Raw genomic sequence first — 144179 nt, 5'->3', positions numbered from 1 at the left:
CTTTCATACCGCTACTTATATAGGAACAAGAATAACACTTTGCACCAAACTAACATTGTCTGAATGATACAAGCAAAACTATGCTTGAAGGTTCTTACGAGGTAGGTACGATTGAACCCATTTTGCCTGCTCTGAGCCAGGATGCCATATTTTGGTGCCACAGGTGTGTTAAGCTCCAAGAAACACCTGAAAACTGCCCATCCACTCCTTGTGGGACAGCAGTATCCACCATGGTGGCTTGGGCATGCTTTCTTCGTGGGGCTGAGCAAAGCAGAGTGTGCTACACACTCCTGCACAATGCACCCCATTAATAGTGTTAATTAGACAAGGCTGACACAAGGTGAAGCTGCAAATGAGTGTATGCAACATAGAATCATAGAATGGCTTGGGTTAAAGGGACCTTTCCAGCTGCCCCAGTGCCACTCCTGCCATGAGCAGGGACATCTTCACCAGCTCAGGTTGCTCAGAGCCCCGTCCAGCCTGGCCTGGGATGTCTCCAGGGATGGTTCAGCCACCACCTCTCTGGCCAACCTGGGCCAGGCTCTCACCACCCTCAGGGCCAACAATTCCTTCCTCATGTCCAACCTGAATCTCCCATTTTAGTTTAAAACCATCACCCCTTCTCCTATCGTAACATCAGCAGAGCAGCCCTGGGAAGCGGAGCAGGGGATGGAGAAGGGAGGAGCCTCCAGACCTCCCTGGCAGCTGCTCAGAGCTGAGATGTTTTGTCCAAAAGAAAGTCTGAGATAGGTGATACACACATGAGGATATTGGGGTTGGCCAGGCCTCCTTGGAGCGAGGCAGCCTGATAGGGGCAAGTCCAGAAGCAGCACATCTTGAAGGAGCAGGAACATTTTGAGGCTGCGAGAAAGTATCCTGACAGTTACCAAAAAAAATAACCTGTTTAAAAAGAAAAAAAATAATATCCTTAACAAACTCAGAAGTGCAGATCAAGGTCTTGTTTTCCTTAGCCTAGTGATGAAGGAAAACCGTTGCCAGAAATACAAGTATTTAAACAGCCTACAACAGCAAGGATGACTTTTGCTAGTGACCGAGGAGAGCTCAGCTGCTCACTGCAAGCCAGAGGGATCTGCATCCAGCCCAGAGCTGGAAATACACTCTGGAGCAAAATATCTCTTTCCTTGGCCTCCCCAGTGCCTGTTGCATCAGGCACGGCCCAGACCTTGAAGCTCCTGATGGCACAGGTCTGTTCCCACCTGGATCTCTGCTGCCTGGTCCCACACCAGGGATGCCAGGAGGACCCACTTGCCATGGGGCTGAGCCACTGTCTTCTGTCTTCTTCTCCACCACCGCTCCCGGGAGATGAAAACAAGCCATCAGCGCACAAATATGTGAAAATATTCATCGCCCACTCCTAGCCATGTTGAAAAGAAACCTGTTGTGGTTAAACGACTCGGTCAGTTCTTCAGGGATTTTCCGAAGTTTTCCTATGAAAAGAAATCTGTGGGAAATGAACGATTGCATAATCACTAACACATGCCAATTCATATAAGCCTATTATCTTTTATGGCATTTTATGCTCTGTTGTCCTTACTCTGGTGAATTTCTATCTTACGATTCTTTTCCCTATTAAATTATTTACACATTTTGCCCTTTCCAACCCTTTTGCATCAGTAAGATACATAGCATTCATGTTAGGAAAGAAGGCAAAAACAAAGGGTCCCTTCTCCTTTTCCCACCTTCACCGCAATATCCAAACAACAGTCTCCTTGAGAATGGAAAGGACCTTTTCCAGTGAGATGAGGCAAAAATATTAGCTGTGTCTTGAAGCCACAAAAGATAGGGTTTTTTCTTAAAGAATATGCATTTTTACAGAGGCTTACTAAGGTCCCTGATAGAAATGGCCAGCATTCATAGTTTTAAAATTACATAGTCCCTTGAAAATGCTGAAAGTTGCCTACAGGTCATCTAAGCCCATTCTTAGAAATAAATCCCAAGTGTCTTGCAAGTCTTAATTACACTGTATTTCAGTTGGATTTAGGTCACTAAAACACAGACTTTAATAGGAATTTCAGACCTTTAAAAACCTTTTGGTTTTGGCTTTTAGGAGTCTGACATTGCCTGAAAGCAAACCAGGATTTCACATTTAATCATGTTTTCAGCGGGGCTTTTCAGTTTTGCGCTCTTCCTGAAAATGACTGGTTAAAAAAAATGTACAAATCATGACTAAGTAGTTCACCTTTCCAAAAGGTGTGGCCTCTGGCATCACTGCTTTTTTAAATAAGGGAAAAGTAGAGAAGACTTATGTCACTGAGGAGCTACCACCTTAAAATAACCTAGATATTGAGAGCAGTTGTAATTGAGTGATACTAACCACAGAGCTTTAGGACCAGAGTAGAGTCCAAATTAGCTGCAACAATCTTTAAACTAAACTAAGAAGTAATGCCCTGTAATCTTAATATGTGAGAGAGGACATTGCACAGCAAAAATGGATCCTAGAAACATGCATACAGAGAGTGAGTGAGCTATAGGTTGACTGAGCAAAGTTGCTAGTCCTAATTACATGGTAGGACAGCTGTCCTTTGGCCATACCACTCTTATTTCTGCATTGCAAATGAATCTAGGTCTTGAGAGCAGATTAATGTGACTTTTCCCCAGAAATGCTACAGGAAAACAGAAGTTCTGGGGAAACCTCATGTTTCCTGAACATTGTTATAATCCACCTCCCATGGAATGCCCATACTGAGGGGCTCAGACACTTCAGCAGTACGGGGTAATTTCAGCTTTGGAAAAGAAGCAGATTTAAAAGAGGTAATTTTGGAGGTCAACCGAGATCAGACCTGCTGATTCTGAAGACAAGGAAGCAGGCAAGCAAAGATCAATGACCGAATGACAGCGTGGACAGGAGAAATTTCTGTTGTTACACAATGTCCTCCCAAACACGCAAATCCTCGGCCTTCATCTAACAGCTCAAACAATTGCAACAAAAATGGACTGCAGCTTCGTCCTCCCTTTTGCCATTTTTGTGGTACTAATGTCTGAGACTCCATTTCCCTGTGAACAGAAGAGTGACAGCCAGCAGCTCCCTGTTTTATCTGACATATTTAAGAAAGTCTGACAATACAAACCACTCTACATTTACCTCGGACTCCCAGCAAGCAAGAGCAGAAAAGCGCTCTACCAAGAGCAAAAACACTCCAAGGCAACAAACCAGGCCCTGCAAACCATGTCACCTTTTCCAGAAAAAACATTCCTCCCATTGCCTAGACAGCTGGTTTATACAAAGACACCCCCTTCAGTCCTCCCTGTGATGTTCCATTTATTTCAGGTGTTTTCTTTAATATATGCATTTTTTTAGCACACATTAAATTTTCTTGTAATTAGAAATAATTTATAAAACTATCTGCCAGCATTCACACCCTGCAAATGTTTTCTTGCTGTCAAGAGCTCCTGAGGACCTCCAGCACCTTTCATCCTCTGCCAAGATCAACATTTTCATACGGGCAGGTCTCCAGAAAATATTATGGACAGTTGTAAAATGCATCCATCTTAAATCATTATTTTTCTGATAAACATCAGGGGTTCAGAGAGGAGGGTCCATTCACTTTAATTCCTTCTCCAGTGCCTATATCTTCTTTTCTTAATACTCCCTTAGAAAATACTCATATTTCTATAGATCTTGTAAGATCTACTTTGGTTCTACCCCTTCCCATTAGCAAGAAGACCAAACTGTTCAGTCCATTGGTAACATTTTAAAGCATTTTATCAGCCTATATAATTTTATAATATTTTTATTATTTTCACTAAGAAAAAAAAAAGGTAACTGATCAGACACCTAATGCTACTTATGTGTACATAGATTTTTTTTTTTGTGGTTGAATAATAACATCTGTTTTGATTTTCCAGCCACAAAAGTGCGTTTAATCTGGCCTTCCTTTATTTGAACTTTTCACATCTGCTCAGGCCTGCTTCCCATAAACTAAATACCAGATCCTTTTGCAATGTAGGAAAATTTACCTGCACCAATTGTTGTCCCAGCTCCAAAGACTTCTTTATAGGAGCCAGATAAAAATGTCAAAAGACTAATAAATACAGTCTTAGTGCACCATATATTTATTAAACGTTACTATTTATTTTCTCAGTCCAGAAGGGTTGGTATTCACAGGCCTAATCCCACAAAACTTGTCTTCATGAATGAACTCATTTACTTTTATTGAATAAAGTATATAGGATGGTGCCTCATATTCCACACAAAATTTAGAGATATACTTGTATGGAATACATTACAACATCAGCTACAAATTCAATCAATCAGAAATTATAGGGATGGTCAGACGCACTGTGCTTTCAGCAAATAAAAGGGGTCATAAGGGGGATTTTGTATGTCAAAGACTTGGTAGTGGATTATGACGTTCGACTTAGTCTGAGCTCTTCACAGGTGAGCAAAGTCAGGAAGAAAAGAAAAGTGTTTCTGATAAGAGTTCTTTAAGAAAAAAAGTATTTTCTAACTGTATCTGAGATCGGAACACTTCATTATTTTTAGTTAAAAAAAATAAAGAAAATGGGAGCGAGGGACATGAAACTTCAACTGAAACAGAACAGGCTGAGGGGTTTCGATCACTGATATCACCAGGATGGGAAACATTCCTGAAATTCAGAGCCAAACAAGCAAGAATTATGCTCAGCTGATGTGAGCAGGAAGATATATTAAAAAAACCACCCTCTCATCAGTCCCTTCATAATATCTTCATATATTCAGCATTTCTTTCCACTGTTAGAACAATATATCTGGAGAACTCCTATGTCCCCAGGCCTCATGCAGCTGAGGCTGTGTCTGCAGCAAAACAGCAATATTAGGCCACTTTTCTCAGACAGAAACCTCAGCAGAAAGCTCTTCATAGCAAAGGAGACAGCACTGTTTGCAAAGCAGCTGAGAATACAGGTTTTCCTTGTCTCAGAGTACCAGGAACACCTCTTCAAAGTCTCCTACCTCTGTTGTAGTGAGGGAGCAAGGCTTACTTCTTTCTTATTGTGTTGAACCTTGAATAAAACTTAGGTTCTGTGATTTTCCAGTCTCATTAAATATATTAAATATCAAGCCAAAACACCCACCAGCACTAGTATCCTAAAGAGATGTGAGATAGGAAAGTACAAGGACCGCAGTAGCTTTGGGAGCAGTTGGAGAGGAAAAGCAAAATCTATGCACTGCCCTTGATTTACACCTTGATTTTTTTATCTTCTGCACAAAGGATGGAAACTGCGTCATGATGGAACAGTTGTGAGAATCACAAAGAGCGTAACAAGTCAGAAATGGATTAAAAAGCACTTTATGGCTTGTTAAAGAAATCCCCCTGTTCCTCAGAAGTGTTTTTAGCATCTTATTAGTGGTATTTGATCTGACTAACATATTGACTAGTCATTTGAATAGGAGATGAATCCTTTTTGATGGACCACAAAGGGAGTATAAATTCAAATGAGGCACTTCTCCAAAATTTTATTTTAGTATAACCTCAAAGAGCCAATAACATCTGTAAAGGTTTTTTTCTGTGCCCCACAAAAGACTGTCCTAATGATCTTTTAAATTATGCATATTTTTCTTCCTTAAAAGTAACTGTTGCATTTGGACTTAACTCAAATAATAATGAGTTGAAGTTCTCATTTACCTGTTTTCCGAAATGCCCAGTATGTATTTAGCCTAAGAAAATTCTCTAAGCCAATACCTTCTTCAACATTTTTTCTTAAACATTCTGTCATGGAACCACTACTGTACCATCAATTGAATTCACTGTCAGTGCTGTTTTTGTATGAAGTAGTTCAGAATTTGACAAATGAAAAGTAAGAAAGACATACCAGAGAAATATGCAAAAAGCCTCAGTTCTTAGATCGATCTGTGATCTGAAATGCTTTTGTTCTATTCAATCTATACTGTTTAGGACTGGTTTCAGTGTCACCAACATGGACACTGCTAGGAAGTTAGTAGGCAGACCCACGACTGTCTGTCATTTGACAAAAGCCAGAAAACTTACTTCTAGTCATTTTTGAGCAGTTTTACGTTATCTAAGATTTTGCACTTAGGAATAAGTTGAAGACCTCCAGCTCATTTTTGAAAACAGTAATTTATAGCTACACAGACATTATGATTTTACAGTGTTTTGATAGTTAACGCCTTCACTATCCACATGGAACATTTAAAAACGGATTAGAAGTCATTAATCTCAGAAATATGAGGAACTCGTAGCATTTGCAGTCTAATTCCTTTTCTGCATCTAGGTGTATGTTTTTACTAATGTATTTTATATCCTATTCTAGGAACAGGTCAAGAATTATACTTAGACAACCATATTGTGGCAAAAGTACTGGATTATAAACCAGGGATCTGAGAACTTTGTCATAGGTACTGCTATTGACCTTGGACAAGTATTTCGGCTGGAAAATATTTTAGGTAGTCCCTGTCTCTCATTTTAATCTCCAACAGCACTTAGGGCAGTGGTTTCCCATACACAGTTTCATCCTTCAGGCACAACAATAATCATAGCCTCCCCATGTCATTAAAAGCCTTTCATTTTAAAATTTTCTGCACCTATGCCTTGAAATATGGGGAGGATCGACTCAATCCAGACCTTTACAGTAGGCTGTTAATTCCAGCAGAGCCTGACCGCAGATGCTAAGTTCAAATATGAATACACTCCGATGGATGTCGGGTCCAGATCCAAATCTGGATCCCAAACTTGTGGTATGGGACCATCTGTACTTGAAAGCAATGTTTTAAAGAAAGAGGAAAGCTAAGATCATGAAAAATCTCTATTTGAATACTGCATACAACAGATTTATGAACACAAGCAACTATTTTTTTCCTGTTTAAAATCAAAACTACCACAGGATTTCCCGTCCATATATACCAGATGCTTTTTCGAACTTTGTTTGAAATTCTTAGTGTCCCAATATTCTCAAACTTCTGAGCATCTACTCCTTTGTGCAAGCTTTATCTGCTCTGAAAACTAGGCTATAGTCAAGAATTAATTGTTGTCTAGGGAAAGTGATTTTTATCTATTTACTTTTGCAATATGGTTACGACTGGTGAAAGCATCGTACACAAAGAAACCCCTGGGTAACAGCCTGAAATATGATTAATTCTCTTAAATGACAAGTGTGTTTATTTCAGTGTAACTGGCTGTATACATTGGGTCAAGACACATACGAAACCAAGTCCGGCAAACCGCCAGTGCGAGCCTTGCAGGATCTTCTGGGTGTAATCTTCATTTAGAGAACAGTCAGAAACACGTCAAGGAAAACACCAACAGCACTGAAGGAAACTTATTTTTGCGAATTCATTTTATGGATTAATGACCCTACATATAAGAATTGACATTTCCAGGGAAAATCAATTCTTTATCCTACAAATATTTCAGCAGATTTTGCTTACACCAGAGCAGAGGCAAATTTTTCCCTCTTCAGATCAAACGAAACCTAAAATCTGGGAAGATTTAACAGTGAAGTAAAAACAATGGGGAATGTAAATGTTAACCATCTGCGATTGTCATTGCTGCTATTTCTTATTATGTGATATCTCTATCAATGGCATTATATTTTTACTTTTGTTATCTCCCTCAACTTTTCAATCTATTATGGTTGATCATTGATAAACAAACACTTTGACTGACTTATAAAGTGGCAATCATCTCATCTAAATTTAACTGTGTAAAAGTCAAACACCTACTCTAAGCTACTCGTGAAGGCTCCTTCTATAGATAGTGGTGACAGATTGGCATTTTCAGAGAGAGACTTCTACCTGTCTTACACACTTGTTTTAAGATGGGATTAATCACCCTCTGGAAGTACTTTCTTCTTTTTCTTTCCTTGGACTGACTTCAGTAAGAAGCAACACACCTGTTTTGCCAAAAAAAAAAAAAAAAAAAAAAAAAAAAAAGAGGAAAGAAACTCCAAGAGATTATTTCAGGCCTTGATCTTAAATCCACCTCCAAAAGTATAGATCCTGTAGGATGCAGAAAGTTTCATCCTAAAGGCAGATGGGAAGAAGAAAGGTGGAGACACTTATTGACTGCCCCAACTTTCTACCTTTAGGCCTGGTGAGAAGCATTGCTAAGGAGAATCAAGACACAAGGGATTATCACAGACTATTTTACCTTGTGTTGCTTTATCCACAGAAACCATGGGGATTGCCATAGTTTCACTCTCAGTGGAATTCCAGTGACAGAAACGTTTTCCAGGCTTTGGCTGGAGAAGGGGACCAGCCAATAGTTATTCTCCTTCAGCAGACGTAAAGCAAAACCAGCATCTCCCTTTTTCACATGAGATCAGCTCCAGCTCAACACAGAGAAGGACCACACACCAACCATTGCTTCAGGACATGAGCCTTAGGAGGCAATTCAACGGAAACTTCTAATACCCTTAAAATCATTCAAATGAAAAGATGCTGAGGCTGATGGGGGAAGAAACATTCTTCTTGGCGTCTCTCCATTTAAATCCTGCTATAGTGACAGTATCTGGATTAGACTCCAGGACAGTATTTCTGAAACAGCAGGAACCTTGCTTACTGCATCAGTTTTAAATTATAAGCCTTCCAAAGATGTCAACACCACTTTCCTGGAGACTTCCCTGAAATTAAAACACTGAGATTTTCCCCTGAGCCTTCACAGAATCATATGGATCCATCGCCCAGTGCCACCATTTGTATTATGATTTGCCTATGTTGGGTCACTGCTACTTCTTCATTTCTCCTCTATAGTCAGCCTCGCTCTTTGATGTTACTCAGTCACTATTTCCTTTCCCTTTACTTTTATCTCTGTCCTGGCATTCTTCCTTTAAGCATCCTCTCTACCAGATGGTCTCCATCTCTCCTTCAGAAGTGCCCAAAATATTCCTACTGCCTCCTCTTGATCTTCCCCCAGCAGCAAACCTCTTCATCCTACAGAGCTCAAATACCAATGGGTTTCTCCTCCTTGCTGCTCTGCGTCTTTCTTGCACTTTGAAAAGGAATTCACTGGAAGCAGCTAACCTCCAATCCTCATTATGCACGATGCGCTCATTTATAAGAGTTTACCCAGGAGAAAAATTCAGACGGGAGATACGCTGGTACAATTGCGTTTTTTCAAGTGGAAGCGCATCTGATGTCTCCATGCCGAACTGGAGCTCTGGTTTTAAACAGGATCTCTAACTTTTTCATTTGGAAATCCATATGGATCCTTTAATCTGAAGGTCAAAAACAGCTTTCATGAAAGACAGTGAAAACAATGATACTTTATATTCACCAGCATAATTATATAAAGATGATTCAATATTGTAGTATCATCAGAGGATTCAACAAAGTCTCTGTATTATGTATTTTTAAGATGGGGTTTAGAGACTGTAAGATGAGGCTTCAGAAGTTTACAGAGAGAAAGAATAATCTTGTCACAATTTATATCTTCCTAACAGGTCACTGAAACTCTGAGGATAACAATTGCTTTTGCGTGCAGTTGACAGTGCACTGTAATCAAGAATAAAGCTCTAGATATTTTTGTGGAAGTACAAGCACTTACTAAATGCAGCAGCATAATAATGTATTATATATTATACAAATACAGCGAGGTGGGATTTGTGTTCGTCTCTTTGCAAGAGAAGAAAGAACTCTGAAATGACCTTCTGTTCATAAATTTCTTTGAAAAAGGCTTGGCCTGAAACCACTTCACTACTATTGATATAGCCTGTTTTTGTACATAAATCTTAAATGTAAGCATTGCTTCAAAAATAACTAAGCAATCACAAAGCTTTGCTTTTCAGATTCAATTGCCTTCAAATCCTTTACTGAAGTCCCCTTGGCACCGTCACTTCAAAATCAGGATAATGCCATATAGTGTTTCTCAGTTTCAGTAAAACAAAAGCCTTATTGAATAAATATGCGTGAAAATGCTGCAACAAAACCACCTCAGCAGTCACCACCTGACCGGCTCGTGGTGACCCTCCCCAGTGACCCACGTGGGCTCGGAGCTCGACTTCTTGGCACATCACAGCACTGTTCAGTTCCACCGTCTTTGTCCTTAAAACCGTAGCAAAACACAGGCTTTCCTTACAGAAACCTAATAGCAGGCTTTAGACATCAAGGAACAGCAAGGTGACCTAGGATTTCCATATGCAGGAAGCTGCTGATCAAATAGTATCTCCTTTTTTAATCTGCCTCTTGTAACGTGAATATACAGAAAACCTTACGGTTCTGATAATCCCTTAAACTCTGTGTTTTGTAAGGAGAGCTCACAATGCTGCCCCATCACAGAAATATGAAGGCAGAATAAAATAAAATCTGGTGTCTCGTTCTGCTCTGTAAAAGGATGACTAGGGAATGTTTTTCCCTTTCCACACATTGTCTTCCAGCGTATCCTACACTTCTCTGCAGTTAAAATATTAGCTTGGCCCCATAGATCCCATTACTGTAGTGAAACAGCAGCACGTGCCAATGTCCTGGTGGTCACGTTTTCCTTATGTCCTGTGGGCCACAGTCTCAGGTGTCCAAGTCACGAAAGTTGGAGTGACACTGCAATTAGTTCCTAGATTTCAGGCACTTACTAATGGTAAGAGGGACATGGGTGGTGCTGGTTCACAGCTGACTGCACCAAACAGCTACCAAGCAAGACAAGGTCCACTGAATTAGATTTGATTTTGCTTTCAAAAAAGTTATTTGCTGCAACCTTGCGTTTCAGTTTGCTGTCAAAGAGCCTCAATAGTCTTCAGAAGCACAAAGCATCTCATAAGAAGATGTATTTTTGTTAACAGGTGAGGCAATGGGGGTTTTTCAGTTGTGAAAGTTTCATTTCAACATGTTTGCAGTAAAAGGTAAGACTCATTGGCCATTCTATTTCTGATTCATTAAGTACATTAAAAAAAAAAAAAGTTCCAAGTAATTACTAAAAAGCAACTTCATAAGCTACAGAATAAGGAACAACAAATGGGCTGTTTATAACAAGTGTAAAGAACCTGTAGTTCAAGGACCAAGAATGAGAAAAACACCAAGTACGTAAAAACGACACCATTTTCCTCTGAAGCCTATAAATATCCAGCAGAGAAGACAGTACAAATTGGTAATCAGGCTGAGGTAATGCGATTTTATCTCACCTGAGCATGAGGTGGTCCCGGCTCTGCTGTACACCCTGGCACCCCTGTGCCTACAAAGCCAATGCTGGTTTTACCCACTCAATCATGCATTTCTAAACCCTTCATTTCCAGAAACCCAGCCAGTAACGGCTAGTGCCCAAACTGAGTGAGCAGGGCCCGAGGAGGTGGCCTCGACATGGGCAGGGTGAGGAGGGGGGCCTTCACTTGGTGGTGGGACACCTGATGCTCCACACTTCGCACCATGATGTCCTGCAGATGACCAACTCCTCACTCTTAAAAAGGGCAGATAACAAAAAAAGTAGTGAATAAATGCTACAAATTGAGGTAGGGTCAGCTCTGCAATATAGGAGATCAGACTAGACAGAGGCGCAAATAATTTTCTTGCAGATAAGAAGCAGATAAATGAGACAGAGAGAAGGAAAACATGCAATACAGAAAGGAAGATAAGAAAGAAACTGTTCATCTTATGTATGGGAACCAACTGCTGCATATGTATTTCCTATGTAAGTTTAGTTACTATCCCCAAGTTGTTAATCTGAAACACTTTGCAGGAAGTGGACGATCTATTCAACTTAAAATATTGTTTGGAACAGTACAGGATTTTCAGATAAACTCATCTAATGCACTGGATACTCAGTCTGCTCAGCATAAGGGCTACAGCCAAGATTTTCACAAGGAGATATAAATATTTTACTCAAAAAAAGGGCATCTAAGCATTCAAGTTCAATAATTTGTATTTGCATGTCTACACAGACTTCAAGGATAACTGTTTGCTGGCTGTATTAAACATAAAATTTCATCTTGGTTACATATGTATTACTATGGACATACAGTAGTCCACTGCAGTTAGCCAGGGTGAGCACATCCTAAGCCTAAGTATAAAGGGTATTTCCAATGTAGTTAGTACAAAAACAAATAACCTGTAAATTAAAGTGACTGCTTGTTCATAAATTAACACAGAATAGCCTGGTGGGAATGCAACTTGTGCAGTTTTCACACATGGCAAAAGTCTGCAAATGGTTGTGTCCATTACAAGGTGAAGGCTATGTTACCAACAAGCACATTTTCATCTGGCCTTAGCCTTAAAAATAACAGTAAAAATCAAACACAAGCAGTTATTTTCTTTCTTTTGGGATTTGGTGTATGTGCTATAACAGACATAGATGGAAACTTCTAAAATAAATTAAGGAATGTACTTGTCAGTTTATTAATCAAAGTTTACCTGCTTCACATTAGACAGAGACAAATTAAACAAGCTACCATGGTATTCAGAAAACATCTGCTAACAAAGTCACAAGTAATGATAAACAAACTTGAGTTCCCTTTGTGGTTGATTTCCATCCAGCTGCATTTAATTATAAAAGAGCTATCAAAGAAAGCTCCCCATTAGCAGCTAATTCAGAATGACTTCAGAAGAAAATCCCAGAGCCTCCAGTGATATCTCTCCAACAACTTTCTCATCTCTGCAAGTGATTGAGAAGAGCTGAATTAGACCAGTCTAGTCATCAGTCCTTCTGCTAACTGCCAGAGTAAAATGAAGATGATATATCTTTTCAGTACCTGTGATTGCTCATTTTCAAAGCACTCTTATTGGTAGGACCTGTAAGATCCAGCAGACTCTCTTCTGCATGTAATCTCTGCCAAAAACACCAGCACCAACGGGCAACAGAGAGAACTCTGAAAATTGTTGTATGCATTTTCTAAAACAGAGCATCTGCTGATATTACTGAGAGAGTGAGAAAATTAGCTGCTACACGTTCTTTAGTAAGGTCTCTTTGACCTTTGTATTTTTCACAATGAAACTGAAGATGTAGTCTTTTATAAATATCTCATTATGGTTTAAAACAGTCAGGAGTTTTGCATTGGTGTAGCTAGAGATGTGTATAGTCCCAGACTGACGCTCTGAACCAACATGGCCACACCTGAATGTTATTAAAATATCGCAGCCACCCTTAAATAAAAGCAAAAAACCCTCCCAAACAACAACAAAACGCCAAACCAACAACAAAATAACACACCAAACCAGACAAAACCCAGCTGCATCAGGGTTCACCTGTTACTCCTTAAATTGAGAATTTTTGCTAGTTCTATGGATAGCTAACTTATCCGTCAAACAAAAAAAAAAAATGGAAGTTTTTAGTGTACCCAGGACTACCAGTAATTTTTATAAAATTCGATAAAGTTCAGCAATAATCATGAACCCCCAAAAAGGGCTCTGTGCACACAGCTCAGTAGTGCACAAGCAATTTTTAGCTTATTCCTATTGGAAGGATCGGATAATGGCAAAGAGATACATATGATAAAACATTGATTTTTTTTGTTGTTCCTCTCTTATTCTTTTTTTCTTTCAGACAGTAAATGGGTGAGTCTTCCCTGAAACCTCGCTGCTATCTGGCCAGCAAGCAAATATGAAATCAAAAACCCAATGTGCCAGATCTGCACAGCTGTATTTGTGCTTCTGCAGCTCCCAGAGGAAAACACACCACATGTCGGCTCCTTGACTTAGGGCGGGTTGGTGAGGTGTAAGTTAAAAGGGCAGCTGTACACGCTGGGAAATTTTCCAGATTCATTTTCTACCAATTGCTTTAACAATGCCACAAGCAGCGGTGAGGAGGTAGGGATGCTGGGTAACACAGGTAGAAAACAGGAGAACTTTTCCTACAGCTTATTTCTTATTTGGTCCCCAGGCTCTCTTGAAAAATCTGTAGGCACTTTATAGAGGATTTTTTCCCTGCAAGAATAGAGGTTGGCTCTGATTGCTGCTATTCTAAGAGGTTAAGGGAAGAAAAGACATTATTATATATCCACATGGTAATCAACCAAAGTCTCATGTAGCTATTGCTGTTGATGTGGTTCTTCCTGGCTCTTCTAGAAAACAATTTATTGGCGTACCTGGCCTAGAAGTTTGAGAGCTGAAGGAAGAAAATGATAACACGGTTTAACAGACCCTTTGTTTACGTAAACATCCATCCACAATCTGTGTCTGATGGGGTGAACATACGGCTTTAATTTTACCCTTGGCACTTGGATCAAACAATGTTGCCAATATCTATTGTTCTCCTCATAACAATATGCCTGGTGGTTTCAACATATCCTCTCCATTAGCTGGCTTCAGATCAAGCATTACTGTGTATGCGCTTGTGTCTTCATAAAACTGGAATATGGATTTCTTTTATTTTTTTTTTTTTTGTTTTGTACCAAATGTGTAAGAAGGAACACAGTTGAGAATGGTGGTCAACCGTCCCTCTGAGTCATGAGAACAGCTCGCTTCTGTTCGCGTGGCGGGGCCGACACGCGGGTGGGGAAGAAGGGATTGGGCTGGATTTGCAAAGCTCCGGCCATATAGCTTAGGTTTTTCAAAAAAAAACAGAGGAAGTGGTGAGTCAGATCCTTATCCCGCTTTTCCTGGGCTTTAGCAAATCTTCCTGGATTTGGTCCATCTCTGATCTACACCAGCCTTGGTCTGGAGCGTGGACACACTAGGTAGCTGTGAGAAGGATGGTTTGAGTTTCTTTTTTGTTGTTTTTTTCTTACTCTCCACATTTTTTCAGTTTCTCTTCCTTTCCATTTGCTGCAGAAGACCACAATAATGCTCCTTTTCTTTTGTAAATAAACGGCTTCTGTAGAGGCAGCATAACAGCGGAGATTGGGGTCTGGGGAGCCCAGAGGAGAAACCTCAGATGGACGCCCTGAGCCAGAGCAGCTTGTCATCTCCGTGTTAATCTCCTCAGCCACTGGATCAGCAGCACTGCTTTCTTATGTCTCCAGCAGCAATCAGACTTGACATTTCTCCTCTACATTGTGCTGCATTTCAGCCTAAACTTCCACATTTTTGATCCAGTCAATGGGAGAAATCTTATTGCCTTGAATATACTTTGAATCCAGCACCTTCTTTCCACCTGATCACTAACGCCTGATTTATATTTGCTAAATTAGTGAGGAAATACACTTCTGATTTCTCTAGTACTGTTTCCAAAATAATGGAGAACTCTCACTTAAAAAAAAAAAAAAAAAAAAAAAAAAAAAGCCAAAAAAACCCATCCAAGCCACTAGTAAAGACAACAGTTGTGTTTGGGCAATTCAGGGAATTTAATCTATGTGTAGAGATTTCTTTTATTCATGATGTTTTGCTTTTTAAAGCTGGAAGACCATGTTCAAGAGGAACCGGCTCGGAAGAGGCGATGATACCCCAGCCATTCATCCTGCTGCTGTGAGAAACAGTGGTCCGGCACTGTTGGGTGCTCTGGTACCCTCCACATAGCACAAAAACATCAGTGAAAGCTTGTGGGATCTTTAGGGAAGGAGGCAGCTCTGGGAGATAACATGATGGCAATTAGCATCACCAAAAATAGGGATCTGTAGGCCTTTCTTTCCCATGCTCTCATGACACTCCTCCTCACTGGAAGTAGTAATCTTGAAAAGCTTCATTTTTTATTCAGCATTTCTGTTTTCTTCCTGCCGCACCATATCTCGCTTCTCTCCGTTTCTCTCCAATGTTTTACCTTCTGAATGTGCTGAATCTAAGCCCAGCACTTTGAATGATTTCACTGACCCTGTAATGTTGCATACCAGCACAGATACATATCTTTTAGGCTTACTTTTATCTACGCTAATTTTGCTTCCCCCTCACATTTGCAAGTAGAGAGCAACTGCAAGGCTTCCTGTGCATTGCAGGCTACGATTTAAGGAGTTTAAGAAGAATTAGTCTAGATGCTGCTTGTGCATTTATACACGTGCAACTCAGTTTTCAATCTCATTGCTACCCATGTGCTCTCGACTGACAGAGTTACCGTTTCTATATAAACTGATTCATTAAAACTATCAGAATGTAATCCTCTCTGCTGTACAGAATGAATGGAGGTTTTCCTTCAGTAATGGCATGGCAAAAGAAGAGAAAAAGAGGTAAAGAGCCTTTCTTTTATTTTTGGACTGACTATTTTGCTTAGAAAGCTATAGCAGTTCTAGCATTGCTCTGAACACACTGGAAAGCCCAACAGTAACAGCCTAAGTGTCTGAATCCATTTAGAAGCAAAGTCCTTCAATGAATGAATCAGTTAGTTCCTGTATTTTTTTCTAAGGTGGTGGTTGTTTTTGTTTGTTGTTGTGGTTTGGTTTAGGTTTTTTTTTGTGTTTGTTTGTTTGTTGTCGTTGTTTGTTTGGGGTTTTTTAGGTCAAACTACAGCTAGGGAATTATTCCCCACAAAAAGACCTGTAGGAGGTGGGGAGACTGGGAGTCAGCAGGAGAACAGCCATGCATGGTTCAAGCCTTATGGGTGAAAACCAATGCATTAACTTCAAAATTTTCTAATATCACAGATATTAACTTATTATAGAATTAATTACTTTACTTGAAGTGGCACTCATTAACACATGATATTTTGTCTAATCCTCTTTTGTCTATAAAAATGCAATATACTGTAATATAAATGGTAGCAGTTATTATTTTAAACAGCAATTTAATCGAGGCGTTTTGACAAATGTAACTACAGACTGGTAACTACTTTTTTGCCAGTATTTTATGTTAGGAGTTTGTCAATTTTACTATCCCTTTGGTTTCATACAGAAACAACAAATTATCATCATAAAAATCCTTTTGTCCTAAATTCATGCAGTTAGTTTCAGAAATGCTTAATCCTTCCTGGCCATTGTCACATTAGGCGCAGAACATAATTTGAGGTTATATGTAGTGGAAAATCCAGACCACAGCTGCCATCACAAACACATTGATCGAGCAGCAGAGCTACTATGCAGTTGTGTTTCACTTGCCTCTACTATCTGTGTGCAACTTACCCTCAGCAGTTGCTGCAGCTCTGCTTGGTGTGAATTTGAAAGTATCTCTGGAAAGAGGTTTGAGAACAATCATCCCTGGCGAACTCCAAAAAGGACCTGCAAGTTAGGAAAATAAAGCAGTATTAAGCCAAACTGAAGCAAATGCTGGCATGTAATTAACATAGCATTGTCAAAGATATCTCACAGTTTAATTTTAGTGGGGAAAATATGGCATCTCAGATACCACGATATGGGTGTTTGTTCACAGCCACTGTACCTGTCAACTATTATTATACTGATGCTGCCGTGTTCCCTGAACTGTTTTGATTTCTTAACAAGGAGAGAATTTTCTCCGATGTTCCATCTGTAAGGCACAGTTTACCAAAGGAAAACTTTATCTCCAATTTTTAATAATTTTTTGTCAATTCCAATAAAATCTGATATGTTTTTATAATACTTACAAAATAATAGCAAATGTGACTCACCACATGTGCCACTATTTCATTTGGTATTCCTCTTCTCCCACTGACTTTTCTTTCCAGCACAAAATGCAATTTAAATGTCAAGTTGAACTAAAAAATTACATTCCTGTGGAGATCACTGGTGTCTCATACAATCTCAAACAAGTCAACTGCTTTCCACTTCTTTACCTATTTTCTTCTATTTCAGTATCTCATTGTGCAGGTTCTAAAAATAAAAAATAGTGAAAAGCATGAAGTAATGCACAGTTTGTTTACATGTAAGTGACAGGACAAAACATCCTTTCATGCCTAAAAAGGGATGGTCCAAATTGATCACAGGATCCGAAGTGAATTTCTTGAATATACCAGTGCGAACTGAAGGATTATGAAGTCTTTAGCAAGGTCATCGCTAGCTATGTAAAATGAGGAATGTAAACCTAGGGGAAAAATAATAGGAGCAGAAAAAATAGGAAAGGAATTTGTTTTATGTTCAGCATCTACTTGCCAATCAAGGGCATAGGCAGCACAGGGGATGTCCATGACACGGGAGGTGCAGATCTGCTTTGTTCTGCCAGGATACCTTATACTTCAAAAATTCATTAAAGATCACAAAGATATTTTTAGTCGTATATTTTGGGTCACTGAGACATACAGGTTCCTCTGTGAAAGCTGTCACCTATGCACAGAGATGCTTGCACTCTCCACAAACTTGTTTTTCATTGCGGCAGAACCACTGGTGATGGGCATAGGCCCCACCAGCACCATGATGCTCAGCTTGTGCTCTCCCTTCCGGGACATGGCACAGGAGATATCTACTGCTCAAGCTCACTATGAAACAGCCAAGAAACCAAGAGCCCTGCCTTAATGCTAGAGTCCAAATCCCTTCTTTCACTCCTAAATTTGTGCGTGTCTTTTTCACTTCCATAAAATCACCTTATTCATGAGGCTGGAGACTCTTCATGATCTTTCTTGCTTAAGGACCATTTTTTCCTCTTCTTTTCCTAGAAAGATTGCTGAATATCTTTTTCCACTCCCTACAATATTGCACAACAGGCATGGGAAACCTGGGGAAAACAGCTTTGTCTGCTGACATCAGTTAGACGTCAGAAAGTTTAGTACTGTGGAAACTAAGCCGTGAGATTTTGCCCTAATCTCTGTGTCTTGGTTCCCTAAGTACAACACTAGTAGTGGTCACCAGTTTGTGAGTGTATACAATAAAGACCGAGACAACCAGTTCCTCCATTATTGGCATCACATAAGGAGCTTGGACTGCTCAGACCAGATTAAATTTGTTAAAATTTACAAATTAGACATGTAATCTCTCAGATACCAAAAACACCACAAAATATAAGAAGCTGACTACACTTGAAAAGGAACTCAAAACTCACCTGGAATTGTCGTAGCAAACAGCTGCTGGAAAAGCCATCTGGAAAAATTCCCTCAACAGAAGAGTTTTCGACCAGCCCTCCTGAGCCCTTCATCCCTTTTGAATAGAGAATTCTGTTACAAACACAAAAAATCCACCTGTGCCACCGAAGATTTCCAGGATCTTGATGGCGTCTGCAGGAATGGACAAGACCTGCCATCAAGAGATGTGCCACAGGTGGTTTTTAGAATTATTTCCTAGTGAGGCTGTTGAAAATATGGGCCAGAGTCAAGCTCTGTGTACTCACACTGACTTCAGGGGCCATTTGCACAAGTGAAAAATCACTCTTCTTTCTCTGGAAATCTCTGCATCATCCACTGTTGTCATGTAACTTCCACAGCAAAGAGGTGAGGACCTTGTTAGGTCCCCAAGTTTGATTCATTCCTGCAGCCAAACCCCATCCTTTACATTCAGTAGAGGATGATCCTGCAAAAAAAAAAACAGTTTTTAGGCTAAATTCTATTACTCAGTAGCTGACTCTAGATTTGATGAAGATTTATTTAAGGTGTCTTTTTTCTGCTTAGATCAAAAAGCCTAAAATAGTCTCTGTCACTGTGTGAAGACTCTGGATACTGATCAGACTTGCACAAGCATTTAAGTTGGTGGAGTTTGTTGAAGCTTCAGGAAAGAGACTTTTCACAAAGTGAGCAATGTGTATACTGAAAAAGCTCATCTCTCCTTTTTTTTTAACACTGCCATGAAGCTTTATAAACTGCCTTGCCACACTTCTGTCCCAGCTCACTGCTACTAGAAACGACGCAAAGAGACCCAGGTTCTGTGGTTTTGTTTCAATAAGTGAAGGTTTAGAATGCAAAAAAGGAGATAATTAGCGTAATTCCAGCTCTAGGAAGTGGAAGTCATTCACCTGTTTAGGAAAAAAGTAAAAAATAAATACAACAGACAGACAAACCCCCACCATTAGCTGTACAGCATGCCCATGGGGTAGAGTGGGTCCAACTCACAAATGCATTACTCTTAGGTTACCATCTCTGCTGCTCTGATGATCATATAAACAGCAAAATCAGATAAGCAGCAATAAATCAAACCCACTGTAAAACTATTAGGCACAGATCCTGTGCACCATCACAGCCTGTTCAAGACTAACTGGAAGAGGGAAGGATGGAGAAGAGGGAATGGATGAAGAGCACTCCATACTGCCTGTATTTACCTCGCAGAGGTGTTTGAGGCCGTAATTAATTACTGTTTGTAGAACTCATTGAGATTGTTAGAGAAAGGCACTAGAGAGAGAGTGGTGTTATAAATTATTACACTTGAAAACGTTCAAACTCTTCAGCCTTCCATGGCTTGCCTTCTCACAAACTTGAAGCATTTTCTTTCCTGCTCCTGAAATAAAATTTGCCCTCTTGACACACACAAACCATTAGAGAGGCTGTATTTACAAGCACCTAGCAGTATTTTCTCAAGTTTGTTTTGACATTGACTTTTAATCAACATGATGATGATTGAAAAAGCTAGTCCAACATTTCACTAAAGGGAATATTAAAACTACATTGACTGTGTCTACAAAGATATGCAATTAAAAAGTATGAGTCAAGTGCTGTTATTTAACACTTGATTTTACTTATTTTGAAATCTTGTGGCCCTGTTGTGTACATGGTTAAATGTACAATACTGTGTGTTTCAAGTAAATTGGCTGTAAGCAATTTTATATTTTAATGAAAATAATTACAGTTTGAGTAATATGAAGTGTATCTAAAGTATAACCCCCGATGCTACTTCCCCAGAATTAGCTGTGATATAAATTATCATGATTTATTATGGTTATTCTGTGCTTTATGTGTTTGTAGGGGATCCTGGCTAGCAATGATGATTCTTAACTAACAACGAATTGCATTTCAAAAGCAATTTTTTCTTGGAACTCATCTGTAATTCTTCCACAAAAGTGATATGATTTAACTGTGCTGCAGTATGTGATATTGCAAAGATGGCATTATTGTGCTGTCATTTTGACAGCTTACTTTAATTTACACCATTTAATGGATGAATACATTTTTTTTTTAAGTCTGGTGTTATTCTTTCTTAATATACCATATGCCATCGATCCCACATGCACTTCTTTGCATAAGCACACCAAATTTTATGGTGCTATAAAGCAACCTATGTGTCATATACAACCTATCTTTTAAGTGACACATCAGAAGGTGAGGTCCTGTCTATTCTTCAGGGGTATTGTGGATCCTAAGACATTTCTGAGCCCTGAGTTGAAACATGCTACACAATACGTTTCGTACCGATTGGCATTTGTCTATCTTGGAGACAGGCACTTTCACATACGCTGCACAAAAATAAATTTATGAAAGTCATTTGCCTTGGTAAAAGCAGCACTATAGAAAGCGTAAAGATTATTATAATTACATTACTGCAAAAGCTAATATCTGCAGCAGCTGGTTTCAATTGCAACCACTATTTTAAATTATTTTATGAAACAAAATCTCTTTCAGTTCCTAACGTGTTTTGCCAGCTAATGGTAAATAACTACTCATCAGCATGTGCAACGGTAGGACAGTCACTCCCTTTGTCTTCTTTTGGGGAGAGCAACCTGATTATTCCTCTGTCGATAGAATTATTGGGTCACCTCCAGAGAGAACAGAGAATACACCTGTCTGATCCAGGCCTGTCCCCACCCACAAATGTACATACACCTCTGATCAACAAAGCTCAGCTCGACACAGCTCCCAACATCCTAACTCCTCTATTTAGGCAACCTTCCTAAAGGAGACAGAAGCTTAGAATACCCATATTACTGCTCAGAAGCTGTGCAGATATATAGGTTGCCACAGAGCTCAAGAGAGCAAGCCCTGCTTCTCAAGAGGACCTATTGGCCTGGGTTCATGGACCATGTGAAAACATCTACACAGCTTCCATCTCACACCTGGCTTTGATCTGCCTTGCTTGGGCCTGGCCACAGAAACCTCCATTGACGAGCTCAGCAGAGCTGGCAATCCTGGCACAGGAGTCATCTCTGCAGACATCAGCAAACGTGCTGTGGGACATTATCTCAGTAGGGGAAATTTCATGATGTCTTTGGGAAATGGTCCAATTTAGGAAAACAATAATTTCATAACAGGGTGGAAAGCAAGCTGATGATACTCTGAGAACTTCACTTTATCTGGTAGACTTTTGTTCACCTTCCAAGGCCACTTAAGAGTTAAATAATTTATAACCAAAGAAATAGCCTAGTCATTCTATTTTCCTGATACAAATATTACTTTTGGGTAGAAATGATGCAAACAAAAATGCAACAAGAGATGAAGATTTTAAGAAGGAGATATCCAAGGTTGAAAAGGATTTTGTTGACATGAACTGAAGAAACACAGCATACCTTTATACTTACTGAGCTCTTTCATGTTATATTATATATGATACCAGTGTGGCATTACAACCAACTGTACATGTAACAAAAATACAGAGATTTCATGGGTGTGAACCTGCAGTGAATTAATACCTCTGTCAAGGTGTGTGTCCTGCGATGTATTACACCATCCTTGCTTCAAATTCTAATTCACACATCATCTACAACCCACATGACTGAGAATGTGCAAACATTCCAGCAAAACCAGGAAATGCTTTATTTTAGGTTCCATCACACTGTCTACCTTTGGAATAAAAAAACCACATGAGATATTTAGAAAATTTGGTACTCATTTGCAAATGTTAGTTTTTGTGGAAAAATAAGTAATTCACTTTTTTTTTACGTTAATTTAAGGTGGTGACTACAATATCATCTGTGACTCACTTAAAGAACTGCTAGGGGTTTCATATGACCAGAAATTAGATATTTGCATATAACTGAGAAACAGATATTGATAATGGACACATGCTTCCAACACCTACTGAAAATTATCGAGAACTTAAATTATCTTCAGATGTCTGTTAAGAAGCTGCAGACCATTGAACAGCAGATCAAACAACTGACATAAAAAGAGAATTTTATTTTTTTTCACATTAGTTTGAGTGGTCATGTCAGGTAGAAAAGTATCAGAGCTAAATGACAGTAAAGGCAGCAAATAACTTAGGTGTTAGGAAGGGCTTTTCATTTGTACCAATATTTTATTTTATGTTATTTTATTTTTCAGAAGACATCTTTCACATAGGATTTAGCATTTGTATTGAGCTTCATTGCATGGATATAGAAGTCGTACCTTTTAAGTCTTAGGCAAAAGGTCCTACAGTATAGAAGGGACACTGAACAACAGCTCTCTCCCTCTCCAATGGGATTGGACAGACTGAGAAACTTCACAAGTTGGTGCTGAAAAACCCTCTGCAGTGTCAAGAAATGGATCATCCTACCTGCGAAAAGGAGATTCCTTATGTGTGTGGAAAGGGCACTTGCCTATGTCTGAGGTAGACCTCCTCCCATCCTGCTTAACCTGTAAAAATCAAATAAAAGAAAATTAAAAAAAGAAACAAGAAAATTAAAAATAAGAAAAAGAAAAAATACAGAACAAAGAGAAAGTTTACAGAAAATTGATTAATTCGAAGGCAAAGCACAAAATGCTTCCCAAACTAGCTCTAGCAAGGGAAATTTCTAGGCACTTCCACTTTACTTTCAGGGTGGGAATGGAGATCTGGAAAAATGCAGCAGGCTTAGAGGCCCTGATGGAGAGGAGAGTGTTTCTGGACACCGAGAAAAGCGCTGAAGCAGACTGGTATGGTATCATATTAGTTTCTGATGGATATAGTTGGTCAGGCCTCTTCCTTCTTCCATACACCACACGCACACTGATCTATAACACACACATATGGACACCAGCGTAGAGGCAGCAAATGCCAGATCAGATATAGTAAGAGTAAATTTAAGAGGTTATAAATGTTTTTTCATAATAGTATGTGTTCTATATTGTCACTAATGTAAGAGTCCACAGACATATTTTGAAAGCTTTTCTCCTTTCCTATGTGATCGTAACATAATGAAGGAAAATCATTTCCATTCAACTTAACCTGTGTTGTAATTAGAAAGTGATTAAAAAGGCAAAACAAATATTATTTTAAATCTCTAAGGATTTAAACCACTGCCTTAGCAGAAAATTCATCAAAAAGGTTCATTCCTACCATTAGGTCATAAAAGGTTAAAATGTTTTCAGTGGGAAGGGGGACTGAGAGGACCGTGATGATGTTGGTACAGCATATAATACCTGTCACACCGGGGAGCGGACTGATGTCTCATGAAATCAGTACAGCAACTGCGTCCAACCCCATCTTTATAGTTTTAAGCACAAATCTGGTATTATATATTTGCACGTAGCCTGCCAGAGCAGCATTTTGTTCAGAGAGATGACGAGATTTGCTTTATCAGATAATGCAACAGCCCTGTCTAACGTGCCACGTGAGGATAAAGATGCTTCCTTAAAAAAAATGTTCAAAATTTCTCCTTATGCCACCCACAGTTGTTACTTAGCCATCCTGAAAGACAAAACCATGTGCTGCTTTGGCGTTCTCCAGAACATCGCGCTGCTGGTGGAAACCTGCGGAGGATCGACACCGTCAGCGGTTGCTCATCAGCCGTCGCGAGGCTGCCAAATGCACAGAGCCGGATTTCCCCAAGGCCTCCCTTCCCTTTTCGGCTCAGAACTCAGCGTTTTGGGTGTTCGGCTCAGTGAAAAAACCTGGCCACAAGATTTAGAATCAAAGGCAACGAGAGCTGCAAACCCTGCTGAAAATCTGGCACTTGCTGAGATGTCGGAAGTGCTTATGTTCAAAATATGGCCATAATCACTAAAATATACAATTGCCATTCATAATCAGCAGTACTCACTCACACAAATAGTTTCATTGACTTCAGGCTCAGGAAATGCTAATTTTGTCTGATACTGGAAAGTACTTCTAAGACCTCAAAAGACAACAATAGCATAAATATTATTAAGACAGAGCTATCTCTGTCCAGCTGTTAAGACTGTATCACTACACTGTATACAAACCAGAATCAGTGTTAAATCTATAAATATTTCTGCATCACCTCACCAGTCTGCAGGAGCAAGAAGTGGGCTTCTTCTATTCCTTGGAAAACATAAAGAATCAAAGACATGGGAAAGGGAAATATGGAGATCTCAGAGTATAGAAACATATTTGCAAAGCATGAAACAGTGACATGGTGCCCAAGAAAGGATAGACAAATAATTGATTTATGAGTTTTGACTTTATTCAATCTCAAAAACCAGTCTCACTCACACTTGAGATACTCAACATTTGATGTTTAAAATGACTGCTTTGGGATGGTCCCTCATTAAGGGATTGACTATACAATGCATCAGCTAATGGACCAGTGTGAATCACCAGCTGGATGACAGATATACTTCAAGTCAAGCATATGCTCCAGCATTTGCTTATAAAGCTCTTTTGAACACAGGCTCAGGGTCCTGGGTTACACCAGGCGCAGCAGTCTCACAATATTTTCTTAAAAGTATTGCCCAGCCTTGGAAATACAGCTTAGCATCTTGGATTCTTCTCATAAAGTGAAAAGGGCCATGTGTCTTGTAAAGACTAGCCCCAAGGGGACTGAGGTAAAGTATTTTTGTAGCTTTGACACAAATTTTCCTTGTGTTTATGGCTTCATTATTTTAGTGGGTGTGTTATTTCAGTGTGTTTTTCTGCTACTTATTTTCTATCTTTTTTACTGCCTTTTTTTTTTTTCTGTCTTTTTTAAATAGGAAAATGGACTCAACAGATGATTCAGAACTCTTTATAGCAGAGCTACTGGTTTTCATTTCTGTTTCCTGAACCATGAATAGTCACGCACTTAAGATGCTCAAGGAATATTTCTGTAGCATTATATTATTAAAGATACTGTTCATGTCTGGCCAGTGGAAAAACTCTCTAAATGAACAGAGGTGAAAATTTCTAGGTATCTATTTTCTATTAAATGTAGTTAAAGAGTTAAGACAAAATGAAATAAAGTAATACAACTACGGCACAAAAATTGTTTCTGATCAGCAGAAAAACCCAGGATTAGGTTGTGGTTACTCTGTAATGGCAAAATCAGATCTTCAATAATATCTGGCAGGGTAGAAGAGAGGAAAAGAAAGGAGTGAAAGCACTGAGAACTAACACTTAGGTCTTCTAAGGTAAATTCATCTAAAGTACTTGTCTCCACACCTCTGGAGTTGGTCCCTACATTAGGAGAGACCTACCTATGCAACAACCTGTTGGAAATGGTGGGACAGACATTGTGTAGCATGTCTGTCCTGCCTGGGCAGTGTTTTTTCACATAAATGCCATTTTTGCCTGGTGCCAAAAGCAGGTGAATTGGTACAGCTCAACCGAAATGCACAAAGACAGCAGCTATTGATCAAACACACAACTAAACCAATGACTTTTCTGTTCTGATGACCTATCCAAATTTCCAGTTTATTAATTAATCACATTTATTTACCTAATCTCAGCTCACTTGCCAGATCTGCTTTACTGGTTGCTTGTTAGACTAATTAACAGTAATTTGCATATTAACTGAGACAGTAAGTTCCCTGTATAGTCTGTGCTTAGGGACTCCAGTGATCATCAAGTTGTTGGTCAAAGTTTTGATTATAAGTAATGCTTAAGTAAACTCTACAAGCCATCACCCTAAGGCAAAATAAGTTCATGATAAAGATGACTGGGTGAGATAGTAGGAAGTCTGAAGGTTTTCTCAAACTTTAACTGAATCCTTGAGCCAAGTCTTTTACAAGACATGAAGCTAAGGTTTGGGGATATGTTGTTTGTTTGTTTTCAGTTTGTCACAGGCTTCTGTTCTGTGCCAGTAAAAAAGAAATACCAAATCATCAAGACAAAAGGCTGTTCTTGGATTTGTGATATGAGAAAATCCAGGAAGGAAAGGAGACCTCATGAGAAATCCCGTTTTCACAACATTTTCACTTAACTTTCAGAGTGTGTGTGTGTATGCAGAGGCAGAAAACAGTACGTTGAGCTAACAAAACATGATGTACCATTGCATGAGGAGTTACTTTGCTTACCAAATCAAAATAGCGGGTACAATGCATTAAAACCTGACAGAGTCCTCACGTTCCTGTCCCATGATGTGCAGGGTCCCTCTTCAGTGAGAGCCCATTAACATTGAGTTGTCCTGCGCTCAGCAAAGCCACGTTTTGCACAGAGCTGAGCACCATAGAGCTCTTCTCTGTCAGCTGGGTGCATCTCAAACACCCTCTTGATTTCATCGAAATATTTCTTTTAAGTATGATAGAGACATATATAACAAAGGCATAGCAAAAATTCAAGGTAACAGGCAGAAGTATGCTCAGAAGAGAGCAGATTAACAAGCTGCAACAGGTAACATTTCACTGTTTCAAACAAATCAAGAGTGCAACAAAAATAAATGCAGTAGACTTAATATGCAGAACAGTTTGGTAGGAAGAACAACACATGATTGATTCAACTAAAACCAGATTAACATCAAGAAGCACTACAAGGTGTTTAAAAAAGGTGGACCTAGTTTCTAAGTAGTATATTTCATGACGGCAACATGTTACAATTACACAAAAATGTGCATTTAGTGGTAATCTAGCAGTAATAATTTCAAACTGTCCTGCCCTTTCAAGGGGTAATAGTTTCATTCATGGGCTGTTTGCAGTTGCAGAGATATTGCAATTTCAATTTGGGTCCATCTTTCTGAAACACCCTGTGTACTTTACTAGATTATTTTAAGGGGCATCTGATGCCCCTTCTTCCCCCACTTACAACTAGTGCATCATGATTGAATTTGCCATGGATGTGATTAGACTCAGTGTGGACCAAAAAAAGGGTATCCAGAGCACATCATAGAAATTAATTAAGAGTGGAAAGTCTATTACTAATAATTCTTGTGTAGTTTAATTTCTCTTTTTGTTTCCTTCTGGGTTTGGAGCTTCAGAGAACACTTGGGTTTCAGATTCTCCTCTTACACACAGGACTATACATTACACTCGACCTATGTCACATTATTTCTGCCAAAATACCTCAGCCTTCATGAAATGACCTAATTCCTGCTTGCAGGCCCTTTTGATTAGACAGGCCTTGTTGAATGAGGTCAAATTAGTGGAAAACTAGGGAGGATGTATAAAAAAAGACATTGGTCATTGACAAAATTGAAAGAGCAACCAAAGGTACCACCCTGCAAATGCTTTGCGCTAGTTTTAAAACTTTAATCCTGCAGAGACCAGCCCTGTGGGTCAGCCCAAAGTATGACCAGGAGAGCCCAGCACTGGCTGTAAATGGGTTTGTACTGGTGGTCAGGATTTGGTTCTTGAGCTAGACGGACTTTACCATCACCTTCCCTTACCCCTTATGTTTTTTATACCTGGTGCAGGTGTCAGACATCTGTCGCAATCTGACCATGTGGGACAGAAGCCTCATAAAAGTGGATATTGGTGTCCTTTTCACACACTCGTCTAATAATTTTCCTAAAAAATCACCCATGTGGGAAGCTGCCCCTCACTGGTCTAACAATCTAACCAAGGTTTAAAATATTGATTTTTACCTAGGATATAATACAGCTTGACGTGTCTCTTCAAGCATGTGGGTCTCACTTCAGTTCCAAAGCGCTTCTCTGATAAGTAAAAACAGAATAAAAAAACTGAGATCGCTACCCAACATGTAAACTATGTTGAAGTAAAGCAAAAAAGCAGAGAAAAGAACATTTCTTATTGTTACCACAATAGGAAATTAAACCCCAAACTTTAAACAAATTGTGCCATTTGCTTTTTCAGCAGCAAAAGAGTTTATTATTTCACTATTTCACCTCACCTTGTGTCATTAAAATATGGGACACAAGTAGTAAAACAGAGAGTAAATATGCACATATCTTTACACCATGTAGTGTAGCTATAAATCTTACTCTTTGATAACAGCTGTACTATAGCAATCATTTGAGTAGTGCAGCTGCCACAACAATATCAAATTTTATAGTTAAAAAGCAGTCAAAACTTTAATGGTACAGTGGAGGTAGATATATATTGTGCTATAAATAAACATTATCTAATGAAGAAATGAAACATGTTTATTTTTCCTTGACATATCGTTCAATATCATATATCTTTGCTCCTGCAAGCTGCTATAATAGCAGCCATTATACTTCAGCATGTATAACAACAAAATCTGTAGCTGTACTAATTATGGTGGATTTAAATGAGGGATGGGAAAACTTCAGACAACGTGGCCTCGCAAGCAAGGTCTTCATCTTATTAAAGCCATACCTTAAAACGTTATCGGAGTTAACACTACTGGCAGAGGTTCTGAAGCGGTCGGGAATGCAGTGAGAAATGAGTGGGTTTTCCCCTTGGACAATTACTTTTGCTGTGTTTGTTTGACATGGTGTAATTGATCTGGTGAGCAGGAGGAGACCATGAGAACTGAGTACTGGTTCAGATGAGTAGTCACTGCCACATTATTCAAACCCATAAGAAAAACTCTGAAAGGGTAAGAGAACGCACAGGTCTAGCAGAGACAGGCTCATATCCTTCCCAAGGCAATAGACGCCTCAAACACAGTCTCCGTTAACTGATTTTGGTTTCCAGGATTACTGATGTGCTCATGTTGAGCCTAGGGATGCAGTGACAGAGCATTGATGGCACTTCTGGAGATGGTCACCTGTCTACAGCATAAAGAGTGAATGAGGGCATGGAAGGGATATTCAACAAACATGCCAGAAGCATCTAATTCTGGAAAGTCTACCAAACATGACTCATCGTGCTACGTAAGGAAACACCACAAAATGTCGTCAAATGTTCAGGTGTATGTTTCTGTGAGCATTTTTACTTGAGCCAAGAGTAAACCTCTACAAGATACCTCCCAGTCTCTCACACGAGGAGCCACTGCAAAGAGCTATCTGCAAACCACACGCTGGGTACCCTTTGAATGGCACTAAAGTGCAGGTGCACACCAAGGACAGACCCAATACAGGGTTTGGTCACTAACGGGGTGTCAGGCCATGGGACCACACTAGTCTCAGCCCAAGTCTAACCCTGAAACATAAACATGGTAGATCTGAGGTCCTCAGCACCAGCTACTCTCCTGTTCAAGTCCATCCCTACTGCTCCACTCTCAAAAACATAGATGTAATGTCAGACTGCTAAATAAAAGACCAAAGCTCCAACTACAACATCTCACAAAATAAGAAAAAGAGAAGGAACAAATATGCCAGGTTCCTGCAGCACTAGGGAATTTGCCATTAAAATTCATTAACTCCACTCTCTTAAAAATCCTCCTTGGGAAGCTATGCTTTCCCTCTTCACATCAGAAAAATGATACTAGAAGCATCCTTGCCAGAAGGGAGATTGCCATTTTGCTCGGGGTTTGCCTCCTGTTCAGTGTGGGTTTCTCTGCAGGTGACACATGGACACCCCGGTGGGAATGGCAACAACCCTGGGGAGCTGATCCTCTGGAGAGCAAATCCCCAGCAAACAGCTCTACCACAGTTAAACTTTGTACGTGCCCACCATCAGAGATCCTCGGGGTGCTTTCGCTTGCTATCAACAGCGCATTTATCTGAAAAAACCCATGAGATGCTGTAAAATAAACCCAACAGCTGTTAGCAGAAGATGACAAATCCTAGATACCTTTTTGTCACATTGCAACCTATCCAATTTACTCGGTGTTTACAAACAAATTGCTACAGAAAAAAATATTAAGTCTTGGCATTTAGAGAAGCCCTAGAAATTACTCACTCCCCTGGAATTCTGCATGACAAATTAAAACTATGCTTCGACTCCTAATAAATGTAGCTAGAGCAGAGTTTCATAAACATTCTTGAGATTTCTTCTCTAACAGCTTTATTTTGGCTCCCTACTTTTCCTCCTTAAACAAATGGAAAGGTTGGCTGATATTGTCAAAATACAGCACTTCTCATGAACCAGGAGTCATTTATTAATGTAATTTATTGAGCCTGAATTGTAAAACATAAAATCATATTTCTAAAAGGGGGGGGTGGAGGAGGGAACTCATTACCCTAAGCTAAGATTATTTTCTTTTAAAAGACAAATTATTGCAATTGTGGATTCTGTAAGTAAGATTATGTGCTTCCAGAATCAGCCTTTCAGAGGCCAACAGGGTAAGTTTTAATGAACCATGCAATGTTGGGTAAGAAGAGAACAGATGTTTGCACAACCCTCAGGTACACCCCTGTTTATATAAATACACCACAGTAGATAATAACTAATACCTTTCTCATGGCTTAAAATAACCTTCTCACTAAAAGCACAAACAGGCTTTTTCCCAGTTGTGAACATGCTTAAAATCTAATTAATACACAGCCGATTGCAAACCCACCAAATTGCTCATACAGGGTCGGACCTGTCATCCAGAGTCACCTCTTTCATGACACAGTCTTAATCTCCTCCTTTGTCGTTATATTGCAGTTTTTGCTCTAAAGGTTTCTGCACTAAAAAAGTGTGAAGGTGAAGCCATAGTTCAATTCAATTTATTTTTATATTGCTTCTCATACAAAGACTTTCAAAACGCTTTATAGTGAGAGATAAAATAATCATATAACACTTGCCAGAATTCAGCACGGTGACTTTTATACACTCAGGATAAAGCTACGTATCAGGGAAGTAAGATTTAGAGAATTCAGAAACAGTGAGTATTAATAAATATGCATTGGCTCCACACTGTATAGTAATGAGAAGAGGGAAGAAGATCCCTGTTACGGCCTCACAACCAAGGAGGGAAATATTTCTGCAAAATAAAAACCTATAGCAGGGAGCAAAGCAAAAATTTTATGGCAATATCATTATTGTATTCAACTTAAGTGACTTATAAAAACTCAGTATCTAAAATATGACCCTGTGTTAAGCTATGCAACAATTTATAAAGTTGAACCTGGAAGCAGGTTCATGCTGCACGTTGGCAGGAGCGTGCAACACAGGGACGGACAGGGAGTCAGAGAGCGGACTTTATCTGCTAAACGCGTTCTTATGAAATCTAGAAAACAGGAACAGAAAAACAGTCTCATGAGCTCCTAAAGTGACTGTGCCCCTATCCAAACAAAACCAGAGTGTCAGAACACTCACCCAAGTTTATTCCAGTGTGACCTCAAGCAGCATGGGAGAAAGATGCTCCCCAAAACACCTGGATCATTAAACAAAGGCTGTCATAGATTCTATGATATAGTCTTAAATTGTCATTCTAAAAGTTTACTACGTCTCCGAGGCCCATCATTTCAGATCTCCACACGTAAAGCGGCCTAGTAAAACAGTGTTTAAGAAAATATTTAGGCAAGAATTAATATATATCTTCCTACCTATCTCTGTGCCCATGCCGCTTGACTCACATCTTTATACCGCACAGTAAAAAAACACAACATATAGTAACTCATTTTCTGACCTTTTAATATTTCTGTCTTTGATTGTCAGAAGAGAGGACTGCTCTCTATCCTAAGGTGATGGATTATTTAATTAACTATTGACCTTTTCAGTATCAGATGTTGACAATGAATGCTCTCCTATGTAAGCTGTCTCCTCTGGATGCTGTTCAGTTCTCCATCATATGTTGATTTGTCTCACATTTTGGTTTTAGGCCTAACAATATTATTATGATCATTTAAATACAAGTCGAAGTTTTGTATTTAGTGAGGAATACTTTTGTGATTTACTGCTTTGAGTTTTCTTTTGAATGTCAGTTGCATGTATAGCAGAATTGTATTAATAGAATTAAGTCTTTCATAGATAAAATCATTTCTCCTGCTTACCTATTACTTGGGTTTCTGGCACGATTTCAGGAAAACTTCTGCACCAGGAGGCAGAGGAGCCAACACAGAAAGGAATATTGCTCATCAGCTGTGCACACGGGTCAAGAGACGTCCCAGACTGAAAATTATGAGAATCATTTGATATTACGCTTTGCCTTTGGGCCCAGCAAAGACTCCAGCCAGGAACATGACATTTATACCGAGCACCTTTAAAAAGCAAGCATTTCACTGCTTTCCCACACGACAGGCAACGTGGAGCCTTGTTTACATATAAGCAAACTGAGACTTCAGACTTTTTCTCCCAAAAAATAAAAAGGATCCAGATCTTCATCCTGAAGAGCCAGGATCCCAGTGCTCTGGGCTCCGCAATTACATATTCAGCTACAACCTTTTTACAAGTGAACAAGGTATTTTCCTCCACGAGCATGTTGTTGGAACCGAACACTGAACAAATGATCCGTGCCCCCAGGTTGTCAGAGAGATTTACATGTGACTGCACAGCGATTTGGGTATTCCACTGTGATTTCTCACCAGGGCCGAGCGAGCTGATTAATCTAATGTATTCCTGGTAGAAAGTGTCCAGCATTTCTTCGGGATAAAAGTTTTCAGCCTGGCACACCTTCATGATAAGTATCAACTGCTAATTTCATCTGTTCATTTAGAAAACACTTTTTTTGTAAACACAGTAGCAGATAGGAGTTTCAGGGACTTTTTTTCTGTATTGAACGGTCATTAATATTTTATCAAAGTGCTCCATTTCCTTCATTATTTTGGTAACTGTGTAACCATATAATCACTTCATAGGAATAAAGTCCATAAAGTATCTCTGCACTAGCAGAGAATAACAATTAACAAATTTCCAGAAGGGCTGTTTACAACACATCACTGTGTTCCCCTCATTTTTTTAATTTTTTTTTTTTTTTAAATCTGTGAAATTAGCAGTGGCACACACGGCAATAAATATTCCTACCGCTGATGGATTTGATATTAATCAGAAGCTTTCGTTTTGCATCAATCAGCTTTCCCTGCAACCTAAGCGAGACCCCTACATATGTCATCAATACACCCAGATAGCGGAGTTATAAGTCTGATTTTTTGTGATGTTAATGCAATATTATGATAGATATCTATTAGCGGGGAGAGCGGAGGAGCAGACAGACTCCAGTGCCTTTGACAGCAGCTGCTCTTTCTTTGTCAGTGTCAATCCACGCCGGAATCGCGGGAAATGAGTGAATGTGACAGGAGAGGACCGCACCAATTATGGATGAAGGGATTTCTATCTACTCCCACTGGTTGATGTGATTTATTCGACGGTCCTTCTGCGTTTGTAGAACAGCAGATTGTAGCTGCTTATGAAGTGACAAATAGTGCTCAATGACATTGACTGACTTGTCTGATCAATTTAGCTTGTCTGAAAAGTAGCCGTGAATTGCTGTCCGCGTTGAATGACGGTACGAACAGTCCCAGTTCAACTTTCCCGATGTGAGATCTCAAATGCCATTGGAAAACTGATAAAGATGACTCCCTTTAAACAAATAACAGTGCAGTCCCGCACAAGGAATGAAAAATAGTAATTTTTTTGTATAGCTTTGCTTTGAAATACTTCCCATGTAAAGAATAATTGTTCCACTGACATGGTCTCAAAGACCATTTTTACTCTTTTATAAGTTTTTGAATATTTGATAGATTTTGGTGGAGAAGCAATGTATCTGACGAAGGGGAAATAACTAGAGTTTTCTTGCAGGAACCAACAAAGTAACTTTTCATATTTTTAGTAGAGTTTCCAAATGCCCCGATTTTATTGAGCCTTGAGTCATTAGATTCATTTTTAAATCTGGAGCTCCTGGATTCTGGCAATGATGTAATTCAGCTTTCATATTAAAATCAAGAAGAAAGAGAAAAAAGGAAATTCCTGGCCTTGTGGTCAGAGAGCAACTTGAAAATGTGATTTCAGTGAACTCAGTAGGATCAAAATCCAAAAGAAATTGGAAGCCAACTTACAAATGCTGAGGGGTTTTGTTTTTTTGTGGGTTCCAAGAAGTAATCTTAGGACTACAAGAGACTGACAGGACTTTTTAACACTTGGGGTTGACAGCAGAGGAACTTCTGAGAAGTCTGGCTCATTTTGATAGAGCTGTTGTGTTAATAACGTAATATTGAAAACTGTCAGACTTTCAGGAACTGGTTGTTCCCCCAACAGAAAGAGCAGTTAAACGTGAAGAGGTGGCAGAGCCAGGCTATTGGGTGTCATTTAATTCTCACTGCTTTTAGTGAGCCTCAGTACGGTCCTGCTAATAATGCTGGATATACATGATAAGGTGGTTACTCAGCTTGAATAAAGACTGCACAATACGGCCTTTAAATAAACATTGAATGAAAACCCGTTCAGATACTGTTAACAAATTATATTTTATCTGTCATTAGATTAGTATTTTTATAAAGTCATAATGTCATGCCGCACCTTGTAAATAATATTACGATATTTCTTATATGAAGCAGACACAGGAATTGCCTGCAAATGATAATTCTGTATATAAATATGTACAAACTTGTAAGTGGGTCTACACACACGTATCAATATATATATGGTCATACATACATATAAATCAATGTCTGCTTGTGAGGGGTGCATGTGTGCCGTTCATTATAGATTACAATATTAAACTGTTATCCATGCACAAGTATATTTAGGTATATATTTCAATTTATTAGAGCTAGGCAGTCCTTTACAGACTTAATAAAGAGCACCAGCATTATAAGCCAAGAACCATTTTTCCCTTTCCCTGTATTATTCAAATTTATTAAACAATATTTCACATTTGTTTGACACAATGTCAAACTCGGGACTCCTAAAGAACTGCTGCAGCTTTGGAACTGTTATGCTTTCTTGGACTTTAATCATTTTTGGCAAGGCTCCATTTCCTGTCAGAAAGTGAAACAGCTTAGGAATGTCATTTTCACGAAAGAAAACAGAGAGAATCCGAGAGGAAGTTCTCCTCCACTCCAGAGCCCCTAAGATACTCAAACACACTCACAGGAGGGCTGGAATACATCAAACATTAGCAGAGGGAAAAGGACACACTTTTCCCACATTAAAATACATGGATAAAGTTGAACTTTTGCTAAAAATAGTTCCCATGACTAATCCTATTAAGTTTTTAAAAAATTGGGCCGTATCTCCCTTGAAGTCAAATTGTTTTTTAACTTCAGAATGACATTAGAAAAAGACTCTAAAGTGCCTTTGCTTAAGTCAAAGTCCCTGGAAGATTATTTTTTCTCCTTTTCATTATTTTTTTTTAAGTGAGAGATGAAAAATGAGGACAGGAGCATGGATCACTCTTCTAAAGCGGCAATTTACCTATGGAAGAGGTGGGGAGTATCAGTCTCTCCCAGATCATCGCTTGTGATTTACTTTTTAAAGGAAAGGCTCCCTAAAGAGGGAGGAGGTTAAAGGGAGCAGATTAAAACTACCCCTTGGCTCTGCCAGCTCAGTCCTACAGGAGCTGAGCACAGCCATGGGGGGAGAGGTGTACAATGCCCTGCAATGCTTTTGGGCAAGAATCACCTATTTTCTTCATTCAGAGGGCTACTTATGTAAAAACCACCTTGACTACTTGTTGAGATGAGGAAACGAGCAACAGCCAGATGGATTTTTGAGAACACAACCCACACCCCAGCAGGAAAAACACTCCAGTAGCAAAGTTAACAGTTCCCACTGCATCTCGGCCACGCCGGCAGTAAATATAACTAAGGACTTCTGACAACCACCAGATCCACGTACAATTTATGAATCCTATTGGAGGCTCATCTGGGTGGTTTTCTATCAAACTGAGCACTCCAGTTTTATTCTGAGGCTTATGCCACGCTTATTTGTTTTTGCTAATGTACTAGACAGAAATCCCAAGCTGTGGTAATACCATGATTGTTTCAGAACTGGCTGCACAGGAGGGTGAGAATCCATTTCTAAAGAAAAAGCCATTTTCAGTAAGACACTGAGAGAAAAAGGATGTTCAGCTCCTTCAAGGAATTTCACCTAAATCCAAACAACACTCATGTATGACCAGGAAAGGCAGGTAGGTTTTTCTGTTCCACTTTCCCTAGAATAAGGTTAAATACCAAGTGATGGGATTTTAGGAGCCTTGCAAATGGCTTAGCCCTGTTTGATTTGGTAGCAATGTGTGTTTAAATCTATGTTACCAACATTAGTGGGTCACACGCTGCCCTGTGGACCAGTGTGCAAGTCAGCAGGTCAGTGAGCCTGAGCTGGGAGGACATCTCACCACCATGGTCCACAGGATCCAACCACAGGAACCCCAGAAGACAGCACCCAGCTGGCAAAAGCTGAGCAAATAGTCTGACATGTCTTCTAGGGAAAGATGAAATCTTACAGGGGAAAAAAACACGACCCATATATGTGCTAAGAAAATCAAGCGTGCTTCTAGCTCAGGCATGAGAAAGGTCAGGATTTGGCATTAACGAAACCCTTCTCCAGCTGAAGCGCTGGAGAAGGAGGTTAGAGGTGGGAAAGTTAAATGAAAATAAATTAATGAACTCACTGACCAATAAATCCACGCTTCTTACAGTTTGCTCGTGGATTTTTCTGTGAATAGATGAACACAGAGCACAAGGGGATGAAAAATGGAGGGGTCACAGGAGTTGTCTACTTCCATAAACTTTCAACAGCTCCTGTTGAAACCCATCCTCCACCTACCTTCTGCTTGGCACTGAACAGGGACCGAATGCAAACGGGGTAGGCTTGCGCTCAAGTTCGCTCAGGTAGACACACGCACACGTGTGTCTTTGCCTTAGGGAAGGCAAAGAGCAAAGCGGGTTATGGTTGCAAAATGAGCCCCCTCACACATGCTTTTTCTTCCCATCTCTCAGACAGCATCCCCCCATCAGGGTCAGGGATGATCAGGTGGTCCCAGCATGTTACACACACCGGGGGACTATAAAAACTCTCAGCATTGGCCAACATCTGCTTGCATTGAAGTCATCCCCCCCACCCAGACTTCAGTGGCAGCGGAGTCAGGTCAACACCGAAAGCCTTGTGAACATGTAGCTCAACACATCTCTCCCTCCCAACCCCCCATCATCTTCCTTTCTGAACCCAGCCGAGCTTTCATGGTGCTCTCTGATGTTCCTGCAAGGAATAACTCATTCCCCCAGCCCACACCAGTGCAATAGGTACCTTCGGTCTTCCCACTGCCAGGTGTCCAAACAACATCTGCCTTGGACCAGGGTTGCTGCTGAATCTCTCATTCAAAATTAGGGCATGGTATTTGTTTGTTGTCAAAAGTATAACTTTGTGTTTGCACTTATAATAGCGTCTCGTAGTGAGTTAGTCACCAAGGAACATTTCCAGTCATTTATTTTCCGGCACAGAGTACAGGTTTCCATAGCTATATTCCACAGGAAAAAGAAAAAAAAAATATATATATATATATACACACACATATATAAAATTCCTATTTCATGTGTAGATTAAATACTTCAAAGTCTCAAATGCTCAAGCCATCACTAACACATGCAATAATATAAACTGGAATGAATTTTCAGGACAGAGTAGGATAAACCTCAGCTTTTGGAGCAGCAGGGTTGTAGTGTACTTCGACACCAGCCCTCCTTGGCCCCCCCTCCCCACACCCACTAACTCTTCCTTACCTCATCTTCTTCTCATGCTTGGCCCTGTCTAACTGCAGCTGGCCATCAGCAATTGACACCAGAGCCCACAAATTTGTCCAAGCTACAGCTCCGTCTATGCTTCCAGCCCATGCAGCTTTGCCACCCTGTCCTCCGACCAACATGCTGTTCGTTTTGATCATAAAACCATGAAAGTCAACTCATTAAACATCCCTACAAATAAAAATAATAATAATAAATAAATAAATAAATGAAATCTCCAGCACCCCGTTTTCATTCAAATCCATCTTTAACTTCATGGCGCCATGTATACTTCCCTGCCCACTAAGGCAAATGCTGACGCTGACCTTTATCTCTGAGCCACCCAAATTCCTCACCTTCAAGAGCTACTCGGCAGAGGGACTATTCATGCACCACGACAATATACTGAGCAACTGTTTCTTCAACAGAACCTATGAAATACTGTTTGATAAAAGGTTGTTGAAAGTTTTGTTCATATTATGGAAGTCTTTTGTACTGGGGGGAAGGAATTTGACAAATGAAATCTAAATCTGGAACTATACTCCTCTTCTTCTCTGCAGTTAAGTACAAGCAAGGAACTTAGTGAACTTAGCAAGTTTAACAAAAAAACCCTAAAAAGAATCCACAAACCATACTGTTAATAAATTGTTTGGTGACGATCACCATGACTGGTCTTCTCGATATGCTTTGTCACTTAAATCCCAGCCTTTTCACCTTCCTGTTCCTATAGGTGCATCTAAAACATAGTCCACAGATTGCCTTTCACCCTCCTCCTTTCTGTCCCATTCTCATACCTCCTCGAGGGTGTTGCATGCAGCCACCCATTTGTCTTCCCTTTTTATCAGCTCACTGAGCCCACCAAATATGGTTCGAACTTCTTGTGCCCTCCCTCTTCCTCTTACCCATCCCAAATTTCCATTTATATCAAGATCTTTGCAAGCCCAACAAAATCTAATGGGCAGGAGAAGGCCCGAGCCCAGATTGTTTAACAATGCCTTGAGGGGTTTATTCACCAAAGTTCGATGCTCTGATGAACAGCTTGCTGCAGCTCTAATGGTAAGGCATATAAAATGCATCATACATTAAATTTAATGTTGCCTCATTAGTCTTAATTAGATTCCTATGTTACACCAGGATTATAGTTTCTCTGTGTTTATGTTTGCTCCTAAAATAAAGTCTACACAAGACAACAGTTTGGTGTACTTTTTAACCTTTGAATAAACATGCCCTGAATTGATACCTTCTCAACCTTGAAGAAATAGAAATTAGATGATACTACAATTCCCCTTTTGCACAGAGAGGTCATGTAGAGTGAGTCAGAAAAATATAATTTAAAGAAAAAAAAATACAGTATGCAAACATTAAAAATTACTTATCTTTGTTTTAAAGGGGTGAGCAGTGAAGGGAAAGGACTGTTTGTTTCAAAGAAGAAGATGGTTTTTCTTTTTTTTATGGATTCTTTGATAGTTTGCTCTCATACTAATTAACGTTGTCTTCTGGACTAGGTTTTTCACAGTTTATTTGCTTTCAGCTGTAAAATCTGTTTCAAGATTATGTCGCTAATTCAGTTTAGGAGCTTGGCTAGAAGTTGGCACAGGAGTAGAGCACATCCCATACTTAGACACAACGACCTACACTGGGGCCATGGCATGAGAGAGGCCAGAGGGGATCAGGAAGAAGATGATCCAAAACCATGCTTTTCACAAAAAAACCCCCACTCTCAGAGGTCCAGAAATTGGGCTGCCATAGTAAAAGCTTTTCTTTCACTTGAGGTAAAAATCCTCACATATTCTGGGATTCCCACCATTACCCAGAAGGTACCTGCTTGGTCTCCTTGTGGTGCTGAGCTGTCCCCCAATGCTCGCACTGTCAGCTCTACCTGATGTGTCTCAAGTGACCACTCTTGCACTACAGTCCCGTCCGAAATGGCATTCTTATTTAAAATACATAACTATTAACATGTGGGGTCTATCTTATTATAAAGCAGTGTAATTTTAAAAAATCCTTTTGGTTTTATCTTCTCTTTCCATAAAACCGTTTTCAAATGACTGTGGTTATACCAGAATTGTTTGAGGAATCAGAGCGGTATTACTAAACACTCCTTTTCAAGACTTTTTTCTCCAAGCTTTTAATAAATTCTTAAAGTATCTTATCTTTCTTCTTCAGTTAGTTTGACAAGTGATTTTAAATGCCAAAGAATTTGAATTTTTTTTAGTGTCAAACCCTAGCTTGATTGTTTTAAACATCGAAAAGACAATAGCTGGTTTACAAAATATTGTCATTCTTAACATTTTGCCCCAGATCTCACCTCACAATAGTTCAGCCATTTGAATATATTTTTCACCCAGCACAGAGTGCAAAATTCATACGTGTTTATCTATTTCTTTCCAACTGACTTAGCCAAGTATCCACAGAAGTATGGGAGCAAAGAAAAGCCAATTAACATTATTACCAGTTAGTGTTCTGCCGATATTTTTAAGATCATTTCCTTTCATGTCTCATACAATTAATTTGATAAAATTTAATAAAATTTCATTTGAATTCCATGTGGCCAGACTTAGTTGTTAATTAGAATTTGAGGAACATTTAAAAAAAAAGATAGTTCAACTCTGTATGTTTCATTTGCTCAAGGGTTTAACAGGAGTTCTTTTGCCCTGTTTGGATTTTCCTTTTTCATAAACATTTGCAAAAAAAATTATGCATTTGAGGTATTCTCGCACTAAAATGCACATATTCCAGTAGTCTCACCAGGTACACTAAAATAACAATATTTCCTCTGAGATAAAACAAGCTGACTTAGGCTTTGAAAGATCATTTCCTTGGCTCAGAAAACAGAGAAATACTTAGGAATTTTTTCAAGAACTCTCTGGCTTTATAAGTAGATCAAAGTCTAAATATTTGTATCACAGACAATACTGAAACAGTCATTTAAATAACTGAGACAGAGATTTGACAGCATCCATCCCCAAGCACATTAGAGTGCACATGTACTGACTTTATACTAACTTGAATTTCAACTTTACATCCTTCTATGCTACAGTAGCACATTTTCCTTAGGACTGATGTCTTGGGAAAGGCCTGTGCAACCCAAAAAGGAAAAAGGTTTACATTTTCTAAAATCCCCTAATCCTGCCTTTTTTCAGTCTCTTCATAAATTGCTAGCTTTTCCTGAGGGGATAAAAAGCTCAGTGGTTTCTTCAGTTCTTCGAGGGTTTGTCATATTATATTCACCATTGAGGAAAGAAGGAAAAAAAAAGAAGGGCCAGGTGACTCCCACAGCAAATTGCAGCTATGGAACAGCTTAAGTCCCAAAGAAACAAACAAAAACCCCAGAAATGCTCAAAAATCCTTCCATTCTTCATCATGAATTCAGAGAATACCAAAATCTTTCAGTAAATATGGATGAGGGACACATCAATGAGCTGCTGATGGATTCACAGGAGGAAGGAGGACTGGATTCACCAAGCACACATCTTCAGATAAGATCATGTATAATGGCAGTGCAGTGTAGAGCACCTGAAACAAATTTGGAAAACGGGGAAAAAAAGGAGGTGATAACTGGATGATGAGCTGGTATTTATGAACAATAAGATATGGATGTCCAAGAGCAAGTCCTTACTTTTTAATCTTAAGACTACACAAAACATTTTAGAGTCGGTAAAACTTAACAGAATTGCTTCTTTACCAAAAAACCCAAGAAACTCAACTTCATCTCTTGTGTGGATTTGATGCAAGGCAGGAGGCAGCCAGGTGGGATGGTTCCACCTCCCCTGACTGTGGCTATTGCAACCTTGACCTAAAAATAATAGACATGGTAGGAAGGCTGGGACTTCTTGTTGTCTTATTATATGATTGGAGGCATGGAACACCTCCCCTACGAGGACAGGCGGAGACAGTTGGGGCTGTTCAGCCTAGAGAGGAGAAGGCTCTAGGGAGACCTTGCTGCAGCCTTTCCATACTTTAAAGAGGCCTGTAAGAAAGATGGTGACAGACTTTTTAGAAGGGCCTGTTCTGACAGGACAAAGAGTGATGGTTTTAAACTAAAAGAAGGGAGATTCAGGCTGGACATGAGGAAGAAATTTTTTACATTGAGAGTGGTGAGAGCCTGGCCCAGATTGGCCAGAGAGGTGGTGGATGAACCATCCCTGGAGACATCCCAGGCCAGGCTGGATGGGGCTCTGAGCAACCTGAGCTGGTGAAGATGTTCCTGCTCATGGCAGGGGTGGCACTGGGGGAGCTTTGAAATTCTCTTCCAATCCAAACTGTGATTCTATGGCTGGAGTTGGATCCATGGGAGAAAGGGAGGGCCTGAACCGCAGGCAGACCAGACCTCCAGATGTTGGAAGGAGAGCAGTGGTGATCCTGTCGTTAGGAACTGCTCTGTGGAGCTGGCAGGAGATGAGACGTTCCACTGTGCTCTGCAAAGAGCTGCAGCAACTTCCTCTGGAGCAACAGGGAACTTCACAAAGAGCGGCTGCACACTAAATCACAGCTTCAGGGCTTCTGCAGGTGAGGCACAGCTGAGCTGTGCTTTGCACATTGCGATAGTGCGAGCAAGAGTCTGGTCTACACCAGCACTCTGCACCTCTGCTGGGATCACTGCCTCTTGCTTTTACTGGCTGTGGGTGGGGGTGATCTATTGCTTTCCCATCGGGTTTCACTTAAAACATGAGAAAAGCTCTGGGACGTCACCCAGAAGCAGATTAGTTAATTTATTCTGCCTTTCCAAAGAAGGTTTGAATGTTTCCAGGATCAGCCATCCTCCATGCACGCACATTAGCTGTTCTGGCAGGAGTGCCTCAGCCCAATTTGGTTTGAGTGACAAAAGTTAATTTTATTGATGCTCAGCCTTCTGTGATGCTAGGTAGGAGGTCCGACAATGTAAATCAAATGGCTTCTCCAAAAATATCGCAGTGATTGATAATGAGGCAGTGATGCAGATTCCTGACACTTTTGATCCTACAACAAGCAAATGCTAAATTTAGAGTTGAGAATTTAAAAAACTAATGCCATGTTGCTTTAAAAATGATCAGGGAAAGATATACATAGTTTAATGAAGACTAATGTTGTTTCAGTGAAGATTTTTTTTTTTACACCCAAACCAAAACTATAATAAGCAGGAATATATAAAAAAGAAAATCATCACACACAAAAAAATGAAAAAAAAAATGTCAAAATAAATCTAGGTATAGAAACATGTCCAAATACACTATTAAAGTTTAATTTCATTTTTAATGGAGAGGTCATATGCTACAATTCGATTTCACTACTCTATATTATTATACACATATGGATACATGTTGGCTATTATGGTAGGTGTATAAGGGATGTAGATGGAAGCACTTGAACAAAGAATGTGACTGACACTTACAAGAAAAGCCTTTATTATATGTCTATATTTTGTTTCATTAATCATGTATGTTCATTAACCAATCATGGTAATTTATTATGCGCTGTTTCGAGACATCTTGCATTACAATGGTGTCATTTTCACTTTGATCATCTAAAGATCTTGCAAGATGACATTTGTAACCAAAGGACCTGGCTCTTCTGTATGTGTTGCATGAACATGCACTAGAGTTTCAGAAGTGTTTAAAAAAACCCCACCACCCCAACTGCAGTGCAACATATTTTGCACGATACAAAAATTAATTATGTAGCTCAAAGATAACAACCCACAAATGAGGTAGAAATATTCAGGTGAAGTGATTTACATGATTTTAATAGTGGATAAGCACCAAAAGGAGATGCTATTCATTCTGTCATGTAATATTTGATCATTAAATGTTTTGCTGGGTCGTATCATACTCAATCTATACAACAGTCTGAAAAAACATACTCCTTACAAAACAACTTAAAAATGTTCTTGAAATTGTTGGTTTTCATCACTGCCTGCTATTGCATTTATAGAGTAAGAAACTAAATACGTGTTTATTAAAAGATAGTTTGGGGGACCATTACCATAATGTGGTTCCTTTCCCCTTACTCTAATGGCCATTGCAAGAAATGATGTGAACCTGAGCATTAGATAGAGCCTGATTTTATGGAGCCAAGGTTTACAACTTCTTCACCATTCATTTCTGCCTTCTATCGCACCTTTCATAAACCTACTGATTAATATCAAACAGTGAACAACTCTGACAAGCAGGATTACTAATCCAACATAACTGTTTATAGTGTGAATGAAAAAAGTGCTCCATTTCCAGCCACTGCACTTAATAATAAATTCCTGTTGCACTTAAATGTTGAAGGGATTACATAACTGTCAAAGTTCCTTTAAATGTTAAGGGTAGTAATCATATTAAAGACACACTATACAGAAGCAAAAGCAAGTGTCAGTTTAGTTATTATTACCATATTTGCATGGAGTTTTAAAATATAAGGCCAGATTCCTAAACACGTCAAATTTGTGCTCATTGCGGCTGAAGAGAGCAGCGAGGAAAAGGAGCCGCAAACTCTGCTGGCCGAGCTACAATCATGTGCCATGGCAGGGGCAGAAAAAGGAGTTTCACGTGCTGTAGCTGAGCCACAGATCTGTTCTTGATTACACCAGCTGAAACAGAACCGGCAGGACAATTGTGCGAGAAAGACGGAGGGGAATACCACGCATTCCTCCTCCCTCTTCCTCTGCACATACTTCGCCCGAGAAAGCTGTTAAGTTGGCTCAATACCATCCTAGGGCAGCTCTGAAGCACCCACTTAAGACATGCTTATGACAACTGTGACCCTCTTAGGTATTCTAAGACAGTGATAGCCAGGAATCTGGTCCAAATAAAATCAAATATGCAGATGCCTATACACGTGGTCTTTTGATACTTCTCTTGTCTATGCTATTGGTTTTAGTACTCCATATTAAACAATAAGAAGTCAATTAATGCCTTATTAACAAGAAACACTATGAATTGTCAAACATTTCCACAGCAAATTATGATAAAATAATTAAACTGTTCATTAAAAAAATAATAATTAAAATAAAACACCACCAACAACAACCAAACAACAGACAACCGCAACAAACAAACCCCCCAAAAGCAACAAAGACCTAGATCTTGAATTGCACTCTATATTTACCTCCTTCTCTTCACTGGAGTAATTTGCAGGATTAAAACCTGAGCCTGGCGCCTCCCCACACCGTGATTATTGGCAAAGAAACAATTCTTTGACTGTCTTCCAGTACTCTTTTAAAGGACCGGGGTTATTCACGCAGAACCACACCCCGCATCCAGCAAGACAAGAGGAATGCTTGCCCGTGGAAGTTATGTGCACGCAATGAAACTCTTGTTCCCAAGTTAGAAATGGGACCCCATTATTAGCATTCCTGATATTCATAGCGCTGCTCACGTTCCACAGCACCCAGCGAACTCAGTCAGCAGCCTCAATTAAAAAAGTGTCTAACCATGACTTTTTATATTATAATTAAATTCATTATTTTCAGAATTGCTTACCTGCAGAGCCCTGCTGCAACACTTGATTTGGGGGATGCAGCTCCAGCCATAATCCCACCTGAGAAATTAATGTCAGTGATACCAGTTGGTGTTAATGTCCTGGAGGAGCATCAGATCTGCAGCTACACACAAGTTCTTTCCCCCAGTGCTCACCAAATGTTTTTTCTTGGAAATCACCCACTTACATACTGCCATGATTGTCAGTTTTGGCTTATAGTAAATAGAACAATGAAGAGGCAAAGAGGAGCAATATTATCAATTCACTGCGTGTGAAGGTTGAGTGATAGTTACAACATACTTGACAAATAAAAATTAAGTATTGTCTGGCAACCTGCTTAGTGCTGGGTGGAAAGCAGCCTCCCATGCCTCGAGAATCCCTGAGATGTTGAACATTTTCCTCTGCAAACTCAAAAATTCAAAACATTTTCCAATAATATACATGTAAGAATAGAGATGTCCCTAGATAGGGTCTAGAGGAGGTCAAATTGCTTTGAAACATCGTCTCTTTTTTTAGGTTAGTTATCACTATGGCAGTGATAAATATTTTGTAAAAAATATAAATAAAGCAGCCTGGATGTTGCATACTCAGAACGGGTGTCACTAGTGAACTTCTTTATTTCCCCCCCCTCCCCTAAGTGAAATTTCTAGGAATGATTTTGGCAAAAACATTAGTGTGGAAAGTGCCATGGGAAAGCACATTGGTTCTAATGCATTCGATAACCTATGATGGGTCCCCTGTCACCATGGCTATCACACCTGGTCCCTCTTTGTATCAAGCTCTTCCTTTATGGGAATTTTGAGGAGGTGGGAAAATTGATTATACTCTTATTTCTCAACATTCTTTGACGAGCTATCAAAAAACCCCTCCTTTTTCCAAATTAAGGTTTTATCTAGTGACCCTTTCTTTAGTCTCTGTTTTGGCGTCTATCCACAAAGAGCGGACCTTGTGGCTCGGCAGATGGTCACCTTAGATGGCTGTGAACTTTCAAAGAGGGAACCCTCACGCTCCTTCGTGGGATCCTGAGGTGTCCCCAGCCCATTGACATCTACCATCTAATGCCTGAGGGCAGGGCAATGGAGACCGTGTGTTTCAACTGCATTTCTAACACTATAAAAAGCCCCTTTTCCTTGTAACTGAACGGTTCTAATTATGCACATTTCCCTTTGCTGTATTCCTTGAGGTCTTGTCTCACCAAATGATGTAACTCTCGATTACAGCTCTTGTATTCAGCTTGTACAACGAGGCTGAAATACTCCTGAACACCTTGATGACAAGTACATGGATTTGCCTGGCAAAACAATAACCACGCTAAAGCTCTTTTTAACATCCCGGTTTCTTTGCTGAAAGCATCTGCCTATACTGTCAATTCATCCCGTGCCTCTTGGGTGTCTGACTTAAGCATAAGTATGCAAGTCCTATAAATGAATACATGCCGCTGGGGGTAGCACTTACAGGAGAAGAGCATCGTCTCATGAGTGATAAGGGTGACAGAAGTGCAAAGCAGAGCTGAGTGGATCTGGCACTCACGTTGCGAACAACACAGCGCTCGTACGGGGAAGATTTTCCCACAGAATGACATGCAATAATTTATTCTAAGCCCTTCCAACTTGTGTGCGGTTGGTTTTTTGGTTTGGGATTTATTTATTTTTTTTCTCCTCTGCAATGTTGCTATCTTCTGCAGCTTTTCTCTAAAAACCTACTTAAGATGCCACTGCTAAAATGAATACCTTATTTAAAGGAAAATTAACTGATCCGACCAAGTAAATAATTAGTAGTCAACAGTTTTCCTACATGATTGCACTCTAAAAAAGTGTATCACTGAGGAAAAAACTGTGGTTCTTTTAATACTAGAATGCTGATGGTCTAAGGCAAAACTTTTTAAATGCCCCAATTTTTAATCACCAGTTATAAGTACACAAGCAAAATAAAAACATGCCTCTCAAAGTTTTAAGCAGGAAATGTTTTTTACCCCATGACAACCCTGTTCTGAGCATTTCAACTTCCTAAAGGTCAGAGTATGAAAGACATACAGATCCCCCAATACTACGCAGCACAAAGAAGCATAAAAACTCTTATCCTGAGCCAGACTGGTTCCCCACCACATCTACTCTTGTGTCTCCAACACCAGTCACCACCAGATGTTTCAGCAGATGCAAGAATAGGTGAAATAAAGGTGGCTGTTGGACACTCCTTTTGAAGGAGGTCAAACATTCTCTAACCACATATGACCTGAGACTGGATAGATATGGGTAATTTCGAGCACTAAATTGCAATGGGACATGCTGCTCCTGCTCCACCTGGTACTTCTGCTGAAAAAGGCAGAATCCAGTGACCCTGGAGTCTGAAGTCATAGTGGAAAAGTCTGAAAACTCCCTGGTCATCTATAAACATCCCTTTCTCTTTCCCCTTCTTTTCCTATCTCCCCACCTAGGTCCTCTCCTTGTTCATCTCATAAAAATAGCTATATAGTAAAAAACACATTACTCACACAATACAAAAAAAATCAATAAATTAAAATTAATACATTTCAGAAAGATTTGTACTGGCATTTGAAAATTCCCACTCTCTATAGTTACAGAAATTCAAATAAAGGCAACAAAACCTGTACCTTTCCCCTGGAATCTTTGCTCAGCCTCGAGCCTGTGCACACGCGTCCATGCGACGTGATCCTCTTGTTTCTCTGCTGTCTGTTCTCCAGCTGTTAGTGCAAAAGAGACAGAGAGACCGATGCTGCTCTTCGAAATATTTCTGCTTCTCTAGCAGTAACTTTCTGCCTTCAGCAACCTGGTCACAGAGTGGACCTTAAACATACACCTTTAAAGGAAAAATCCCAACAGAAAAACAGGCATTAAAATGAGGGAAGCATTCAGAATTACAGTCAGTTTAGTTAGCCTTGATTTTCCTAGCCAGCAACCTCAACATATTAAGCGCAGCATTCAAAATGCAAGTTTATAATGTCAACTAAAGGTCACAATTTTATTATTTTTAAACTAGTGAACTAAGAGTCTTAAAATGCCCAAATGGAAAAGAAAGAGTAATGGTGTTCCAGTTTGAACAAGGCTGAAGCATGAAAATAATTTAGAAATAGGAAATCTCTGTAGTGAATGGTTCTCTCCTTGCTGTATAGCATATAGAAAGGAGCAGAAGACCTGTGTAACTCTTAAGAACAGTATAATGTTACCTAGAGTAATCGACATGTCTGGATTTGAAAGGCAGGGAATAAGAGTCCACCATGGACATCTTGTGTAAATTTAACACACAGCTTCTCCAGGTAGTAATCCTCTCAGATCACAATTACAGTGCCATAAAAAAATCACTTATAAATACATACACAGGAAACAAAGATTAAAACAGAAGCACAAGCAAACAACAACAAAAAACCCCCACACAAAACACCAAAAACCACACCAACAAGAAAAAATAACCAATATTAACAACAAAAATGGTTTGAGAAACAACCTGTGAGATGCTGAACAGGTCCATTCCACCAGGTATCTACCCTGTTCCCAGGGTATCACCACAGGAGCATGTGAATCATTGCTCTGAGCATACATAGATGTCTGTAAACCCAGTCTTAATAGGTTTCTGTAATACATACATGAGTTTGAAACATACTTTCATTTGAAAGTTCCATTTTGTAAGCACATCAAAGTTTTGAAAAAAATGCAGATTTATGTCTTGTAATGGTGCATATTAATAATATTGATATAATTATCACTATTCATGTTTGAAAATTCTTGAATACAAATTTTTCCAAGATTACTTGAAATTCAGGATGGGGAGTACAAAGATCCATAATGCAGTGGGTAGAAGCAGGAGTCAAGTTTTCTGGAGCCTCATTTTCCCGGTGTTTAAATGTTGGAGAGAATCAATGCAAAGCTCTGAAATGAACTTTAGAAAAGCTGTTCATTCTCATCACTACACTTATCTGGTACATAAACTCAAGAGTCTATAATTTATATACTTCACAAAGATTTGGTGTGGTTTAATGGAGCACTTTGAGATTTCACAGTGAAAAAGTGGACACAAGTACAAAGTAATATTATAAACGTAATACCATTAACTAGAATTATTAAAATTAATACGCTAAAACCTATAGTCTGAGTAGTAGAGACCAAGTTATTCATGGAAGTTTAAAATAAGGATGAATTTTAAGAATATCAACTTGGACAATTGAACCTGGCACACCAAAACTGGCCTTTTGTTCAGTCTTTGGAAGACAACAGGTAAGTTCTCGTACATAAAGAACAACAAGCTGCTGTGCCTATATACTTTGATTTGCTTTTTAAAGATAGTTGGCTAGCACTTAACAGCAAGTGCCAGGTAAAACAAGGCTTTTCTGGAGCAACCAGTGATGTGACGGGGAGAAAGAGATTTTTTTTTCATTGAAAAGGTGGAGACCAACCATCGCTCTGTCACAAGAGGAGGGCTGGGACACTGAGCAGGGAGACAGATGCCAGTGAGGACCACAGTCCGTGCACATGCCAACCCCTGATGGTTCATTCCTCAGTTTTCAACCCTTCTTGCTGATGCCCTCAAGAGAAAACACATGAGGAGCCTCCACATGCAGTTTTTCTAAGCCCTACCTTGGCAGCAGAGGTGGACAACTGCTGGGACTGTACCTCAATTTCTCTCCCATCCTGCTATTTCCTTCCAGCTAAACCTCACTCTAGCAGGCACAGAGCAAACACACATTTGCAAAGCTCTGCTTAAAGGCAGGAGGATCACCCAGCAACACAAGCGTCCAAATGAAGCCACAACGACCACATCAGCTATCTGCTGCCAGCCTGGGGACTGTAACTAACTTGCGCATACATTTACATAAGTTATATAAAAATGAATGTATAAAGTTATATTTATCTGTACTTGTATCTTCTTTGATATGAGTGGATGTTGCTTGTCCACCCACAGAAAAAACTTACAATACTGTAAGTTTATAAATACAGAAAGGAGAAGAACAAATTACAACAGATTTCTCCTAGGCTACACTTCAAATATTGTTCAGAGGAATGGAGTTGTGGACAGCAGCTTGGGCTCATAACTCCTCAACCAGTTGGCCATCAATATAGGACAGTTTCCAGTGCTGTTGGGTTCCCATGGACTAGATGATCTCCTGAGGCCCCTTCCAACCCCAACCATGCTGTAATTCTGTGAATAAGGAAATCCATCTGATGAGGTGTGATAAATAACTCCACTGCTTCACCTTCATTTCCCACTGCATCCATGGTCCTTGGAAAGATCCCATCAGCTACAGTTCTCTGCACAAACTGCATCCTGCTGTATCCCACCCCAAACAGGGCACAAATGCAAGTCATCAGGGTCTGAGCCAACTCCCCCTGGATGCTGGTGGGAGCTTTGCTGGTGACTTCAAAGAGAGCTGAATCCGGTCCTCACCGCATAGCGAGGAAGATGTTCTTCAAGATCTATAAACAGAATTTTCTGTTCATCTTTCTATTTCCTAACTTCATAATCTCACATTCCTGGAGTAATGCCATTGGTTGCTGTTCTGCAGTTGATTTACAATAAACAGAAGAAAAACTCTGTAAACTTGTATTTTACTGCCAGTGACACACACTTCAAATTCCTTCTGTATTCTCAATGAAAAAAAAAAAAAAAATAGAAAAGTTACTACAAAGATCTGGAGGAAATACAGTATTCTGGCTTAATCCCTAATTGAAGAAGAGTAGATTTTTATGGAGACACAAATTATATTGTACATAATGAATTTCATCAGAATACAAATATAACAATATTGCTTTTTGCCTTTCAACTAGGGAAACATCATATTTTAAACTTGGGAATCATTTAGCTTTCAGATTTCTCAAAGTAGTTGCAAGGAGACTTGGAATTTCAAAGTAATTGCAAGGGTACGTGAAGCTCAAATCCAGCTTAATGACAAAGGGGAAGAGAAACTAAGAAATCTCAATTAGTGTAACCAGCGATAACTAGATTCAGTTTCTGGGTGAACAGTATCAGATTAGTACAAGGAAACAAACCCACTCATTTAGGAAATATATCAAAGCTTTTGTGGGAAGAAGAAAAAAAACAAGGCCAGGAGATCTCAAGTTCAAGTTGCCATTACCCCTGTGAAACATCAGAGCTCAAAGAAGGACAAATTGCCTGAGATAATGAAATGACTGAACATTCCTCATTGGGGTTAGGAGTTGTTTGGGTTTTTTGTGTGGTGGGGATTTTTTTTTTTAATCACTAAACATTTGTTTTTGCATTAAAAGTTGCCCAGTAGGTGAACTTAACACTTTTAGTTTCAGAAAGAGAGTTTAAAAGAAGTTGTCCTACTAAAAATACAACTCATTCCTACCTCCACTCTGTGTGTGTATATACATATATATAACAATTCCGATTCTCCAAGGAATATAACCTAGTAGGTAATCCAGTAAGTAACTGCACCAACATGAAGAAATCTACTTGTAGTAGTAGTTTTTCTGTATCTATGTACTGATCTCTGTAAATACAGGATTAACAAGTTTTCTCGAAGCTTTTATTGTGTATCCACTTGAAAAAGAACATTTTCTTTGGCTAACACAATATAAATTACCTAATTAAGACACATGATCCGTGTAATAAACCCACATATATAAAACATGTGCAGCAAACAGTTTTTCAGCCCAAATGTGTCATTCAATTTTTTTTCATTTTCAATTTAGGCAGAAAAAAGTATACCACATGTAGACTAATAGTCTCCCAAATTTCCTTGTTCTTTTTTCTTTCAATTACGAGAGCATTGTCATTACACAAGCCTAAAACCGAGTTCCTCATGCTGGGAGATTTGTGATTTATTTTCAGATTTTAACCAATAAATGGATCATATATACGTTCATCTGTAAAAGTTGATATGTATCTATGATGTCAGAAACTTACGTATGGCAGTAATATAGATAATTCTATAGCACCATTATGATTATTGTTGAATAAAATATTAGCAGGATAGAGAGTAAGCGCAGAACACATAATCCCAACAGCATGGAGTCCCAAAGGGTGAATGTGATCCTGGAGTACATAAAATGGAGGATAACACGTAGCAGCAGAGATTTGCTGTCTCCTCTGTGTACAGCATTGGGGAAGCCATTACCAAAAAACAACAAACAACCCCAACATTCAGTTCTGGCATTCACACAGCAAAAACTATGTCAAAAAAAGTGCAATTGTCTTAGGGGAAAAACAAACAAACAAAATCCCCACCAAACAAACCAAAAAACATCCTGCCCCCCCAACTCCAAACAAACAAAACCCCAACAACACAACAAACACTAAAATCTTTTAAGAACTCACCTTACAGGTTTAAACTCCACCTGTTTCATTCATAAAAAAGAAGATTTTTTTTTTTTTAAATATAATTTTTTTTCAAATGTAAAGAAGAATCAAAATCCAAAGGTTAGAAGTTAAGGCTAAAGAAATTTAAATGTGAAATATTTTAAATACTGAAAAAAAAAATTAACATCAGAACGCCATATTAAAAAATTATTCTTTCTTGAGAAGGAATATTTCTTGATCTGAGAATTTAGGAACTACTTAAGATGAAACGTAAATGAGGAATATACTGGTATTACTGAACAAAGCCCTATGGCCTATAGATCAAGAGATCAGACTAGTCCCTCCTGACCTTTCAATGTAAGAGCAGCATTTTATTTAGTACTTCTATTATTTGTATTCTGTTAGTCCTGAGAGCTCCCAGTCACAATTAAACTCTGCATCATGGAAGATGATGAGCAAACAGAGAGATTCCATGGGCTGTCCCCAAGAGTTTACAGTCTTGAAGCTCAATTTTGCAGCTTGCAGTGAATACAGTTCCACATAAGTGGGATTATTTTCCCAAATTCGATGATAACGCAATACCGACATTTATTATAATGGTATTTCTTTCATTTTGCCATCACAATATTACAGAGTTTGACTGCATTCCTTGCTAAGTAGCCTATTCTATTTTGCTCATATGAGACTCCAAATTGCCATTTCAAATTCCCGAGTTTATTAACTTTAAGTCCCAGTGCCAGATATTTTATATGGCAAGGCAGAGGCAGGAAGAAGCCTGTGACTGACGTGACACGTACGTGTTCCTGGAGAATCCACTGGAGACTTGTCTCTTTGATCTGAACATCTCTAATATGGAAAAGCTCATCACGTTGGCTAGACAGCCTCTATTTTCACATTTTAAGGCCTTAAAGGTCCCCAGGTTACCCAGGGAAAAATTTATTAATCCTCATTTTGGTATACCGAGCTAATGGGTTGTCCCAAATTCAAAGTCATCTTCTGAAATAGCCACACTTTCAAGGTCTCTCCTATTTGTTTGAGGGCCAGTGCCGATGTACGTGTTTCTGGCTACCAGCGCCAAGAAATCCCATGTACCGTGTTTAAGCAGGTCAGTTCATGTCCCCACAATTGTTGTATTTCTGATCACCACAATAGTTACTAAAAGCTTGTCCTCCAGACTGGTGGGATTCAGTTTCAATTTTTAGCACACTATTTTCACTGCATCCTACGCTGAGCCACAGCTTATCTATCATTTGATTCTGACAGATACATATTTTACATTTTGACAAGCAGCCCACTTGACTGCTTTCCTGTGACATCATCTTATCTCTGAATGTACCAACCTGTTAATAACTTCATTTTCTGGTTGAATTTTTCCAAATTAAATTAAGCAGGCGAAACATGTTAAGCTCACCAAGTCCTCTTAACACTTCTGCTGAAGGGCATATTCTGATAGCTTGATTTTGAAAAGGGCAACATACAACCTGTGTCGAGAGAGATCTGATCCAAAACATCAGGTTTCTGGAAGGTGAAAGATTTCTTCCCAGCTAAGAAATACATAAAGGACAAAACATAAAACCAAACAACAAAAATTAAATATTTAGCATCTGTTAATATGCTAAAGATTGTATCATTATTTAATGGTACTTGAAGAAAACCCTTATGAGATAAAAAGGAGCAATACAATCTAACAAACTAATTTCCAATTTTCCTTCTGTAGATAGAAAGATGGAAGCTAAATATAGTACAATGTTAGCATGAAATAATTTTCTTTCTATCTTGCAACAATAAAAAAGTCAGCAGAAGCTTTTCTTTCATGTTAATTAAAACAATTTTAGGAAAAAAAATCTTCTTCCTGGATATACTATGTAATATTCTCAATTAAATATGGGCACTTTTGTACTTATCTTATTCCATAATTAGCTCTTCTGTGGAAGCAATACTGTACTGGACATGAAATCACAGGCCAGTGACAAAATTTAATTGGATAACATGGACACAAAATCAGAAAACCAGGCTCTTTTCCCAGTGGTGTAGATCAGAACATTTTTTTCCCATACTGTGTCTCAAGTCTGCTGCCATTTAAATTGGAAACGTTGCACCAGGAAGAAAGAAAATCAATATGAAAAACATAGCACAACTTATTTTTCCAGTTGTGTTACAAGCCGAAACACAGCACTCTTAGCTCCTGGAGTTTTCCAGTGCACTCAGAGTCTTTGTTTTTTCTTAAAAAAAAAAAAATTGGTGCACACAGAGCCATGAGCACCAATCCTGACCCTCTCGGGCCTCAAGAAAGGTTCAAAGCAGCAGAGCTACACTGTGCCCAGAGGTGAACCAGCACCTCCAACCATCACCCCATCCCAGGGATCTCCTCAGTGATGGACCTCTGTGCTCCAGATACATCCTGCCTTGGAGAAAATGGTCTTGGCATGCGTCTAACTCAAAGCCACCAGGACCATCAGAAGGAGAAAGCCCAACAGCGTTGCTTGGTGATAGAGAGAAGCCAAAAGGCTCCAACAGCTTCACTTTTGTTTTGCATCTCAGATCTGCTCTGCACTGAGAAGATGGATGAGGAGCAGAGAGAAAGGTCAATATTATTCCCCTGGAGTTACACCTTAGCAAGACTATTCAGAGAACTGAACTACATAAAATGCCATTACATAAATTACCACTACTGTGGGACTTCGTTAGCATTTCTAGATTGCATTTTTTGATATATCTGAAAATATCCACTTAGGGCCAAATCCTCACTCATTCCATTCAAGGAAGGGATAACTTCCAGGTCTAACAGGGTGTCAGACTCCAACAGGGAGTTTTGAAAACACAACGTATCTCATTGGGCTTCAGATGAGCAATTTTCAAATGTGCCTCATATGAGAAACACCACCCAGCACCAGAGAAGCTGCAAGAATGTGCTGGGGGCTGCCAGGGCTCCCCATGCTCATGCCTCTCCCTACCCCACTTGTCTCCACTATGAACTTCTGAGCCAGCTTCATATTTACTGGAAAACACATTAGGACCAATAAGTCAAGAGCCAGAGTTGTGATAAATGCTTTCATTTTACTTAACAATGCTAAAAAAACAAACAAACAAAAAATTCTGATGATACTAACAGTGGTCTGATCCCATCCATCCTGTTCCTGTTACAACCCTGTTTTAAACATTGAAGGTTTTGCCTAGGAAAGAAATCCAGACCTGAGGTAGAATTAACCTGGGATCAGAGACCAGCTGAGACTGAGCCTTTTAAACAGAGATCTCTACTACCTGGGACCTGTATACAGCAGCTGAAATATATGTCATTGTATTGGGGAGTGAGAAGAACAGTCTGTAACTTCAACTTGTTTAGAACAGATTTAATTAGAACTAATACAAATGCATCTTTCCTACATGGCTGATCTAATCAACACTGGCAGTTTTAATTACAGACCTATTTAAGGTGAACATATTGCATTACTGCAAAAAAGATGCATTATTTTACATTGTAGGTGTACCTCCTACTTCTCTATCTGTCACACAGGCAGTGCCTTTAATAGCTGTTAATGTTATGTCTCATTTTCCAAGTTCAATTTTTGAAGTTTCTAAGCACAATCCAATGGAATCCAACCCAAATCTAATAATTGCAATCTATTTTCTTTTTTCGTCGCTATTTAGTTTCCACCACAAAGAGAATGACAGGTCTAATACGAAGCTCCTGAAATGTAGTTACATCTAAGCTTCAGCACTCCAGAGCACATAAAATAAATATATGATCAATGAAATGAAACATGACAAAATGTTTCATATTGACGCTATTTTTCTTTTCAAAACGGCCTTTATGGTTAATGCCCTCAGTCACTTTTTCCATACGTTTTCTTTTTTGTAATATATAGCTTTCCGAGTTCTGATTTCAAGTTCAGGGTGCCTGGGGAGAATTGGAAGATTTCTTCAAACCAAGACTGTTCCTTCAGCCTTTCACATGAGAAAATTGTTAGGCGCATTAAAGTATTCCTGACTATGTTGCATTCCTTTGTTCAGAGTGAGTTTTGGGAACACATCCTTTTCTCATTATATTTCCATAAAATATATTTGATCTATTCTATTCTTAGAATACCTCTGATGTGGTCTGTGGATGGAGCACAGTATAAAAATACATATATTTTTTTTTTTATACAAGACAAAATGTTTCCATTTCTTAGACACATAAAAAGTCACTATATAGCACTCCACGAAAGTAAAACTTTACAGAAAGTTTTGGTATAACTCGTCACAGATCACAGAAGGAATCCATCCTTGCAGAGTCCAGTTGTAACTCAGAGCACACAGATAACGATAGAAGGAGAAGGAGAAAGAGGAGAGGAGCAGAAAATAAGGGAAGAGAAATAGAGAATGAGACCTGGATAATACGACTGGGAAGCAAGTTTATATTTAGAAGCACAGAAATATGTTAACCATGTGCCTCCTCGAAAAAATATAAGTCTGCCGTAATAGCAGTTGACAATAAAATCACCTTTGGAAAAAGTCTTAATGCTTTCAAAGCACAACCCAGGATACTTCCAAATGCAGACAGATGTTTGAAAAGTTTACGCAGACATACATCATTGCAGCAATTTAGGCTTTTTTTATTTTCCCCCCCTTCACCTCCCTATCTTCTGATTGCTGTTTAGGACCTTGAGAAACACCAAGCAGCAGCCGCTCTGAGCAGCTCAGGCTTGGCTCAGCTGTTTATTGATCAAAACCATAATTTCATGGGTGTAGCAATCCCTTCAGACCCCTTTTTCTCTGAAGTTTTCCATTTGCCCAAGGACCGCTGCTCCAACCCGAGATGTTGGAAACAGGAGGACTGAGAACATCAGGTGGTCTCTGGTCCAGGATTCACCCTGATGTGGTCAGGGGTGAAACATCCCCATGCACACAACCAGGACCAAATCCCCCTTTTCCATCAGCTGAGCGTTGTCCTCCCCCAATTTTCACTCCAGTCATATCATCTGATGTGAACCGGGAGCCGGCAGCAGCCCAGCTGCATTGGTTACTGACCACAAATGACTTAATCCCCAGTATAAACAAGGCCTAACGTTTAAACTTATCTGCCGATTCCCTCGCAGCTTCCTACTCACAGTTCACGGAAGACGATTTCTCCTTGTTCCCACGACTGGAGAGTCGGGATCAAAGCCTTGCAGAGAAAGAATAAAAAGCTATTTTTCTTTTAACTCAGGTTGCAGATGTCTTCGAGATGTCCTCGCTTCACTATGTTGGGGTGTTAAAAAAAATCACCATAGGAGATTTTAAAATCTTTAAGCAGTAACAGGCTTGTGTAGGTGCCGGCAGCAGCAGCTGCACGGGATACAGTTTGTCCCTCTCACTGTCCCCATAAATACATATATTTATTGTTGATTGTTTAACAGACAAACTGGCATTCCCTCCAGATGCTATTTGAACAGCCATGGGAAGGCATCAATCAGCTGAGCCAGAAAGCAGGTGAAATAGGGGGTTTCCGTTTATTTAGTTTTCTTTTAATTCTCATCAGAAGTAAAAAAATATCGGAGAAAAATCACATAAAGCAAAACGTAAAATCTCTGAATAATAATTTAGTGGGCTTTGGTGATGTTGTTGTGTGGGGTTTTTGTTTGTTTTTTAATGGGTATTTCACTTTAGAGGGGTGAAATAGAGCTTACAGTTTCAAAATCAGACCAGTAGAGTCTGTCTGGGGAACTTCGATGTATCCACAGCACAAAGCAGATGCCTGATCCGGCACAAACTGCAGAGGCTGGAAATGTGGGAATTATTCATGTAGGTGTGTTGGCAGAACTGTGTCATCTACCCCATAACGCACCTGGTTGCTATCACTTTTACTTTAAAGAACACTAAAATTCAGCTAATAAAATTTAAAAAGAAAATCATATAAAGTGACATATAAGCAGGTTTCACATATAAGTAAAAAAGCTTAAGCATGTTCTTTGACACGTGAAGTGTACATTCTCTTTTATCAGCCTTTTTCTGATTAAAATAATGAAAAACATGCACTACCTAAAAAAACATTAAAAAAAAAAATCCAAACTCACCCACATTAATAAGTACTGCATGTGTAACAGGATCATTCTAGCAAAGAAAATTTCCCCCTATGAAATTCTTTTCAGTAACATACAACAATACATTTTCATGACGCTGCCCACAGATCTGTACACATAAACGGACTTATACAAAGGCAAGCTATTTCCCCCTAGGAACTCTCCAATTCCAGTCGTTATTTTAATTGCCACACATCACTCTTTTCCCTTCGGTGCCCTTGGCTCTGCTACTGTCACCCTAAGTGTCCTTCTACCCAAAGACCTCAGCTCTGCCCATCTCAGGAGGTCCCAGCCACGCAAGAAGACCCGTGTCCCAGGCAGGTCGTCTGTGTCACACATGTAAGGGACACTTGTCTTTTCTCGTCACTATCAATAGTGAGCTGCTCTTCGACCACTGAAGATGTTGATGGGAGCCAAGGCCACCCCAAGCACACACCTTCTGGTTGAACCACTCCAGGAAAAATTATGCGGTTCACCTTGGGTCATTTAAATAAATCAAGCTCATCTTAAGTTTGTAGACCAGATACAGCCATTCGCATGAAGCCCTCTTGCTGGTGGGTGGTTGAATTTCTGACACGTTTTCCACTGAAAAGGCTCTTGAGCTCCCACACTCCCCACAAGGAGCTGAAGACCCAATGCCTGATAGACACCACCTCCTTGCTGTAGCAAGTCTTTGAAGCATTGTCCCGTCTTGCTTTTGCTCACCATCAGCATTCCCCAATGTTCACAGCTGCCCAGGTGCCCCTGTGCAGTGGTTGGCCACACACGAGCAGATTGACTGTGGATGTCGAATATAAGATGGAGCAAAAACTGTTCCTCATAGACACCACAAGGGAGAACGTCCCAATGTACTCTTGAGGGGGAGGTTTTCTCCATTTGATGTTAAAGCACTCAACCAGTGGTCCAGAACAATTAAAAATAAACAAACAAAACTGTATGCTTGTCTTCCCACGTAGTATATGAAATCTAAAATGGCAGAGATCAGAAAAGCTTCACCATCTCAGTTTCCGCCATCATATGTTGTGCATCTGTTTAAGTGCAAAGTAAAGGGCACTGATAGAGTAGGCACTTCGTTTATCGATATTTCTTCATATGAGCTCAGTGATCCACAGGATCAATCCCTTAATTTGCAGCATCTTTTAAGCATGTCAGAGATCAGAAATGAGCCATATCTTGCTTCTTAATAAGTTTCTACATAAATCACTGACTTATTAAAACCAAAATGCAGTATCCTCAATAAAGATCAAATCCTACAGTTTAGCAATGTTAATGACCCCTTACTGTGGAACATCCAAATATTTTTATAACACAGGTTATGACTTGAATTATATTTTTTGTAAGCAGGGGTTTTATATTAAAAATAAAAATTAAAAAAAATCAATATTTTAATATGTAACACCTAAATCTATGACCTTCCTATGGCTACATTTCAAAGGCAATGTGTGTGTTCCATTTAACTTTTTTTATTTTTTTAAAAAAGAAATAAGCTCACTCTTCAGAAAGTTGTAAATATCCTAGAAAGCTTGTTAATCATGAAATCTTGTAACCTGAAATTTGTTCAGGGCAAGGGGAATCTATAGGATTTTCAGCAAACTGCCTTTGTTTCAGATGCACTGGTTCACGTGTCAGCACGCCAATGTGTCATGCCTGGTTACATGTGTCTTGTTGTGTTAAAATTATGTTCCTGACATACCCAGGCTCAATGCCCCATCTCCATATGTGTCAGGCTGCCCATTTTAAGAGTGTTAGCTTTTAATTTCCTTATCTTTTTTGCCTTGCATGAATTTACCAACTAGATAGTAAGACGGATGCCCTCTTCCATCACCGGTCCCAGTAGAGACCGCCTGGGAAGAGTCTTGCACCCACGAGGACTCCAAACACACTTAAATTGTACGTGGCAATAGTCCAAGCACAAAGGAGAGGCTGTACAATAAACAGCTGGATATGACAGGATGGTTTGATTTGTACTGCTTTCCCAGAGCCCTCCCTGAAAGCCCGGCTCCTCACCGCAGAAAAAAAAAGAAATTAATGCTTACATTTCTCACTCACCTGTGCAAAATACAGACATTCAGCTACAGGGCATTGTTTTCAGTGGGCACAGAGGATGCTGGCAGGCTGACAGTGTGCAACACTTCACAGTTAACTAGAAATCCTAGGTAAATAAAACAAACGTGGGCTCTGATCCCACTGCAAGCAATCTAGGTAGGATTATTGTTCTACAACACAGTTCTCATCCAGCTGTTAGAAACGCAGACACACGTCAGTCTCCAGTATTAACATTTGCTTCTGTTAATTTCAGTTGAATTCAGCTAAATAATTTGTCTCTCTCTTCCCCTGAAATACAGCATTATAATCAGCCCACCTCACAGGACTTACTTTGGAACAGCTAAAAATCATCAGTAAACAAAAGTTTCCTTACAAGGATATTTTGAATTTCTTTTCTGTCTTACATACCAGTGTTGAAAGGTCAAAACTCTCATCACAGGGCTCAAGACTTAAATGTGTATTTTGGTAAAATTATAACTTCTTACAGATATAAAACAGGTAAAAATTGTATAATAGTACTGAATTTTTATGGGGCTACAAAGGTAATGCGACAGTCATCAAACTTTTTGTGCATTAGAGTTAGATTCTTTTAGTTCCCTTTTAAACCAGAGCACAAGGTAGAGGCTCAGGTACAGTACTTCATGGTGGCATTGTTAATAACTCTCATAAGCACCCAATCTTTATATTATCTCACATGTGTGCACTCCGTACACTTGGCAGTCAAAAATTGGAAGTCTCCTTGAGTAAGACAGTCTAGAGACCCACCACCTGAAAGAGTTTACAGCTCTTTTTTACTATAATATTCATTGAGATTATTGATCTCTTCAAGTGAAAAGCAAACATCCTATCACTCAATATCATATCATATAAAGTTGCACAGCCAAGAGAAGAAGCAGCAATCTAATAGTTTTTTTTAATTCCTGTACCAGGACTACCTTTCCTCTGAAAAAGTGAGGTTAGAACACAGAAATTAAATGTATAAATTATTTATGCAAGCACAAAAGTGAGCTTGCTCATTAAGTGAAGACTTGTACAGCTGACTTTGCAAGTATCTTCCATGTTTGGGTCTTGAGGTAACATATTTCAACACTGACAAAAACCAATTTTATAAAAGCAAGAAGTAACAAAGTAATGAATAATCAAGCTGTCAAGAATAATTATGTCAGGTCAATGTTTCTCTGACAACAGTAGCTGATGTACTCTGTGTTATCTCACATGCTCATAAAAAATAACAGATATTACCTGCTGGTGCAAAATTTTAACAGCAAGTTCTGACTTTGGAGGTAGCATAAGTAACAAGTGATTTTAAAAGTACTTGAGTAGTTAAATAGAAATAAGTCTAAAAATTTCACCCAATGATAACAGACTGGGATAATACACACTTAAGATTTCATAATTCAGCTTTTCCTTATTACAATCCTCTGTATGTCTGCAAAGCAGCCCACTATCCCCATTTTCAGCTGTGTTTCAAATAACTGGGCAGTTTATCACCCAGACATGGCAAGACCTTGAGATAACATGGGATTCTAGTTTGGGACATTTTTAACTGCACTAAAAGTTTTCTGAAGAAAATTCGAAAGGCAAATTCATTAATCTGAAACTAAACTCTTTTTTTTTTTTAATGAAATTGACTGGTTTACATCTTGCAGCATTCCAAAAACATTAAAAATAATAAACATCTCAGACTTGCTGCCTCTTGAGCTGGACAGGTTTCCCACAGCTGAATCCTTTGATGATACTCTTTGGACTTGCTATTTTAAGAAGTCATCCTTTTCTGCTTCTCTCTGGAGACAAACTCTTTTGCTCTCCTGCCAATCCTCATCCTGACCTCTCTGTCCTGTGTACTTGGCCCCTCTGTCTCTTTTCCAAAGTCCTCTCTCTCTCTCCCTCCACACTAATAGACCCTTTTCACTTCCAATGCCAATAATTCCCCCTTGGTTGCCAACAGACCTTTTCTCCTGCCCTGATTGCCAAATTATTTAATCTTCTAGCCCTTCTTCATCACTTTTGCCAGAAGATTTCTCCAACTTCCAGAGAAAGTGTGTTGCCAAGACCACCCCACGGATTTGCACCAGTATAACAGCCAGTATTGATACAACTGGATATATTAACTGCAGGAACCACATGTAGCAGTAAAAACCTACGTTATTATGACATTGAAGTTATATGTAAACATTGACCTTAATTACACATCAAGAGGAAATTACTTTTCAAATGCTATAGGTAATAATTTTCACTCCGTCTCTAATTTCCAAACCAAAATATTATGTTAAAGAACACATAAAGATATACTGGAGACCACCTTTTTTTTCCCCCGTAGAGGAGAGTGGCCTGTTTACTAAACACCTCTTTACCATTAACACCTTAAAAATAGCAATATGGTTAGGTCAGCTGCTTTATACGAGTTTCGTGTGAACAAAAAAACATGTATTGTTTGTTGCGATATCTGCAAGTCAGTACCCAACAACCTCTCGCTCTACAGCAAACTCATTGACACAGTTCTTAACAGAACCCCTAACTCTCAAAGATTATTTCTCAGACTCCTCCAAGCCACGTGTCAAAAAAAGAACAACTGTCCATGACTTAGGGACTAAGGGAGGATGTTCTTTATGGCATTGGAAAAAACACTTTATCTATATATGCATATTATTCTTACTCAGCTACAGCAACATGTATCTATCCAGTCCATCCAGACTAATATTTCAACATGATGACGTTGTCATTCAAAAGCTTTAGGTTTAGTTACCATAGTTCTCATAGTCACAGTAGGAAACCACTAACTTTACAAGAAGTACAAATGTTTCAGAGCACAGCAAACCAGAAGCAGAGGTGCCCTCCAAGCCCACCATCCTCATATGCAGCCCTCCTCCCATTAAATATAAAGATAAATATTTCATTTCATTTTGAGTTCACAAAACCCTTCGAGGGACATACCAGCTTTGTGGGCCCCATCACCCAGCACGAACACACTCACACTTGAGAATTGCCTTCAAATAGGAACATAACCGAGAATCAAATGCATGGAGACAGATTAAGTGGTTCAGGCAACAAAAAGAGACTTGCTCCTAAAAATATAGCAACGATTAGAATACCAGCATTTCTAAAAGCCGCTAATAAATCTTGCTTTATTGACCTACAGCAGCCTCAGAAAAAGAACATCATAAACTAAACAACTCCACAACCCTCTCTTCATAGATCGGGGAAAAAAAGAATAAATGTCTGCTTTGCAAAATTTTGAAATGAAAGACATGAGTGCTGCATAAATACCTATACTCATACACAAGTAAATTGATAATCACAGTTGTGAAGTTAGTCAAAATGCCTTAAAATACTCTGCTTGCCTGGTGTAAACTCAATGTAAGGACATCATTTGCTGAGCTCAGAACATTTCAGCCCACAAACTATTCGCAACCTCAGACCTGTAGATTCTTAAAAGCTTGTTATGGTTTCAAGGGCCTTCAAGCTCTCCCCATGCCAGTTTTTACCAGGCAAAGGTACCCATCCTAATCTTTGCATTCGCATTTTATGCAGTAAAGTGGAACAGCTTTCAATTTAGGCAATAAAACACCCTCCAGCTGAAGAAAATTCTCACATTACAGTATGTTAAGAAGAATCTACTTCAATTGTGGTCAGTTGTCATGGAGAAAGTAGGGGGGAGCAGGGAGAAAAGTGGATTCCCATGTGAGAACCTTTCCCACTAAAAAAAGTAAAAAAAAAAAGCACTCCCCTCCTTCTGTGCTTGAGATTTTATGCAAAGTAGGTGAATCTGGAATGAGACATCATTTAAAAAATACTCATTGTGCTATTTATGTACATAAATGTGGTTGTGTAAAAGTATAACAGGAATGCATTCACAATTGGTTTAAGTAATTTTCTCTTGGCAAACCACCATAAAAAACAGGGGCGTCATGGCGCCACCAGAATCCTAAATTGTGGTGGAGAATCATCAGTACACATGGCATTAATCTCTGTCTCCTTGCAGGAGACACCCTTGCCTGCATTACTGGCCTCTCTCTTAAATCTAAGACGTTGTAACTGGAGTTTAAAATGACACCATAAATAAGATATACTCTTCCGCCCTTCCCCACCAGAAAAAAAGATTCCCACTTTATTAAAAAGACACATATTTCAGACAGTTTACTCCTGTTAGCGTTCTTCATTGCCAAAGCACACCATTAATGGGTTAATAATAGATCATATAATCTTCAGTATTCATATCGGACATGATTCAGACTACTGAGAGACTTTTTAAATATATACATATAATTAGTTAACCCATTGGTATTACATTCTTGTTACTTTGGATTGATCATAAGACTGTAGGGATCTCATTATACCAAACCAGTTTATTTTCCCCAGTGACTGAGAACACTTAGCTGTCTTTAAATATCTTACTATTAGTCGCTTGCTAACTTTTCAAATCTTCTTTTTCCTTCTTCCAAATTTAGGCAGAGTTTTGTTAATAGAGCAATTTAAACAACAACAACAACAACAAAAAAAAAAAAATCACCATTCTCTTTGCAAATTTCTCCGTGACTTGTAAACATTTAAAAAATGTTCTACCAGATGAAATTCATGTCTTTTAAAGGAAACTGTGTCTCTATTTTGGAGTGGGGGGGAGAAGACTGATAGTTTGGGAACACCCACTCAAGATAAAATAAGGATCCTGGAAGATTTCCTGTGGGGGTTAATGGAGGCCAGGCCAATGGTAACTGACCTTGAAGTCCCCAGATGAAGCTTCTCGTTTGTCCTCGGATTATTTATGTATTTTTTTAAAAGGATTCTTCAGTATGCAAAACTAAGTTTGTCAACCCTGATATGGTGAGAGTCCAAAAAATGTCACTGATAAGTACCACCTTCATATGCACTTACAAAAAAAGCCAGGGAACTCAGTGTGGAAGTATTTTTAGTTGACTTGCTTATAATCTACTTAGAGCAGCATTGCTAAAAACATGTTAACATAATTCAAAGATAGTACAGCAGCATAGCATTAGCATATTAAATAATTAGCAGATATAGGTATTTTAAATGAAACTTACCCACAATGACATGTTTAATTCAGATTGTGAGCCATGGTGTGCTTTTCCCAACAAGTTATATGATTCTAATACCATCTTTAAAAGCTATTATTTTAGGTACCTCAAGAAAAAAAAAAAAAAAAAAAAAAAAAGGAAAAAAAGTGTTAAAGATCCATACACAGGGTTTCTGCAAATGAATATGATGTATTCCAGAAACAACATGCATTCACACAGACACTCAATAAGAAAGGGACTGTTTACTCAGTTTATAGCTTGAAAACCACTAGGGACTCTGTTCCAGTATGGGAAATTTTAGTACAGTGCATTGTTAATACAAAATAAAAAGCAAGCCTAGGAAGTTCAGATTATATTTTTTCAAAAATACTTGTTTGGACCATTAAAAAAAATATTGCCTTCTAATGTCAAAGTATGAACAAATACTTTTTCAGATGAATAAAATCTGTAATCAGTTAGATAAGAGCAATATGCCTTTTTTTGGCATTTAATCAAACAATGAAATCACATACACATTTCCTGACACAAAAGACAAATGATGTAATAATCTGAAGGAGTTTCTCTATCTCCTTGGAACTTTGCATACTTGACTTGTTTTCCATATTTTGTGACTTTAAATGGTGGGAAAATTATATTAAAATGCTTGTAGCAGTTCCTCTAAACTAGCATCCTTTTTGTTTTATTGTATTTAATATAAAAGCAGCAATTATTTGATTTCAAAGTTATGAAAATATGTACCTTATGAGAAAACAAGCAATTTAAGCTTTAATTGGTGTCATTTTTCACAGAACTGGCAAGATTCTTGCATCCCTGGCATGTTGTTTTCTATAAAACTGCAGAGCTGCTTTCAATGAATGTTTTACGAATGTATAAGTTGTTACATGAAGGTATGTGAGTGGATGCCTGGAAATATAAGATTTCTGGGGGGATTTATTCACAGAAGATGCATTTCATTTCATAGTGTATATACTGTAATTTTTCCTTAATATTCCTAATGTGCTTTGCTTCCCATTAAGCATTTCTTCCATTCTTGTATGAGAAGAAAGGGGAGGTATGCAAAAGGGATATTTTGCACAGGAGAAATAGAAATAAAGATCAGGGAAACAATGGGGAAAAAAACTGCTTCGAAAGATTATTTTATATACATTTTTTGTGCAAAATTAGACACCCCAGATGGTTGATTTTCACTTTTTTTTTTTTTTTCTTTTTAGTGAAAGGCTCAATCCCTAATTTAACTTTCCTCCACAAAGTGTATAATCCTTCTACCCCTACCTGCCAGGGGCATGCTTTTCTTTTTTAATTTATTTAAAACGGTACCCACAAGATGTGAACTACAGGCCTGCCACACTAGTTCCTGTAAAGATGTACCAAAAAAGAACAATCCCGGTTCAAGAGCCTGGTCTGTGCGTCCAGCTACCCAACTCCACACCAGTCATGGCAAAGTGCATATGACTGCAAATATCAAGATACCTCAAGCGTTGTGATGGCCCAGCCACAAGAAGAAAGCTTGTGCAGATTGAGAGATGACTGCGAACCTGAGACGTGGCCATAACTTTTGTCAGCAGCGGAACCTTAGGAAGGAGCAGGAGCCTCGTGGATATTGTGTCTTGCTGTGCGACTCATCTTCAAAGTCCTCTCAGAGGTTTGGATCAAGCTAGGAAGGAGCCTTGCTGGTCTGCAGGATGGTAGGCACCTTCAGCAAGAGGGCATTTCACTGGGAGGACGATCCACGACTCTGTGCTCTTCTGGTGTAAGAAAAGGAGAGGTACCTGTATCAAGAAGTGTGGAAGAACATCTCTGTGGGTCCATCAGCCCCACAGCAACAGAGACCCTATTTCTCTATGGAACTGTCCTTCCCTTAGCACAGAGACAGTGGCCACCACTCAACAAATACATGTAACCCAAGGACTTTGAAGCTTTGCTTTAGCCAGCAGATACTTAGACATGACATCATCCAAAAGGATTTCAACAAGCAAATGTTTCACCCTGTACATGGGCCAAACTGGTGAATTAATTCATTCATATGCACAGGAAATTATTTCTCCCGGAGTAACCATGTTTCGCTAAAAACCCACCGTTGCCACTGGATTTGGAGTCTGCTCTGTACAATCAGCTACGCATGAGGAGGTGGTCAATATCTCAAAGAGTGAGAGCACAGGAGACCACAGCATTTTTTTTCCCCTCTCAAAAATGAGGAAGATCATGACTTGAGGCATCACCAGATACAACATGGGGAGCATCAGCACATCTCAGCCTCAACCAGGAGGGCACATTGGTGTTGAGCACTCAGTTAAGGATTCACACCTATTTAGTCCATAATTTCTCTGTTCTAGATTTTATGAGCTAGACACCAACACATTTGGCTCGCAAATGTTTCTACTCAACCATGTGTCTACTGGAACCAGCAGTGGGCACCTGTGAAATATCCAAACACAGCGAGAGGCTCTGCAGCCTCTTCTCTCCCCATCCAGCTTCTCATACATTCCCCTTCAACATCAAAAAAACTACTAGCATGACTTTCTCTCTGCCTATGACCATTCCTTCTTTACACTTCAACATTTTAATTAAAAAGCAATAAAACACTTTAATTTGAGGTTTGTACATAAAAATACAAGTAAAAACGGCCTGAACACTAGGCAAATACTATTGAAATCTGAGCTGAAAGGCAGTTAGAGTAACTTTAACCACCTGAGAAATGCAATAATCACCCTGAAATGCACAGCCTGGAGTGTTTTATTGCCATTATAAACTGCAATTTATACATTAAAACAAGGAAAATGGTCAGGCCCATCCATTTATGAGCTATAATAAATATGGTCATGACATCACTGACAACCAGTCACAAACTTCCAAACAGATCCAGAGCTCTAAAGCAATTTCACAATTACCTTTTAAATCTGTTTTCTATCAGCACACGTGTATTTCTTGGGTGAGCACAGGCCTGACTCAGCAACGGTGTCTTCATGGGTGTGAAGGTCTCCCGCATTCTGGAAGCTCTTGGCCTTTGTCTTTCATGTTTTTGCACCCATCCAACCCACCACTAAACTTCCCATTTATCTTCCCCATGACACCCATGAAAGAATTAAAAAAACCCAAACCTCATTATTTGAGGTTTTTGGGTGGTTTTTTTTGCAAATCTCAACAGAATTTGGGTGGAATGCTGCTTAGGGAAAACCTCTCAAATGGCCATTATTGCCCTCACCAAGTCCCTCTGTCTGAGGGACAAGCATTCCTCAGCCATCTATGCTAAGTGGTTGCCCTCAGAAGTGTCAGCCATTGCATGCAGCCTTGAATACAGCTGCTCAATTGCTTTTGCCCAATTTCTCCTTCAAACACAGCCCCAACATTTGTTCTTTCCACCGTTGCAAGCTTCTTGGGGGAGGAGAGTTTCTAAAATGAATAAATCGTACCTCAGGGAACAGTTCTTAGAGAAGAACAAGCTAATGGGATATGCCTATAATAGAAAAAAAAAAATCAAAAACAGAACTTCCTTTTTTTCTTTAAAGAGTGTTTTTCTCTCAAAACCCATAGTGCAATAATTTCCTTCTCTACTGCTCAATGCCTTCCTTCATGAAACTTGTCCTGGTCTCTCTGCCTTCCAGCTGCCAATGCATGTCACATATGCTGCAGCTTCATCGGGATCAAAGATCTTTGACTTCATCCTCAGACTCCGATAACCTGTAGCTAAGCTGGAGAAGACGAGCTGTGGTATCAGTTGCATGGGCCTGATCCAACAGCGGCTGCCAAGCAAGAAGCCCCCCTGCAAGCAGGACAACAGCTGAAGACGTTCAGATCAGAGGGAACTCGCTGTGCGGAAGCCAAGAGGAGCTGGGAGTCACAGGGCGAGGAGCAGCCATCAATTTGATGTCATGCTGTGTGCAAGACAGGCTGCAACAATGAAACAGGGTGACCCTCTGATTCAGCAGCACAAGCAAAAGCGAAATACCCAGTGAAGGAAGGAGCACACGTCGTGCTGGAGAAGACACAGCCTTTGATATGCCTAGTCAAACACAAGGTCTTGCGAGATTTAGTGCTACTGACCCTATTATTTTATATTTATCCCTCCCACTCAAAGCATCTCAATCCCCTTCAGTTCCCATCTTCATAGCCCAGTGGTGATTGCTTTTCATCTCCCCACATTTTCCTTTAAATCAGCCCAGCTTTTCTGCAGAAGGTATCCTTGATTTTGACTCTGCTCAGAAGAACATCATCTCAACAGGGACTGCTCTTCACATCCTTCAACTTCCCTTGCCAAGCATCAATCTCAGCCCTTGGTGGAAACTCATAGCAAAAAAACTCTAATACCATCGAAAGGACACTAGTCAAGCAGACAAATCAACTTAATAAAACACTGCAAATAACTTGTGGCCAGGTAGCATAGCATGGGTAGTATGTGGTGGGAGAACAGTAATTAGATAAGATAAAGCCCTTTCACAGGTTTTTACAGAAATTTCCTCTGAAAACACACTATGGTTATTCGCACACAGAAGGAACTTAGCAGTTACCAAGCCTCGAGGTATTTGTCTTTACAACGCTCCTCAGAAGTAGATGGAGAGAGTACTATTTTTCAACTTTAAGGAAGTAAACCTGAAAAACAAGGATATTGTGTGATTTTTTTTTTCCCCCATGGTTTTAGAAACCATGGAAAATTATAGCAACTATAGCAAACAATTTTCAGGTGACCTGTTCTACACTGCCTATCGTTTACAACCAAAGCTGAGGTTGTGACTTCTGTCTCTGCAAATCCACCTGCCCACCAACACAGGACATGATCTTTCTTGTCAATATTTGCAATTTTACATTACCACTAACATTTTGCTTTCAAAAGCTGGAAGACACAAGCTACTTCTTCACCTATGTTGGGAAGCTCCCGTTAGGTGGGAAAAAAAAAAAAAAAAGGATAAAATTGCTCCTCTTTTCAGCAGCAATACTCACTGCAGCACATACAGACATACACATTTCTTCTCCAGTCCCATCCTACTCTACATCGGGTTGGTAATATCCCATGAAAGCCCAAGGAAGCCTGCGTAGTTTGACAGCAAGCATGGTGGCAGGCCTAAAGTTTTGTAAGGAAAATTACTTACTTGACCACAAAGGAAACCCAGGGCAGGTCCATCAAAGGGTCAGAGCAAAACGATGGTCAGCACAAGAGGATTGCTAGATGTTGACCTTTTTAAACCTCTTCATAGCAATTGGCTTTCACTAGTTGCGTAAGAGTAGGCCAAGCACTAAGGAAGCTTTTTTCTTTCATTCTGAATGTATGCTAATATTTGAAAGGGTTCAGTCTGAATAACTCCATTGGATTTGAATGACACATTGCTGTCAGAGGAGAGGAGAAAGGAGCAAATAGTTAAAAATAATCAACATTGGTGGTTAGTAAAATGTTACTGGAAGATACCGAGAAAAGGAAGATGAGGATGATTTCTCACTTAAAGCTTTCTCTAACCCCCATCATACATCAAAACAAGCAATGAAATACATTTTTAAGATATAAGCAAGTTAACATCTCTCCTTGTGTTCATAGCTGAGCAAAGCCAGATGGGGACCAAGGAAGGGAAGTGCTGCTGTTGATCCAGTGTAAGACATGGACATGAACACATGGACTCACACCCATACCCAACACTTCTCAACCTTGTGTTTGTGATCTCAGTGCTCCTAGTGAAAGACGTCATGTTGATAGTCTGATTGCTGAGAAAATTTGTGAGTACAAATTCAAAATTTTGAGAGTGATTATAAGAATAGGTGTGTGTACGTATCTATCAAATATATATGTTCTTCCAAATAAATCTTATTTTATAAACTGGAAATTTACTTCATGGACTTTTCAACATCACTACATACAAATTTTTTACTGATAGAGAATAATTTTTCTCGCTTTCATCAGAAAACTTCTTACTTGGAAAAAACCCTCTTCAGTGCTCCTTATTAATATTTTTAATAATTTAAAATGTTTATGAGCTTAATGCATCCTAGATATCAAATTATTTCCAGACTTTCACTTGCAGATTGCTAATGGGACAAACATCATCTTGCCTCATTTGTTTTTATTTGGGAAAAGTATTAAGTTACAACAAATGCAGTGTGTGATCTAAAATTCAGAATATTTGACCACTTCAAGGTAGCCAAATGATAAGCATGATTAGTCTCTCTCAAAACACTGAGACACTGTTCTTCTCAGTATTCGATACGTGTTATTTGCTATTTGAACTGGGTGTTCCATCACTATAGTGCTCTTGTTCTTTGATCTAAGCTGTATAAAGCAGGTGGCTACTCTGATTAATTTGCTTTGGCTTTGTTTTTCTCCAAGGGACAGTGGAAATACTTCAGTTGGTGTGAATGACAGGCTATGAGAGGGTGGAAATTATAAGGACAAGCACAATGATTTAAAAACTTTCCTTATGCACAAGAGGAAGCACTGTATATGGCTTAGTATATGGAGCAACAGGTTAATACATCAAGCTTTTTTCTTAATAACCGGGGCAATAAAACAGTGAAAGGAAAACGTGTTTTTAAGTTTGAATTCAAGCTTACCATTTTGACATCTCTCTTGAAAATTCATCTGTACAATTGTAAACCAAGCCTTAACCCTGCAAAGACATATTTATGTGCTTAGCTGTACCCCAGTTGAGCAGCACCATTCTCCTCAATAGGATTCATCATGGGACTACTTAGAGACATTAACGCTAATTAAACAGAAGCATAAAACTCTTTACAGGATTGAGACCTAAATGACTTCAATTTCCACTAAAAATTATTTTCATTTCATAATTAAAGCAGATTTTTACTACTAGCATGGTATTTGATCTCCACTTCAATGTATGGAGATAAAACCCTTGTTAGCACAAGCGGCTTTCAGAAAGCAAATAAGAACAGTGCAAATATCTACATTTGAATTTCTAGGTAAGATTTGCTTTCTGAGTTGTTCTCATTTTTAATTCTTCACCATTCTTCATTATTGCTGTGATTCTACTTCTAGCCCTATATGTAGTCTGACTATTGTTTGTATCTGGTTTATATCTTATGGTCTAGCAACTTATTACAGTGTCCATTTGTGTGCTACTAAAGCACCTCTTGGACCTGCCTCATTGGTTAGGAATGGGTTTTTTTAGTATACTGCATGTTTCCCCAGTTCATTCTTGTTCCCCAAAACACTACCCAAAACATAATCCATCACTCCCCACTAAAACCTGGTGGGGTGGGACATACTTCTGTGCTTCAGAGAGCCCACTTGATCCACCTGATCCCCTCAGCCAGGTGGGATCACTGCCAGCTTTACAGCATCCAATAGACATGTGCATGTTAAAGACCACCAAACACCAAAAAAACTGAGCGTTTCAGTTAATTTTTTCTTAGCTAAAAGTTACCTTGCATCCTGCAAGCTCCTAATAATTAACACCTTTACAAAGGCAGACAATATTATTATATATTAATGCAAAGTTGGGGGTGTGGTCTCCATCAAACATATTTTATTTTATGATGGGTAGACCCAAAGCCTGTTCTAGAAGGTTACCAGGTTTGGACCATGAGCTGCAGCTGCTCAGAAGCCAGGGGAAAACAAACAAACAACAAGTTAAAAAGAGTCAATGTTACAGGCACATCACGGTAATCCTGTGGAGCCTGCCCTAAAGAAATAATTCTATATGAGAACCACAATGAGTAGAGGCATTGTGCCTTTTCTGAGATCAAAATCGTGTTCCTCTCAAGTTTGAAAAGTGAATATTGGACTCATGATCAGTCTTTTGTGGTTTAAAATCCAAGAATCACTTAGCCAGCTATTTCCCCAGCACTGTCAACCACAGCAGAGAAACACATCTTAGGACTGCGGCAGTTATACTACTAACAACATTAATGTGGGTTTGGAATTTTTTTTTGTTTGATTTTTGGTTTTGGTTTTTTTTGAGGGATGGTTGGGGGAACTAGTAATCCCCTTACTAAAAACATACTGCAGGGTTCAATAGCAAAAGCCTTTCTGAGATTATGTAAAATTAGTGTAAACAACTTTATTTTTAATATTTTTTTTCCCCCAGAATACATGCACTTTAAACTTCTCGTGGGCCTTTTCCAAGTACTTTTCTAAAATGACATCAGCAAGCCAAGGCCAAACACTTAATATATCTGCTTCGACTCAACATAAAAGTATTACTATTTATATTGACCAAAACGGCTAGGAATTCTAACCATAGCCACGACCATGGGTACCAGAGAAAGCTTGTGATATGCAGTGACACTGGGGAGCCCAAAGAAGCAAGATGACTCTAAGGATGGACAACGTGGGCTTGAGCTTTACACTGCCATCCCAGTCCCACCACCGTTGGGCTCGGCACGGGAACGGCAAGGAGCCAAGCGTGGGTTATTTCTGATCTGAATGCTATTTGTACTACTGGAGCCCTATTTTGAGAGTTTTGAATACTCTTTTGACTCTACACAATCTGGAAATATCAGGAAATATAACATTAACCAAAATATCTCTTCAAAGAGGGGTTTTCTTAGCCTCTTTCTGAAGCTGGATTGAGAGGATGGTGGAACTCCCCATGCCCTTCCACAGCACACCCTATTATCTCTGTGGCACTGCCAGCTCAGGGCTCCAGAGCCTTGAGGCAGCCCTCAAAATACAAGATTTACTCTTTTGTTTTTTAATCAAAGGTAATTGAGAGAGTGGGAACATTTCCTTGTTCTTCATTATGAACGTGCTTCTTGTAATTCTATAGATCTCTCCACATGGGGAACCCACCAGGAGGAAAGAAAAAATATATATATATTTATATGTATGTATATATATATAAAACGAGGAGAGCTGAACATTTCATGCCACTGAGGTTTGAATAAAAAGGAGGAGCATTGCTGTACTCACTGAAGTTGACAACTTCAACTTCTTCCTGGGAATGCCTGAAGAGAAGGAAAGTCCAGCAGGACACTTTGACCTAGGAGAAAGACCAAAGACTGCCCATTGTGTCTGGATTTTGACTTTTAAGTCATAATCACACATTAAGTTTCTGCAGTAATACATGGTAGAGTGCAGCACAGATTTGTTTTTCTCTGTGCTTAATATTTCCTTTGCAGTCCTAATACTGCAAAGTATAGTACCTGATTTGCATCTCCAGAAAGGAATTTGTTGTCCAAAAAATGTAGCTGGCAGCAAAAAGCTCCAAACAGGATTCTTATAGTAGAGCACAGTAACACAATTCAAGCCAGCTAAACTTACTGAGCCCTTCTCTATGTTTACAACATGCTTCAAATAGTTTTCTAAGAGCCCAGAAAGCAAGCACAGCAAGCATGGTTGATTTATTAAAAATTTACCCTTTTAAATCTCAAAATTAATGGCTATAGTTTCTGTCATTGATAGTCTACATGTGATGTATATATTTATAGACAAAGATAGCAATATTAAGGCACAAGAAGCATAAAATTAAAATACATTCGCTGATGAAATAAAAGCAACCATAGAAGTCCTTCTGCTAATTCTAAGCTGCTTATTTTCTCTAAAAGACAAAAAAAAAGTCCAAAACTTTCTTAAAGATGTCAATAGAGTAATTCAAAACTCTTTGTTGTGCTCTTGGCCAGCACATCTTTGAGTTAGTATTTCAGAATACACCTTGCTACCATTCTCCCTCTTGAGCTATTGGAGAGCCAAAACCAAACTGAAATGCCGACCTGCAATTCCCTGCAGGTGCTTACATTCACCTCGAGCTGAAGGCATCGCAGATTAGTGTTGTCACAGTGTCCCTAGCTCTTCACGTATCACAGCACATGTGCTCCAGTGGCAGCACATTTGGTGGCAACATGAGACACCATAAGGTGGAAACTTCAGTCTTTGCTTTTGCTAATGTCAGGAACCCTGCTCTCAGACTGAAAATTTAAAGTCTACTTATAATAAACACAAAATGATGAGAAGGATTAGCCATAATGTGCTTTATCAAATAAAACTTCCAATTAATGGCCAGGTTTTCACCAAACACCCAAGCGTTGGCTGTAGACTTGGCACCTGGGTAGCACCTTATGGAAGCTGTACCTTCTCAATTCATGTAAGAGTTGGTCACCTTCAATTGCTCAGCATTGTTTTGGAAAATGAAGATCCAACAAGAAAAAGAACATATGTACATACTGAACACTGCTAAAGTTTTCTAAAGTCTTCGGGGAGTCTTCCCACCTGTGAGTCTCAATATATCTCCAGCACATTAGCAGCCCAGCCAGACTTAGACTAAATATTATATATAGCTAGTCTAATTAGTGGATGGGCAACACTTCATCATGCAATAGCTTTGAAATAAAATATATTTTTTTAAACTAAATAATTATATTTTCCATTTTTTATATCAAGATAACCATTCCTTAGTCATTACAAACATGACGCCTGTCAAACAGAAAGATGAGGAGCACAACAATAATATGTTTGTAAAGTAAGTTATTTTTGGAACATAATTTTTACTTAGGGAAGGAGAAGAAGGTCCAACTGAAGTAAACAATTTAGTTCATAATCATTACCACGGGGACACTTTGCATAGAGATTTCCTTTCACAGGTCACTAAATTCATTGGATTAGAATTGCTTAGAGGATTTTGGATTGAAAATAGTTAATGACAAAAGCCACCGGAAGTAGTAGCCCAAGAAACAAAACACAGGCAGCTGAGGCAAAAATTAGATCACTTTATGCTGAACCTACTCCTACCTGTCCTGTAATTCAAAATCCAGTTTGCATACATACAGCGAGCTGTTACAAAGCATAAGGTCTATTAAAGATTTCAGCTCTTGGGAAATTACCTAGCTTGAGGAATTTCTACAAGAAAAAAAAACAACTAGAGAATGTTTGTTAGGTCAAAGTTTTTTGTTTTCTGGGGCTTTTTAAAATCATCCTCTGCATAACTTTGACACTAGATAATACAGTGTAATGCATCAATAGGTTATAGCAAATTTTCTCTGCTTTAAATATCGCTCTCATTCATACTGTGATTCAATTTAAAGAATCATTCAAAGATAAATCTAAATAAATAACAAGCTAGCTTTCAGGCAAACAAATGAATTTGCATTGTTTTCTATTCATCATAAATATTTCACTTAATTACTGAGGTACTATGTTCAGAAATACAAAACAACATTATAAATTTATTAGCACTGTCCCTGCTGATTTTACAGAAGTTCTGTGGAATGTAAAAGCCAAAAGTAGAAACAGGCTCAAGAGCATAACCAAAAGAGCAGAGGCTGCATTCAAATGCTAAACTGGATTGACACACTCTGCTTCACTCTGCATATTTACCCCAACTAAAGCTTCCTGTCTTGAATCAGGTGTTATCCTATTTATTCTCAAAACCCGAGGTCAACTGAACCCTTTTCCTTCTGTTGGCTTTCAAAACCTAAACATCTGAATCAGGCTCGTTCAAGTATTATCTTGAAAACTATCACAGGAGTTATTCTTCCCCCCATTGTAAAATCGTGAAAACGTAAAAGGATGTAACAGCATTTTTCAAAGGTTTAGCAAGGTCAAGTGTGAAGAAAAGAAATAAAGAGTGCTACCAAAACATAAAAGCTACAGTGCATAGCGTTTATCATCAGAATTATTTAAGGTCTTTTAATGGCTTTAAAGGCTATGAAAAATATTTTTTAAATGTAAATAAGTGGGTCTTCTAGGAGAAGTTATCCTTCTTTGTAAACCACACTATCACTGGTGATTTACAATTTTCAGAAAATCTTAATCCCACAGGAAACGTAAGAGTTCCTCTTTATTTTTAACCTAATGATGGATCTAACATGGAATGTAGTTTTTATTATTAGCAAAAAATCTATTATTTTTATTTGCTTATAATAAATTAAGATAAAATTTGAAACAGTGAAGTATGAAACCATTTTAAAAACAGGTTTGTTTGATTTTTATTTTTTTTCCTTTACCTTTGAAAAAAACTTCAGATGTAAATAAAATTGTGGATATCACATTTCCCTAGGGATTAAGTACTTTTACTATTCAAATGTCATTAATTACCCTTAATGCCATTATGAACTATTTGGAGATTATAGTTATTAAACTGTTAGAGTTTCTCTTAATTCCTCACCAGAAAGCCACAGAATAACTAGCTGAGTCTATCCTCCTCCTCTTTTGTTGAAATAACAATAGCCTGGAGGAATTGTGTCTGGAAAAAAAAAAAAAATCAAGAAACAACAATAAAAATATTTTATTTGACTAAATGAGCCGTAGAGAGAAGAGTTTGGGCTTAAACCATATGCTGTTTCATAAGCAGAGTATCTGGGTCTGATGCAGCCCAATTCAAGGCAGCTGAGTTTCTCTGAGTAACCGGAGAAAAGCAGCATAAATCCCTCTAACACAAGTATCTTTTTTCTGTTTGGGAAATGACGGAAAAACATCTAATAAACCCCCCTCTCAAACAAGAGTGTCCCTGGTTCACAGACAAGGAGGCAGAGACACCCTTCATGTGTGCACACAGCAGCTAATACAAACTCTAAGAAAATAACATAGGTAGGTAGGTAGATAGGTAGATAGGTAGATAGGTAGATAGGTAGATAGGTAGATACAACCTCCCGCCCCCCTAAAAAATGTTGAAAAGTTTCATGATTCAAGCCTGGAGCATGTATGAATAGGAAAGTACAGTAAAAAGTTTAATTTTAGGGTCCTAAGTATGCTTCACTACTGTAAAATAAGTTCACTAGAACAGAGTACTGATACTGTAAGTTTTGTCATATCCTCATCCTTCTTTTGCAAAACGCTAAAACAATGAGGACTTTTGGATAGTTATTTAAATTGTGTCGCTTGGTTCTTTCTCTGAATAACCATTGGGCTGAGAGGGCGAGTTTGCTCCACCACAGGGGCTACGTGTTCCTCCTACAGTTCAGATACTCATCACCTCTTCCAAGATAAATCACAGTCCTTGGCTTCATATTTTGAAGTCTGCATTTTAATTTGTTGGTGTTATTCAACTTTCATTTTTTATTTAAATACACACCAGCACTTTTACACTTGTAAGTTTAAAAACTAACGTAATGAATTTGTCCACAGGTAAATTTGATCACTGTTCTTAGAAAAAGGGTTGAACTAAAGCTTTTTAATGACTACTGGAAAAATGACAGTAGACAAATCTTTAGTGTTTACTCACTTCTGGTACTGAAAAACAATCACTTGTCAGCTTGAAGGCTGACATTAAAACACACACTCCTATACCTTGGGCTTATGCATTAGGTTGGCTTCTCTGGAGTTTCCTGAGTGTAATTTTTTTTTAAGCAAAGGACTAAGGGGGCTTTCTCCAAGGAGATAAGCAGAGGACCTCAGGTGGTCCTGCTGTCATGGTTTGCATCTCTAGCTCTCCCTTTGCTCTGCTCTGGAGGAGTCACCTAGAGATCAGTGGGCCAAATCTGGTATTTTAATGGGACAGGAGAGCTGCAAAGTGAAGCTTCCAGCCACCAGCTTCATAAGTTACTGCCAAATCAACTCTGGAAGCACCTCTGCTAACAGAGATGTCGGTGGACACAAAAAAAAATACATTTCTGAAAAGCTACCCAGGGTTTAGATGTAGGGAAAGAGCCTCAGAAGGTCAATCACAAGGAGTAACACTCAAGGCATGATGTGGTCTGGGAAGGGAGACGGGAATAAACTTTTCTCTGTCCCTTTTCTAGGTTAGATCTACACATTGCAGAGACCACGGCTCCCTCACAGAGCTCCACTGAAAGGTAACGTAGCACTTGGGATCTGTTATGAGTTATTTCAGTGAGGAATGTCTGGGTTTTTATGGTTATTCTAATTGGTGACAGTACTCACTGCTTAACATACTCAATCTGGCACCGACATTCTCCCATGTCCTTCTCCATCCTGATCGCTCATCCTGTCTCTCAGCTGCTTTCTCACCCTCCTCAGGAGCTGCTGCCCCATTACTGTCCTTACTCCAGCATTATCTGGTCTGGTCTGTATAACCCCAATCCCAGGCAAGCACTGGCATCCTTCATTGGAGATTAATACTTACACTGCCTGTCAGAAAGCATGGAAAGTTAATAAATGCAACAAGCTTTAAAGCAAAAATGAGTTCAAAACCCTTTTTATTACTTTGGTCAACCTAGTAACTAACAGTTCAGCCTGTTCTTTTGTGCATAAAGCAGACTTTGTATCAGTGAAAAAGCAGAGCTGCCAGATACGTAAATATGACAAGGGAGACTAAGTTATACACTTTGGCATAATATTTTTCCTAAGCACCTCAGAGGATTTTACTACCAATAGGGATCTTTGATTTGCATTGCTTCTAAGAGAAGGTAATTATTGTTATGCTTTTAAAAGTGAGACAAGGCAACTTAAGTGTCTTGCCAAAGGACAAACAGAATAAGAGCAGCAGTAAAGTCAACATCTCTTGCCCACTGACTTAAACACAGCTCTTCCAGTCTGCTGAGCAATGAAAGCCTCGGTAGGCTTTAGATCAGGGCTGGTTCACTCCATTGTGCATAGAGCATGTAAAACAAAGACTATGCAGTTCACCACCTTCCTTTCTCATTTTGATGGAGAGTCAGGAGCTAAGACCACTGGTGCTCACCAGGGGACTTGTCTTGCCCCTCTCCATACTGTGGATGGAAGAATAACTGTGGGCTAGTGAAGATGAGCAACCTCTTTCATTTAAACTTGAAGAGAAAGGTCAGCTTAGCGACTACCTCTTTCCAGCCTTCTTATCACCTGCCCCTCACAGCATCCTCCTCCTCACATTGCTCCCACACTGGACCACCTCCTTGTGGCCACCTCCCTATCCCTTTTCCACAAGCAGCACAGTCATTCAGGTATTTTAGTACATTGCCTAGAAAAATCCTGATTTCTTTTTTTCTTTCCCAGATTAAACATACAAAAAGACACTACCTGGGGGAGGAGATAACATGCTGCCAATCATCTAATCAGTGCTATCACGGGGCAGCGGTGGCTAGAAACAAAATAGCGGGGGGCTAAAGCTGGGAGCCACCATCTCTCCCAGCTTGTATCCTTCAAGATACCGTGGCTCACAGCCCCCATACGCCGCTTTACGCTGCTCAAAGGCAGCCCACATGTTATGCTTTGCTAGAGCTTGGTAGGCTGCTCACCCCCAGCATAGGTCACGGAAAAAGAAGGACTTTCCTTTCATCCCTGCAGGCAGCCTTTTGCAAAAAGAAAAAATAAGCCAGGGAAGAATCACAGGACAGTAGTGAGTCACTGTTTCTGTCAGTGGAAAGAATCTCTGCTGCCCAGCGCTCCCGTTCTCCCACCTGGCATCGCCACCAAAACCACCACACCGGCGAGCGAGGAGGTTACACAAGGCTGTGAGGTCGGAATATTAACTTACAGAAGTCAGAAACGGTGGGAGAGGGCTGCAAGCTAGACTGTATCAGCTTCCCTGGCCTGCTAGGAAAAATGGGTCAAGGTTTTCCAAGGTGACCGTCGATTTCGGATGTCCAGTTTCGTGTGTGTTTAAAAAAAAAAAATATATATATATATATATACACACATATATATTGGAAAAAACACTGAATGTCTATCACTGGGGGAAAAAACCAAAAGGCAGCCAGACAGCTGTATCTTTCAAGGTCCTTGCAGTTGAGCACCCCAGAAAAAAAAAATCACCTTGAGCCATAAGCCCCTGGAAAGAAGAAATAAAATAGGCAACCACTATGCAAAAAAACAACGGAGGAAACCCCACGGGTAAATAACTACTGGGAGCTCACAAGAGCACGGCTCTCAGGATGCATGTGTGTTTCTACCGCGGGAGAGAGAACAATTGAATTATGAGGAGCTCTTAAGCGAATAAAGTAAACATCTTTTGGCAATTTAGTGCTGCACTTTGAAGCCGGGCTGTGTCATACAAATGGTGAAAGAGCACGGACACCCTTCTGCTGGCTAGTTTGTTTAATATGGTGAGTAGGGAGGTGTTTGTTTTTTTTGGTTTTTTGGGTTTTGGTTTTTTTTTTCGGAGTGCAGCTTTCATTTTATGAGCTCACGAGCTGGAGGAGGGAAAGTGCGGAAGGAGCAGGAGAGGGATGTTTAAGCAAAGCTATAAGCTGCCTGGAGCCTATGGGAAGCGGCTGCGAGCGGGAAGGGAACCCGGCAGCATCCGCGGGAACCAGCCCCCGCCGTGGGATAAAAGGGGGAGAGAGAGAGAGAGGTATGGGGTGAGGGGACGAGGATAATCACACCAGCGGGGTTAATTGCTATAAATATCAAGAATCAAATCAATATGTCAAGATGTGTGTTCCACTTTTTCGCATATACGCGGCGCGTAAATGAGAAACGGGGAGAGAGAGAGAGAGGGAGGAAGAGCTAGAAAGAAAAAGGAGAGACTACTAAAAGAAATAAGCCCCCCTGTACAGACAGCCTGACGCCAGATGGCTTCTTCTAATAAATATTCAACCTTAACTCAGTTCCCATGTAACTTTGTTGTAAAGCTGCCAGCACACCCACACAGATCTGGGCCAGCAAAATGATTACAGTAGTACAAACAAAATAGTGCAATAGAGGAAACAGGCAGACAGGGTCCTGTATACAGAAAGACAGAGCTGTAAAGATGTGAGTTGATGAACCTTTAGATTTAATACTGAGAAACTTAAAATAATGACTTGAGCAGAGTGGAGAGAGAAAAAAAAAGAAAAAAAAAACAAACAAAACTTTAGGTGGAAAAAAAGAAAAAAGAAAGGAAAAAAAGGATTTATTTTTTCCTTGCTGTTGTTTTTATTGTTGGGAATACAGAGAACATTATTCTGTTAAGAAAGCAAATGGGGCACTGTAAATCAGTTACTATTCTGCATATTTTCTGTATTCACATGGAATTCAGATACCTTGCCTAAAATTATAATCCAGTTTAAATTTCTACTGCCTGTTCTGCTCATATAGGGCACAAGTTAAAAAAGAAGATTTTGTGCGTGATATTTGTTATATTAATTGGGAAGAGAATGAAGAGACTTGGTATATTTTGCTTAAGAAAACATTGGCTCAGTGCTCAAATTCATGCGTTTCAGTTGTGCGAGTGTTTTTGCCCCAAGCTCTTTAATTTCAAAATTGGATTATGAGATCTGAATATCAGAACGCACCATGTTGGCAACCCCAGAACTATTTAAATAGGACCCCGACCAAATCACGATCTAGTGCTAAGATTAGGAGCAGGGGGGGAGACGATGAAAAAGAACACGCTTTGCAGACAGGCATTTCTTGATAATGTGAAACAAAATGGGAAAATAAATTTGAAAATGCTAAGGATTCATACTACTGATTCCTTGAATCTGTTTCATGCAGAGTATCTCAGTTTTTTAGAGGCAGGCAAAATACAAGTAGCCAACTAAAAACTTCTATCTGTAGTGAAGGTGGTTATTTAACAGTGATTTATAGGCCAACAATGGGTCAGGTAGCTAGAATTATGCATTTAATTCAAGAGAGTGTCAGCATGAGGCAAAGCTCTTCTTTCTTGAAATGCAGCCTTTTGGTGTTACAAGCTAACTCACAGTGCTCCTGGAAGGACGTTATTTTGCATGATAGAGAAGAATATAAATAGAATTAATAAGACAGAATTTAAAAAAAAGTGGGGGGGGAAGGAGGTAGGCTGAATGTCAGAAAATATTTCCTGGTTGTGAGAGTTTCCCTCTGCAAAGCAGATCGACAAGGAGATGCAGTAGGCTGTGGAGTCAAGGCTTTCACCACTTCCCTCGGGAGATTGTCACTGCGGAGGTTTTAAAAACAAAGCTGAACTCAGCACTAGTAAATATGCTGCGGGGAATAACCCTGTGTTGGGCAAGAAAATGGACAAGATCAATTAACAGATCTCTCCTATGTCTACTTTCTATTATTTTTGACTGTTGGGAAGAAAACTTTGCTAGAGAAAAACCTAAACTTCCCTCCACCCCCCACATTTCTTTCAAAAAGAGACCAGACTATATCACATTGCAAGCTCACGTCTGAAGCTCAGTTTGTCACAACCGCTAAGTCTTTCCCACCAGTTTTGCTTTGCTCACCCTCTATCCCCACTATTACTGAGAAGCACTGGAAAGAATTTCCTTGAGAGAAGAAAAAAAAAAGAAAATAAAAAAGAAAAAAAAAATGAAAGAGATCTGAATCTCTCTTATTTCTGATCTTTTCAGGCCCCTTTATAATATTCATCTATTCTGAGCAGTGTTTGACACTTCCTTCCCACCCACCCCCATTATAAATCAGTTGTGGATTGCCTCCTTGCGCTCCTTCTTCTCCAGCCTTAAGGTACGCATTACGATTCCATTCTTATCCAGAGCACGATGGCATCAAACGAGAGAAAGCAGCCGGATGGGTGCCTTGGTAAGCTCCACGCCTGCAGAAATGCACACCTTTTGTTTGTGGCTAGCAGGATGAAAGCCACGCGATGGAGCCGGACACAAATCTGTCAGCCCTTGGGAAAACACCATGGCTGAAGCCGCTAACGAACGTGCCTCCTCGGCGCAAGCACATCAAACAAGTCCTTCATCGGCTATGCTGGCTTGAAGTTCAAGAGATCTGTTCTTACCTTAATAAACCAGGTCTACGATGCTGAAAAAATCCCCGTATAAAGCACAGAGGTTCAGGGTCACCGCTTAGACTCCTGCGGCACTAAGCTTCAGTCTACAGACAAAATTGGATCAAAATTCAGGCCAACTTTAAAATAATTTTAAATCCTCCCCACACTCTTTTTGTTTAAAATATATGTCACATATTTAAGGGATTAAAACCAAAACACATGGATTTCTTCCTTGTGGAAAGGCAGAGAGATGAGCCCATGGCTAAGAAGAGCATTTCCCTATGGACTCAAGTGCCATGGGTGAACATACAACAATCCACCACATCCCTGTCAGATCAACACACAGAATCTGATTTTTAGATCAGCTTGATTTAAAACAGTGCCGAGCTTCTGGTAGTATTGTTTGGTTAAGGAAAGGAAAGAGGTAAAGGGAAACAGGAAGAGAAAGAGCATGAAGAAAACCAAATAGTAAAGAGATATTAGCAGAAACACAAGGTTGGACATAGTAGGCTCTACCCACCCTCTCCACATCACAATCACAGGATGGTTGAGGTTGGAAGGGACATCTGGAGATCATCCAGTGCAACCCACCTGCTAAAGCAGGTTCACCAGAGCAGATCGCACAGGAAGGTGTCCAGGTGGATTTGAATGCCTCCTGAAGGAGACTCCACAACCTCTCTGTGCCGCCTGTTCCAGGGCTCTGGCACCTCAAGGTACAGAAGTTTCTCTTCATGTTCAGATGGAACCTCCTGTGCTTCAGTCTCTGCCAGTTGCCCCTCATCCTGCCATTGGGCACCACTGAAAGGAGTCTGGTCCATCCTCTTGACACCCACCCTGGAGATATTTATCAGGATTGATCAGATCCCCTCTCAGCTTCTCTTCTCCAGGCTCAATGTCCTCTCCATCTACACTCCCATCCCTCTCTCTCTCTGGAGGGAATTGGGTAGAGCTGACATGGCCTCACTGACAGGCAAGGCTGGAAGCAACCTCAGCCCTCCCTGGCTTCTCAGCTAAACGTCAGAATAAATCAAAGTGAGGAAAAGAGCAAGGAAGGAGGTGAACTCTGAGCTCAGGGAGCAAAAGTGAATGAGTAGGAGCCCTGCAATGCCTGAAGGCACCAAGTGTGTAGGTAAGAGGAGGACAAGGTTCCAATAAAGCAATTTTTACTGCACCTGCACTGGGGGTGAATCACCCCCATGAAGACCTTCCCCACATTCCTTCCCCTCCTGCCATGGAGCAGGAAGGTCTGGTTTGACCCTGTGGCATCTGCAGTCACAGAATCCCAAAATGTCAGGGGTTGGAAGGGACCTGGAAAGCTCATCCAGTCCAATCCCCCCGCTGGAGCAGGAACACCCAGATGAGGTTACACAGGAAGGTGTCCAGGGGGGTTGGAATGTCTCCAGAGAAGGAGACTCCCCAATCCCCCTAAGCAGCCTGTTCCAGTGTTCTGATACCCTTACTGAGAAGTTGTTTCTTCTCAAATTCAAGTGGAACCTCTTGTGTTGCAGTTTGTACCCATTATCCCTTGTCCTACCATTGGTTGTCACCCAGAAGAGCCTGGCTCCAACCTCATCGCTGGGGAAAGTAAAGAGACTGGTGGGACTAAAGTCCTCCACAAATTCTAGCTGGGGAAAACCAAACCAACCAACCAAACAAATCACCAACACACAAGCAAACAAACAAAAAACAAAACAAAACAACAAGCAACAACAACAAAACCAACACAACAACTTACAGTAGTATCACTATACCAGCAAGGTGCTGGCTTGGGTCAAATTCTCAGCTGGTGTGAGCAACCTGTATGAACACTTAGCTATCTCACAACCTCGGTCCTGCAGCTTCTGGAGGTGTCCACCTGAGCAATGAGCTGGGATGCTCAGCACCTTGCTGGAAACCAACAGGATTCACTGGGAGGGCATGTGGCTGGGTGCCTTACATCCACATAGTGCAACTCCCATCACATTGGATTTCTTCAGAGCAGAGTATTCAACTGGTTGGAACAGCAGCAAATCCCACTATTACAACTAAAGAAAAAAAAATAAATAGACAGGGGGGACAAAATTTGTCTTATCTAACACCTTTTTCTTTTTTTTTTTTTTTTTTTGGTAAAATTCTGTACTATAAAATTCTTTGTCGTCTTCGAAATGCAAGCAGTGATTTTGGATATGAGACCAAGCAGAATGCAGTGTTGATGCTCTCAGCCATTAGTTTATAAATTGAATAAGATAGATGTGTTCATTCATATGAACTAATGTAGTTTTTCTTATGAAGGTTTCATATTATACAAATCCATTAGCATATTTACAAATTAATCTTCCCTTAGGAAGAAAAAAGATCAAAGATTTACAGAAGGAAGTGCTTTATTACTTTTAAACTGTCTTTTTTTTTTTTTTAAGGAAAAAAAAGAGAAAGAAAAAGAAATGAAGGGAAATTATGTTGAGCCATAAATGTTTCTTTATGACTACTGTACAGCAGCTTTGTGGGAGATTTAAATTTACTAAAGGGCAAGGGGGACTTTAAGCCATCTATATGAGTTCAGTATTAAAAATATATATACATGACAGGTGCCCATATAAGTTCATGCAGTACAAAATATTCCATAAATGAGCTCATTTATCTGAGTAATTTAAAAAGAGCTTCTGCACAAGGGGAGATATTTAGTATGAATTATGGTCCGTTTACCTTTCATAAGTTTTTTCATCACTTCCCATACCTCCTTTGGTGCTACTGAAAATGTAGTTATCAAGCATTATATTCAACCTTGCTATTCCCTAGTCCCAGGAAATCCCTATTGGTGAAGTGACTCCATATTCTCTTCAAGATACACAGTTTGTAAAGCCCTGCACACGTGATTATTCCTTCTTCATAGATTCCAGATAAAACAAGATCAGGCTAAGAAATCTTTTCTCTAAGCAAATAGCATGAATAATAATGAGTATCACAGGTAAAGAAAAAGATCTGTATGTTTGTCCTCATCATTTAGATTCGACTCTGTTGTAAAAAATTCCTCTTTATTTTCAGAACGACTTTGTACTGCGGTTGAACATACAGAGTAGTAGAGCAGCAAGGAAATGAAATGAGATGCAAACCTTTAATGATTTATTAATAACCACTTTCTGAGACATTTCTAACTACTAAAGAGAAATCAGAACACTAAATACATTAAGATCTTCAGGGGAGGGAGGCTGGGGGGAAAGAACTATTGGAAAGTTATAAAAATAACAGAAAATTTCCAGGGCAAAAAAAACCCACTGACAACTGAAATGCATTTTAGGTAGAGCTGATCCTGTCTTGAGACAGGAGTTGGAATAACTAGGTGACCTCTGAAACCCTCCCAGTTGTAAGTTCTGTACTTCTATGCAAAAATGTTTGAAAATCTTCTACAATATGTACCTATTTTTTTTCTTTTAGAACTTGAGGATACATTCCAAAGGAAAACTTCAAGGATATTACACGGACTAATGTTAAATCACCACTCATCAGCAGAATAATCCTCATTTTCCCATTATCATTGCACTCACTCAAGTATAACTTCTCTCACTTCTTGGGGCTTCCTGAAAAATTGATGTTACACTGAAAAGGAGCAGCACCTGGATGACAACCTCCTCCTCCCTACATACCTGACAATCAATAAAGCCTTTTCACAGCTGAGCAGATGCGATTTTTACTGTGCTGGACACACAGACACGAAAAAGCCATATACAGAGAGGTCATTGCCATGCAGTAAATAAACACACAACTACGCAGAGATTTTTACAGGTCCAGCATGGACCTGTTCTCCTCCCTCCTCTTGTGCAAAATCTCTTTCCATCCACACTGCACCCATCTCCAATGAAAGACACATGCCTTGAGTGAGTTTTGAATGAAGAAATATTCTATTCCTCTATTCTGCAGCTGAGTTTAATTGTGAAAAACCTCCACGTTCTCCTCTTTTCATTCAGGAGTGTTCTCCTTGGATACCCGGGCAACTTCATCTCTTTCTATTCTCCTTTCCTCTGCTTTCCTGAAAGCATCACATGGAAACTCTCCAGAAGGTTTCTCTATAGTAGTTAGAGGGGAAGTTCAGTGTCAATTTTTGTTTTCCTGCAGATGTTGCATTTGGCTACCAGAGTGTTCACAGTTAGCAAACCAGAACTCTTCAGTGTCTCAATCATTTGGGAAATCAATAAAAGATAAGACTCTTCAGAGATGCTTCAGGGTTATGAGGGTTGGTAAATGTTTCTAAAGTGCCTTGAAAACCTGGAAAGGTGCAATGTGTTTATAATGGCTGTAATGCTTTGTAGTTCTACGGAATCTTTTATTCCAAAATCTTAGGCATAAACAATAATATTCAGGGTAATGTTTAGTCCATCATATCTCAGTTCAAAATACTGATGTCAGGTACTGTAATTTTCCATTTGAATAATACACTAGTCCTGCCAAAGTCTATGAAACCTTTTTTAAAAGAAAAAAATATTATTGGCAAAGCTATTCAGTAGATAATGCTAATTAGTTTAGGGTGGGAGAGTTATGTATTACTTGAAATTTGGCTCTCAAAGCAGGAATGACAAAGGAAAGTGTCACATCCTAGGGTCAAGAGGAGAGAAGTCAACAACTAAGGTTCAGCTAAAGAAAAAAAATATATATATATATATATACATGCCACCAAAATACCCCTTAGGCCAATATTCTCTCAAACCAAGAGGCATTTAGGGTTAGCACCTTACACTTTTCAGGCTTTCAGCTCTTCAGCCATCACCACCTTGTTAAGGAGACTGACAACGTCACAGATGTGAGAGGAAGTTTTTGCACCACAAGTTTTTCAGGTGAAAAAGTATGTCATCAATGAAGAAGAATTACAAGTCATTAAAGTGGAGTGCATGCTGTGCATGCCTCTTCAATTCAATATAGGGAATTAAGAAGTCAAATGCCTGTGGCATTAAATATGAATGATGAATGTGAGAAATAAAATAAGTAGAAGAGAAATCTATGTGTTTCATTACATGGGGTAGCTGTGCCACTGGCACCTTTTGCTTTTGTACGAAAAAAAATGGTCTAAGATTAGAAAGCAAAGAAAACTCAGTCTGTTTTTAGGGAAATTCATATCAAATCTTGGTGAGACCAAGATAAAGTATTTTCCAATTGGGATTCTATTACAAGAATCTAAAATATAACAGTGTATGATACTTCATGAACCAGGAATTGAGAAGAATAGCACACATATCTTTCTTTACAATGGGCTTCTAAAAGAACAGCCAGTATTTAAATGAAAGAAAACACAAACTACAGAAAAAAGAGAAATGTGAGAAGTGACACATCATCTCATTGTAAGGCATGCGTCTGCCTCCTCCTTACAATATGAAGGATAAACAACATGAAACACAAAGGCTTCTGTGTGTATCATAAAGCACATGGCATGGGAAACCACTTCTCCAGCTCTCTGAAGGAAACAGTTTCTTTCATCTCTGATCAAGTTTCAGAGGTATTTTTATTTATTTGCACATGAAGGGCTGTGAACCAAATTCACCTCATCGTTTTGTACAATAGATTGAAGAATGCGTCTACTCAGCAGCCTTGCTAAGAACATCCAACTTCTGGAGTTGTGTCCCCCAGATAGTTTAATGCTGTCTGGCGTCTGGGACACCTCTCTTACATACATCTAATGTTAAACAAAAGTCCATTAATTCTCTGAATGTGGCAAAATAAGTGTATGCTAGAAGAATAAGAACTGGGAAAAAGCATGTAACATCTATAGGCACTAAGAAAGAAAACAGAACAGATGGCTGGATTTTTTTCCAAGACACTGAAGATGGTGGGAGAAGAAGGTCTATGAAACCCATCTCCAATCTCAGAGAGACAGAGGTAAAAAGTGAAGGAGTGCCAGGGGCTATTGGAAAGAGAAGAACAGATTAGTGAGAGCGGAAAATGTGTGTGCTTGCCTGTTTGGAGATTATGAGGTTCCAAGACAATGTGGTACCCAGACAGGTGAGCATCAGTAAATTCTGATCCATTTTATATTACTTACGAATATTTTTGGACACATAATGAAAACAGCAACTGTTGAAGACCTGCAAAAGTGTCTGTTCCAGCTGAGCAAATTTTGAAATTCTTATTGAAACATAACTTTGTGCTGATAAAGCAAAACTTTGTTAATTTTTAAGGATAAAGGTAAGAATTATACATATGTATACACACATGTGCAACCACAAATAACATGTGTGCTGCATTTTGTCATACAGTGTTTTCTGTCCCATACACTCTCATCTAGATTTTTCTCAACTTATTTTCAGGCACAAAACCTGAGATATTCGTATCATGCAATTTCTTTTTCACCACCTTGTAATGTGATAGATCACAATGTGGATATTGTAGACCACATCCCAGTTAGAAGAGCTAATATGGAAGTGGAATCAATGATTTAAACAAGACACTTACCAATCACAGGGCATCCGACAATGGGAATAAATGATAGTGGGGCTCCTTTAAATCACTTGATAGGGTCTGGCTTTGTTCAGGCACCTAGAAAAGGTAGAATATTACAATTAATCCCTCAAACCTCAGGCATTGCACCTCTCTGCAGGCAACCCTGTCTTATTATGAATTCGATGTGTTTTTTGACATTTTGCACGTGCTTTGTTATGGGGATTGGGTCACTGGAAGTTTTCACAGGCTTCTTTTGCTAAACAGCCATTGTGGGAAAATCACAACTGTCAATCAGCACTGTCCACCACATACATAAGAGGGTAGCTAGAATAACTCAGGTGGCACAGGGATCCTTGAGAATTTCAATCTGAATTAATCTTTTTGAAATAAGATTTCTTTCCCCCAGTGCCACAAACTAAAATGATATAAGTGCAAAATCTCTGTAGTAAATTAGCAGTAAAAGAATAAAACAGTTAAACGAATGTATTTTTCATGCTTGAGGGCTGTGTGTTTAACAGTTTTCTAACTGTTCATTCATTTATATAAAAATACTTTGGTTATTATCTACTTGAGTTGAAATTAGATATTTAATTGACTGGAGGGAATGAAATTCACTCACTTTTAAATAAGGCAATGATTTAAAAATATTCCTGTAAAGTGATTTGTAAGACCACACCAGCACTAGGTTCTTGGCACGCGTCCTTGTCTGTGTATATATTTTAAAAGCACGGTTGTTTTTACAAATGTAGTACTGTGAGAGCTAACTTCTTCAGAAACATGTTTATCTTAATTAGGAAAGTCAACAGACTTCTAATGGGAAGAAATGCGTATTTTTCTCTGTGGTATCTAAAGCATCAAAGGCCTCGTTCTCATGCCAAACCAATCTTCCTTCCTGCCTGCCTTTCAAACCCAGGTGATTGCAGACAGCTGAGCAGACATTTTCCCAAAAGCTTCTATTGACCTGGCTCCAGTCCTTTCCCGTGCTCTGTCTCCTTTTCTATCCGCATGTCACTTCTCTTTCTCTTTCTGTGTATTTGTTGTATTTTTTTTTTTTTTTTGCCTGAGGAAACCTAGGGATATTCATGGCACCGAGGCAAATAATGTGGAATTAAAAACTAAATTCTTCAGGCCTTATCCTAGCAACAGGACCATCACCATCTGTTCAGAGGACAGGACTGCCATTATCTGCTGCATTCTTTGTACATACTCCATCACCTGTGAGGGGAAAAACATTGCCCCTTATCCCGGGGTCTTTGTTTAAAAACAAAGTCGTCTGCTTCTTTCTGGTACCAATACATTTCATAAATGTGATATACAGTACATTTAAAGGGACTAGACGGCAATAAAACCCTTGAAAGCTTAACAAACAAAAAAAACAAAACAAAACAAAAAAAATCTAAAGGAGGACATCTGCATGATAAACAACAAAACCAAATATTGTTCAATTTAAATAAACAGTTGAGATTACTTTGCAGAAGTTTGTACAAATTCCTCCATCTACAGCCAATCTCAGTAATGCAAGCACTACACCTTTTACTTTGGGATAATTTTACAGCAGTAACAGAATTGTTATTAGCTTATATTCTTGTTATTATTTAACAACCTAATCTAAAATCTCCATTCCCCGTGTGCTGCGAAGGCCATTTTGGCTGCTCACAAACAGCAGCTGAAGTCTGAAAATACAGCAACAGAAGTTCAAGGGCTGCACACCTTTTACCCCAGAAAAATGTAATGTTGTTCAGAGCTAAAATCTCACAAAATTAATTTGCACTCATCATCTTCTGCTCTTCAAGTACTATACTCATTATTTTTCATTTCTTTCTGCTCGGTACATTTGAACAAGAGGAAAAGTAAATACAGGAGAAAGAGGCAAAAGTCAGTGAATTTTAAAAAAATTCCTGGAAATAAGAGCAACAGGCTTGACCTCATATTATGTTTTTTGTTAAAAATTATAATTTATAAAAGCTGGTTGACTGGCTGTCTCTGGTGTTTTTATGCCACTTATAAACAAAGCAGCAGTCATATTTATTTCTCAAGGCTTACAGACACATTTGTGGTATGTAGCTTGGCAACAGAAATGGGTAAAATCTGCCTGCTCCTACCAAATCTCTGAAGTGCTCATCCCATCCTGTACAGCCACCAATCTGAAATTCAAGGGTGCTGAAGCCACCCAACTCCTGTCACAGCCTCACCACCTTCCTCTTCCTCTCCACAGGAAAACAAGGAGCAACTGCAGGCATAGGTGGAACAAACTTGGTACAATCATAGCACCTTCATCCAAAGGGTGCAAGAAGGGATAGGAAGTTGTATCTTTAGAATTTCAAGTGAACTTTCTCTTCTCCTTCCCATACCTTTCCCTTCCCTACTTTCCACAGCCTTTTTCCCCCATTACAATTTCATTGTTAAGCTTAATTAGCTTGTTCCTGCTTTGTTGCAGGCTGAGGGCCCGGTAGGTAGAAGATACCACCCTACTTGTTGGATTGTAGGACAAGAGGTGGGCATTCAATGCCTGAGCACAGAGACTGGATCAAGAACATCCTCCTTTTCAAGTTAAAATTCAAGTCTGTTTGGTTCGGTTTTGTCACAAATATTTACAAAGACTGAGAACACAAAAGGAATCATGCAAAATAAGGGAGAAATTACCTACTATCTTCAAAAATATTATAAAAATGACTAGAAATTGCCCTAGACTATTAATTTGTTGCACTAATGACTTTCACTTCTTGGTCAGGCAACAACTAACACTTTGGCTCAGCCAGTGGGGTACCCATGTTTAAAGGAGCAAAGCAGTAAAAAGCAGTAGATAAGAAGTTCTTCGACCTCAAAGCATTTGGTTAAGTTTTACTATGGAATAAATAACAAAGTCCTAAGCTGCCACCAACTCGTCTGTAAGCTTATGTGTGAGTGGGACGTTTCCTTGGAAGCCAGTGGGGTCCCAGAGGCCCCTCAGCTCTGGGTAGGGGCTGGAACTTTAATTTAGCCCAAGAGGATTCAGCTTGCTCTGCATCTAAGTGGCCTCAGAGAAGATGACACTTTGACCAAAACCGAATGTAATTGTGTTTTTGAAATTGCCTCTCAATGGAAAAATCTGTCTCAAATGGTACTACTTCAGCTGAATTATCCACAGTTTTGTCAACACCGACATAAACATTTATTTTAAAACTCTTTGAAGCATTGTTTGGATTTTGGCTTTCTTACCAAACTACCAAACTTCTCATCTTTACAATCCTCCTATATTTCATAGAAGTAAACTGTCATACGTATTTACAGAACAAAAATGATGTTGCCTTCACTGTAGAGAATACAAAATAAATATATTAATATTCACATTGTCTTATCATCATTATGGAATAGTCTTTAAAGGAAAAAAAGGAGCATTGTGTTTTGTATGGAAAATTGTGGGGTGGGGAAAAGGCTGGACGGTAAATATATGGTACTGGAAGCAAAACTTACGTTTCAGTAACAAACCAATATTTCTAGAAATGCTAAAGCACAATGCAGAGACAGAACTAATGAGGTCCTCCACTCTTTTCTAGTTTCAAGGAGGAAATTGTTGGTAATTTAAAACAGATAAAGAAATCCACTAATTAAAATATTCTGAGATGAATGTTAGCTTCCAATTATTTTCCTGATTTGACACAATCTAATAATAGTGTAACATCATATTCTACGCAATATCAAGGGATTTGATAAAAAGAAAGTACAAACTGAATTGGAATTTTGTAAGGACAACAACAACAGAGCTCTCACAGACCAGGCCATTGCTAGATTAATCACTCAGCAGCTTAAAATAAATACAGGAATGAACAGAACAAAACTTGATGTTGCGGAATAACTGTCTTCTAATAAGAATAAAAGTTGCAAAGGAGAAAGTTAACAGGTAATAATGGTTTGGATGGATGTATTACATCAATGAGATACTATGCAACTTTTTATTCTGTAGTTTCTACATGATGTTAGAAGTGCTACTCTTTTTTGTGATGTCTATGTGTGTTTCATCACCTATTTTCAATATCTACAAATATAATAAAAGCACAGAGCTCAAGTTTTCCCACTCCAAAATCCATCATAAGTCAGCAAAAGGTTTGCCACTTAAGCTGTATCTCAGTTTTACTGTTAGTAACATGGATATTAAACATTTGCCTCAATCCTAATGTATTGCCAAGCATTTGTGCTTTAGAGGAACATTTTGAAAGATATAGAGAAATACAGATGATCGCTGTGTCTATCAAACCAACGCTTAGCTGCTGTTGTACTATTTAAGCATAATGATAATGGTGAATGGCAAAGAGATTTTAAAAGCTGATCGCTACTTCAGTGAGCTGACAGCTTCAGGTTTTGATTTAGGGCTCTGAGCTGCCCAGTCAATCGCTAAGAAGGTGGAAAAATAAATTAAAAGCTCTTTTTGTCATATAATGTTTCTTCAGATAGACCTAATAGCCTGAAGAAAAAGAGGCTGAAGGGGGACCTTGCTCTCTACAACTACCTGAAAGGAGGATGGAGAATGGAGGGTGATGGTTTCTTCTCCCAAGTAACAAGTGACAGGATGAGAGAAAATGGCCTCAAGTTGTGTCAGGGGAGGTTTAGATTGGATATTAGGAAAAACTTCTTCCCCAAAGGGTTGTGGAGCATTGGAACAGGCTGCCCAGGCAGTGGTGGGGTCACCATCCGTGGAGGAGTTTAAAAGATGCATAGATGAGGTTCTTAAGGACATGGGTAAGTGACAGAGTTAGGTTATGGTTGGACTCAATGATCTTAAAGGTCTCTTCCAACCAAAATGATTAGATGATTCTAATATTCCTGTAGATTAACAAAGCTCACAAACAGTAGTAGAGGAAGGGGAAACAAAGGTAAAAAGAAAAATTAATTAGGGAACTTGTTTCATTGACAAGAACACGAGGACCAAACAGCAGAAACTACAAGAGCAGCAGATGGGTAGGAGCTCCCTGAAGCATCCCAGGGCACCAGAGTGGTCCCAGGGCATTGGCTGGTGGGGAGGGGGGAGCACAGCAAGGGGGGCCTGCAGCTGGAGTGGTGTTACCCAGCCATGGCCCAGCAGAAACGGCTTCTGTTGCTACTGCTAATGATGAATTCCATATGCTTGGCTCTCGCTATTATAAAATAAGTGACGTTACTACTGCGTATGAGTGAATAAACTCTTCTTTCACTAAAATTAGACATTTATGCCAAATCTAGTACATAGGCAATGTTGTTTTAAAATTGAAATATCCCGTAGCTATGTCTTTTTTCACCTTTTATCATCATATCACCTTGTTCCATCCTGAGCTTTCTTTCAGATACAGCATCTACTCTTTCCCTTCTTCCCTTTTCCCAGACAATAATCCTTAAACAGAGAAGAGAAAGAACAAATATGACTGTTTAGATTTTTTTTTTCCTCTCTGTTACTTTGAACCAATTTAATTCACTGTAGTTAAAAACAAAAAGTGTGATTCGGTGTCTGGATTTGGGGCAAACTTTCTTTAGACATATGATTAAAAATATGTTTGCTGTACACATGCAACTTCATTCAGCCTCCCACTATCTGAAAAATCAGCTGTTTTACTGAAGTCATTTTGGACACCACTTATTAATTTGTCAGTGGAACCTAACAGATCTAGTTATTTCCATTTATAATTTCACACACGAGTAAGTTATTTTGGGGTGCCACTGCAGAGGATCAAAACAATGGACACGCAGTTTTTTTTTAATTACCAGGCACCCTGCAGGTCTATCTGCTCAAAAACCACAGGAATATTTCAAAATTTCACCATTTAAAACTGTTGCCTTCACAACTTTGTACTCTGTTGAGCTGTGAAACAGGAAAAAATCGTTGATTTTACTTTTTTCGGTCAACATCCTCCACCATTTTGTAAGTATTTTAGCACATATGTAAATATCGTAACAGGCCCTAGCTGCTGTGTGGACACTCAACCACAAAAGCAGAGCTGGTTTAACATTTTGCCATGTATTCTGCTACTTCTGGGGTTTCACTAAGATCAGTTTTACCAGGTGACTGTCAAGTGGAGCAAAGCTCTCGGGGAGCAGCACAGTGTCAGCACAGGTAGAAGAGGAGTGACACAACTCAACCAAACAAAAGAACCCATCTTCATTCTCCGAGAAAAGAAACCTGCATATTGTTTCAAAGCCTGCTATAAAAAGAAAACTGAAAAAAAAAAAAGACTGGCAGCAAGCCCTTAGCACAGAAACAACCCACTGCAGCACCTCTCCCTATTTATTTTATGCCAAAATGATTTCCTATCCACCTGTTCATAAAAAAAGATAGAGCTAAAAGTATCCAGTTATTGTAAATCAGAGTCACCGCAAAAACTAACACCTTGGCACACAGCCTGTAGGAGAAAAGAACACAATATATTACTTCCGTCATACATGTAAGAACTACGGGGGATCATTTTTGTACACTTGAATAGGCCACTGTTAGCGATCAGCAGTTGTTTGGCCAAATTAACCCCAGGTCTACCTCCAAAATGATTATGATTGCATATTATAATTAATGATGACACTAAGGATATTAGGCTCAGAAGGGGTTTTGTTTGTTTGAATGAATGATAGATTCGTTCCATTCAAGGGTAGGTGTTTGTGGCACGCTCTTGGCTTATATATCTCCATGAAACCCTTAAGATAATCTCATGGCTGATGGTAATTCTGGAGAAATGGAAAAGGGAGAGGAGTCCCTTCTGGATTTTAATCTTGTTTCTTCCCTTATGGAATGAAATTATCTCAACACTTTTTGGTCGAACTCTAGTCTATCATTTTAATTAAATGTATCTAAGCAGTCATCAGGAAGCCTAGATTAGAGTAATAGGTTGGCAAGCTTAATATTGGCGCCTACAGGCAGCAGGGAATGTCTGCAGCAGGTATTTATGGCATATGCATGTGCCTTAGTAAAACATTTAGGAGTTTTATGCACATATCACAAATGGGGAAGAAAAAAAGAGAGGTCTAGATTACCAGACCAGATCTAAGCCATGACTTCAAAGTTCAGGAGTCTGAGTGACTACAGATATAAATCTTGCCTGTCACCAGTCACTATCGCTAAAATAAACCAACACCTGAAGTCACATCCCTCAAAATTAAGGACTTTCAAAATTTGGTTCCAGTTTTAAAACTTGGCTACAATCACTTGCTTTTTGTCCTCCCACTCCTCTCTCCCCCCAGAAAAGAAGGTCACTAAAAGCAGTTTGAAGATTTAAGGTTTTGGAACTCAAACAGTAAAGAGCCCCAAATACAGCTTAAAGTCTATCCTGATATCGCTCCAGCAGAGAATGAACACACGTGGCTGAAAGGGGTTGCAGTAGCAGGCTCTAGAAACCCAAAATACAACAAGGTTTTACTTCTCAAAAACCTTTCTATTGGTGTTTCAAAGCTCCGAAGTGAGAAATAACAAAAACCAGGGCTGTGGCTAACTCATTCCTATACAGACCCTCCAAAGCAAAGGTGGTTTGGTTTTGTTTTTGTTTCAAAATATGTTGTTCCCCCTTGATCCAAAAGCAGAGACAAGTGAACAAAATACATTGCCCCTGAGGTCGACTTTTTAATTCGAAAAGTGATCTTCCTCAAGACGCCCACACTACCACTACAGATTTACAGAGTTACAGTTCACCCACAAAGAACCAAGCAAAACAGAATCTGCCACCATGGCCCAAAAAATTCTTCAACTAATGCACTTTGTTAGACTACACAACCTACCTGTTGATGTTGACTGGGTGTGTTATTGCATGTGCAGAGCATGACCTTCAGCATTGGATCTATCAAGTGATTTGTGCACATTTTTAGAGGCAAAACTAACCAGTTCCAATATATTGTTCTTCATACTTTTTTCTCTCCCTCCCAATAGTTATCTGCTCTCCATGAGTAACTTTAGAAGAACTCCTTCTAATTCCATAGAAGATCAGATTAAAAATCCTTTCTGTAAAACTGTCAGTTACAAACTGGAAGACTCAAATCAACAGTTCAAGACTGGTATTTGCACTGAGAGAAATTTTTGCTTATGAAGGAATTACCCTTCACCTGTTACTAGAAAGCTGGTAGTAATTGTCTCTATGCATTATTCCATTACTACTGCATGTCACATATGGAAAAAACAGTCAAGTGAAAACAGATAATTACTAGACTGCAGTGAAAACTTCATTTTCTTGCCTCATTTTTTTTTCATATTTACTTTTACACTTTGGTAGTCATACAGTAGTTAATACATACAATTAAATAAACTGGAGTTTTATGAGGCAAAACACAAACTCGGCTAGGAGGTATTTGTTCTTTATTTTCTTTTTAATTCTTATAAATGCATTGTACTGTACACACAGATATTGTATTTATAGCCCTCTTACCTAGCCTAAAAATAAACATCATAGTTTACTTAGCCGATTTTTCCACTGCTACTAAATATCTACCTGTAGTTTTAAGTACAGCATGTACTTGACAGAGTATATTAATGAGTTTTAATCACTGCTGAACATTTCCTGCCTATTTGTAGGAAAGCTCAAACACGAGGAAAAGCAGGTGCACAAATGCACTAGTGAAACTGGATTTTGATGGGCATTATGCTTATTTCAACATGAAAACACTCTTGACAATGTCTAGAAAGAACCCCCAAAAAGTTCTCCTTTTCTGCTTATGGATACCGAGTTCAGCAATTTGATCAGTCAGGACCTTAGAGAAGGGAAGCAGAGTCATTTGGTAATGAAAAATGCCTGTGAGGAAGGAAAAGACATACATGCATTGTGAAGAAAAAAAAAAGATTACAGCCCCTGGATTTCTTATATACATAATAATTAATAATGACCCATTTTTCCTATTCCAGATTTTGAAATTCCTTACTCACTTTAATTAAATTCATTCTAAAAATAGGATGTTGTAGAACAAAGAACTTTTTTACTGCTTTAAAAATGCAAGCTTACTCACTAGCTAGGATTTTCCCATCTCTCAGTGCTTTGGTACAAAGAGCTATTATGACACGATATAAATGCACTATCAGTGGAAGACATTTTTAGACAAAACTTGATAATGTAACATTTACTGATTTAATCTGTCAAGACGGATAAAGAGAATGAGACTTCATAGCAAAACACACAGGAAATGTAATGGCAACAACAAAAACAACTACAGGCGTAGTTGTAAGTGTGTAGGCACCACCTGTTGACCTGCAATCTGTATTTGTTAATTTCTTTCCCATACACACAGGACTTCCTTTCTTTACCAATATGGCTCTAGGATTTCCAGTTTCAGCAATACAATTACATTTACTTGACAGCACCCAGAACTTATTTACATTCCATATTTTTAAACCTCCTAGTTCTGTCTTCCGTACACAATTTTAATGACGAAGAGCAATATGGGGTGATATAGCTGCCTAAACACGCAGCCAGTGTGACGAGATCTCCTTCTGCTGAAGCACTGTGAAGCCACCATCAGTGCTCAGCTCATAAACACAGCTCAGAAGCTTTACATTTCCCTTCTGCGTCACAAACCTGATTTAAATTCAGAGCAAAGACTAGCATCCCCAGTGAAGAAGAGCAATTGCTCTTTAAACAACTTTTGTAAATGCTTCCTGTGCTAACAAGGGAGCGTAGAGTTTGCTTAGGTGAAATAAAGCAGACGGACAGACCTCCCCATATCCTGCTTTGGTTCCAAGATTCAATAACGAACAAGGGTGTGCAAAGAAATTAAAGCAGTGGAAGTGCCAAAGGTATCCCTTGGAGATGCGTATGTCCTGTTGTCATGTAAAAGAGCTCTTGAATGATAAAGAAGCGGAACCCAATTACAACTGGATTCATGCTAATCTGAACCGATGACTAACTGTAGAGTTTGGATGGTATCGTGGTGCCCACAGTAATTAATTCACCTCTTCCTTCCCCAAACATGCTAGGAAATTAATTTCCAATGCTAGAATTAATTTGACACTAGAAGACTTGAAAGCATTTGGAGTTACCTGGCAGTCACTTTGAAGTCTTATCTTGGATGCAGCTCAGTAACATGTGCTACCTCATAAAGGCAGAAACGTAGACTCAGAAACACCATTACCATCAAAATACACTCTGTCATGGGTTCAGAAGCACCATTGCCATCAAAACCTATCCGGTCCCATGCCCATCAGTAGAGAATGAAACTATCCCAACCCAAGACATCCTTTAGGAACAGTGGAAACAACCAGGCAAGAACAAGAGAGCAATGGCCCACGTTGGAATGTTTAAATGTAAACTCCCAATCTTGGTTCTAGACGACAATCTGTGTTCTAGACTACATAAAGACATAATATCCAAAAATTAATGAGCTGTTTTCAGCCCATTATACCACTAAATGAACATGGGCCTCTCACTAGCTTTGTGACTAGGTGATGATAAAAATGAACTTAGAGGTGTCAAGTGAGTTTCCAGGCTGTAAGCTTAAAGTGAAGAGCACACTGTAAAGCAAGTCAAACTCAGATTTTAAGTGTTTTTTTTTATTAATTTTCATATGTTTGTACGCTGAAGTATTCCTAAAACCATTTTCACTGAAGCTTGAATTCCTGTTAATGAGAAGAATTTTACAAGCAAACAACCTTAGACTGTTCAGAAACATTCTCAGTCATTATCTTATTTTACTTATACGGCCAACATTTGTAAAATTAGGTACAGAAACATCGCCAAAATTTTAATACTGTCGGCCTTGGAAACTCATCCTCACAGATGGTAACTGGCAAACCAGTAGAAGGTTGAATTTGTTCTAGGATTTCAGCTACAGAGGGAGACTTGAAGTCGTTCAATAGTAGTCTTCCTTATTTTAAAATATTTCTGAAAATGAATAATCCTCCACAATTCTGCTGTAAAGCAAATGTTTGAGGCTAGGTGCAAAAATAACACGATGTGTGTGTAAGGATGTTGCTAAGTACCCCAGCGGTAATTTAGCAAATTTGTCATGGATATTAAAATACATATATATATATATATATATATATATATATATATATATGCTCACATAGTTTTCATCCCTCCACTTAACTTTACTGTCAAGCAGTCAGTGTTCTCTTTCTCAGTCCGTGCAAGCTGATGCTTATCTGTGAGTCTCTAAGACACATTAAAAAGCAAGATACTGCATCACATGTTTGGGGTGCAAGGAAGCTTTGCCCCCCAAAACTCCCAGCTGGTGCCACTGGACCACTGCAATGGGTCACCATGCAAGGTTGTGGGTGTGGGACAGCATCTGCTTTACCTCTTCACTACTTGTTTCTGAAAGAAGACCCCTTTTTCAAATAGAAAAGCTAAACCCTTCATGAAAGGTGGGATGTGGCAGAGGTGCATCCTCCCGTGTCACATCTGACTATTTTTCATTAAAAAAGGTCTTACCATCACCTCAAAGAAAAAATAATTTTATATGTATATATATATATATGTATATATATATATATCTCCCTTCACTAACTAAACTTAATTTTCTGAATTGCAGGTTTTTTTACTCAGTAGAGAAGAAATAAAAAACCCAAACCCTTGGGAAATGGAATTTTGCCCATAGACTGATGACTGCAGATCACATTTCTAGTGGGCTTATAACCTGCTCCAGTGAAAACATAATTTTTAATTTGCTTTTAGGGTTATTTATTTTTTTTATTATTACACTAAGGGTTTATAATTTAACGTCAAACATAATTTTGCACGAATTACGAGACTGCACTATGATGCTGAAGATAAGATGTATGTGACTGGTTGGCATGGCCTCAAACTAGGTTTCTGAGAAAATGGATCACTAATTGGCAGGCTGCCATCCCATACACTGCTCTAGTGCAACTTAAAATGAAACGAGCTATCTTTTGCAAAGAGTTACGCACAACATCCTCTTGGATACTGCAAAGAAAAATAAGCATCTTTTAACCACGTTATATTTGCTGCTTCACACAAGACAGGCTGCATTGAAAGCGAGCAATGCATGACAATATTAGGTTTATGCTGCTCTTAAAAGAAAGAAAAGTCACACACAAAACAATTTATAAATGTTCATGCCTTAAAAAAAAAAAAAAAAGCATTTCAGGTACCAATTAAAATCCTAAATTATTGGTCATATCACTTCATAAAAATCACACCAATTTTGATTAATTGTAGTTCAGCCATTTAAGTGCTGAAAAAACATGACATTTTACTATGATGTCATTTTCCCATTCATTCCAGTGGTAAAAGTCCTCCGCCACAGCTACAGAAAGAATAATATAAAATTAAATCATGGAAATGATCAGAGGAAATAATTTTGACAATGAAGTAATTTCCTAGATTGGTTTTAAGTATGACTTCTTTGTCAGCTTTAAATACAAAAATAAAAGATGCTATAATTTTATTGAACTTGCATGACGAATGACTAATGTGCATATGTAAGATACGGTGTCAGTTATTTTAAAATCAAACCATATGCTGGAGTCCAACTAGAACAGAACACCCCAAGAGTAAACCCAAATAAAACATACACACAAGAATTGGGAGCCCAAGTATGGTGTCTTCAGAACCAAGTATTACTGAATATACAACCCACAAAAATGGGATTGTGAGGTCAAAAGCAATTCTTTTTACAAATAGACAACATGGCCTTTATGCAAATTTTCATTCAAAACTGTCAAGCAATATCTTAAATTTCCCATCAGAAGGGTTTAAATTTTGAAAATGTTTTTTCCTAAATTGGTAATTTCCAAATTTTGCTGTTCGATTTTTTTTAAATATTGTTTTTGAGTGCTGAAAGTGCAGCACTTGCATATGTTTGTATTTTCATAGGTGCCAAACTGATGCTAGGATCCAATCCAACTTCTTTTGAAATCAATTGGAATTTTTCACTTGACTAGAATTCAAGCATCTGTTATTGGCCATTTCAGAGAGACAGGAAAAAAGTCACAAATAATCCAAACTGTAGAATCAGGACACAACAATTTTCTCTGTTGCCTTCATGCCTTTAGAAACTTAAGTTATTTGTAAGTGCTCCTGACCTCCCAAATGGATACCAGAGCTGAGTAAAAGAGCAGTGACAATGTCCTTGTGAAACATTTCTGTTCAAAAAGTGACAATCTTTCCTCAAATTGCATCGCTGGAACACCAATACTTCAAGTTCAGATACAGATGCAAACTCCACTCATAATCCTGAGCTCGCTGTAGGATCCAAGAGCAGACCTGTGGAATTAATTTCCCTTTACAGCAATTTACATCATCTCAAATGCCTTCAGATTGAAAACAAAACTTCTGATCATTCTGAAGCTGAAAAAGCTGTCAGATTTTGATTTTTTTTTTTCCCAAGATTCAAAGCCCTCAATTCCTCTATGCAGGTAGTATAAGGGCCCTCAAATAACACATACCCAGATCAAGAACTATCCTTTTAGATGCACAGTGATAGTTTTCATCACCAACCTCCAACTTAAGGAAGAACGTAGATTTAAATCTGCATCTCCAACATACCAAAATATCATGCTTTAGCACATTAGAAAAAAGAGGGAGTCCCCAGTGAAAACAATACAGCTCAGAAATGTTTCAGCTGTCAGGAAATTAAATTTAATGAAAAAAAATATAAATATAAAAAGAAAAAAAAAAAAATCAGAAGGGAATCACTCCTCCTGCGTGGAGTGAATCATCAGCACCAAACGGGCTTTGCTTTAAAAGCATGCAACAGTTTGTGTATCTGGGACGAGGTTCGTTTAGCAAACAGACATCAACAGAATTCGCTGAAGCAAACGCACATATGTCTGGGGCAGGAATCTGACCTCTCGAGGAGAGGCAAAGCCAAAGCCAGGCTCATTGTAAGGCTGTGAGCTGGGCTTTTCTTTAGTCCTGGCTCCTCTTCAGGGCTGACCTGAGCAGAGAAAGATTTACAACCTCACGTATCTCATTGCGATTTACCAAGTGGAAAATGCAGTTGTAGCAGCAACTGAACTTCAATTTAATTAGCTTAATGTGTTATTATTTCCCATACGTAGAAGCAATTTCTGACATACCGGTGATATGTTTGCAGCAGAAAGACATACGCAGGTTCCATGGGTTTGTTGCACCTCCTACACAAGCCCTTGTTGCTTGCACCAGGCTGAAAGCTGCATAATCCCCTATGGCTCCTATTAAATACCAGAGGAGCAGCAGAACAAGCAATATATTTAAAATCCTGCTAATAAAACACCATCACCAACACAGGAGACAGAAGCCATTCCTGCAGTGCAAAACAAGCACAAGAGGGGACAAGGCTGCAAACACAAGACATGGAAATGCAAGACCAGCAGAGTGGGTTCTCTATCACTTTAAAATTTGGGAATGGTTTATCTGCCAAAAGCCACTATTTCACATGAGAAACTGTAAAAAGCAATCAGAACCTCCCCAGTTTTTCATTTTTCTGCATGCACATGGGTTATTTTGTGAGATGATTTTCGTGTCCAGTCTTGCATTACTGGAAGTCACCTGGACTTTATCATCAGAGGGCTGTGGAAATTCCTGGAAAATGAACTTTAGCTAGCTCTAAAAATTAACTACAATCAGGCCATTGCTTTTTCCAAGTTTCCCAGTTTTCCTGGTAAAGGTCTAGAATTTGAAAGTGATGCTTCAACAAAGTGATTTCATGTAAATGTATAAATGCAAGTTCGGGAGTTTCTCTTTTCATAATGATTGATTTATCTTACACAAACCTTTCAGTTTTGCTTGAAATATCCTAATTTCCTAAATTATGTGCATAATCATCTTTTCTTTTCACCAGATTGCTCTAATGAGTGTGCAGGAAATAATCTTTCAAAAGACTTGTAAGAGATCTTTCCCACTCCTGAATGATTTGATAAAAATATTTTTCAGCTCAAGTTAAGAGATGATTTTTTTAATAGTTTTATTTTGCCTCCTATTCATGTCTATGCTGCTCCATAGTGTGCTAAAGAACCTCATGGACATATCTGAAGACAATTCAAATGGGTAAGCCATGTCAATGGCTGATTTTGGTGTGGTGAGGACTGGCTCCTGTGTTACCCATGGTTTGCTAGTCCAGCAACAAAAAGGTGTCCACTTGTCTCTGGACACTCTTCTAGTTGTCCAAGAGCTTGACTCCATGTCCCTCCCATCTCAAAAGTCATGCTATAAAACCCTATTTCTGTCCATTCTCAGACACACAGAAAGAACATTTTTCTTTTGTGACTCATCCAATTGGCCTGTGACCCAGATCATCTAAAAAATATTTTAAAAAAAAGTCTTCAAATATGACAACAAAATTATTTTATAATCTGAATTTTTGCCAGAGTTTTCTGCATGAACACAGCAACCCTTAACAGCACCCTGACATAACCACCAGTCCACAGACCAGCATCCTCCCAGTATGGCCACAGGCACAGGTGCCAATGTGCTGTTTCCCACTGAAACACACCTTTATTTTCCAAGTTCTGGGCCCAAGTGTTGCACACACTCTCATTTTCCCCTTCCTTTTCACAAAAATAAGCACACACACACACACACAACCCAATTCTGTTTCTGCAATAACAGCGACATCCAGATTCTTGGCAGTCCGAAAGCCTCTACAAAAAGAGGTTTAATCATTATCTTAATACTAAAACACCAAACTATAAACTATGTGTCATCATCTCCCACCTTTACCCATGTCAAAGACACTATTTATCAAAAGTAATTGATTGAAATAATTAGGATCTCTGCATAACATGGACCTGATCTCTCCAGGACTTCTAGGCATTATTTAATATAAGTGAAGATAATCTGTCACCACAAGTCGCGCAAAATGCACATGCCACATGCACATGCCAAATCTCCAGGTTTTTACATGTTACTATATGATTTCTCTGCTCAGAATTAAACACATGAAGAAAAAAGGCTTTATAGAGATGTTGAGTATGCTAATAAAATAAAATATTTTACTTCTCTGAAAAAATAGAAAGAAAATGTGACTATGTCTGGTCACAAACTCCATGTGAATCATTAGGGAACAGATACTGTTACCCTGGGGCTGCTGTAACTTACATACGTGCCCTCCATACTATTTCAAAATCTTTTAATTTCTATTTTTCAGACACATATAAAAGCATATATGGTTGAAATAAAAAATAAAGCAGATACAGATGATACTTGAAAGTTCAGCAGTGTGGCTGTGAGTGGAACCATTAGGGCAAAAATACGCTATTTTTCTATGGCCACTATCTGCATAGGGAAAAACCAGCAGAGGTTTCAATATCTTCAAAGCAGAGAAAGTTTAGCAGGTCGTGGGCAAAGAATTATTTTTTAGGCTTTAAATTCAGGTTCTTCATCCTGTTTTCCCTATCCAGCCATCTCCCATTAGCTTCAATAAATATTGCCCAAGTACAGGCAGAGTAAGGCCCCATGTGCCTGTTTGGTCCTGTCCATTAATTGCACAATCCAGTCTGACTCCAACAATGATGTCTCTTTGAAAACATATCTCTGTGTTAATAAGAAATGTCTTTCAGAGGGGAAAAAGAAAAGGGGAATATATAAGCTGACGTCCATCTATGCACATTCTTGCTTCATTGTTTTGCATTATCCTAGGTACAGTTTAATACCTTTTATCATACAGACCATTCTCTCTGAACAGTGTAATTGCCGTTTGTAATGAGTAAAAGCAGTTCTACTGTTTCTGTTGGTAGCTTAAATGAAAAACTACACCTTTCGTGCTTTCAAAAATGTTTCTAAAGACAAGAACAATCAATTTAAGTGGAACTAACTTCAAAATGAAATGCACTTGCTACAACCAAAACTGCTTCACGTAGACTCAAGGAGAGGTGAACTTATTACTAGTTTAATCTAGTCATATCCGAGATAAAATGGTTCACATTTTCAGAACCAAAGAATCAAAATTATAATTGTTTTTGTCATTTGCACAGCAATTTTACTCCTGAATGCGTTGTTTTAGGCAGGAATTAATAAAAATTGCATGCGCTTCAGGTGCTGTGTAGCTCACCCTTTTCCACACAGCCCAGCCTGGAGCTGTGAATGCTCCTTTTCTTATTATCAGTTAATAATTCTCTCTCATTGAGGCAAATTAGGAACTTGACTGTGTTAGAGAGTCCAGAACGCTGCTAGAGGCAAAAAGGGGCTAAATGGCAGAAATTCCTCTCTGAGCAAGATGCATGAAGCACAACATTGTGTCCACCACAAAAGCTGCTCTGTATTTTTGATCCTTTCTAATTTAATTAGCCCAAGAGGTAGCGCATTAATTTGCCAAGAATTCTTCTGATGCGAAAGCTGCCCTCATTGCAGCGAAGGGAAAAAATAACCTGCCTGCTACAGTGGCATGCCAGTAATGAAAGGGGGTTATTTTTGTGTTACAAATGGCATTGCAGGGTTACAAGAGACCTTTAAACCTTTTTATCTCTGGTTGGGTCATATGTAACACAGTGTAACACAAAGCACTAATTAACCAATTCTGCTCCAGAAATCTTTTCAAATGATTAGAGTAACAGTTAGAACCCAGGTCAGAGGCACAACTTTTTTTAATATTATTTAGGGGTGGAAAAACAAAACAAAACAAAAAAGTGGTATATATGTATCTTACATGCTATACTAAAAATAGCATTAAAAAAATGCCAGCAGAAGCCCTGTTCCATGGGATTCCACATCCCAGACATTTGTCCCAAGTTTGTTTTCTTTACGTTTAATGATATTCTTTATGTGGGCAATCCGGAGCCTTCAATTCCCTTAGCCTGTCTCTTGGCTCTTAATGCTGTATTTGTTTGGTAAATTGTCTCCATGTTAATCTTCTTCTTCAAATACTTGGGGTCAGATTTGAAAATCTTTGATCAAATCTGCTACCACCCAAGCTTCTTCACTGCCATGTGCTTTTGATATGTTCTTATGCACATTAACGGGTCATTTGCTCATTAAAGAACAATGAAAAACATGCATAATATGAGAAGTCCTGCAGGAGACTTTGAACTGTTTATTAAATATGTGAAATAATTTCTCTCACAAGAGATAAAGGTGTTTTCAGGGGAATTCCTGTATGCTGCACAGTCTCCTTTCTCCTCCCTTGCTGCATTACGAGGTTCAAAAATTACTCTGCAAAACAAAAGCTCTGGCATATGCAGTTTCATCCTGTAGTACCAAATGACAAATTAAATAGATTTCATGCTTTCCTACACAGTAATCGAAGGGCACACCAGCTCTTGAATGTGCTGGTAGTCTGTGCCACTGCTACTCCTCCTCCTACACATCTCAAAGTCCAGGAATTGCACAGGAGATCAAACATGCTGCACCCACCTGCATGGTCTTAAACTTCTTTGCTAGAACACTTATAAAAACAAAAGCTAAGGGTTTAAACTAAAAGTAAATATTTCCGAAATGGTTTAAAAACTGTTTTCTTGGACCAGCCGCAGCACAGAAGGAAGGGAGCGGTGTGGCCCAGGATGTGGGATGCTATGGGGAGACAACCCAGCAAGGGACCGGTGGAGATCAGCAGAGATGCGCAGGGCCCGTGCAGGATTGAGTCCTCCACTATCACCAGCCAAGAGTGCTATTTACTTTTTAGCGGTTTTCACTAATGTGTTTTTCTGTCGAGTTTGAGGTCGAGGGACCACAGACTGAGCCACTTGCAAATCAAGGCTGAATATTTTACTTCAGGATTCTTTTAGCTTGCATAATCATTTGTTTTAAGTTTATATCTGCCTTTGTTTTTACAGCACATGGCACCAAACAAGTTCAACTAAATGGCTCAATCAAATTAAAAACTCCCTTTTCCTCAAAAAAAAAAAAAGAACAAAAGAAAACAAACAAACAAACAAAAAACCTACACACACACCCAAAAAAAAAAAACCAAAACAAAAAAAAAACACACAAAAAAACCCACCCACAACAACAACAAAATCCAAAATCCAAACCCTTAATGTATCAAGAAACTTGAAGGAAAAAAAGAATCTCTCTACCAACACCAAATAAAGAACTTTTCAGTAATTGATAATCAACTTCTGAAAGCTACTTTTTATCTACCTCTCACATCAACATCTCCAAAGACAAGAAAAAAAACCTCTTACAACGGTGTATTTCCCCTGTACAGTATCATTTGAGAATTAGTTTTTCCCTTTCCTTGGATGAACTTTTACCATTTCCACTAGCTCTCTAATGAATTCCCATTGTTCCACGTGTAAAATTTACATTGAAGGAAGCAACGTAATCTCTGCATAAGCAAAGCCAAATCAAACCTGAAAAGTTCACATGCACAGACTACAACTGTGAAAGAGTTGCTGAAGATCTCGGTCTTGTTTTGGCCTGATTTATGAAGATATTGTGCTAAAACTGATAAAACGTCTGATAAAATGACTGATTATTAACTTGTTTTGGAGTTGGTTGCTTGTCCGCAGGGGAGGAGAGCGGTGAGCTCCTTGAGCATCACCCTAGGAAACCCATCGGAACAAGCCCGTCAACAGCAGAGTGAGATGACTGTTGGACACGGTGATGGGCTGGGCGAGAGCCTTGAAGTCAATGGGAGGTTTGGCATCGATTTTAATTAGGCCAGGACTTCAGCCAGTGAGCTTTGGGCTTTTAGCAACCCATTGGGAAAGAGGCCAACCCTGAGAAGAAAGAGGCTGACCAGCAGGAAGAGGAAGCTCCCGGATTTCCCCACGGCGGCAGTTTCCTTTCTCCTGGCACACAAAAAATTATGAACCTCACGCCTCAGCTCAGAACAAGTGGTGGTGGGACCTCTACCACAACAAATAAACCAGGCACTGATTGCTTTTTCCTCCTTTGCATAATGTGTTGAGTGAGATGTTCACAGAGGAGCCAGCATAGGAGGGGCTCTGCCGAAATTGGCTGTAAATGCTGAAAACTAGAAAGCAGAGAAGCACAAAGTCAAGTGACTCATTTGACTGATGGAAATCACTACGCGAAGGCTTAGAAGTTATTTATCTGTGTTTAAAAACCACCTCGCACAGCCACACCTGGACAACCAGCATATCAGATGTAGTTCTTTCCACCTTTAACCTCCCATGTTTTTTCTCCTGGAGTAATTGCCAAGTGCCGGACTTTGAAATTCAGAGGTTCCTGAGATAATGCCTGAGCGGTAAATATACCTATCTCCTTAATTCATCTTCTGAACAAGGGGAAATAATGCTAAATAGGGAAAGAGAAGAAATCTTACTGAAAACACACAGGATATGAGTGCTGACTACATTATCAGATACAAAAGGCATGAAAATCATTAAGCAGGTTTACAAGAACAAACTAATCAGTAAACTAAAAAGAAAAAGCAATCCAGGGAGGATCCTTTGGTGTTGGGATTAGTTTGATGTCCCCTATAGTAAAAAAAATTCTTCTGTCCTCTAATCCGTATGTTCACACTAGGTGCGCATGTGGTGGTGTAGAGGGAGATACTGCATTGAAGAATTACTTGTATTTTGGCAAAAACCTTTCCCTTCAAGGTGAAGACATTTACATTAAATAGGAAAAAACCCTCCTGTTGACTTTTCTTTTAACCTTTAAAGATTTTAGGGCATCCATCATCATCACAACAGACACCACCACCACCTAAGATTTTATAGGATTCACAAAAAAGCATTAGCCTAAATTTTAGTCATCACTAAAAGCATGTCATTAGACTGGAGGAAGTGTGAAGAAGCTGAGATGGCAGACTGAAATTGGAAAAATAATTAATTATAAGCAAAGTAAGTTTCCATGTACACACAGCTAACTCTACATATGAGTGCTTCAATAAAGTAAAAATTTTTGCTAGTCAAAACAACAGAGATTTGCTGCCTAAAGATGTCCAAAAACCCTGGGAACAACTCCCATAAAAGTTTTCCAGTGGAAATTCTTGTTGAATTCATGCCTAAAATTGAAACCTTTAATCTCTGTCTCATTTGTTAAGAACAGTCATATCTTTTTTTTTCCTGAAAACCTCTAACAGCTTTGTAGGGATTAAATTACTCTTTAGGGACATTTGCTAAGGCAATATCACAACTACCTTGTTAGGCAAAATAAAAGCAGATTATGCTTTTTTTTCCTAAATACATAACTATATGCATCTATAGATGCCTGTACACCTAAATATATAAAACCATTACCAGCAAGTAGGTACCTACTACTGCATTTCTTTTCAACTTGCCACTGAAAATATTCAGCATTATTGAAACTGGAGGTCAAAACAACTTGCAAGCAAAAGTCAAGACTTTCAAGCTAATCACAAGACCTAAATCCTTTCCTGTACATATGGGATAAAAACACATCAAAGAGCACATGTTGCAGGAGATGACGTAAGTCATCTCCATTATTGGCATTTTATGAACCAGTGAAAGCAGCCTTAAGTAAACAAGAAGCTGGCAGAAACAAGTTAATTTAATAGAGGTGTCATTTTTGAAGATGAGTACTTTACTCTAGACAGACATATTAGGGTATTTTTGCAAGCATGAGAGGTTCACCAGTAATTATGCAGTCTCCTCTACAGATTTCACTGAATTTAAAAACTCCATTTTCTCAAAAGCTAGTTTCTTGCCAACAGTTTTAATTTCTCTAGCTACACCAAATGCATGGACGTGCAATCATTTTCTGTTGGGAAATACGTAGTTTTCCAGCGCTCTATTTTGAGTAAATAGGACACCGTTGACCTTCATGGTCCCAAAATATTAACATATCACCTCCAAGAACCTCTTTCAGTGGCACTTGAGATGGAATATTTTTAATATTTTCAGCAATACAGATTCTAGCATAAAATACATATGCACATAGAGTAGACATAGAAGATAAGCGTACACCAAACCACAGTCCAGAATAATTCCACAGTGCATTTCAAGGTAAGGTGTCACAGGTATCAAACCGCTTAAACCAGGGTATAAACCAAGTGCTGCCCTTCAGCGTTTACAAGAATTTTCTTTAGTTCTTTTGAACCTTATCTACCCCATTGTATCATAAATATTGATGTTGCAAGAGGAGAAGCTACAAATATTGTAGATGGTTCTTCTCACTTTTTTTTGTTTTAAAGATAGTCAGAAAATAAGACTTTTTTTTTTTTTTGTAGCAAACAGAAGCAGATCAAGTATTTTAATTACTCTTGGGTCGTTTGCACTCATATAATTTCATACCCACATATCTTTAATATTTATAGCAGACACTGAAAAGATTTAACATATGTAGTGATTTTCACCAAGTAACTCCACACTCTTCCTGAATACAAAGATGTAATTTGTCACCATTTATACAACCTGCTAAAAATCCAGCTAGTAATTCATGTGAACAAGTTTCTCCTCTAAGATTTTAATTAAAAACACAAATGCCTTGCACACTTCAAATTGTAATATCCTGTACATGTATTTTAACTACTGCCTGATCAGAGGGGGGGTTTGTAAATAAGATGCATTCTCACATCTGAAGAAGTTCTATGTAATTAGCTGAGCGCAATAAAATATGTATTTTAAGCAGACCCTGAAATAGCAGCCCTAATGAGAAGCATCTAAAATAGAAATAAAACATTTAAGAAGTAACAACAATTGGCAAGACCAAAAATAAGGACAAAGTCAGGACAAAAGCAAAATACTATTAACAAGGCTGCAATTTCTTATATTTTAAAGAAAAGTTCAGATGCTTTGGAGAATACTGAGAGAAGTTTTTCAGAAAGGAATCCATAAAACAGGAAATTTACCGTAAAATTGAAACGGTACCTCACATGGGATTGAGTGGTTGTTTTACAGTGACTGCGTGTGCCTGCTTGTTCAATGAATTAAAGAAAAAATAAAAAGTTATTATTATGATGCATAGGAGATTAAAACAGCCTCAAAATATATTTTTTTCCCCAATACCTCCTAACTAACATGTGCCCATTGCCTTTGGAGCCTTTCATGTTAATGAGAGGTTAAAGCAGTCACTTTTGGATACTTGCATTTATGTGTGTGTATATATTGACATTATGTGCTGGCTACAGAAAACCATCCACCAAAGGCGACATTTTGCCCTCAGATCCCTACCCAGGGCTCCAATTAAAGTCAAGGGGAGTTGTGTGCACATATCTGAGGGATAGCTGGCCCCAAAATCTATTTCTCAAGTTGCTGAAAAATCTCCCTGGAACAAAATGAAAGTGATAATAGGAACAGAATATAATAAAATAACTGCGCTCTCTGGAGACCCTAAGACCACATCCTTTGTTTCTCCGAAACATTCCTTGGTAACTTTTCAGCTCTGTCACTTTTTATTGCCCAAGCTCTACAGTATTCCTGTCCTCATCATCACCTCTTCTATCACCGCTCTGTAATTTGTCAGTAATGTCTGTATCTTAAAAAGCAGACCCAAAGCTTTCCCCAGACCTTTTTTCAGAAAGTGAAGATACATGTGAAGAAGATGCATGTTTGACAAACTGACACTCAGCAACAATTCCTAGGAAATACAGACAACTCCTTTTTCCTCACTGTTACTGTTTTCTGTTTTATCAAAAACCGTGATTCATAATTTCTGGAAAATGCGGCCAAGTGGGGTGAAAAGAACTATTAATATACTAAAAATATACATGCCTTAGTCTTGTCACCGATGTATGTTAAGCATTGCTCATACTACAGAACTTCTCAGAGATGCTTCACATTTTCCCCAGCCAGCCCAGAGGAAGATAGCAAAATCTGCCAGGAATATTTGCTTATTTGAAATTAGATTAACAGTGCAACTCATAGCACAAATAAATACTGCTTCTCTGCCTTGCCCAAGCTATCTGCTCTGCCCCTGCTTTTGCAAAGGCTTGATTATACTGGGTAGCACCCCATATGTATTAATGTTTCTACATATTAAAATCAGATGGCAATCTCTGAACAAATCTTTCCCAGGAATGAATTGGTTTTATCTTTGCTTTAAACATAAGATAGACTAAATTCATTTAGGGAAAAAAAAAAAAAAAAAAAAGAGGAATAGTAAGAAATGGTTACATTCTTGAATCAGTTTGTGTAATCTGGCTGTATTTGTGGCTTCTATTTTTCTGGGAAGAACATCTCAAATAGTGTCAGTGTATTTCTTGTATTCTCTAGTCCTAAGGGAAAGTTGACCTTATTTTCATTTTCCCACTGCCTGAGCCTTCAGTTTGCTGCAGAATTCCAGGAAGAACTTCCTGCAGGAGAACAATATCTGGCACCCATCGAGCTGACTAAGTGAAGGAGCAGTATACTAAAGGGTAGGTCAGCTCCAAGTAAATAAGGTAAATCATTGTTATCCTGGATACAAGACCTCCGAGGCAAAGCTCTAACACCTTTCAGGAAGCGAAGAACAGCAAGCTGATGGCTGCTGCTCTCTTAGTAACAGTAAACAGACCGAGGGTCATTCTGTTATAATGCCTGTTGCGCTTTTAGTGCACATCTTTATTCTATTAAATAGAAGGCATCAAAAGCATTTCCACTTCAGGCTCGGGAGAGAGGGTTTGCTTGTTTTGTTTTGTTTTGGTTTTTTTTTTTTAAAGGAAGAGCTTTCATTAATATTTTTAATAAATACATTTAATTTTTGGTATTACATGGGAGTGTTGAAAATTATGCAAGCAATGAAATTGCAAAGAGCTGCTTGGCAGGTCCCCGCGCAGTTTAAGTATTAACATAAACGCACTTTGTCAAACATGCAATTCTAGGTCAAGGCAGGAAGTGTATATTGTCCAACGCCGCACAGTGAATCCACGCTCAAAGGGTGCTTCTGTCTTGGTTTCTCACAACAAGAACTAACTTAAGCAGAAAAACTATGGTGGACTTCAATCTGGACAAAGGTGAGTTTATTCCGTCTGGAGGTCAAACTGAAGGTGAAATTGTTTTCCTGCAGCAACCAGCATGCATGAAGCATGTTTCTCATTTACCTGCCCAGGCTCAGCCACAAGAATAGTGAAGAACTGAACAAGAAACGTAGGAGAAAGCATAAAGGGAGACCAACAGCTTTCTCTAAATCCACTGGAGAAGTTCTATAAATCCATGGTAGTGAAAGTGCAGAGCATGGTGGTGGGTTCCATTCCCACTCCACTGAGTCAGGAGATCAAACTCATCCTGATCAAAGCAGAACCAAGCACCATATAAACTGGGCTAGTCTTCACCCACCCTCTCCTTTAGTCTCCTCTTTTTCAGCTTTGATCTAAATTGATAACATAAAGCTAAGAAATATTTCCTGATGTACTGGTTCCTTTTTACCAAACTCTTGTGCCAGCAGCAGCTCAATACATTCATCTTCAGGTATGTAAATCTGGGAGCTTCAATCACAGAAAAGTGGAAAGGCATGTCTAAAAGATGTCACTGCCCACACTCACATAACCCCACCAGGTAACTCCACTGGCTCTATAGAAGAGTATGGACAACACCAGCACCTTGTCTATCCAAAGCAGCCGTTTCCTATCCACATTTCTGTTCCAGCATCTAAACCCTGACCAAGGCACTGGATGCACACAATATTCCTTTGGCTCACTCTTGCATCAAACTCAGTCTCTATCAGATTCAAGAAACAGGTTTTGAGCAGCAGAGCATTCCTAATAAACACCTACATCTCATTGAAAACCACTTTCAGCCTTGATGCTATCCTTAAATTCTGTGGTTAATCTTGACTCTAATTGCAGCGCTTTTACAGCAGCTGAGAATCCATTGCCTTAAAGTGTAAATCCAGAAAGGATTAAATGAAATTTCGAAAACAGGGCCTCTTCGAGGCAAACAGGCATATGGTTTTAAATATTTCAGACTTCTAGCTGTACCTGTGAAACATAAGCCTAAGCAGATCACAAACCTGGGTGCTAGTTAACTCGACTAGTGCAAAAGCTTCAACGCGCTTAAATCAGGAGATTTTTCAGCAAAGACATTCCTTTGAGTTGACATTGGCAATCAGATTAAGACACATGGCACCAGTGGGGCAATTATCCTAAACATGGCTTGGGACAGTACAAGTGATCTGTAGAGAGCTGTTGCCCTTGAGATGAAGGGAGCAGCAAAGCAAAGTAGACGGATGTGTAGTAACCACATGTTTCTTGAGGGAAAAGTAGGTTCTGGCAAAGCTCCAGTAAGGGTAGAACAGGCGGCTATATCTTGCTCTGAAAAACGCAGCAACCACCTTCTAAGAGAGGATGAAAAGAGGCTGCTTCTCTGTGTACAACTCTTTGCGATCCACAGTCATTTCTCCAGTGCAACTTTACACCAATATTTTATTATTCTCACTAGGGAGGAGCACGTTTCTGTAAATGCATCAGAAGTGTAAATATATTAATGCAATACTTTCTCCCAATTAAATAATTTATATACTCTCTTCATAACTGAAGCATGAAAGAATATGTGGCTTTCTACCACAATTTGAAATGGCAGTGGTTCAAGTACTGCCACTTTAGGGAGTTGACAAGTTGTAGGTAAACCAGGAACGTACATGTTATCCAGCATCCCTGTATTATATTGTATTAATACATATACCTGTGGCATTTGCTATATCACACCAGTGGAAAGTAACATCTATAACACATACTAAATTTTTAGTGCTTTCCCCCTAAGTGTGAAATAGGAAAAGAGGTATATTCCATAGTGCAATATTAAAAATGTATTTTTTTCCTCCTCCGTTTGTGAGAACCTGCAGATCAGACCTCTACAACAGCTCTCCCCAGGCAGGAAAAATCATTTCCTGCCTCTTTTCCCATGAATTTTGCTGTAATTCGCAGGACTTTGTGGGAAATTTGCCACAATTTGTGGGACGCTTCAGTCCTCTATGGGGGTTTGCAGTTGTGTACTGCTGCAGCCTGAAGACCTCGCCGAGATATAGATTTCATATGGTGCGATTTAAACGCAGAACTTCATGAGGGGATAGAGAATGGCCTTGTTTGTTCCAGCTCGCTGGGAATGACGTATTGCTGCACGCTCACAGAGGTTTGAAATCAGCTGGACAATCAGGAGCCCCATTCATGAACTATAGGTCAAGGATAATTAGGGAGAAAGAAAAGCGAACCAGTTCCACTAGAAAATTATGGGTCAAACAGGGAAGAAAGATTTTGGGGGAGAGGGGAGAAAAAAAAAAAAAATCACAACAAATACTGTATAATATTGTTGAGAAAAACAGTTAATACTTTGAGTTCACTTTTTTTCCTGCCTTTCACAAAAATCAGCTAATGTTTCATCTCCCAGGTAGCTGATGAGCAAATATTACAGCTTGCGGGCTGCATCCCAGCTTTTCAAGTGAATGATACAGCATGATCTCATCTGAAAGAATTGAAACAACTCTGCTGAATATAAGGGAACATACTCATTAAACGACCAAATCGTAGAGCTTTCCTGTATTGGAGATAAAGTACCTAAACTGTACCGTACTTTTGCCCTTTTTTGTGTGGGGGGAAGGCATGGGGGGTGGGCACTGCTAGTAAGTTGAGGCACTAGTTAAATATTTACCATGATGAATGAATGCATTTTAGTACACCTGGGTTTTTCATATATTTCAACTTGACTTCACATGATTTCTTAACAGTACGCAAGGCAGAAGTGATTCTTTCTGCTAGAGCCTCCATTCTAAAGAAATAAGAACAATTTAAATAAATAATGGGGGTTTTTTATTAAAAAAAAGCTGGGGGGGGTGGCCTGTGGAAGAGAAGAAGTTGATATGATGGCAGATAAACCCAGGCAAGTAATATTGCCATTGTGGAGGGTTCACCAGGCATTCATATGCACTGATATTAATCAGTGCAAGTGTTCAGTGAACAGAAGATACGGAGGAGACAGTGGCTGAACTGAGAAGGGACAGGGAATGACCCATCAGGAACACTTTTCACTTATCTCTGAACTCCACTATTGCAACAGCTCTTCAGGTAAATATTTGCTCAGGTTAAATGTACCAATACCATTGTGTAAGACAGGGATTTTTAACTTCAGGATTTCCAAAATCGTTAGATGTATTGAACTTTCTGGAATGATGCTGGCATCTCATTTCCAGAAGGAGGGAAGTCATTATTGGTAACTCTTAAAGCATCATGAGCAAAGTAAAAATGCCCAGTGTTTTCCAGTTCATATCAAATATTTCACCAGTTATAGTATTGAAATATGGTAGTTTTGTAATACACTTACATTAATTCATGTAACAGCCACAACTTGAATCTTCCTAAGAAGGAACTTGATTATAAATAGATTTTAGTGCCCTTTAGTTGCTTGATTTTGGGGCTATTCTTATTATTCCAAAACAGGTAACAACAAATCTTGATGGACAAAAAGTAAAAAGGTTACTTCACGTTGTAGATTTTAAGAGAATGTTTTCTTTGTTAAAAAAAAAAAAAAAAAAAAAAAAAAGAGGGATTGCTGTATGTTTTCCAGGCACTGCTATCATCTGATGAGGAAACCAAGCCCTTCACCTCCATTGGAAGGAGAGGATGAGCTGAGCATTGAGCACCATAGCTGTCTGCACTGAGCATTAAGCACTGCAGCTCTAACCACTGTCAATGGACCATGCCAGAATTAAGTCATTTCTACAGATAGGTCAGAAAAATAGTTCACAGACCTTCATAGCATTTGTTAAACATAAATTATTCATCTCAAATTTCTCATCATCCAGATAGGTTTGAGAACATGCCGTGTTCTGTGATTTTTATTTGATGAGCACCTTGGCAATGATGTTTCAAACCAGTTTGAGGAAAGTTCCCGCTGTCCCACAAGAATCCACCCACGGCCCACACTTGACACACATTTGTTTCTTTTATTTTATTGTTTTGATGGATTTTTTTAAGTTTTATTTTACAACTGTGTTGCAGGATGCTTGAGTACTTCTACATCACATGCTTTTTTCTCCCCCATCTACAGGAAAAGCCACTGATCTGGTACTTAACGAGACAGACAATTAATAATTCATGTGCTCACGTTAAACCAGGTAATGCCATAAAATGGCGGAACCTGCTTTTAGTTAATTTTTAAATAACGCTTCTGAATGCTGAGGGGACTGCAAGCACCTCAACAGTATGTAATATTAACACATAAAAAGCTACATTTATATAACATTTATGCGACAAATCAACAAAAGCACAAGAATTCAAGAGGCAAAAGCTCTATCCATAGCTTGTTCATAGACTTTCTGCTGCGACACATGCATACACAGAAGAGCCAGAGACATGAAGCCCATGAGACACAACAGAATGACACTTGGCATGACTGGTTTATCCTCTGCTTCTCCTACACTTACCCACTTGGACCAGGCAATTGTAAGACAGCATTTTTATAAAAAAAAGGAGAAAATTGGGGAAAGCTTAGCATATTCATAGAGGAACTCCAGAAATATGGCTTTTGGTGTTGCGTGTTGGCTGAGGGTCTCCAAACCCACAACTTCCCATCTCCACCAGCCCATGGATATGCTCTGTATAACCTGGACCATCACATCCAATATGCAGTTAGTTAACCATTTAGCCAGCAAGTCTTGACTCAGATTTGTCATTCTGACATATATTTGGGACCTTTCAGAGACTGCAGCTTCCCTGGGCCAATATATTTGATTAGTTTAAATAGAACAACATTGGCCAATTTCTTTCATTCCTACATTTGAGACTCTTCTAATGTTAAACTTCATAAGTACTTTAATCTTCTGTGAATTCAGTGGTTTTCTATCTTTTAAACATGTTTTTAAAATGTTCTTAGCCTAGGGTATCATACTCAGCCTCTGGAAGAGTCTTAGAACAACAATAGATCACAACAGTTATTATAAAACACTCACCAACTTTACATATGTTCCACCAAACTATAACTCAATACACTTTCTTTGAAGCATCAGTTGTTCAATGTTAAACTTCCAGGGTGTGAGGGGAGTTAGTGTTTTTTAAATTATTTTGTTTGGTTTTAACAGATTTACCTACAGAACTGATTTGGAGTTTCCCATGGAAATGCAACAACAAGTACCCTTTGAAAAAAAAAAAAAAAAAAAAAGTAATATGTTCTGTTCATCTCATAATAATTAAGTCTATAAGCAAGACCTGCTGAAACAGGAGGAAATGTTTTGTCACAAACACATTGGCTGTAGTAGCCTTCCAGGAGCGTCATAGTTACCTGAATTATGGGTATTTCCAGCCAAACGGTCCCTCCAGCCACCCAAGCAGAAGCACCACTATCCTGCCCATCACCATGGCACCATCTTTTCTTACATATTAGGAAGCAGCACCCGGCAAAAGCCTCACTCAGATGGACTTTCAAGGGAAAGTTCAGTGACTTGCCTCCGTACATATGGTGAATGTACATTTGCAGGGATGGAGCTGCTGCTCCACGTAGGAAATTGCTCATTCTCCAAGCAAAAAGACTGAGCCAAAGCGGCTCCAGTGACTCAACTTCCTCCCTTGCCCAATCCCCTTCGCTCAGGGAACCTGAACCACTGTATGTGACTTGCAACTAACCGAAATCAACGTGAAACACAAAACTAATTGCACCTGACAGTTGTTCCCCCAGTGGAAAAATTGCCATTTTTGTATAATTGCTTCCTGTTTTTCAAATTCAAAAAATATGCATATTTGGAAGAAGAAAACCTGTTTTAAGATGCCTACACAACCCTACCTACGAGGCGCTAGCCAGCACCACTATAATAAACTGTCATTCAAAGGATGGCAAATTTACATAGTGTGCTAATGCATGGTAATACATGTAATATAACTCAGCAAAATGCTGAATGAGATGAAGTGATTTCCTTGGCTTGGGACAGCCCAGATGAGGGTGTTATTATCACGCAAATTAGTATGACTTGAATGTCTGCCTTTAAACGTATTAGGTTAACAATAAAGACAGTTCACCCTCATGTGACCTCCTTCTTCCATAACATTTAACACAGTCAAATTAGAAGTGCAAATCTGTTACCACTGCAAATAAAAAAATAATGTACCTCATATTATTTTAGGACTCTTTATTAAAAAAAAAAAAAAAAAAGTAATGGCCAAGTAATGTGTCCTTTAAACTGGAAAAGGAAAAGAGATCAAATTATTTAAATGGACAAAATGAATTAGGACCAAAAAATCTGAGCTCCGTCGACTTTTAAAAAAACACTAAACACTTAATTGGGATTTGTAGTGTCAATGTATCATAGGTACCTTTATGCTGCAAAAATTTCTCACTTTTCCATGTTTCTTAAAAACTGTAATTTCTCATGCAGTTTGAAAATGGAATAGGATGGAGGAGGGAGTTAACTTTTCACTGTTTTTTGGCAATTTCCATTAAAGATTATTTGTGCATTAATACTCCTTTTGTATCCTTTCTATGCAGGAACTCATTTAAAGTACACGTTATTCACAACATTATATGCCTGAAGAGTTAATGTTCTGTTCCAGTGACTGTCATCACTGTGCTCACAAGGCGGGGATAAGGGGGTCAACCTCCCCATCCAACAAAAAAACCCCAAAGTATGCAGCCAACTATTTTGAGGTTAATAAAATAATACATGTAGAGACCAACAAAAGGACCCTGTGCAGAGCCGGTTTCTTAGCTTGCATAAGTTCATTTTGTGTCAAACATGAGTCGAGTTTGACTGAGTTAAGCAGTTTTGAAGGTGGCTCATGACCAATAACAGGGTGGGACAAAACTGAGTGTATTGTGTATGATGGGTTTAACTTGTAATGTCTTTTATCTCTGAACTACTTCTTCCCACAAGTGAGGAAGATGCTATGCTGCTCTGTTGCACCACATCTCAGGTATTAATTAAATCTTGGCACTTGATACCATTGAAGTAGTCCCAACACCTTCTGCCAGAGAGAGAATTAATAGTCCTGAGATGCCAGACTCGGCGATCAATGGAAAAGTACAACAGTGCTATTACAACATGACTTTTAAATTTTATTTCAGTGAACATTGTCAATAACTTTTCTTAAATTTGCTGTTTTGCAAAGCTAAAATGGTGATAGAGCATAAATTCCACGGCCTTCTCTTGAACCGTTCCCTTTACCTACTGATGCCATATAACTCTACCATGTTAAAATTAATTTTTCTCAGAGATTATGAGTGAGAGATGCCATAGAATACAGATGAATACACTTCATTACCATACTATGGCTTCCCCTGCTTCACGCACACATACCCCCCACCCTCTCAACCTTCTTACCTCTTAAAAGCAGATTAAAAGGCTGTAGCACCAGAGCAGGTGGAGTGTGAGTCTATAGGTGTGGTTTCAGGTTTTACCCCCCATATTCAGCCAAAGCTGGAATAGAAGCACACCCCACCCAACACACTCTCTTGGCTCCAAAGCCCATAGTTAGTCAAATCCAAATCAGACATTTTGGAAACTTTGAGTACATTGGACTTTTTAATATAAAGCAATTTACTTTGCAGCTCCACGTATTGGTTTTATGCTCCTGACTTCACGCATCTAGCAGGAGATTTTCAAAGTACAAAGGGCAGTCAAGCCCTCAACACCATTGATCTTCAGCAGAAATAGGCCACCTAGCTAAACCTCCTGCATTTAAATATCCCTTGCCTAAACCTGAAAACGATGACTACTGTTCCCCCTTTCTTATCATAAGCTTCTTATCCCAAAAGAGAAACATCAAAAGAGAAAGACCTTACAACATTAAACAAACACAAACTGTTAGACTTGCTTTTTTAATAAGAGAAAGAAAATTTAAGACAAAGCCAAGTATTTTGCCAACCAAGGAAAAAAGGATGGTGTTAAACTCTAGGTCAGGATGTTAATGGTGTTAGAACAAGTCCTAGGGCTAAGGTTAATGATGGTATCTTCCATCATAATCCTAAATGTAAAATACTTGCTATTATTAGAATCTTTTATTCCTAATCCTGTTAAATTTCTACTCTCAGAGACACTTGGAGAGTCGGAGAAGTAGAGCACAGGTCAAATGACTCTCCTGTGTTAGAAATTTTTAATTCAAATGGAGGTTGTTCTTTTGAGTAGGTTAATTTTCATTTAATCTACTTTTTTCTTTTCCCTTTAATCAAAACTAAAATATTTCCCAAGAATAGAAAGTCAGCGGGAAAACACTGGGTGTTTAACGCTGTGACCGTAGTTTTAGGGACTAAGAATCAGGGAATATTTGGGGACAGGAAAAGGAGGACAAGGACCATTCAGCATGCACATACCACTACAGTCACAGTTCTTATTAACTGCATTATTCCCTGGCTCAGCCCCAGCATGCTCCAGCTTCTAGAAATATCTATTGCGTTTTCAGCAAGCAAGGCTTCTGCATAGTAACCCACCGTGCAATACATCTCCTTAAGACCAGAGTCAAGAGCAATGAGAAGATCTGGGCACTACTGAACACCTCCAGACTCCCACCCCTGGCAGCCTGGAGATGCTGGAGGTTGCAGGAGTTTTTGTATCAGGACAAATACTGGATCAAGCCCATGCCTCCACTTTCCAAAACTGCTATGGTCCTACTTCAATGCAACCAGCAATACACCAAGGCTGACTGCAGGGAGATGACACTCGAGCCACCCAGGTCACCATGCCAACTAACCATGTCCCTGGCACCTGCCAAGTAATTTATGGAAAAAAATAGATTTGTCCTTCAGAATCTGGGCCATATCCTCCATATTCATGGCCCTCACAGTAAAAACATCTTCAGAAATGCTGCCAAAAGGTATCCCAAAGAAAGAGGTACCTGACATGACATTACCCACGCAAGCCTGAACTTAGCCCAAAATCCAGTTACCTATACCAGGACTTTTGGCTTTTTAATTTACATATAATAAAAATTTAGCCAGGTCTATAAAAGCATCACAGTGGGATTCAACCTTGTAACATACAGCACGCATAGAATTGTAGAATAGTTTGGGTTGTAAGGGACCTTCAAGGGTAATCTAGTCCAACCCCCCTGCAATGTGCATCCTGCAGGCATCAGAGGTAAAATGTGGATGTAACTATAAAGACCATCCTCATCCCAGCACCAAAGACTCTGTTCCAGTGTAAATACGATTATAGGTTACATAAAAGTATTACACAAAAACTTCAGGAGCAAACATTAGGGGGTGTTTAAGTATATTCTTCCAAGTATTTCAACCTTACACTTACAGCTTCCAACAAAACTTAAAATTATTTTAGGGAGCATTTTTACTTTGGAAGAATAAGCTTATTTTGATTCTAGGTAACAACGTAGTCCCCATTCCTCTATCTCATTCAGTGCAAAAAATTCTTAATATAAAGTCTTATTTTTGCATTTCAGCTTTTCTGTGTTACACAAGAATATTTCACCCTTGTTTGCTTAAAATGACTTAAAATATTTAAAAAGAAATCTCCAAGACACACACCAGAATTGTCTTGGTGAAATTATGACCAACAGATGGGCATTTGCACCCCCAAACTGGGTAATTACATGGCTAAATACCATTTGCACAGGCTGTTGCCTAATTTGCATGTACATGGGCAGAATCCACATTCCTCGTGGGCTGTGGGTACAGAAGTTGTGTGAGAGTCACCAGCCTGAGGTTTGCACGGCGTTCAGAGCAGATATGTTGCAAAGGTGAAGCCGTAAACATCCATACATGAATATTTGATCTTTTGAAAGAAAAAGTCACAAAAGAATATAGCAACCAAACCACAATAATTTCTGCTATCCTTACGAAGTGCAAAATATTCTATTAAAAGAGCACCACTTGCAACTTAATACATTTTAAAATCATTAAAGATGTTCGACTTAAAGAAAACCAGTTTGGAAAAATATGAAACTGCTTCAATGACTTTAAAAGTAAAATGCTATACCTTGCTATAGTCCAGAACCAAGACCAGTTCCAAATTAAAGCACCTATAAAACATCTGTAGTGCTCTGATAATTTAAAATCACTTTACACTGCTGAAGTCCAGATTCCCTATCACTTTCACGCTGGAACACTTATGACAAATTTGAAAAGCTCTAATAATTTTAAATCACTGTGTACTGCACATGCTCAGAACCTTGATCACTTCCAAATTCAAGGGCATATAAAAATTTGAAGAGCTTCAATTATTTTAAATCACCATGTGCAGTGTATAGAGTGATTTAAAATTGTTGTAGTGCTTCACATTTTTTTAAGCACTTCAGTTTGGAAGCGAGTCAAGAAGCATTCCAGCCTCGCAGCTCAAGACACACTGGACTGGTTTTAAAACGTAGCACTGCTCAGAACTGGAAATTAAACAGAAAAACCCTTTATTCTTTTTTTGGGGGGAGAAGGGGGAGCGGTAAGGGCAGGGCAATTAAATAATTAACACGATCTTTAAGAAGAATTAGGAGAAATAATTTTTTTTTTTCACGAGAAAAAGGGCCATGGGATTAAAAAGACAGTTTGTAACATTGACTGCAAGACTGCATTAGGATTTTTCTCAAATTTCAACAGGACTGTACAGAGTTAAACATGGAAAAATACATTTTGTACATCCTAAAGTCTGATGATAATGTCCTTTTAGCCAATGAAGTTTTCATGCCTAGTATGAGATCCTCTGGCCTTGACTCTTGCTCTGAGGGTTGCTAATCTCCACATTTTTGGACTTTAAATAAGGTAAGACTAAAAACCATTAATGTTCATCTCCAGCCAAGAACTGGTCGATGCTGCATTGTGGCAGATGTCCCTGCTCATGGCAGGGGTTGGGCTGGATGAGCTGTGAAGGTCCCTTCAACCCGAACTATTCTGTGATTCCACCAGCAGGTAGGAATGTCTAAACTGGTAGGAACTACCTACCAGTATGTAGAAATATATAAACTACTCTACCAGTACGGACCAGCACTTCAGTCCCCCAAGCCCAGTGGGGATCCCCAATGCCAACAGTGCACCCAGGGGACAATGCTCAAGCACCCCAGTCTTGCATCCCTCCCATCCCCAGCTCCTTCCCAGCTATTTTTAAATGTTCTCTCTGCATAAAACCAGACTTTGTGGAAGGGAAGAGAAAGGTTATTTGTTTAACTTTGTGGTCGTCTTTGTTGCCTGTAGGTTTGCACATGAAGCCAGCCAGGCAGTGCCCGGGAATTGGGTGTTCTTCATAATTCTGCTTCAGTGAAAACATACTGTCCTGCAGTTAGCAGGAAAAAAGAGAAAAAGAGCCTGAAGGCGCTGGAATAATTAAGCGAATGCAGTGACAGCTGTGGCAGGTCCTGGGCAGGACTGGCTCCACTGAGCTGAATTAATGGCATCAACAGCCCAGCATCTCCATTAACATTTGATCATTAATTATTACCCTCTGACAGTAAGATCTGAAACCTTCTTATGAGTGGTCTGTTATTAATCTACCTTACCTGCCCTGGAAATCAGGCAGCTCTCCCACCTCAATAGAGAAGCGCTGCTTTGTTTTTATCTCCTTTAAAAAGAAAACAGCAATTACTTTCAGGATTAGTTTAGCGAATAATAGCCACAGAACTACTTTTAAATTAATTGGACTCATTCTTAAAGCATCAGCAACATTCCTAGCGTGTTCTTGTGTTGACTTAAACATAATGGTTACCCTGTATATGTTACTGGCTGCGTGAGCTTCACATCTTCAGAGGGAAGAAACACGAGTGCTGCTCTTGAGCTGCCTGTCATAACCAAATGAAGGACTTAAAATGAGGGGTTTGAATTGTTGTGCCTTTTTGTTTTTAAACTCCACACAGCTGAGAACATCAGGTTTCCAAAGCACTACAGTGACCGGTTTATCAAACCAAATTCTGAAGTCTGCTATCATCAGAAGACCTATTACAGAAACTAAGCAAAACCCTGCACATTTAGATCAAAAAGGCAAATAAGGGTAATAAAAAAATAACCTAGGCTTTTTCAAAAATGGAAAACAATAGTGAAGGCCTAATTATATCACTAAATTTGCATTTAGCAGCCTTTGCACAGCCGTTTGGCTCACCATCTTGTTAAAGGGGAGTTATAGCACATTAACGTTTTGGTTTTGGTTTTTTTTTGTTTTGTTTTTTTTTTTTTGAACCAGACTAACTTGCTATTCCTACAAATACCAGTCAAGAAAACAGGGAAATAAATAAATAAAAGTGACTAATTCTCTACTTGCTGCTGTAAACCAGAAGTGAACATTTCCCAGCCTGAGAGCACCAGTCTTACTGCAGCATCACATCAGGTCCAGTCCATGTGCCTCCCCCCTCCTTTTCTTGCTGAAAGAGTTACAAGTACTGAATAGAAACCAAAACAGATTAGTTGCTTGTTTGACTTTCCCCCCCAACACACACACCCCAAGCACAGGGCTGGGGAAGATGCCTGGGCCAGGTCTCTTGCAGCACAGTGGCTTTTTTTGATAAGAGAGGCAAACGGACACAAGCAACAGGGAGCTTGTGAGTTATGGGGGGGGAGGAGGAGGAGTGAGAGAAAGAGGAAGAGCGTACAGGTGGCCAGAAGCCACACAAGCTGCTGCCCTCCTGTGCCCGAGCAGCTTGGCATGGACAAAAGGAGAAGGGGTCAAACTGGAGGCTAAGAAGGGATGGGGTTACCCCCCAGAACAGGGTCCCCAGGGCATCACAGGGGACCCAATGCACCCCCCAGCAAGGCAAGGGAGTAAATTGTCCTGCAAATACAGTGCACTCACATTCTCTTTGGGAGCTATTTCTTTTACTACATAAATTCAAGACCAAGAAAAAAAGATATCTAGATATTTCTCCAAAGACCATCAGAGAAAAAACACACACAAAAAAAGAAGTTTTCTACATATTAAGATACCATCTCCCCTTCAGAGGCATAGCTGCTCGTACTGTTTCAGAGCTAACATAATAGGATATGTATTTTCAAAGGGGGCTGTGTTTCAGACCAGATGGTTTCTGTCTTCTCGTAGAGAAACAGAGACTACACAGTCGCAGCAGTGTTCGGCACCAAGGCAGCGGCACCCACATTTTGGGGGCAGACAAAAGGATGATTCGTGAGAATCTCAGTAGAACTTAGAGGGAGGTTTTTTTCCAACCCTTTAGTGTCACAGTTTGCTGTGAAACTGAGTATCATGTATCATCACAAGCGATCACGCAAGCCTTATTCTGGTTTCACAAATACACCTATTAAAAGAACAGCATGACGATATGCTCAGATTAGCCAGAACGGGCAGCGACTCTCCCACAGCCCTGAATTTTCAGGAATTGCCAGTATTTTGCAATTAAGCAGTGCCTTTCAAGCAAAGATTTCAGAGAGTTTGAAAACGTCCTTCAAAAATGAACCCAGCTGCTCCTTTTCAAAGCCTGGGAAACATGTACCTGAAAAATAAGGACTAGGTTTTTCTTTACTGTACACATCCTATCCTAGATATTTGCAATCTAGTCTTCAATAAAGATGAATTCCCCTCTGCCTTTGGCTTCTGCTGGAAACTCAACATATATGGCATTGCAAAGTTTGAAGCTGCTGTGAATACCCACCCCTCTCTCGGGTGCTCAGAGCTGCAGAAAACTTTGGAAGCACCAATCTCTTACCCTAATATGACTTGCCTGGTCACACAAACACCTAGGATTGCTTTTCACCTTAAAGCAGGAGTCCTCAGCTACCCTGGAAATCTGGGAGATGTAAGTGGATGTGCGAGTTCAAAAGCAAGAAACGGTAACAACAAGGTAAAAGTCCCGGTTATGTCATGCATGAAAAGTCAATGTTTTTGCACTGACCTTTCACTTCCAAAGGTGAGACTGGAATGGATTTCTGTAACCCCACAGGGAGTTTCACCACTTTCAAACCTTACAGGTATTTGGGAGGTTATTAAAGAAAACACCCACCCCACAAGATGAGACATTTCATGGAAAACTTGGGATAATTAAAATGCCTAGCAAATTTTGCCCTCTGTCTTTCTCCTTTCTAGTAAAGTGTTTTAATGAAGCAAGGGCTATTTCACTAATAAATGATGCCATGTAAAGTTATTTTACATGTTTACCTAGAGCTCAAAACATTTAAAGAGTCCAACCTTTTCATCACAAGTTGAAACTATTCCTTTCCTTGATGTCCTTGAATATGCTTCATCTATAGTTTTTACTATACTAATTTGATTTAGTCAACAGATGTGTTTGTTGCAAAACAGGTCAATTATCCATCCCTTCCAAAACTCTTTAACCTCATGAAAGCATCACAGAGCCTCTTAGAATGAAATACAGAAATGCAAACAAATATTGGATTCAGAAACATGCTTAACTAGTGTGAATTAACCTGATTAACTGGAGATCCAGTGCTCATTGTCCACAGACGCTGCCAACATTCATTTTTATGACTATTTTCCAGAATACATTTGTATCATAGCATTATCTATGTGGATATAGCATGTGAGGCACCTTGATTAAAACACTACAGAGCAACTTGTAACAAAGGAGAAAGCTCACCGCTCTTCACCTATACTCTGTGGGCAAACAAAAACTGAAATAAAACAGGTACAACCCCCACACCAGCCGGGATTTTGGCACAAGTTTGGGAACATGGGTCTCAAGGACATTACAGTGATCAGATCAACTTCATAAAATGAGTTTCTTCTAGCAATTTGTTTGTGTAACAATACGCTACTTCGATCAGACCGGGGTTCAGATGATGTGCAAAAATCCATGCACACGTGTCCAAATTTTTACAAATATTCCATAGATTATCTATTATGCCAAGTAAATCCTTCATTTTCAGCTGTGCTTGATCCTTAATGCTGAAGTATAGTTAGTGCCACATATGAACCTGATACACTCGATTGTTGTGAATATCAGAGATTTACCAAAGCGATCAGAATATTATTAGCCTCGTTTCTTTTTTTTTTATTGGCTTTGAAAAGAGTTGTGCTATGTTGTTTTGGATTGATATTAAAACAAAAGGATCAGGTTAACTTCTAATTACACTGAAGTTATAGATTTAAATTCATGCAGAGAAAAAGCTCTCTGATTAGTAGCTTGAATCCATTTCAAGTATTTGCTGCATTTAGAGTGAACTGGGTACTTCCTTAAAGCAAGCAAGCTGAATAATTTGTAAGTCCCTAACAAAGCAAATAAATTCCCATTTCTTTCTCCAGAACCCAATACTTTACAAACAGCTTGAATAGTAACAGTACGCGATACACAACTTTTAAATCTTAATTGTAAGCAAAGTAGGGAGAAAATTTTTAAAAAGCTTCATAGAAGTTATACAGTATGTGGAACCTTCAAATAGATTCCTATTTCCAAAGAGCATCTGATTACATTAAAAAAAAAAAAATAAGCATGTTAGGGATATGGCAAAAAAACAGACAGATAGGAAGTAGGTCTCCAGTTTCCTTGTGCTACCGGATAAATATAGCTAAGTTTTAACATAGTCCATATGTAACAGACAACAGCCCACTCTGTTTGGGTTACCTGTGAAAGCAAGCGGGCAGCACCTGAGGGTCAGGTCCTGCTCTGAGTTTCCTCAGAAAAAAAGAGGACAACATTCTGGCCTCAGCACAATTTGGATCAGTTGCAAGAGGATGTCAGATCATAGATTTTTTTTTCTTAAGCCTGCTGCTTAAATTACAATTTTTGGAGCTATAGCTAAGTTACAAAATCATCATGACAATCATTAACAAGTGTGTGTTTTATTTAAGAGGCCCAGCTAACCGTTTTTTAGGATAGCCCACATCTCATGCTGTGGGAATGCGCCAGCCAGCCAGCAACAAGCCAAGTCTTAAGCCAAGTTTTAGTCATAAAAGAAAAACTTGGTCCTTAATAATAAATCATCAAGAACATGTTTTTCATATAACATGTTGTGCCAGCCAATAGCCCTCCAGTCACTTTGATGCCAACCAAATGAAACACAGATTAAACAAACTAAATCTCCTATGCCATTGAAAGCAAACAATTACAAATGGATTCAAATCACTGCGCTGTGTATGCTGAGCAGTGTCACGGGGAGAAGAGCGGGATGCAGGCACACAGGGTAAAATACAGACTTATTGCAGGATGCTCTAGCTCTTCGCTTATGCATAGGGTCTTCTCTGGTCCAATAGGTACCATGGCCTTGCAGGACCACCCTAGGAAGAGATCTGTGAGCTAGAAGCCAGAAAGCAGGATGAAAACGTCAGGCTTGCCTGGAAAGAGAATGTTCCTGAGAACTACGGGATATCTTATCTACTTCCCTCCAAACTCTGAATCACTAATGATTCTGCATTAGCACAGCAAAAGTAGTACCAGAAGTTGCTACCACCTGACATACTTCATCGCTTCTGCAAAACCAAGATTGTGTTCTCCTTTGGCTTTAGCTGGTAGTTTCGCTCATGGACCAACTATTTCCCAATCTTTACACTTCTGTACCCTGCCTAGGTTAGTTCACTGACCTGACTTGGTTTTGAACTGCTGACCTGTAGCCAGAGGCCCACAGTCCATTATCTGTCAATTCTTCTGAATCAGTAAGATGGCTGTACCTCAGAGTCCACACATTACTAACATCTGCATCCCTGAAACCATTTGCCATTTTCAGACGTTAACCACCTATGCTCACTACAGCCCATATGTTAAGCCTCTAAACATTGTAATATCATTTCATTTTTCTTGTCAGAGGTTTTTAGAAATGGGCCAAATTCATCCCTAAAGTATTAGTGCAATTACAGCAAGAAAAGCCTCTGTCCTCCTTCATCTTAACGATCAGATCAACAGAACTATAGAGGCTCTCAAGACCCACTTTGTAACCATCTAATTTTCCACAGCTTTTCTTAGTCAGATGCTGGAAGTTTACAAACAGTAGGTAGTAACTCCAGAAAACACATCTCAAAGCTTTCTGAAAACTGTATTTCTCTCAGATTATATACAAGCCAATATAACTGCATCCTGAATCTCAAACCACCCAAGGTGACTAGTTATCAAATCAATGGTCACCACTCTTCCACAATTCAACTTGTACATCGCTGTGCATAAATTCCTGACTTTCTACTTGTTTGTCAAGATTTTCCTTCATTTATTATTTAATAAACTGTTTATAGGAGCTCTAATTGTAAACATTTGTTAAAGATATCAAACCTAGAAATGTGCTACAATGTTTCCCACCTAAAGTTTTAATGAGTTTATAATACCTCCAGCCCATATGCTTCAAAAACGTTATCCTCAATTATGTAACAGGGGGTATGCTGCTGATATCTGTTAACAGCTAGAACAGCTGTGGTTTTCTGCTTTTTTGCACTACTCAGGAGAAGCAGCAAGTTCAGCTTCCTTTTTTTTAATTTGGTTGCAAAACCTCTGAGCCGAACAGGTGTGTGCAATCACGAACCACAGCCATGAGCCCAAACTGCTGCTTTGCTAAAAATTCCACCAGTCAGTGACACACGCTGGTCAAGGTTGCACAACCTTGTTTTCCACAGGCTGTTTCTGATGATTCATTACCCTCGTGGAGGTGAATTTCAATTATCGTTAATATGCTCTTTTTTTTTTTCCTCTGGTACTGTACTAAGAACTTCCTCATTTTCATTTCTTCTCCTCCTCGCCCCACCAGCTCTCCTACACTGAGTTTCCTTGTTAATCAAAAACTACCACGAACATTAAAGAGAAAAATTTCCCCTATTTATCCCCAAAGCAGAGTACAGTAGCAGAAAGTTCCCTATGTAACTTTATCCTTGCTGTTCTCTGTCAAAATGCTCCTTCTCTTAACTCAAATAGCTTCACTCCCTCACCTCTCACTAGCAAGTAGCACAGCTAAACACTCAGTGATGATGTGGGATTGCTTTTGTGAGGGACGTTCTTGTCCAGAGCTGCCAAACTAATTTCACATATAGGTGAGCGTATGCTCTTCCTGGAATTCAAAGAAAGGATCTAACATGAACTTGACCGTCCTACAGTTCCTGCACTGCAGCAGTCTGAATAAAACAATAATTAAAAAATTACCCAATTTCTTTTCATGCCATTTCATTCCTTCGCCACGACTTTTGATGTCATTTGAGATATCTTCATTTTGTTTTAACTAAGGAGGAGTTGTAGAAAAAAAGCACCAAGGAAAACTTTAACTTAGAGCCAAATTTCTTACTACTTTCTTGGTCAATATATCCTCTGTTTCCTTCCCCCAGTCACCATCTCTGCCTAAGCATCAGCATGGTACTGTAAATAAGAGGAAAAAAGCTGGGTTTTCAGGTCAGACAGCACCAAGAACAGTAATTATGCAAGAAGGCACCAGACAGATCTCAATTTTATGTTTCCACAAATTCTGTCTCCAAATACATCAGACATTTTGTAAAAGGTAATAGCAGATGCTTCTGTGTGACCACATAGAAAGACAGGAGCCGGTGCCTAGAGAGCTGTTGTCTCTGCTCAACGTGCAGGAAGCACCCTGTGTTGCTTCCTACAACTATTTAAATAAAGTATCGCTTGGAATAAGAAACTGGGTTTTCCTTCTTCACGGAAGCCGTGCTTTCATAAGGTTCTCCAAAGGTACGTGTCCATGGGCATGTCCTTCCCCATGGAGCAGCCGCACCAGCCAGAGGGAAGGGCTTCAGAAGGAAGGGCCTGAACCTCTGCTTCCCCGTCTGCTTCCCTTCACCCCACTCATGTTTTCCGAGAAGTCCTGCCCGGCTGACACGCCAGGCAGACGAGGTGGGAGGGAGGGAGGTAGGGGAAGCCCTGCTCTGTTTGAGCAATTTTGGAGTTCTCGGAAGCACTGACAGTTTATCAACATACACTTGGTATCTAAGGAATTTAGGTTTATTCAAAGCTTAGGTGGCAGCAAGACGTAGAACCCACGGGTCTGAGTTTTGGATTTCTAGGGTCAAAGCTCAAATGACATTAGACTCAAACCATTTTCTAGAGCCAAGACCTATGAAATCTTGAAAAATCCCACCTGGCACGTACCTGTATTTTTAGGCATCTAATTATATCAGGCACTCCAGCTTTTTCCTTTCTAGAAGGTCTCAGAAAGCTGATGCTGAAAGGATCTGAGCACGCTATCCCCAGGTCAGACACCTTTGTAGTGAACATATTGATATTTTATTTCCCACAACTCTTCCAACACAGCATTGAGCGCTCCGCATACCTTCTCTTACAAACCCCTATGGACATTTTGCAAGTCACGTGGGCTGTCCCTTTGCAAAGGCAAAATCATTGTGAAGAAGCCACACCAAAGTACAAGACCATGAGTTTTATTTCAAGGGAATGGCAAAGTTCAGGACATTTAGAAAGAAGGAACAGAAACTTTTCTTTCTGAACTTGTCATTTGGAGCCTCATGACTTCAGATTTTGCAAGTGCTTAAGGAAAGATACGTGCAAACTGTGTGAGCACAGGCAGAGAACCTGTGATTCACTGGCCTGTGGTCTGTTTATTTAACTCCTGAATCACAGGATCTGACACTGCAGAGTCACTCTTCTACCAAACAAAGTAGTCAAACAGCCAAGCAGAAGATCCGTAGAGAAAACAGCCAGAGAAACAACCATCAACCTGTGTCAGCCTCATCTGTTCCACAAGGAGGGACACAAAACTCCCGATTCATCATGTAAATTCTGCAATTCAATCAACACCTATTGCTATAGCTTGTTACTTAACAGTAAAGGCCAAAATAAATCTCCCTCCTGAAATGATGGTCCAAGTGTTGCTCATATGTGGAAGACACTGCAGCCAGACACCTATTCTACGTTTGATACACTTCATGCATTGCCCTAATACTTAATGGATGTTTTAATAGATGAGAGCTTATGTCCTTGCAAAGCCAGCATTTACAGCTAGGTATAAAATAATAAATAATAATCTTTCCTAACTTCAGATGTTATTATAAGCTCCCATTCTCAGATGCATCCTGTACACATAAAGTGCATAAAACAAGATCATCATTGGTGTCAAACAGCACAATTCGTAACGTGAGACCTTCGGACCATATATCAGTCAGCACCTGCTTTGTTACTCACAGCATCCACCATCATTTTCCCCTCATATGATAGCTGTATGTTTTAAATAGGTGTATTAGACAAAGCGTAATTCACAGCACTTTACTGAACCAGGAGAATGAGCTTCCAGCCTAGGGAGGAGACAAAGCCTTCCTAGGCAGTAAAATAGCTGTTGGAGAAAGATGACATGCACGATGTAGGCAGCTTATCTTAAATATCAGGTGTACAATTACATCTTACTCTGTGCTCCAGCAGTCAGAGAATGACTGAAAGTCTGGCCACCTTATTTAAGTACCCTAAATCCCACTATACAGTTACCAGAGCAGCTGGCATTATATGCCATTTGCTCAGGAATTTAAACAAAAAATTGCCTAGAGTAGTGTTAATAACTGTTTTCTTATTCATATCCACTGCAAAAAAAATATCTTCTCCATAGGATCAGAAGGAAGGAGCCTCAATTCATTAGAGAAGACAGCTTCCTTCACTTTACATCACCTTAAGGCTTCTATTTAGGACATACCTTTTCACATTCCCACCAGGGCAAGTTTTATTGCTGCTTCTCTGCAGAAAGGTACAAACAGTATTGATTTTGAGTCATCTTTTCTAGTCTATGTCAGTACCATCATATGCATTACTATATAATATCATAATTGCCCTAATGCACTGAGGTTTTGAACTGCTGTGGAGAAATTTAAGGAGACAACAAGTAAGTTTGGCAGTCAAATAAATCACCATCATTTGGGTTAGTGAGCTGCCAAGCCAGTTTTTGGCAACACGCAGGAGAAAGGAGCCTTGACCAATTTATGGGTGTCTGGAACATGACAGATGCACCAGGTTAGTGAGTGTCCAAGTTACATTCAGGCACGTTGGGTAATTTCTTTATCACATTTTGCTATTTATGTCTAAGTGGCACAGTGAATAACATAGCACTGAGAAGCACATTTCTAGAAGGAAAGGCAAGAAAAAAGTTACTAGGATTCTTTTTTAAGAATTAAACCAGAAGAGTTTTTCTTCTCTCTTTAGCGATTCTACTGGAATAGCCACTGTCAGTAAGGTATATTTGCACACAATTTTTTCATAGAGCGAAAAAGCACTTTGAATCAATTTGGCTACATCTGTAGTGATGCGTGTTTGTACTGCTGGTTAAATTCTTTGATTACTTCTCATTAGGGATCAGGGAGTAGCGATTTGGTATTTCAAACACTTCAAGTTCAGGCCAAAATCAGATTTATGTCAGTCCAATGTAGGATTTGTAATTTAATTTAAGGCCATGACTACAACTCAGAAAAGTAGAGGTGTGATCAGATTGCATATTGGACACCGAACTGTGGAAATGAAGCTCACAGTTTAAATTCAGATCAGCTCAAAAAACGAGAGGATGCTACTGTATTTACTGACTTCATCTCCTGGTGAAGAAATAGACACTATATGCATTTAAGACTTCAGATTCTGGTAGCTATGTATGATTCTGAAATATTTTTAAATATCATTTAACTACATTCTATCTGATCCTAAACTGGATGTGCCATAATAGAGGTCATCAGCTTCCATCTGAACACTGCTCACCATGCAACTTCAGTTACAACACTGAGTATCAGCTCAATATTAAGCCCTTCTCTTATAGATACAGGTTCAGATGAGACCCTCATTTGACTTTAACATTTCCACCAAGACTTTACAATTCCATCCCATCAGAGGAATATCTGGATTTTGCTATTACAACACTCTCAAACTGCACATTTCTAGTCAAAGGGCAAAAAAAATGTAGGCATCAAAGAGTATAGTTTTAATTTTAAGCTTATGAACTAGAAGACCAATGGAATGGTGTAAGGTCCTAGTGCCACAGACACTCTTTTCTGCTTGCCTGGCAGTAATCAGCAATAACATATGCAGCTTAGAACTGTTTTGACCTGCAGCTACTCCTCCCATGGAAAAAGCAATTATTCTCCAAATGATACTGAAAAGGTCTTATTTTATGGCTTATGTATATATAGAAGAGTACGTATTTAAAATAAATCATCAATTTTCATTTAGTAATGTGTCGGAAGCATTAAAAAAAATTCTGCTTAAGACATAAGTGTTAGAAAAAAAAAAACTTACAGGAAATCTCACCAAGTATAAAGTTTAAAAAAATAAATGAAAACAAATTTCAACATTTTCACAAAAATTTAACTCCTCCATAGCAAGATGTTTATGCAGGCACTAAATACCAGGTGAGCAGAGCATTCGGAGATCAGAGCCAGATGCTAGATGACCAACAGGTCCTCAAGAAACCCCCACGGAGCGCAAGGCAACAGCAATTCTTTGCCCAGTTCATTCTGGATTTGGCTGTTAAACCCTGTATAGAGGTCTCCCTTCAAAGTGCATCCTAATGAATCACAAATCCTATCTCCAGCAAAAGCACAAGCATTGTTTAGATTTTAGCACCCCCAAAACTCAAGGAAAGAACCTCTCAGTGTTCATAGTCTCAAGGAGATGTCTTCTGTGGTGGGTCTCATATAGACTCCACCAGCTCTTGCTCTTGTTTTGCAACACCTCACCTGCTACAACATTCACTGTCCTCTTCCTCGTAGCATAATAAAAGTAAATCCATCAGCATCACAAAGCTCACACACTGCTACTCTCAGTTAACAAGTTATATTTAGCTCAGGCTCAACGCTCCTGTTTTTGATATAGTCTCTTTACTCCACATTCAAAGGTAATGGGTTCTTCTATTAAAATTTTATCAGACATCTATAAATGTAGCAGTTCCTTTAGACTGCACGGCACAAAGGGAAGAAAGAAGGAGAGAATGATAAATCTTAAAGAGTTTATTATTAATACAGGGAGAATTTCCTTTGTTTGTTGTGACGTGTTTTATTGGTGTACTCACCGTGGTTCAATTTAGATTAAGGAGTAGGAAGATTATTGTTTCCCAAACGACAACTATCATAAATAAACACAAGCGGAGAAATTCTTGTATTTATATCCCAGATAGATATGCCGAACTATCTACAAATAGCCAGGCTAATGGGAAAATTAGAGCACCTGCAGGTTCACGGAGAGCATTTTACTGCCCTTGACAATTGGAACTGCTCGGTTTTCTCGAGTTTTGATCCACTGCAGTGCTGGCACTGCACTGTGTCAGGTTACACCGGGTCACATCTCATCTGTGATGTGACATAACGTGACATAACTCAACGTGATGCGCTGCACAGAACAGGCAGGTGCCCACAGGAAGCAGATACTCCGTGACTACGAGCAAGTTGTTCGGCACAGCAGGTACGGTGCTCGGAGCCACTCTGCACATCCATTGATGTAGATAATTAGTATACAAAGCAACGCTCTGCAATATGCTCATTCCAACCTAGTTGTTTCCTATAAACCATAACCCTAAAAAATATTTTATGGGGGCTGTTGGTTGATATACCACGTTCGAGCATTATGGTGTTACGGAAAGGGGTGAAATCACCTCAACGAGCCACATTACGTCTTACTTTGTGGTGCAACGTTCAAATGTTTTATACAGAGGGGTAGAATGAGCATCGATGAAGTAGATTTTACATTTTATTTTGATAAATAAATCTTTCTATCATGCTTTCGCAGGCTGAATGTGACACAGCCAAAATAGTATTCTCTCCACCCCGAGGAGAAGGCCACCCGACCCACCAGGTGAAATGATAATAATTAGCTCTTCATAGTAAAAGGGAACCCATTACACTACAACTCATTACCAAGTAACAAAAGAAAAGTTACCAAAAAGCCTATCATGAAACAGAAATCTTGCCATGCTTGTGCAAACTGACATATGACTTGTCCTAGGAACTACCTTCTGATTTTAATTGGCAAAAACTTCTGCACCACCTTTCGCAATTAAGTTGCATCATTTTCTTTAGTGTTTAACTATCATAAAAGACATTTACTAACTTATCGCATGGTCTTTTGATCTAGGTCTGTTCATCTCCTCCTCTTTCACAATCTATGCATTAAAAACATCTTGTATTTCCAGCCCAGACAACCTCAGGTTGAAAAATATCAGAAAACTCTGCCTATTTCTCAGTTTAGAGGCAGTTACTATCAAGTTTAGTCAATTATTTTTATTTTATTGAAAGTTCCAACAAAAAAGTGGTGCAAAACCTTGGTCTACATTATATATATTTTAGGAACCATACAAATAGTAATTTTAAAGACATACAAGTCTTCCTCCTGGCCACACTGCCCCAAGATACCATAAGGCTATTTTCTTATCTAATTCTCCAACTAAAGATACAAAAGATATTGAGAGTGCTCACAAATCCCCAAAACTTGTATCACACTCTGTGACCAAAGGACTAAGGCTGATGCAGTGGTCTGTAAAGACACCAAAAGGTCCCTCTTGCCTCTACCCACACTGTGCAGATTCCTGCTGCCTTTGTAGATATATCTATAGTTGTGTTTTGGTTTTTAATTGGAAAAAAATGCTCCTGAGCACAGGAGCAAGTGAGGTTTAATAGCGTTGTAAATCTGAGCAGCTCACACAGGCGATGGAGCACGTTGTCAGCAAGATACAGGTGTGCATAAAAAAAGGCAGGAGAAGCACATGTGTGAGTGCAACAGGAAAGGGCGATAACAGCCCGAGTCAAAGAGCGTTCAGCCCAAGGTGCCCTTGTTTTATATTTAGGTATTCCTTGCCTGTAGTTTTAAAAGCATGTGTGCAAAATGAGCAGCTTTATTTTGCCCTTACAGGAGAGATGTTCCCAGCCAACCGAAGGGGGATGATGTACTGTAGACTGACAAGAGCTGCTAGGCTCGATCACCGCAAGTGTTTCAAACTCCAGGAGAGCTAAACACAGAGTGAGAACGTTTTATTTTTAAAAAGCCTGGCAAGCCATGCTCCTCATATAGCTCACTTCCTCCCAGAAACTTTCCCTAAAATATTTTTGTTTGATATTTCAATCCAAGTCCTTATCAGATCCAAATCCTGGGCTCCTGGCATCTGCTCTCATCTCTTCTACTTCCATGGCCAAGCAAGGAGAAGTTGGAGCCTTCGAAACAGGTATCTGCTGCCTCTGCAACCTGCCTGCAAACACGCTTGGGGTAGGGACCGTGGTTTGCTCTCAATTGCCAGCATTTACCATCTACTACGCACTTCTCCAAGATACAGCCCTGCCATATGCTCAGAGCCGAGTAGCCCTTGATGATGTGTTGTAACAAGGATGATCCTGTTTAAAAGCAGCTCTTTGCACACAATATCTGTGCTGCAGAAGAACACAAAAATAAATACCGGCATTATTGGCGCTGGCAGCAATGAATGTAATCATTTGCCCAAAACCTCATCTTATTAATAGACACTGATTTCAGTCATTTTTTGTCTAGCCAATTTTAACTGTTTGAGCTGGCATTTCTATGCCAGGTATCTGTTTTAGAGACAGATGCTTTGGAGACACTTTAGCTCAAAAAAGTTGAGGCATTTCTTTGATGAGGGCTGGGCTGGGGAGAGGAAATACATTACTGTGCCCAGAATAACAGCAAGATTTGTTCTTGCCAAAGATTCTACCACCATCCAGAGTAGGAACTTGAGATTCAGTGGAGGCAGAGGTAGCTCTTCTCTGGTATCACCCATTTGACTTTGGCCAGATTGTTCTTATATACATCAAGTTTCTGAGATTTTTTTTTTTCCCAATCTTCTAAAAGCTGAAATGTGTTTTCTCACAGGCCCAGCCAATGCTCTTTCGGGGCTTTCAAAAGCCATCTACACAGCATGGGAGAGTTTTAGACTGAGCTTAGGGCTACAGGAGTAAAAAGTTATCACCTGCAGATGCTGCTCCTGGCTCCAAGTCAGGGCTGGGCACCCAGAGCAAACCCAAATTCAAATTGTGAATGCTCCTCAGCCAGAAATTAAACAAAAAAGGGGTACATACCCAACAGCAGCCAGGCTACAGGTAAAAACCACCACGCAAGGGAAGCCTGATGTGCTTTGGCTTGAAACTCAAAGGCGACAGCTTGTCCGCAGAAGAGCCCACATGAAAAAGCTCAGAGCACTGATGTTTGCCTTCTCCAACCACAGGCTTTTTTGTTTCTCCCTCTTCTTCACAGAAACATCTGTCTTGCTGTAACCCTTGCCTCTCTCACATCACACTTCCAAACATTTACCCCATCAAGTACGGCAAAGTACGTGATCAAACCGTATCATAATGTATACACATGAGAAGGCCGCTACATATGTATACAATTAAGGTCACATAGGCTTTTTCTGACTTTTGAATTCTGAGCGCTGCAAGCTTTTGCTTGCTCAAAGAGACGTACAAACATACGATATGCACACGCACAGGCGTTCCCCCAGGACGGGGTGTGTTTGGGAGCAGCATCCTACACCCAAGTAACATCTCAATAGAGGCTGCGGGAGCTGCAGGGTGCTCAGCACTTTTGAAAAGCAGAACGTTTATATTTAGATTCCTAAATGAACTTCGCAGCCTAAATTTAGGCTCCTATTTCTGACACCAAAAAAAAAAAAAAAAAAAAAAAAGATCCATATGAGCCTCCAAATTTAGAGCTGGGTACCTCAACATAGTCAGCTTGGAGTGAAATGTAAACCTTGCACTTCGGCCCACATTCCTATCAACTTGATTTCCAAAAGGGGAACTGATCAAGCACGCAAGATTTTACAAGGAAAATAATAATCCAGACTTGCTTACATCCTGCTTTAGTGCTAGCTGCCAGTCTCACTTGCAGCCCTCTTATACCACTGCAGCTCCATCAGCTCAGAACTCACTATAACAATAGCAAGACCTGGTAAAATTTCCAACCTGACATGAGATGCTAAATAGTATTTCCAAACAAAACAGTGGCGTTTAAAAGTTTTAGTCCCAGGAAAGTCAATGAGGCTAAGGCTCCTAAATCCATGCTGAAGTTTTATACACCTTTCAATTTTGACTCATATTAAATATCACTGTGCAAATATTTTCCATTCGCAGAAATCACCTGCTCCTGACAGCTTCTCAGGGAATTTTTCTTCACGTGTAATACAATCTAAACACATGTGTTGCATTAAGTTGGGTTATATCAGGTCATGCCACCTGACACAGTATATCCCAACATAATCTAATGTGATGTAAATCACTCATTACAACAAACTTGAAATAAAAAAAGAAAAAGAAAGAAAAAAAACACCTTTCTTTCCAACTCACAGACAGCTGCAGTAGCTAAAGTGTCTATATTGTCATAATGGCCAGGTGATCATTGGTGGTTTGATATTATTTCAAGGCATTTTAGCACACCTCTATTTCAGTGGTGGCCACAGCCACAGTCCCAGCTTGCTGATCATTAGTGGTGGAAGGAAGGAAAAATTTATGACAGTTTTAGAGAATATTTCCCCTTTTTTTTTTTTTTTTTTTTTTTTTGGCTAATATACACTACCGCAAAGGGGGGGAAAAAAAAAAGTCAGAAATATTATAGCATAGTCATAAAATTCAATGCAGGTCCAAAGCTCAGTGAAAAGCAGCCTGGTCAGGCAGAGGAACAGGTGGGAGAGCAGGCGAAGGGGATCAGCTGTCCCAGGAGGTGAACACAAGCCACGGTGCAAATCCATTCCCATAGAGGCCAGATTTCAGGTTCCCCCACCTCGGTGGCAACAACAGAAATTCTGCATCACTTCCATCAACTCTAACTAAGCTGAGGATGATCAGCTTTCTTCTACCAGTCCCACTGCTGCTCTCTAAATAAAACAGGGGAGGCAGGAGGAGACAGAACCAATACTACAGTTTTCTCCTGTGACAGACCCACTCTCATCATTTGGAAGTGGCACAGAAAGGTCTGTCTACCCCATTCACTCTGCACAAAACATCAACTACATGCAGTCCCTTAGAGCTGGCAAAATTATCCTTGAGGTTTTAAAGCAGGCATTGAAAAATCAGCAGCTCTTCCATAAATATTAAACTATCACACTCATTATGACAAAGGCATCTGCTGAAGGCGATTATTTGTCTGAACATCCCACACAGCGTAGGTAGAACATGGGTTATGTTAAGAGCCTGTTGTAGGATGCAGTCTTGTATCATTTTGTGAAGTGTGAATTTTACATCCAAGAGGCAAGATAATATCACAAGTTATAACTGTAGTAAATTATTGCTGATTTTTTTCCAATTCCGTAATTTTAAAGTTGTCTGTCTACCAGAACTGCACCAAGTTGAATTTAATTGCCAACAGATTTGTAGTTATAGTAATGGGAGCATCTTGTGAAGTAGCTACAAAAGGATGCTTACAGGACCAGGATAATAACATCCCTTTACACTGAAACAAACAATTACTGGTGATGTAAAAATATGGAGTCCCACAGGCAAGCATGAACTCTGCTTACAATTTAAATTATTTCAGCTGAACTGGCTTTAAACTCAAATTCATGCTAATGTAGGTACTGTAAATACAGCTTGAACCTTAATTCAATAACGAGATCAACAATTACACTTAAAGATTACTTAGCACTTCAGCAGTGTGAGCAAAATCCTTTTGATCACCTATATTGTGCTATTCATTATTTTCTTTGATGGTTAATAACACTGAAATGCTCTTGTTAAAAAAGAATAAAATGAAGTACAATATTTATACCTTATTATAAAGTGCATTAGCAAATCAGAGCACTCAGAGCACCTACATTAAAAAGAAAACATCATCAATATTTGATGTTTGTCTTCTTTAACATCTAGTTGCATTTTTAACATCAATAAAGCTTTCGACCCTGAACCCATTGCAGTATCCAGAAATGTGATCTTTTGCCCACCAGACCCACATGCTGGCCATTTCATTAGACATCTTTGTTTCATTCTGTGTGTGGCCTATAGAAAATAGAAATCAGCATTTGCAAACCATGGTGTAATTTCAAGAGGTGAGTGCTGGAAGATGTTTTAGTAAGCAAGAAGAAAGCAAC

The sequence above is a fragment of the Streptopelia decaocto genome (assembly GCF_964273445.1).
Source record: "Streptopelia decaocto genome assembly, chromosome: 6".
In the NCBI taxonomy this organism is placed as follows: domain Eukaryota; kingdom Metazoa; phylum Chordata; class Aves; order Columbiformes; family Columbidae; genus Streptopelia; species Streptopelia decaocto.
The sequence above is the reverse complement of the archived record's forward strand: the minus strand, read 5'-3'. Positions refer to the sequence as shown.